At 45.5% G+C, this 142,450-nt stretch overlaps 3 protein-coding genes, 1 long non-coding RNA gene and 2 pseudogenes across 11 annotated transcripts in view; 4 read left to right on the top strand and 2 right to left on the bottom strand.

Moving 5' to 3' along the window:
• The first annotated feature begins 2,411 nt into the window (after window positions 1-2,411).
• DDX47 (DEAD-box helicase 47) lies at window positions 2,412-18,986 on the top strand. Of its 3 annotated transcripts, none has more exons than XR_012420039.1 (12): window positions 2,412-2,505; window positions 3,171-3,264; window positions 10,449-10,637; window positions 10,894-10,965; window positions 11,203-11,321; window positions 11,897-11,968; window positions 12,460-13,054; window positions 13,141-13,287; window positions 13,808-13,945; window positions 14,958-15,028; window positions 16,270-16,399; window positions 18,430-18,986. XR_012420039.1 is itself a non-coding variant. In XM_005570187.4 (12 exons), exons 1-12 carry the CDS (start codon window positions 2,419-2,421, stop codon window positions 18,559-18,561), a joined length of 1,368 nt encoding a protein of 455 aa, XP_005570244.3. In that variant the 5' UTR covers window positions 2,412-2,418; the 3' UTR covers window positions 18,562-18,986. The 3 variants fall into 3 exon arrangements, 1 of the variants encoding a protein (XP_005570244.3); XR_010579298.2 differs by having other exon boundaries at window positions 12,460-12,576; window positions 16,256-16,399; XM_005570187.4 differs by having other exon boundaries at window positions 12,460-12,576.
• A 2,440-nt stretch (window positions 18,987-21,426) lies between these two features.
• LOC123567463 (small ribosomal subunit protein eS6-like) lies at window positions 21,427-41,200 on the top strand (annotated as a pseudogene).
• LOC123567464 (large ribosomal subunit protein eL43-like) lies at window positions 29,185-29,463 on the bottom strand (annotated as a pseudogene).
• A 3,080-nt stretch (window positions 41,201-44,280) lies between the features above and the next one.
• On the top strand, window positions 44,281-74,774 carry LOC123567465 (uncharacterized). 3 transcript variants are annotated; one of them, XR_012420040.1, is made up of 6 exons: window positions 44,281-45,089; window positions 48,942-49,076; window positions 53,767-54,003; window positions 69,416-69,644; window positions 72,978-73,304; window positions 74,731-74,774. It is a non-coding gene; the product is annotated as an uncharacterized lncRNA (long non-coding RNA). The 3 variants fall into 3 exon arrangements; XR_012420041.1 differs by lacking the exons at window positions 44,281-45,089; window positions 48,942-49,076 and adding an exon at window positions 50,049-50,630; XR_006690412.3 differs by lacking the exons at window positions 44,281-45,089; window positions 48,942-49,076 and adding an exon at window positions 51,286-51,652.
• Window positions 74,775-91,907: 17,133 nt separating this feature from the next.
• GPRC5A (G protein-coupled receptor class C group 5 member A) lies at window positions 91,908-117,322 on the top strand. 3 transcript variants are annotated; one of them, XM_045364775.2, is made up of 6 exons: window positions 91,908-92,010; window positions 92,253-92,352; window positions 102,108-102,286; window positions 107,613-108,541; window positions 111,571-111,629; window positions 111,942-117,322. In XM_045364775.2, exons 4-6 carry the CDS (start codon window positions 107,620-107,622, stop codon window positions 112,026-112,028), a joined length of 1,068 nt encoding a protein of 355 aa, XP_045220710.2. In that variant the 5' UTR covers window positions 91,908-92,010; window positions 92,253-92,352; window positions 102,108-102,286; window positions 107,613-107,619; the 3' UTR covers window positions 112,029-117,322. The 3 variants fall into 3 exon arrangements, with proteins under 3 accessions (XP_045220710.2, XP_045220709.2, XP_005570246.3); XM_045364774.2 differs by lacking the exon at window positions 92,253-92,352; XM_005570189.4 differs by lacking the exons at window positions 92,253-92,352; window positions 102,108-102,286.
• Window positions 117,323-139,797: 22,475 nt separating this feature from the next.
• Window positions 139,798-142,450, bottom strand: part of GPRC5D (G protein-coupled receptor class C group 5 member D) — a 12,419-nt gene continuing 9,766 nt past the window's right edge. The window contains exons 3-4 of one of the 2 annotated variants that reach the window (XM_005570192.5): window positions 141,761-141,828; window positions 139,798-140,070 (exon numbers count right to left, since the gene is read on the bottom strand). In XM_005570192.5, the coding sequence (XP_005570249.3) occupies window positions 139,999-140,070; window positions 141,761-141,828 (140 nt within the window). In that variant the 3' untranslated portion in view covers window positions 139,798-139,998. The remainder of the gene's footprint in view (window positions 140,071-141,760; window positions 141,829-142,450) is intronic. The other variant, XM_005570193.5, reaches the window with a different exon arrangement.

Raw genomic sequence — 142,450 nt, forward strand, 5'->3', positions numbered from 1 at the left:
CTCTGCCTCCTGTGAAATCAGCTGCGGCATTAGATTCTGTTAGGAGCACAAACCCTATTGCAAGAGATCTAGGTTGCAGGTTTCTTATGAGAATCTAATGCCTGGTGATCTGTCACTGTCTCCCACTACCCCCAGATGGAACCACCTAGCTGCAGCATGACAAGCTCAGGGCTCTCACTGATTCCACATGATGCTGAGTTGTATAATTATTTCATTATATATTACAATGTGATAATAATAGAAATAAAGTGCACAATAAATGTAATGTGCTTGAATCATCCTGAAAACATCCCCGCCCCAATTCTGTGCAAAAAATGTCTTCCACGAAACCAGTCGTTGGTGCCAAAAAGGTTGGAGACCACTGTCTTAGACGGTCTCCTTTTCCCACTCTTTCTACAACCTATCTCCATATAGAGTTAGAGTAATATTTTCAATGTGTAGGTCATACCTCTTCCCTGCTCTATACCCCCAGTGGCTTCCTTCTGCATTTAGGATAACATCCAAAACCCCAGGCCCTTTACAACAGGGCCCTGCAGAGTCTGACCTGAGCCCACTTCTCTGACCGCATCCTACCCTTTTTGTTGCAGACACCACCCTGATGCCTAAATCAGGGCTCTTTTTTAGTTGTGGTGGTGGGAAGGTTGGCAGGCACATTGAGACATCGAGTTGGGTTCATCACAATTCTCAGGTCAAGCACACTGGCATCACAAGTCCCCTCTCTAGCTTTGTGTATTTCTTATCTTTTTTTTTTTTTTTTTTGAGATGGAGTCTTGCTCTGTCACCCAGGCTGGAGTGCAATGGCAGGATCTTGGCTCACTGCAACCTCCACCTCCCGGGTTCAAGCAATTCTCCTGCCCCAGCCCCCGAAGTAGCTGGGATTACAGGTCCCCGCCACCACGCCTGGCTAATTTTTGTATTTTCAGTAGAGACAGGATTTCACCATATTGGCCAGGCTGGTCTTGAACTCCTGACCTCAAGTGATCCACCCGCCTTGGCCTCCCAAAGTGCTAGGATTACAGGTGTGAGCCACCGTGGCCGGCCTATTATCTTTTACACTTAATTCTTTTATTCCCAATTCCCAATTTTATTCTAATTCTTCTCCCTCTGCAGGCAACCATTCTAAAATATTTCAAGTGTATCTTCTGTTGGATGTATTTTAGCAGAATGTGATATCTGTGGGCCTATATTTTAATATACTTGATATATTTTATGCTTTTCTTACTCAGCGCTAGGTTTCTGAGATTCTCATCATATTGTTAAGGGCATGTTTGTAGACACCATGTTCACATTTTAACTATGCATTTCCCCAATGATGGACACCAGATTGCCTCCAACTTCCCATCCTCAGGAATAAGACTGCAATGAGCACCCTGTGCAGTGTGAGACCCAAGTGACAGGCCATGGGAGGGCATTGCTGGCCTTGGGGCATGCAACGTACAGCTCTGAATTTGCTGCTTTCCAGAATAGCCTCAGTAGCTTCACAGTCTTGGTATTGGAATTCTCTCACTCTGGAATAATTATCTCCCGGGATCTTAAAACGTTTTCTCCTGCTCAACAGTGAGGTCTTAACTCAAATATCACCGTCTCAGAGAGGCCTTCCCAATCCACAGTTATCCCCACAACCCACCCTCGGCAGGTTACTCTGTCATTTTTATGTACACAGGGTTTCACTCTGTCGCCCAGGCTGGAGTGCAGTGGCAGGATCTCTGTTCACTGCAGCCTCAACCTCCGGGGTCAAGTGATCCCACAACCTCAGGCCCCTGAGTTGCTGGGATTACAGGCGCATGCCACCATGCATGCCCGACTGATTTTTGTATTTTTTGTAGACACAGGGTTTTGCCATGTTACCCAGGCTGGTCTCGAACTCCTGGGCTCAAGTGATCCACTCCCCTCAGCCTCCCAAAGTGCTGGGGTTACAGGCATGAGCACACCCAGCTACTTTTCACAATTTGAAATGATCTGTGATAGCTTATCTCCTTTTTCTGTCTCCTTTTTCTCCACGAGGGTAGGGGTCGCTGTCCTGTTCACTAGCCATCTAGCACAGCCTTAGCATATGGTAGGCTCTCAACATTATTGAATAAGGTAATACTATAATTAAAAAATGGCATTGTGATATCAATCCGTTCCAAACTCTATGGTTAGAAAAGCGGGGAACATAACTGGCGACATACGTAGGGAAGGCGCTTTAAAAGGGATCTAAAGGTCAACTCGATTCCCCGGTGATGGGCCCCTTCTGCAATCGGACCTATTCCGCCTGCCTACGCGCGCATATTCACTGGGCCCCACCCGCCTAGCGGACGGGTGCAATCCCCGGCAAGCCCGCAGGGGGCGCCCAGAGCAAGCCGTCCGGGGAGAACTAAAACTACATTTCCCAGCATCCCGCGCGCCGCAGACCCACTTCCGGAGACTTCAGACAAGATGGCGGCGCCCGAGGAAAGCGATTCTCCGACCGAAGCGTCCCAGCCAGTGATGGAAGAGGAGGAAACTAAAACATTTAAAGACCTGGTGAGAATGGATGGCGCTGGCTTCTTTTATGTACTCTGGTGCTAGGCTCAGGCAGACCCAATTACCTTAGATCCCGCTCTGATAGTGCACAAAAGCATCTCGGGGCCTACCTTGGGTTTTCCCCAGAATTTCAGAGGGCTGGGTTTCGGGCGTGCTCTGAGTTTGGGTGGTGGGAGGGCTGCTGGGCCCTGAGAGCCCCATTTGCCCTATTCGCCACTTTAGTGTGGCAACGTTTATATGTGTCCAGGAGGTTGTACATATGGGGAATTGGTCTCTTTATAGCTGGAGCTTTGGAGTCAGATGAACCAACCAGATTTGAATTTTGACCCAGTCTCTTACTATAGACAAGTTGTTATCTCTCTGTGTTTCTCTTTTCATATCTGTAAATTGGGGATAGTAATAAGTACTTACCTCGCAGAATTGTTGTGACGATTAAATGAGATGCTACATGTAAAGCACTTGGCCTTGGCCTTGGTGAGCAGAAAATGTTCGTTAAGTCTTGAGCTACTGTCTCATGGTATAAAGAGTAAGCTCTGAGATGCACAGCAAATACCTTTTAAAGCAAGTATATTGGTTGTACATGATGGTTCTGACAAAGTCAGTTAAGTAGGAGGGAGGTAGGGGTGTGCTGTTCTTGGCTAAGGTATATTTTTCTGAATTCTAAGGGTGTGACAGATGTGTTGTGTGAAGCTTGTGACCAGTTGGGATGGACAAAACCCACCAAGATCCAGATTGAAGCTATTCCTTTGGCCTTACAAGGTAGGTTGTGTGACTTCGTACAGATTTAATATAAAGTTATCTCAATTAGATACCCCTTTTGAAAGCTGTTGCTTGCATACTTCAAGTGAAATAAGGATATGGTCACTAAAGGTACAAAGTTTGGGTAATGGCATTTGAAAATGTCATTCTCCAGTTTTACAGAGCTTACTTTCTGTCTTAATAACTAAAAGGGTTTGTTCTCTGCCACAGATGCTGACTTTAAGGAAGCCCTGGATTAAAGTATATTAATGACAATCTTGGTAGACTTTATACATCAATGGGTGCACACTTAGACAGGGAAGGATGCCTGGAACACATATGTGTGTCTTGAGGAGTTGAGCATTCTTGCTGTGAGCCATGTTTATCGGATTTGTAAAAGAGTGGTTAAAGTGCTGATTGATGGCTAGTGGAACTGAAACTAACAGGATGAACTTTTTGTTTTTGAGGTTTTTTTTAAGATGGAGCTTTTTTTTTTTGAGACAGAATTTTGCTCTGTCGCCCAGGCTGGAGTGCAGTAGTGCGATCTTGGCTCACTACAACCTCCACCTCCCAGGTTCAAGCAATTCTCCCGCCTCAGCCTCCCGAGTAACTGGGATTACAGGCCCACCACCATGCCCGGCTAATTTTGTATTTTTAGTAGAGACAGGGTTTCAGCATGTTGGCCAGGCTGGTCTCGAACTCCTAACCTCAAGTGATCCACCTGCCTTGGCCTCCCAAAGTGCTGGGATTACAAGCGTGAGCCACCACACCTGGCCGTAACAGGATGAACTTTAATAGGAATAGAAATAAAGACCTGCTCTTAGATTCCTAAAGTACCAACTTTACAGGATTCGGGTGGGTGATAAAAGAGACCCAGAGGTCTTGGTTAACTGAAATCTATTAAGATCCTCAGAAAAAGTGAATGTAATCTTAGCTATTATTATAAGAGGGGTAATGTGGCTAATTATTGTTAGTATTAATGTAGCTATTATTACTATATTAGTGATTAATGTAAGCTATAATTATCACTAATTATTAGTAATTAACCTAGCTATTGATAATAATTGAAAGATTTAATGATTTGAAGGGCTGTCATGTGGAAAAGAGGTTAGACTTACTCTACAAAATTCCATTTGCTCTTTCCATAAATAGTTACTATTTGTTGTAAATGTAAGGCACTGGAGGTTAATAGTCTGTCCTCTCCTAGAGTCCATAATCTATTAAAGAGATAATTATAAATTTATTACAAGTTGAACAGGGACCTAAGAAAGTTACATTCAGAGTGCACTGAGGGAGAAGAGATTACTTCTAATTAGGATGGATTAGAGAAGATTTATTTCATTTTATTTTTGGCTGGGGAGGTTGGGAAGACATGTGAGCTGAACCTTGAAGACTGAATTTAGAAGGATTTAGACATTCAGATATGATGGGAAGGGAGAACTTTCTAGGCATAGGGAACAGCGTGGAAAAAAAGCCAGTCTGGAAACCATAGGCACGTATGGAGATTTGCAAGTACTTAGCAGAGTAGTGAAAAAGTTTAGTAAGGTGACTGGGGCCAGATTATGAAGGATTTGAGTGCTGAGTCAAGGAATTTGGTCTTCGTTTCATAGGCAGTGGGGCATTTTTGGAGCTTAAGGATTTAGAGTTGTACTCTTGGAAGATTAATCTCATAGCTGTGAAAGATTAGAGACAAGAGACTGGAGTCTGGGAAACCAATTAGTAGGTTATTGTAATGACTTTAGCAATAAATAATGGGTAGGGTGGTGGTAGAATGAAAAAGAAAATGTTAGAAAAATAATCCTTGATTTTACAACCAGTTAAGCAAGTGGAAGGCAAGGAAGGGGTGGGGAAAATCTAAGATTATCGCTAAGTTTGTGGGCTGTTATGTTCAGGGCATATTATTGGTGTACCACTGATACAAAAAGGGAACGGGGGGAGAATTCAGGAAAGATGAGTTCAGTTGGAAGTAATTGATTTTGGATATCAATGAGATAGAGTTGACCTTGTGGGAGGGGAATGGGGAAATGTTGCTCAGGGTACAGTTTCAGTTAGCCGGGATGGATAAGTTCTTTTTTTTTTTTTTTTTTTGAGACGGAGTCCCGCTCTGTCGCCCAGGCTGGAGTGCAGTGGCCAGATCTCAGCTCACTGCAAGCTCCGCCTCCCGGGTTCACGCCCGTTCTCCTGCCTCAGCCTCCCGAGTAGCTGGGACTACAGGCGCCCGCCACCTCGCCCGGCTAGTTTTTTGTATTTTTTAGTAGAGACAGGGTTTCACCGTGTTAGCCAGGATGGTCTCGATCTCCTGACCTCGTGATCCGCCCGTCTCGGCCTCCCAAAGTGCTGGGATTACAGGCTTGAGCCACCACGCCCGGCTGGGATGGATAAGTTCTGAAGATCTATTGAATAGCATGATGACTACAGTTAATAATGTTTTGTGTATTTGAAAATTGCTAGGAGAGTAGATCTTAAATGTTCTCACCACAGAAATGACAAGTATGTGAGGTGACAGATAGGTTAATGAGCTTGATTTAATCACTTCACAAAGTATACATATATCTAAACTTTGCATTCTATACCGTAAGTATATTATAATTTTTTGTCAATTAATAAAACTGAGGGACAATAAAAAAGGAAACAAAATACCCAGTTGGAATCCTGGGATTGGAACTTGATTGAGAGGCCAGAGGTGGATATAGACATTGTATCCAAAGAGCAGTTATAGCTGAGATTAGAAATGGATTAGATTGGCAAAGACGACAGAGGAAAAATTGGAAGATTCAGTAGAGGGTTGAAAATCATGAGAGTATAGTTTCACACAAATTAGGGAAGGGAAAGTGTTTCAAGGAGGGGCTAATAAACACTTCCAACCTGTGCAGAGAAGTTTGAAGGATAAGGACCATATAAAGGCCAGTGGTGGGAAAGAAGTATCAGCGGCCCAGCATTACTTTCAAATAGCAAGAAGTTGCCGGGCGCGGTGGCTCACGCCTGTAATCCCAGCACTTTGGGAGGCTGAGGCAGGTGGATCACCTGAGGTCGGGAGTTCAAGACCAGCCTGACCAACATGGAGAAACCCTGTCTCTACTAAAAATACAAAATTAACCGGGGTGGTGGCAGATGCCTGTAATCCCAGCTACTCGGGAGGCTGAGGCAGGAGAATCACTTGAACCCGGGAGGCGGAGGTTGCGGTGAGCCGAGATTGTGCCATTGCACTCCAGCCTGGGCAACAAGAACAAAACTCTGTCTCAAAAGAAAAAAAAAAACAGCAAGAAGCGTTCGTGCATTTTAACTTTTCCAGCTTGCCCTACAGCATAGGTGAGAAAAAGGAGTCAAAACAGCTGGCAGTAATCCTAAAATTATTATTATTATTATTATTATTATTTTGAGAGGGATTCTTGCTGTCACCCAGGCTGGAGTGCAGTGGCTGGATCTCAGCTCACTGCAAGCTCCTCCTCCCGGGTTTACGCCATTCTCCTGCCTCAGCCTCCCGAGTAGCTGGGACTACAGGCGCCCACCACCTTGCCCTGCTAGTTTTTTGTATTTTTTAGTAGAGACAGGGTTTCACTGTATTCACCAGGATGGTCTCGATCTCCTGACCTTGTGATCCGCCCGTCTCGGCCTCCCAAAGTGCTGGGATTACAGGCTTGAGCCACCGTGCCCGGCCATCCTAAAATTATTTTAATGCTTTCAGCCATAAGTTTAAATTTGATGCAGAAAAGAATAGGGAGGGGTCAGTGGAAGATTGCTAGGAACTGACAGACACGATCACCATGGAAAATGTCTTTATCCTTATTGAGTTTGTCTCATTCTAATGAGTAGTTTATAAATATTTCATTTGAATCTATAGAAACGATTCAAATAATGTTTGATTTTGTTGCTGTTGTTATTTGATTAAAATAACTCTAAATTTGAATTTGGGATTAATGACGTTTTCAGTTTCTGCAAAGTTACTGAGCCCAGATTGTCCACTGTTCTTAAACCTTATAATATGCTGAATAGTAGGTAGGGATAATTATTTTATTAGTGAGGAAATTGAGGCTCAGGGAGTTAAGTCCTTTGGCTAGAGTCACCTAACTAATTATTGCTAGAGCTGGAATTTGAACATAGAATCTTATAGCTCAGAAAACCTCTGTTAATGGATCTGCATCAACATGTGTTACTATCAAGAGATTAAGAGTTGTTTGGTGAGCATGGTGGTTCATGCTTGTAATCCCAGCACTTTGGGAGGCTGAGGTGGGAGGATTGCTTGAGACCAGGAGGTTGAGACCTGCCTGGGTAACATAGTGAGACACCATCTATTTATTTCTGTTTCAGAGATCACTTAGAGTTGTCCTCAAGGAATTTCAAACAGCTTATTAATGGCTGCCATGTAGCAAGCACTTATGTTCAGTGCTAGCAACGTGGCAGGTCTATATGACAAAATTTATTCTGCTCTTATGGAGTTTATGCATGCTGGTATATTCTCTACAGGTATAAACACTGAAAAGGCTCAGAGGTTTCTTCAGAGATGAAGAAAGGAGATGACATAGAAAAATATATCAGTTTCACAAACTGAGGGTTGCTCTGAGGGACTCAAAAAACTGAAAGCAGTGCAGGCCTCAGCTGTGGGCAGCGAGCAGTGCTTATTGCTTCATGAACCAAGCAACTTCGGCTCCTTTACTTCCCTAAATCTTTCTTATGTACTCCTTTCTTCTGAAATGTTAAGATTTCCCTTGACAAAAAAAGAACAAATCATAGCTGCCCCGCCCCCTGTTCCCGAAGGTGTATTGTGTTACACAGGCAGGACAGCAGTATCCCCAAGGAGTTGAAGACTAAAAAGCTTCGGGAATCATTTGCTTACACTGACCTTTGTTTCTCAGATAGGTAGATGCTGTTGCAATTCATTATTACCTACCCTGCCACTGGGGAACATTACAATAAGTAGATGAGTGAGACATTTTATCCCTGGATTGTCATTTGTCTGTAATCTCTAAAAAATCAGTCTGTTGTCTGGTTTGACTTGTATTTCACATCTGTGCATTTGCTTTTGAGTGGAAAACACTGATGTTAATGAAAAGAAGGCTAAAATATATAATTCACTAGGATACACTGTGTATTAATCCGTTTTCACACTGATGATAAAGACACACGCAAGACTGGGAAGAAAAAGAGGGTTAATTGGACTTACAGTTCCATGTGTGTCTGGGGAGCCGCCAGAATCATGGCAGGAGGCAAAAGGCGCTTCTTACCTGGTGGCGGCAAGAGAAAATTAGAGACATGCAAAGGCAGAAACCCCTTGACAAAACCATCAGATCTCACTAGACGTATGCACTACTGTGAGAACAGTGTGGGGGAAACCGCCTCCATGATTCAAATTATCTCCCACCGGCTCCGTCCCACAACATGTGGAAATTATGGGAGTACAATTCAAGATGAGATTTGGGTGAGAAATACTGAATCAGAATTTCCAGGCATGGGACCGGTCATATATATATATATATGTCTCATGGATTATTCTGAAGCATCTGCCCCTGAGGGAGTACCAGTGGTAGGATATTTATGTCCCATGTCTGTTCTAACCCCACTTTTTTCCTGAGCTCCAAACAAGTATGTTCAACTGGTTTTTAGATGTATTTCTAAACAAGTATGTCCAACTGCTTTTTAGACATACCTCTTTGAGTTTACTGCAGGAATCTTAAGTTCTAAGTTCCCTGTGTGGAAACCAAAGTCCTTATTTTCCTAACCAGGACTAATTTTTCTGTTGCCTATATCTCAGTTTTTGGCTTTTGAGTGTCCTGTACTAAAAATGTGTGCGTCACCCACATTCCCCTTTGTTAGTTTCTGAATCTCACTCATTCCTGTGCTCATTCCTGGCCTCGGTTCGGGCCACCATCATATCTCCCCTGAATTATATCTGATGTCCCGGTTGAGCCTTTGTTTTCCCTGTTCTGGTCATTTAAGTCATTTCAGATTGTAAGTCATGTTCAGGTTATGTCAGGGGAAAGGGATTTGTTTATTGTAGGATTATCTTCTAGGTAAAGAAGACTTCTCAGCTGTTACGCGGTCATAGAACAGGGGCAGCAACTGTAGGGGTCGTGATTTAAGAGGGAGTGTTCTCAGTGGACACTGTTGTAGTGCATAGCTGCCTATGCACTACAGCCAGCCTGGAGATAGTGATCTCCACCCAGGAGTTAATTTCCAGATCTTATAAGTTGTGGCTTGAGTGGTGATAACAAACAGTGGTGACCTGTTCTTAAAGAATTACTTAGAGCATTCTTCCCTCAGAAGGAGCAGTAAATGGCATGCACTGTAAGGTTCCTTGGCTCCTCCTTATGCCATCAGGCCTAGAGTTTATCTTCCTAAACAGTAATACTGATCATGATATTCCCTGTTTAAAATCCTTCAATTCTCTCTTATAGGAAAACATCAAAACTCTAGCCTCATTCTTCTCTCTTTCTCCCTTAACACTTCTATGTTCCAGCCACATTACACTCCTCAGCCTAACTATGCATGCTATGTTCTTTTTTTTTTTTTTTTGATATGGAGTTTCGCTCTTGTTGCCCAGGCTGCAGTGCAATGGCATGATCTCCGCTCACCACCGCGGCAACCTCCGCCTCCTGGGTTCAAGCAACTCTGCCTCAGCCTCCCGAGTAGCTGGGATTACAGGCATGCCACCATGCCTGGCTAATTTTATATTTTTAGTAGAGACAGGGTTTTTTCCATGTTGGTCAGGCTGGTCTCGAACTCCCAACCTCAGGTGATTTGCCCACCTCAGCCTCCCAAAATGTTGGGATTACAGGTGTGAGCCATCACGCCTGGCCAGCATGCTATGTTCTCTAAAGCCTTAATTATAATTATCTTTCCTCTTACAGGAATATCATTTCTTCCCTTCTTTGCTTACTTCTAGGTTTAACTCACTTAATCATCTCTGTTAGCCTTTTTTTACTCTTCTGGGCAGTAGTTACTTTTCCTTGTGTTCTCACGTATTTTGCAGGGGCTTGTATTAAAACTCTTATCACATTATAATGAATTTGTATATCAGACTGTCTCACCACTGGGTTTTGAGCTTATCTAAGAGATAGACCATGTCTTTTCTATTCAACTTTCCTCTCTCCCCAGTTCATCAGATATTTATTAAGCGTCTACTTTGTGCCCAGCATTGTGTCATTGTAGAAGACACAGAAATACTGCAGAGAGAATTAACTTGGCTGTTGAATTTCTTTTTCTTCTAGGTCGTGATATCATCGGGCTGGCAGAAACTGGCTCTGGAAAAACAGGCGCCTTTGCTTTGCCCATTCTGAATGCACTGCTGGAGACCCCACAGCGTTTGTTTGCCCTAGTTCTTACCCCGACTCGGGAGCTGGCCTTTCAGATCTCAGAGCAGTTTGAAGCCCTGGGGTCCTCTATTGGAGTGCAGAGTGGTAAGTGTCTGAGAGGGAAGGGATCCTAGGTTGCCATCACAAGTGAAGAATGAGTGTGAAAGGAGAATGGAGGAAGGTATTGCTAGCATAATTCATTGACCCAAAGAGCTAATGCTGTATTTTAGCTTTGGGAAGAGTATTAATTGTAAGGGAAGAACAAGTTTAAGTAGAAATCTGGCATTGGCTCTAAAAGATGTTCAGTGGACCGTGGAAAAAAATTAAGGATCTCATCTCTATGTTCTTTTTCTCTCTGTAGCTGTGATTGTGGGTGGAATTGATTCAATGTCTCAATCTTTGGCCCTTGCAAAAAAACCACATATAATAATAGGTGAGTAACTGACGAAGGTAAAAGACACTGGCAGTGATGAATTGGAGAAAATCTACCAATATCGGATAGGAAGACTTTGAGAAACAGATTTTGTAACCCTGTTAAATTTTTTAATTTCTTAAGTTAAGTTTGGTGGAGAGCTGTGGGGTGGGGCAGGTAACTTTATTTGTTTGTTGTTGTTGTTGTTTTTCGTCCTGTTCTGAAACATCACTGTTTCTCCTCAACCTCTCTTGGTAGCAACTCCTGGTCGACTGATTGACCACTTGGAAAATACGAAAGGTTTCAACTTGAGAGCTCTCAAATACTTGGTTATGGACGAAGCCGACCGAATACTGAATATGGATTTTGAGACAGAGGTGAGCTCTCAATTTCTTTCCTCCTCTTAGAGCATCTCAGGTTCCTGTTTCAAAATTTGGTTCATTGCCCACTTGTTTTATGTAGAACATTGCATCAGTATCAGTTTCATTCTTGATATTCTTCAAATTGCAGTTTCTCAGCACCCTTTTATCTTTAGAATATAGTCTGACTCTGACTCCAGAAATGGGAAATATCAAAACTGGATTTTCTTTTCCATTTCATTTAATTTAGACCTTGACATATACCCTGAAATATCTTTATTTTCTTTGATGACCCACTAATCCCAGCTTACTTAGTTGATTAATACTTATTCTTGACTTTTCTCTTAGATCAACTCTGGTCTACTAATTTAAACTGTTCTTTTCTTAGAAAGGTATTTTTTTAATAGTGTCTGGTGGGGTATCAGGCAGTAAATATTCAGTAAACTTTAGCTGAATCGAATTGAATTTTCGAGTACCAAATCTTCACAGTGATATATTTAATTTGTTAACGTCTACCTCCTTCATTACCTAGAGGATTTGCAGCTCTTCCAGTCTGAATATCATATTGGCATCTTTTCCTCTTTGTGCCTTAGGTTGACAAGATCCTCAAAGTGATCCCTCGAGATCGGAAAACATTCCTCTTCTCTGCCACCATGACCAAGAAGGTGAAATTTGCTAGGACTTTTGTTTCTTCTTTATGAGAATTGATACATAAAGTAAATGGTAACAACAATAATAACAATAAGTAAAAATAAATTGCTTTAGTCCATTTTCACACTGCTATAAAGAACTATCTGAGACTAGGTAATTTATACAGAAAAGAGAGGTGTAATTGACTCACAGTTCCACATGGCTGGGGAGACCTCAGAAAACTTACAATTATGGCAGAAGGCGAAGGGGAAGCAAGGCACGTCTTACATGGTGGCAGGAGGTAGGGGCAGTGCCACACTTTAAAACCATCAGAAATTGTGAGAACTCACTATCATGAGAACAGCATGGGGGAAAACCACCTCCATGATCCAGTCACCTCCCACCAGGTCCCTCCCGTGACATGTGGGGATTACAATTCAACATGAGATTTGAGTGGGGACACAGAGTCAAACCATATAAATAGTGTTTAGGCATCAGTGTGCTGTTCTGGATCTTCTTCCTCCAGGTGCAAAAGCTTCAGCGAGCAGCTCTGAAAAATCCTGTGAAATGTGCCGTTTCCTCTAAATACCAGACAGTTGAAAAATTACAGCAATATTATATTTTTATTCCCTCTAAATTCAAGGTAAAGTGTTTACTTTGATCATTCCTGCCTCTCCCTCTTCTTTTCACCAAAGCATCTGAAAATGTGTCAACCCTTGATTAGCCAAGAGCTGTAATGCAGATTGGCATCCTGTCTGTTTGCTTTAGAGGGCGTGTTGTGCTTATATTATCACCGATAAACTAGACATGCCAGGAATTCACAACATAGTAAACCACAATAATGAGGTCATGATGTAATCATATAATTCCTTCCCATCCCCATCCTTGAGGTAATTTTTCCTTTGTTCGCTTATAATGTGGCTTTTATTTAGGATGAAGCCTCTGGTTTTGTGCTTTGATATAAGGACTTCTCCTGTTTTCTGAGGACAGATCTCCTGCCTGCCTTTAGGCTCTGTGGGGAATAGTGGTTCACGGAGATGATAATGCTGGTTAAGGAATCCTAAGCTGGCAGCTGGAGGTCTGGATAATGGAGGTCTGGATAATTGAGAAGCAACTATAGGGTTAGTTTTTACCTTATGTATATGCCAGGTCTCCAATCCTTTCTCCCAGGTTCGATGACATATATTGTTTTGGGTTTGTAACTTAGGATACCTACCTGGTTTATATTCTAAATGAATTGGCGGGAAACTCCTTTATGATATTCTGCAGCACCTGTAATAATACCCAGAGAACAGCTTTGCTACTGCGAAATCTTGGATTCACTGCCATCCCCCTCCATGGACAAATGAGTCAGGTAAGGATTCATCGTCATCATCAGCCATGCACTGATGGCATGAGCGAGATAAACCTCCTAACAATAGATTTGTACAATAAGGACATAGGGCACTGATGCCTGTTTCCATAATTGTTCTCATTTTATGGGCTTTGAAGTGTTGCTCTAGATGCTTACTTTCTCCCAGGGTAGCAAGAGGCTCCCATTAGAATATTTCATATGTAGCTGTCTGGTTTGCAAGCTGTTGAGTTGATGTATTCAGCCCTAATGGTAATAATGACTCTGGTCTCTAAAAACATTAATAAATTATTTCACAGTTACTTTTCTATTGTGTCAGGCTACCCTTATTTTGTATCATTTTTTTTTTTTTTATTTCTTGTTGCTTCATATTTCTGTTTTGACCTGTGAAGCCCCATTCAAAAGTTGGGGGGAAAAAAACTTTAAAAAATTTATGTCTCTTTGTTCTTGTGTTTGTCTGTTTTGTGTTTTGTATTCCAAAATGTATGTTAAGTTTTCCATCATTTCTTTCTCATTACCTCAGAGTAAGCGCCTAGGATCTCTTAATAAGTTTAAGGCCAAGGCCCGTTCCATTCTTCTAGCAACTGACGTTGCCAGCCGGGGTTTGGACATACCTCATGTAGATGTAGTTGTCAACTTTGACATTCCTACCCATTCCAAGGTGAGTCCTGTTGCTAACTTGCCTTTCTAGTCCTAAAGTGTGTTTCTTAATGGAGTGTCTTCTGTCTTTCCTTAGTTACAGCAGTTTTTTTGTTCCTGGTTAATTAAGTATCAAAAAACAAGAAAGCCCTTGATTAGTTCATTCTCATCATCTTGCACAGGCCTGTGTATGTAACGTTAGTACATATGAAAGAGGTAGCCAAGGAGAGTTATTAGATGCTCATAGTAGTGGCAGGTGCACCACATACTGATCATGTCACTGTCATTTCTTGAGAATGACAACTTGTAGTTCTCAGTGTATCTCAAGGTTTCTCAGCCTTGGCACTATTAACATTTTAAGCTGTCGAATTCTTTGTTGAAGGGTTGTTCTTTGAGTTGAAGGATTCCTAGTAGCATTCCTGGCCTCTACCCACTAGATGACAGCATCACACACTCTTCCACTTGTGATAATCAGAAGTATTTCCAGACATTACCAGTGTCCCTTGAGGATGACAGAAGCACCCCTGGATGAGACTGTTGTGTCTCTTGTCTTTGTATTTAACTGCTGTAGATGAGGTGCTATCTCATTTGATTTTCATAACAACTCTATAATTTGGGCATGTATTTCTATGCCTGTTCAATAAATAGAAACCAAGGTTCAGGGAGGTTATATAATTTGCAGGTAATTGTGTAACTGGCTGGTGGGAAGGACCACAGCTATAACCCAGCTCTGCCTCGAGATCCAGTGCTGTTTTTTAAAACACCATGCAGCTTGCGACCATGTATATATGCTTTGTAGATTTATCTTTCTATGAAAGAGGGGAAAGCATTGGATCCATTTTGTGCTGCAAGGAGAATAAAAAAGATGAAGTAGATTTGTCTCAACAGATTGCCCAGGCCATTTATTTTCTCCATGTTATGACATGAATCTATTTTCTTTCAAAGTTTTATGGCAAGACTTTGCATACGTAGGTTTTTTTTTTTTTTTACTTATAATCCATATAACTTGAATTTATGTACCCTTTTGGTTTTAGGATTACATCCATCGAGTAGGTCGAACAGCTAGAGCTGGGCGCTCCGGAAAGGCTATTACTTTTGTCACGCAGTAAGTAAATCAGCTTTAGGGGCAGAGCAACGTAGAGAAAAGAGCAGAACTTTCGAGCCACTGACTGGGAACCTGGCGCTATCATTTACTACACTACTCACTTTCATACTGAAAACCAGGATGAAGGCGTTGAAAGATGGGAATAGTAATACCTATCTAGCAGGGTTTTGGTGAAAATTGGAGATGATATATGTAAAAGATCTAGTATAGTATTTGGCATGTAGAATGGTGAAGTGGTACCTAGAGCTGGAGAGCAATTGTCTTTGTGTCAACTCAGAAAGTATTAGAATAACTATTTCCAATTTTTTTTTTTTTGAGGAACAAATTTTTATGTGCCCAAGGCTGTCCTGTGAATAAATACCTTGAGGGATTTTCTCCCTCCTTCCCTCTTTTTTTTTTTTTTTTTTTTTTTAATTTGTCTCGCTCTGTTGCCTAGGCTAGAGTGCAGTGGTGCGACCTTGGCTGAGTGCACCTTCCACCCCCTGGGCTCAAGCAATCCTCCTACCTCACCTTAGCCTCCCAAGTAGCTGGGACCACAGGTGCATGCCAGCACACCTGGCTTTTTAAAAAATATTTTTAGCAGAGACAGGCTTTTGTCATGTTGGCCAGGCTGGTCTTGAACTCCTGAGCTCAAGTGATCCATCTGCCTCAGCCTCCCATAGTGCTGGGATTACAGGCGCAAGCCACCTGCCTCAGCTTCCCATAGTGCTGGGATTATAGGCACGAGCCACCTGCCCGGCCGATTTTTCTTTCTTTCTTTTTTTTTTTTTAAGCAGCAAGGTTTCCCTCTGTTGCCCAGGCTGGAGTGCAGTGGCTCGATAATAGCTCACTGCAGCTTCAAACTCCTGGGCTCAAGTAGTCCTCATGCCTCAACGTCGAATGGCTGGGACTATAGGCACAGGCCGTCACGGTTGGCTAATTTTTAATTTTTTTATAGAGATGGCATCTCACTATGTTGTCCAGGCTGGTCTGGAAGTCCTGGTCTCAAGTGATTCTCCTGCTTTGACCTCCCAAAGCATTGGGATTATAGTTGCAAGCCACCACGCCTGGCCTCCCTGGAGTGATTTTCTAATGGGCTATGCACAGAGATTGCACTTAACCCATACTTAGAAAAGAAATAATATGTTCAATATTGTTTAAACCTATGGCTCCTATTGCGTTGCATCATATAATAATAGTTTGGGAATGGACAGGCATTTGCATTACCAGGCAACCAAAGCTGTGCAGTTTTCCTTCCTCAGGTATGACGTGGAACTCTTCCAGCGCATAGAACACTTAATTGGGAAGAAACTACCAGTCTTTCCAACACAGGATGATGAGGTTATGATGCTGGCAGAACGCGTGGCTGAAGCCCAAAGATTTGCCCGAATGGTATGCATCTTTCTTTTCTCACCAGTGTCTGTGCAAACCATGTTAACTGTGTGCCACTTTATCATATTAACCCTCACACTAGACTGCAGAAGCTGGGTATTATTTTATTCCAAATTTCAGATGAACAAACTAAGGTGCAGAGATGGTAGGTAATTTGCATTAGACCATCCAACCAAATGGTGGATTCAGGGTTTGGCCTCATTCTGACATTTACACATTCATAGCAACTGTTCACGTGTCACCTGTGGTGAGATAATTCATCAGACCTGAGGTCAGAAGATGCAGCTGTGAACTGTGTGAGCTTGGGAAATGTGCCTGACTTCTCAGAATCAGAATCAGTTTCTCACCTGTAAATTGGGAGTAACACTTGCCTGAATACCTTATGGGGTTTTACAAGCACCAGAGAAGCCAATATAAACTACATAGTTACTAGTAGGGGTTGATCATACCTGATCCAAACATTTGAAATCCAAAACCAAGATCCAAACTTTTTTTTTTTTTGAGACGGAGTTTCACTCTTGTTGCCCAGGCTGAAATGCAATGGTATAAGCTCGGCTCACCGCAACCTCCGCCTCCCAGGTTCAAGCAATTCTCCTGCCTCAGCCTCCCAAGTAGCTGGGATTACAGGCATGTGCCACCATGCCCAGCTAATTTTGTATTTTTAGTAGAGATGAGGTTTCTCCATTTTGGTCAGGCTGGTCTCAAACTTCTGACCTCAGGTGATCCATCCGCCTCAGCCTCCCAGAGTGCTGGGATTACAGGCTTGAGCCACCACGCCTGGCGATCCAAAACTTTGAGTGCCAAAAGGATTGCCACAAGTGGAAAATTCCATGCCTGACTTCATGTGACAGGTTGCTACCAAGACACAGTCAAAATGTTTTTAATGCACAAAAATATTAAAAATACTGTGTAAAATTACCTTCAGACAATGTGTATAAGGTATATATGAAACAAGTGAATTTTGTGTTTAGAATTGAGTCCCATCCCCAAGATAGCTCATTATGTATCTGCAAATATTCTAGAATTAGAAAAAATCTGAAATCCAAAACACTGCTGGTCCCAAGCATTTCAGATGAGGGATACTCACCCTGTAGTAGTAGTAACAGTAATAGTGGTGATGAGAAGATTCTAGAGGAAAACGCTCGGAAGTGCTGCCTGCTTTCTGGAGTTCTGGTCTGAGGGATGGAGAAACTTTGCCCATAGGTGGTTGTTGGAGTAGCTGAGGTACAGATTTGGTTTTTATTCTGCCCACATGGGATTTTTTTGTTTGGTATTTTTGTTTGTTAAAGTATTACATGTGCATTGGGAAAAAAATTCAAAAAATACAGAAAAGATTAAAGTAGTAAGTGAAAAGGTAAACATTTCCCCACAGAAAACCATTGATAACATGTGGTTATTTTTCTTTCTTTAGCCATAATTAGACTTTAATTATATAGGATTAACATTTTTCTGTTTCAACAAATATAGATTCATGTGATCGTTTCTTAACAGCTACAAAGAATTCCATCATGTGTATGAAATACTTACATTCATGGATGCTTATGCTTTTTTCCAGTTTTTTCCTACTTTGGTACAGTGTTGAACTCCCTACTTCGTATAGCTTTGCATACTTACTCCCTTAGAATAAATTCCTAGAAGTAGAATTGTTGGGCCAAGGGATGTACACAGTTAAAATTTGAACTCATACAGAATGCCAAATTGCCCCTTCCCCCAAGAAAAGCTATAGCAGATTGCACTGTAAGTGACAGTATATGTGAATTTTTCTACACCTTGGCCAATACTGGGGATTACCCTTCTCTTAAGTCTTTGCCAATCTGCCATGTGAAAATAAAACCTTATTATTTTAATGTTCACGTTTTGATTACCAATAAGGTTAACATCTTTGTATATTTGGAGTTAGATCTCATTCCTTTGCTAATGTCAGGCATCAGGAAGTTACTTGATACTTGATCTTAAGGAGAGGGGAGTAGAATGTGTTACCTTCAGTGCCAGTAATTCGTTTTCAATCCCATCTTCTTTTTTTCTTGCAGGAGTTAAGGGAGCATGGAGAAAAGAAGAAACGCTCGCGAGAGGATGCTGGAGATAATGATGATACAGAGGGCGCTATTGGTGTCAGGAACAAGGTGGCTGGAGGAAAAATGAAGAAGCGGAAAGGCCGTTAGTCACTTTTATGAAGGCTCACGTTCTGCTGTTCTGTGAAAGAGAACTGGAGAATGAAACCTGCTCCGACAGAGATCGTGAGACTGAAATCTGTCAGAATTGTGTCCAGAATGTGCTCAGTGAATTCAGTACTCTTCCCCATTCTGGGTTGGAGTTTACTGCAGAATAATTCTTACAGTGCTGATGTCAAGACCGTTCCTGTTTTTTCAGCTTTGACTCTTTGCTCATGACATGAGTAGGATGTGCTCTTCTGTCACTCACACAGACCTGTTGCCTTTTTTAGCTGCAAGTCGAGGACTAGGTTGATGATGTCCATGACCTGTAATTGTAAAGAAGCTTGGACATCTGCAAATGATATTTAAGCCATCTTGGCTTGTACTTTTTTCAAACTAATGTGAAACAATAAATTTAAACATTATTTTTAAAAGATTCAAACTCCTTAAAGACCTTGGTGTTAAAGGGCCTTGTAGATTTAAGTAAGATCTTGTTAATAGGTAAGAACCTGACAGTGTTGATTACATGGCACATTCATTGGTTGTCTTAATTAAGATAAATATTTATTACTTAAAAAATCAACAAGGAAACAAGATGATAGATGGCTTTGAAAGGGAAGTCCTACTTGAAAGGAGGTTGTGTTTTTCTTGCAGATGGAGCAAAGTCCATCAGTAAGACAGCAGAGGTCTTTAAAATCCCTAAATAGATTTATTTCCTTCATTCCCTCAATTAAGCAGGTGGTTAGGAAGACTAGTTTCTTACGTAGACTCTTTTTTTTTTTTTTTTTTTGAGACTATCTTACTCTGTCACCCCGGGTGGAGTGCAGTGTTATGACCTCAGCTCGCTGCAGCTTTGACCTTCTGGGCTCAGGTGATCTCCCACCTCAGCCTCCTGAGTAGCTGGGACTACAGGCACACGCCATCACGCCTGGCTAATTTTTATATTTTTTGTGGAGATGGGATCTTGGCATGTTACCCAGACTGGCCTTGAACTCCTGAGCTCAAGAGATCCACCTGCCTCGGCCTCCCAAAGTGTTGGGATTGCAGGTGTGAGCCACTGCACCCGGCCTCTTTCTTTTTTCCTTTTTTTGAGATGGAATCTTGCTGTGTTGCCAGGCTGGAGTGCAGTGGCATGATCTCGGCTCACTGCAACCTCCGATTCCCTGGTTCAAGCAATTCTCCTGCCTCAGCCTCCCAAGTAGCTGGGATTACAGGCACTCACCACCACACCCAGCTAATTTTTGTGTTTTTGTAGAGATGGGGTTTTCGCATGTTACCCAGACTGGCCTTGAACTCCTGAGCTCAAGAGATCCATCTACCTCGGCCTCCCAAAGTGTCAGGATTACAGGCATAAGCCACTGCACCTGGCCTCTTTTTTTGAGACAGAGTCTCGCTCTGTTGCCAGGCTAGAGTGCAGTGGTGTGATCTCAGCTCACTGCAACCTCCAACTCCCTGGTTCAAACAATTCTGCCTCAGCCTCCCGAGTAGCTGGGATTACAGGCACGCACCACCACACCCAGCTAATTTTTGTGTTTTTAGTAGAGACAGGGTTTCACCATGTTGGCCAGGAGGGTCTTGAACTCCCAACCTCAGGTGATCGACCCGCCTCGGCCTCCCAAAGTGCTGGGATTATAGGCGTGCACCGCCACACCTGGCCACTCTGCCTCTTATGTAGACTCTTATCCCCAGGTGACAAGAATAAAATCAGTATGCGTCAGAAATGTATAATTATAAGACCTAATTTCATCCACTTGTCATTGGTGCCCACTGGCCACTCGTCTTTTTTGTCCCCATCTATTAGGCGATGCAGGAGATGTGGAGCTGGGGCCTCAGCTCCAGGGGAGGAGGTAGGGCATTGGCACTCTAGGGGCTGGATGCTGGGGGAGGGTTGCTGGAATTCAGAAGCAACTTTGAAATTCCCAATCACGAACAGTCTCATGTTCTGAGGATGTTTACACATAGAAGATGCCTAATACTTTTTGTTGTCTATAACAGTTTTATTAGAAGAGTGTGTCTGAAGTGGCAGAACCAAGGTAAAGAGGGTCTAAAGAAACACTTTGATGGATTAAGATTGGAATGAAGTTTGGCAGAAAAGAAACTTCCCGTATCCATCTAAGTCAAAGTATCTGGTGAGGAGTAAAGAGTACAAAGCAGTAAAATTCTCTGTGGTAGTCCAGGGTGGACTGTTCAGTGGACTTCCTTCACTGCAGGAAGAGCTTTGCAAATATCGGTGGGGGGGAGTTTCTACCACGGATGCATTCTAAAATGGGCGCCTGTGGGCAAGGCATTCGCAATGAATTGAAATACCGTGCATGACTTACTTGTTGTTTTGTTTGCTCTGAAATTTGTTGCTGCTTATTATGGTACCTTTGTGTGAAGGATAATTTAGAGGAGGTAGAGACATAAGGGAAAGGAAAGGAGAAAGGGGTACCAGAATAGGGAGGCAAATGGTTGAGCGGGGCGTACCCGTTCCTATTTGTTTTGAGTTGTGCCTCCCACTTGGGACTAATTCTCCATTAACATCGTGTTTTCCCTATGGCACACTCTAGGGTGGCTTAGGAGAGCAGCTCTCTCCGAGTCAGCTCATGGATGCTGTTTCAGCTCAGTGGAGGACTTCAGAAGCAAGCTGAAATGGAACTGGTGTACCAGTAGGGGGTAAGAAGGAGAGATTGCAATCATCCTCAAGGATGTCTCAACTTTCCAAGTAGGCAGTGGTCTCTGGCCTGGGGTTTGTGGACCCCTGAGGAATATGCATATTTCTGGGGAGACTAAAAAGGTTAAAAACCACTGCACTAAAGCTTAACTGCCATCTCTAATGTATGTGCATAATTATGCTTTGCTAGGATGGGAAGAAAGGACACTAGTGAAAGAAATGTGGACGGGTGTGTCTTCAGGTATATTAACAGGTCCAGAGCATGGAGTCCAAAGAAGAAAATGCACAGATGCTATTGCAAAAGGCAGGAGGCACAGAAACCAATGTGATCCACCAGTAAATAAAAACAAGGTGTGTAGGTTTGCTCTATTAGTCATTCCTGTGCTCTCCTGTCCTCTAAGCTGAGATAGTGAGGTCGTGCCGCTGAAACCGTTACGGAAGTATGTTTTAATGTCTTAGGACTACTGAAACAAAGTACCAGGAACTGAGTGACTTAAAATAACAAATTTAGGCCGGGTGCGGTGGCTCAAGCCTGTAATCCTAGCACTTTGGGAGGCCGAGATGGGCGGATCACGAGGTCAGGAGATCGAGACCATCCTGGCTAACACGGTGAAACCCCGTCTCTACTAAAAAAATACAAAAAACTAGCCGGGCGAGGTGGCGGGCGCCTGTAGTCCCAGCTACTCCGGAGGCTGAGGCAGGAGAATGGCGTAAACCTGGGAGGCGGAGCTTGCAGTGAGCAGAGATCCGGCCACTGCACTCCAGCCCGGGCTACAGAGCGAGACTCCATCTCAAAAAAAAAAAAAAAAATAAATAAATAAATAACAAATTTATTCTCTCATGGTCCTGGATTTTAAGATGTCCAAAATTAAGGTGTGGGCGGGGCCATGTTGCATCTGACACCTTTAGAGAAGAGTCCTTCCTGGCTTCTTAGCCAGCATTGCCCCTTGGTTGCCTGCAGTCCTTGGTGTTTCTTGGCTGTAGCAACATGACTCCGATCCCTGTCTCCATCTACACATGGCCTTCTACCCCATGTATCTTTGTGTCTTCACAAGGCCTTCTTATAAGGATACTAGTTACTGGATTTAGGGTGCACCCTAATCCACCATGGCCTCATCTTAACTAATTACATCTGCAAGAATCCTATCTCCAAATAAGGTCACCTGAGGTTCTGGGTTGATATGGTTCAGCTGTGTCCCCACCCGAATCTCATCTTGAATTGTCGCTCCCAGAATTCCCACGTGCTGTGGGAGGGACTTGGTGGAAGATAATTGAATCACGGGAGCGGTTTCCCCCATACTGTTCTCATGGTAGTGAATTAGTCTCATGAGATCTGATGGTTTTACAAGGGGTTTCCCCTTTTGCTTGGCCCTCACTCTCTCTTCGCTGCCACCATGTAAGACGTGCCTTTCACCTTATGCCATGACTGTAAGGCCTCTCCAGCCATGTGGAACTGTGAGTCCATTAAACCTCTTTTTCTTTACCCAGTCTCAGGTATGTCTTTATCAGCAGCATGAAAACAGATTAATACATGGGTAGACATGACTTTTTGTGGGATACTGCTCAGCCCAGTACAAGGCATCTTTGCGGACTCTGCTATATTCTGCGGGGTTTAAGGTTGCAATTATGGAATAGAAATGGTGGGGAGAACTAGTTACAAAGTGTGGAGAAGACGGGAGATGGGTCTTCAGAAGTGTTTGGATAGGTATTAATAGAAGGATAGAAGAATGTTGAAATGTCATTCTCTTAAATGACATGTAAATTGCCTTTGCAGTCAAGATACCAAAGGCTCCAGATTTAGGAGTGGGGAAAGAGGTCCCTGGCCCCTCTGCTATTCCCTTCTTGGTACAACTCCTTAGTTCTGCCTTCCTGATTTAAGAAACTGTGAGCTTCAAAACAATCTTCTCCCACCCCAATTGTGAACAGATACATCTAACTTTTATGACTTAATAAAGGGAGTATCTTGGAATAGTCATGTGGTATCAGCCCAGAGAAAATGTCTTCCTTATTTCTCATCTGAATTGTAAAACTGATTTACATGGTATTCATTGTCTGCAGTTGCAGTAACAATGGCTTCATGGTAGTAGCTAGCCTAGTTTTGCTTCCTCCGTTCAGAGCTGAGTGAGAGTGAGAATGAGGAAAACAGCTCTCTGTCTTATGAAGGGGTCCTAGGATCCTAGTGAGAGGGTTTCAACTGGATAGGCTGTTTCAGGCTTAGAGCAGGCCCAGAATTCCAGGGAACTATGAAGAAGTCCTCTAAGGGCACTCTGAGGGGATTCTAGTAGCTAAGAGGGGCCTAGACCCAACTAGATCATGATTATTCTTTCTCAGTCTCTCGAAACGTGCAATGAATATCCCAGAACTTGGCTGGCTCTTTAAGGACGTCTTGCTTGCAGACAGAGTGTTTTCCAAGTAGCTTCCTGCCTGCAGAGGCATCCACAAACCTAAATCGGAGACTTTATCTACCCCGGAGCCCTCAAAACCCTGGGAAATAGGACCAGAAAGAACCACCGGCTATGGTGTTGGTTACAGAAAATGAAGGGATCCAAGTTATTAAAAGCAGGTAACAAAGCAACATCAAGAAACTATGTCCTTAAAACTGAGAGAATAAAGACATTCTGATCCACATGGTTTGTAGGGTGAAATCTAGCCTCTGGGCAGATAAGAAATCAGGGTGTGAGTCACCCCTCTTTAGCTGGAATGACAAGAGACTCAGACCATAACTCTAGAGATTCAAGGGTTACCCACACCCACATTCCTTTTCATGCCTCACCTGTCCCAGGTATGCATGAAAACTACCGCTAAAAATAACTGCAGAAACTTGAAGTCTGGGAAATAGCACTGAACAGTCTCACCTGAAGTGAAGAGCTGGTTGGTGCCAAGTGCGAACGAGACAGGAAGAAAATGGGCTCCTCTGGAGCCATGGTCTCTAGGAGGTGGGCCCCAAGGTCCACTCAGAGTCTTGGAGCTTTTGTCTGCTCATAGCCATCCATCCCCTGATGCCATCTAAACCCAAAGGATGTCTCCTGTCACTATCACCCTTCAATCATCTGCCAGTGCCGTCAAAGAGGCTGGAAGGGGCAGGAGGGATTGGGAAAGGAACATGTGGGGAAAGTGTAAGTTCACTGTTGCTGTGTGACCTTGTGCAAGTTACTAAACCTCTCTGAACCTTGAGTTTTCTCATTTGTTAATATGGAAAGAAGACCATGGAACCTATCCCTGTCACAGAATCTTTTTTTTTTTTTTTTTTTTTTTTGAGATGGAGTCTCTGTCACCCAGGCTGGAGTGCAGTGGTGTGATCTCAGCTCACTGCAGCCTCCACCTCCCAGGTTCAAGCGATTCTCCTGCCTCAGCCTCCCAAGTAGATGGAATTACTGGCACGTGCCACCATGCTGGGCTAATTTTTGTATTTTTAATAGAGGCAGGATGCCATGTTGGTCAGGCTGGTCTCGAACTCCTGACCTCAGGTGATCCATCTGCCTCGGCCTCCCAAGTTCTGGGATTACAGGCATGAGCCACCACACCTGGCCTGCCTCACAGAATCTCGAACCTAGTTTTTAAAATTCTGTGTCTTTCCTCCTTCCCTTCCAGTGTCCACCATATCCTAGCCACAGTGCCAGGTACTAGGAAAGCAGTACTGAAGAAAGAGTCAGATGCTATTTTTGCTGAACTTAGCCATAGTATTGTATTGTGATTGTGTTTCCTACTGGGCAGGGACCATGCCTAGTTCGTGGATATAACTAATATCTTACAGGGCCCATATGCAGTAAATGTTCAATATCTGTCACTTTCTGAAACCTAAGATGTGTCAGGCGGCTTGACCTGTATTGTTTCTAGTTCTTTGAACAATCCCGAACAGTGGATATTATTGTTCCCAGTATGAGCCATGGTGCCAGTTTGCCAAATGGGCCCCTGACTGTGAGACTTTGGACAAGTTGTTCAACCTTCCTGTGTTTCAGTCTTCTTATCTGAAGACACACAGTTATGGTACAGCATTGTGAAGTTTAAATGAACTATATACTGTGGCTCATGATAACAATCAGTAGGTGGTAGTCATTATAATGATCATTAATTGTGGCTATTAGCATAGATGAAGACTGGCAGCATGCCCAGATCATACAGCTGGTAAAGGGCTAAGTAAAAATTTGAAGCCAAAATTGGATTCCAGGCCTGTGCCGTTTACGGTAAATACACTGTTATGTGTGCGTGTATGTATATATGTGTAATTCCGTATTATATTACTCATTCAATATGTTCCACGCAACAAGTAAGTATTATGCAAATGAGCTTTCAGGTTCCAAGCTATTTTCAAATCGGCAACAGGCAGGTAAGAAAATATGACTTTCTTGTTTTCACCAGTAGATGGCAGAAGGAAGAAAAGGCCACTCCGGAGAGGGAAGGAATTTTAATTCAGAGGGAGTGATTCACAGTGGGCTGTGGCTGAGGCACAGGGGCGGATGAGTCAGACTCCTTGTATGACTACAGTGGAGGACAGCCCCACCAGGACTAGGGGTCAGGGGTCTGGGTGGGCAGGAGAACTACCTACAGGTATGTGAAGGGTGTCAGCCTTCAAGAAGATCTAGGTTGACCCAGAGGATGGGGACTGGGAGCCCCGAAGTAAAGGCAAGTTCAGACGCAGTTAGAAAAAAAGGTCACGTTCCCCTATCATCTCTACTGCATGGTCCCTGGCTGTGGGCCCTCCTCGTCAGCTTCCAGACACTTGGTTCTTTTCCAAAGCCTGCCCTTCCCTCTGGGATGTTGATGAAGCCACTTGCCCTGTTTGCTCCTTTCCCCGCCCCCTACCCCAGTCTGTAAGCTAGGAATACTATTTCCCTGCTTCTCCCAATACATGTTGTTTGTGAGCCATTGGCCCCCCTCACTGCTTCCCTCTCTCCTAACTGCGTATCCATCCAGTAGGCTTGGTCCACAGCCCGCGCTCCTGTATCAAATAAGCTTGGTGCTGGGTAACCTGTGAGCTGCTTGTTCATTTTATCCTAGAGACGTGTCCTTCAGCCCAAAGTAATGGGAATTGTCCTTCTGGGTCCAAAAGACTAGTAGCAGCAGTCAAGCTTGGTGGTCATTTATACTGGGCTGACTCTCACTGATGTGATGCTGGCTTTTGTCCTCAGACATCTTTTGGGGGAGGAGTCCACTGGTTACTCCTGACATCTTAGAAACCCTCTTACCCAAGCTATTAAATCCAGTGCCAACTTAAAACCAACATCCCTGTGGCGATTTCTGGGTGGGTCAAGAGTGGGGACTATCCAAAGGTTTCTTATTTGGCATGTGTCTATTTGTACATTCGTAATGGTTGTTGGTTTGGTTTTAAATAAGTGATTCTTGGATGGGACGTGGTGGCTCATGCCTATAATCCCAGCACTTTGGGAGGCCAAGGTGGGAGGATTGCTTGAGGCCAGGAGTTTGAGACCAGCCTGGGTAACACAGCAGAACCCCACTGCTACAAAAAATAATAAAAAAAATTATCTGGGCATGGCGGAGCCTGCCTGTGGTCCTAGCTACTTGGGAGGCTGAGACAAGACAATCACTTGAGCCTTGGAGGATGAGATTGCAGTGAGCTATGATTGTGCTGCTGCATTCCAGCCTGGGTGCAGGGCGAGACCCTGTCTCTAAGAGATAAATAGTAAACCAGTGATTCTTTACAATAGGGCTGAGGAGAGCCTCCTGTGTGTTAGGTATTTGCCAGGTGACTGGCATGTATTATTTCTTTTACTGGAGGTCATGAGTTATTTCTCAAGGAAACTGCGAATCAGAAAAGCTTGTTTGTCATATTTTAAAACTACAGCCTAGTCATTCTTTTTTTTTTCTTTCTCGTTTTTGAGACTGAGTTTTGCTCTTGTTGCCCAGGCTGGAGTACGATGGTGCGACCTCGGCTCACTGCAACCTCTGCCTCCCAAGTTCAAGCGATTCTCCTGCCTCAGCCTCCTGAGTAGCTGGGATTACAGGCATGCACCACCACGCCTGGCTAATTTTGTATTTTTAGTAGAGACTGGGTTTCTCCATGTTGGTCAGGCTGGTCTCTAACTCCCGACCTCAGGCGATCCGCCTGCCTCGGCCTCCCAAAGGGCTGGGATTACAGGCGTGAGCCACCGTGCCGGGCACAGCCCAGTTATTCCTTATTCTGTCTTCTGTGATTTCTTAAATTCATCCAAGGGTGTTCAGGAATTTTGGAGGGTGAGCCTATGCTGACAAAATGAAGTTGAGCACCATAGTTTTGTGTTTTTACTAAATCTCCAGAAAATAAATGTGACCTTTGGACTGCCAGAAGATGCGCGTTGAAACCTCACACAAAATCAGCATGTGAGGACAGAGAGGATGTTGGTGATCACCGGAATCTGTTCATTTTTCCTTTGAAGATGCTTAAGGGAAGTATGTGTGTGTTTATAGGTTTGTATGTGTTTTAGAGTGTGCCAACAAGCTTTAGCCATTTAAAGACAGACACTGAAGACTCCCTCTATTAAAAAAAAAGTTCTAGTGGAATTTTGTTCATCATATCTGCCTGAGAAAAAAACAGGCCCTGCTTTTCAGTCTTGAAGACCTAAGTCTCCTTTTTGAATAGAGTAGTGGGGACTGGGTGCAGTGACTCATGCCTATAACCCCAGCACTTTGGGAGGCCAAGGTGGGCAGATCTTTTGAGGTCAGGAGTTCGAGACCTGCATGGCCAACATGGTGAAACCCCGTCTCTACTAAAAATACAAAAATTAGCTGGGTGTGGTGGCTTGTGCCTGCTAATCTCACTACTCGGGAGGCTGAGGCATAAGAATCACTTGAACCCAAGTGAGGTGGAGGTTGCAGTGAGCCAAGATCACGCTGCTGCACTCCAGGCTGGACAACAGAGTGAGACTCCATCTCAAAAAAAGAGAAGAGTAGTGGGAGTAGTTGGGCGACAGAAATATGCTGTAGAGAAGGCTGGCCAGCCTAACTCATTTTCCTAGTAAATGCCAGTGATGCCCCTAACCAGGCACTAGTGTCTATTGCCAGTGTGGCATGTGGGTAAGTCACACTTTGTACCTCACCTCTTTAGCATCTTTGTCTGGGTGAACTCAGAATTATGTGTGATCACCAAGGGCAGCCTTGAAGGGGACGAAAGGGCCTTACAAGGACAAGCCTCTGGCTGACAGGGATGACAGAAGGGCAGCCCACCTGGGCGGGGTGCTGGGAGAGAGGGTAAAGGGAAGAAGGGTGTCATGTTCAATTTTACAGCCTGTCCGCAAACTTCGTGGTTTTATGGTACTCAGCTGGGTAGTCATTTCCTGCCCTTTCTCCTACTGTGTTCTCCAGAGTCCCTGAGTCACTCTTTGGCCAGTGGCCTGCAGCCAGGGCTCATTTCTCTTCCCTATGGTCTAGAGAAGTTGTTTCCAAAGCGGGGTACGGGTATCCAGGGACAACATACTGCGAGGCAGTCTGTTGGGGTGTGGAAGACACTAGAACATTTATCTGTATTTAACCCATCCATTTCTAATGTCTGTTTTTTATGTTTTGTAGTGTAAAGTTTTGCTGTAAACAATTCACAATAAATACATATGGATATGGCATATTTATATATATATATATATAATGTATGTAAATTGTTTAACATACGTGCAAGTATGTTAAAGATATTATGTTGAATAGGGATGCATATCAAGAAGGTTTGGCCAGCCTGGCCAACATGGTGAAACCTCATCTCTACTAAAAATACAAAAATTAGCCTGGCATGGTGGTGGGCACCTGTAATCCCAGCTACTCAGGAGGCTGAGGTGCGAGAATTGCTTTAACCCAGGAGGTGGAGGTTGCAGTGAGCTGAGATGGTGCCACTGGATTCCAGGCTGGGCGGTAGAGCGAGACTGAGTCTCAAAGAAAAAAAAGAAAGTTTAGGACTATAGCCCTAGGGAATTATGCTGACAATAGTCCTTTTTTATTATTACATAAGTTAACCCATTTATTAAAGGCTAGTGATGTTTCCAGTGGTGGAGGAACATCTACTGGTCTTTCAGTTCTTTCAGTCTTCTGATGGTAGACTTTGCTGTGGCAGCAGAAGTGGTATTGTAGATTCAACCACCGCCAGCTACTGTCTTCATGTAGGAACCACAGTGCCAGATGCCTGTATCTCGTCTTTTCGTCTTGGTTTTGCCACAGAAAGAGCAAATGTACCTGACGTGCTAGCTGGTTTCAGTTTTCTTCACCATTTTCCGGAGGGAGGCACCATAGCGGATCCTGTATTTACCGACAATTCCAACTTTATTGGTGCATTTAGCCATGTCAGCGCAAACTAGGTTTGAGCCCGCAATAGTCTTTAAAAGCATTATTTTATGTTTCATTATGAAATTAACTTTTTTTTTTTTTTGGAGATGTAGTCTTGCTCTGTCCCTAGGCTGGAGTACAGTGGTGCAATCTTAGCTCACTGCAATCTCCGCCTCCCGGGTTCAAGTGATTCCCCTGCCTCAGCCTCCTGAGTAGCTGGAATTACATACAGGAGTGCACCACCATGCCCGGCTAATTTTTTGTATTTTAGTAGAGACGGGGTTTTATCATGTTGGCCAGGATGGTCTCGATCTCCTGACCTCGTGAACCGCCCGCCTCGGCCTCCCAAAGTGCTAGGATTACAGGCGTAAGTGACCGTGACCGTGCCTGGCCCAACTTTCTTTTTTTTTTTTTTTTTTTTTTTTTTTTTTTTTTTTTTTGAGACGGAGTCTCACGCTGTTGCCCAGGCTGGAGTGCAGTGGCGCGATCTCGGCTCACTGCAAGCTCCGCCTCCCGGGTTCCCGCCATTCTCCTGCCTCAGCCTCCTGAGTAGCTGGGACTACAGGCGCCCGCCACCGCGCCCGGCTAATTTTTTGTATTTTTTAGTAGAGACGGGGTTTCACTGTGGTCTCGATCTCCTGACCTTGTGATCCGCCCGCCTCGGCCTCCCAAAGTGCTGGAATTACAGGCTTGAGCCACCGCGCCCGGCCAACTTTCTTTTTTTTTGAGACAGAGTCTCACTCTGTCGCCAGGTTGGAGTGCAATGGCGTGATCTCGGCTCACTGCAAACTCTACCTCCTGGGTTCAAGCGATTCTCCTCCCTCAGCCTCCTGAGTAGCTGGGATTACAGGCATGCGCCACCATTCCCAGCTAATTTTTGTAGTTTTAGTAGAGATGGGGTTTTACCATGTTGGCCAGGATGGTCTTGATCTCTTGACCTCATGATCCATTCACCACAGACTCCCAAAGCGCTGGGATTACAGGCGTGAACCACCGTGCCTGGCCTTTTTTTTTTTTTGAGATGAAGTCTCACTGTGTTGCCCAGGCTGGAGTGCAGTGATTCAGTCTTGGCTCCCTGCAACCTCCGTCTCCCACGTTCGAACTGAGTGGGAGCTTCAAATTCTGGTTTCAAACCCGGATGATTCTCCAGTTCCTTGAGAGTTTGTGAGCTAATAGGTGTGTGAGCTATTTTCACTGTTTCCAGAGCCTAATAGAAACCTTCTATGTACCCCAAATAAGCCTGCACAGGCCAACTTTAAGGTCAGGTGTTTTGCATTCATTAGAAATGTTAGGAACTTGGAGTGGTCCTCTCATGCTGTTCAGAATGTGTGGTTATGGCCTGAGTGTGGAGTGGGCAGGTGCTGCTTTGGGGCCTGACCTGCATCCCAACCCCCTTCTATTGTGAGGGAGTTCTGCGGAAGGAAACGTGGGGAACACCACCTCCCATAGCCCCTGGACAGCACTGACTTTAGACCTGGGCAAGTGAGAGCCTTCCCCAGGCCTGCTCCTCAGGAGTCTCCACACTTTGGAGTATGTTTCTCAAAATGTTCCAGCTTTCCCTTCTGTGCTTGGGACATGCCAGGGCCAGCAGGCAAGAGAGTTCCAGTTGCTCCCAGCCTTTCCAACATTTGATATTGTCAGGCTTTTGTGATTTTAGCTATTCTTCACTGTGGATATGTTTTCCCATGGGAAATCTCTCTCTGTGTATGTCTCTCTCTTACCCTTCTCTGTCTCTCTCTTTCCTTCTCTCTTGCTGACCTTCTCTCTCTCTCTCTCTCTCTCTCCGCCCCCCCCGCTCCTGTCTCCTCCCCACAACACATTTACTGAGGTATCAAAAACATGGCCGGGTGTGGTGGCTCATACCTGTAATCCCAGCACTTTGGGAAGCTGAGGCAGGCGGATCACTTGAGGCCAGGAGTTCCAGACTAGCCTGGCCAACATAGCAAGATGCTGTCTCAAAAAAAAACCCTTGTACATATTTGATTTGATAGGTTTTGATTTGATAGCTTTTGACATACGTATACATCCATGAAGCTGTGACCACGATGAAGATAATGAACACATCCATCATCCCCAAAATTTCCTCGTGCTCCTCGTCATCCCACCCTCCTGCCTTTCCTTCCTCCTCCCTGCCCGACACCAGGAAACCACTGATATGCTTGCTGTCAATATACAAAGTAGTTTGCATTTTTAGAGTTTTGTATAAATGGAATCATACAGTGTTTTCTGTTTTTTAAGACAGGGTTTTACTCCTGACACCCAGGCTGAGGTGCAATGGCATGATCTCGGCTCACTGCAACCTCTGCCTCCCAGGCTTAAGCAATTTTCCTGCCTCAGCCTCCAAAGCAGCTGGGACTACAGATACATGCCACAGCGCCCGGCTAAATACAGTGTATTCTTTTTAAAATCTGACCTCTTTCACTTGGGATAATTATTTTGAGTTTCATCCATGTTGTGTGTTTCAATAGTTCATTCGTTTTTATTGCTCAGTAGTATTCCATTATATGGATTTATCATAATTTGTCTATACTTTTCTTTTTTGGTAATGTCTTTGGCAAGATTTGGTATCAGGGTTATGCTGGCCTCATAAAATCAATTAAGAAGCATTTCCTCGGCCCGGCACAGTAGCTCACGCCTGTAATCCCAGCACTTGGGGAGGCTGAGGTGGATGGATCACCTGAGGTCGGGAGTTTGAGACCAGCCTGACCAACATGGAGAAACCCAGTCTCTACTAAAAATACAAAATTAGCCAGGGGCGGTGGCTGATGCCTGTAATCCCAGCTACTCAGGAGGCTGACGCAGGAGAATCTGCTTGAACCCGGGAGGCAGAGGTTGTGGTGAGTCAGGATTGCACCATTGCACTCCAGCCTGGGCAACAAGAGTGAAACTGCGTCTCAGAAAAAAAAAAAAAGAAAAAAGTTTCTTCATTCTCTACTTTCTTTTTTTTTTTTTTTAGACAGAGTTTCACTCTTTTGCCCAGGCTGGAGTAAGGTGATGTGATCTTGGCTTACTGCAACTTCTACCCCTCAGGTTCAAGTGATTCTCCTGCCTCAGCCTCCTGAGTAGCTGGGATTACAGGCGCTCACCACCATGCCCAGCTAATTTTTATATTTTTAGTAGAGACAGGGTTTTGCCATTTTGGCCAGGCTAGTCTCGAGCTCCTTACCTCAGGTAATCCACCCGCCTCAGCCTCCCAAAGTGCTAAGATTAAGGGCATGAGCCAATGCGCCTGGCATTTCCATTTTTTGAAACAGTCTTGCTCTATCGCCCAGGCTGGAATGCAGTGGCAAGATCACAGTTCACTGCAGCTTCCACTTCCCTAGGCTCAAGTTATCCTCCCACCTCAGACTCCCAAGTTGCTGGCACCACAGGTGTGCACCACCATAATTGGCTAATTTTTGCATTTTTTTTAAGAGATGGGGTTTCACCATGTTGTGCAGGCTGGTCTTGAACTCCTGGGCTCCAGTGATCCTCCTGCCTTGGCTTCCCAAAGTGTAGGGATTACAGGCATTCTCTATTTTCTGAAAGGTTTGTGTAAAAATTTTTTTATAAACAAAATATTTTTCATTCTGAATTATACAAAATTAAAACTTCAGACAAACAAGTACTGTTTATAAGATCCACTAATGGGCCGGGCGCGGTGGCTCACGCCTGTAATCCCAGCACTTTGGGAGGCCGAGGCGGGCGGATCACAAGGTCAGGAGATCGAGACCATGGTGAAACCCCGTCTCTACTAAAAATACAAAAAATTAGCCGGGCGCGGTTGTGGGCGCCTGTAGTCCCAGCTACTCGGGAGGCTGAGGCAGGAGAATGGTGTGAACCCGGGAGGCGGAGCTTGCAGTGAGCCGAGATCGCGCCACTGCACTCCAGCCTGGGCGACAGAGCGAGACTCCGTCTCAAAAAAAAAAAAAAAAAAAAAGATCCACTAATGTTATATTTTTAAATAATATGATTACATAATAGCTTTCTTTAAATCTGAGTTCACTCACATTTGATGTTTTTTTTTGAGATGGAGTTTCACTTTTGTTGCCCAGGCTGGAGTGCAATGGTGTATTCTCGGCTTCCTGCAACCTCTGCCTCCCAGGTACAAGCGATTCTCCTGTCTCAGCCTCCCAAGTAGCTCGGATTACAGGCATGCACCACCATGCCCAGCTAATTTTTTTGTATTTAGTAGAGACGGGGTTTCATCATGTTAGTCAGGGTGGTCGTGAACTCCTAACCTCAGGTGATCCACCTGCCTCAGCCTCCCAAAGTGCTGGGATAACAGGCGTGTGCCAACCCTCCCAGCCTTGTTTTATCTTTACTAACTATAATTACCAAGTTGTAAAAACGAACAATTACAACCACATTCTTGGCAGAATTTTGATGTCTGATAATACCTGAATATTGGACAGCATCCAATTGAAACATCAGTGTAGCTTTCATGCATTAAATAAAGTATTTTACTCAAGTTCCCAAAACAAACTTGAGTATGTTGGGTTTGAATGGAAGCAAAAGGCCAAGTGAAAATATGAAAGCAGATTGTTTTTATTTGGTGGGAGCTGAAATGAATATTTGCGTTCTAATCAGACATCTGTGCCATGTGGCATTTTCCAAATTTTTAAGAGTCTGCTAGCTGAACACTTCACTGCTTTCCACCTTTGCTTTGCTCTTCTCTTTTCTTTCCTTTCATTTTACCTTCAGACTTTTTCTTTTCTTTCTTTTTTTTTTGAGACAGAGTCTCGCTGTGTCACCCGGGCTGTAGTGCAGTGGCCCTATCTTGGCTCACTGCAACCTCCACCTCTTGGGGTTCAAGTGAGTCTCATATCTCAGCCACTTGAGTAGCTGGGACTATAGGCGTGCACCACCACACCCTGCTAATTTTTGTATTTTCAGTAGAGACAGGGTTTCACCATGTTAGCCAGGCTGGTCTCAAATTCCTGGCCTTAAGTGATCTGCCTGCCTTTGGCCTCCTAAAATGCTGAGATTCCAGGCACGAGCCACCGCCCCCACCCTCAGCCTTTTTCTTTACCTCTACTTCTTCCATACTGGCTACTGCCCATACTGGTCTAGAAAACCCTTTTTTCCTCTTAATATCAGCCTCCATTTTTGTGTCATCTTTTTCATCTTTCACCACACATGCATTTCCTCTTGGCAGTGTCTGGCATCACCACAGGTGCTGTCTCTTGAACGTCTTTCCTTAAAACATCGCTGTCTACTTTGAGAATACTTTCAAGTCAGCTGAGCACCTTTGGGGCATTCTTTTTTCTTTTTTCAGCAAGCACTTTTCTTTTCTACCCCCTCTGACACACCACATGATCATACTGACCAGAGTCTGGTTTGTGTAAAATTGCTGTTATTTCTTCCTTAAATGTTGGATAGAATTGAACAGTGAAGCCATTTGGATTTGGGATTTTAATTGTTAAATCATTTTTCTTCTTTTTATCTTTTCTTTCTGGACAGGATCTTGCTTCATCACCCAGGCTGGAGTGCTGTGGCACAATCACAGCTCACTGTAGCTTCAACCTCTTGGGTTCCCTCCTGAGAGCGATCCTCCCACTTTAATCTCCAGAGTAGCTGGGACTACAGGTACGTCCCACCACACCTGGATACTTTTTGAATTTTTTGTAGAGTCAGGGTCTTGCTAGGTTGCTTAGGCTGGTCTCGAACTCCTGGCTTCAAGTGATTCTCCTGCCTTGGCCTCCTAAAGTGCCAAGATTACAGGTATGAGCCAGCATACCCGGCCTGCGTCCTGCACATATTGATACACTGTGTTTTCATTATCATTTAGATTGAAATGTTTTCTAATATCTTTTGTGATTTCTTTTTCGATTCAAGGTTATTTTGAAGAGTGATGCTTAATTTCAGAATATTTGAAGATCTTGGCCGGGCGCGGTGGCTCAAGCCTGTAATCCCAGCACTTTGGGAGGCCGAGACGGGCGGATCACTAGGTCAGGAGATTGAGACCATCCTGGCTAACACGGTGAAACCCCGTCTCTACTAAAAAATACAAAAAACTAGCCGGGCGAGGTGGCGGGTGCCTGTAGTCCCAGCTACTCAGGAGGCTGAGACAGGAGAATGGCCCGAACCCGGGAGGCGGAGCTTGCAGTGAGCTGAGATCCGGCCACTGCACTCCAGCCTGGGCGACAGAGCGAGACTCCGTTTCAAAAAAAAAAAAAAAAAAAAAAAAAAGAATATTTGAAGATCTTAAAAACATTTTACTTAATGACATAACCTGGGCTGGGCATGGTGGCTCACACCTGTAATCCCAGCATGTTGGGAGGCAAAGGTGGGCATATCACTTGAGGCCAGGAGTTCAAGACCAGCCTGGCCAACATGATGAAACCCTGTCTCTACTAGAAATACAAAAATTAGCAGGGCATGGTGGCACACACCTGTAATCCCAGGTACTCAGAAGGCTGAGGCATGAGAATCTTTTGAACCCAGGAGGTGGAGGTTGCAGTGAGCTGAGATAGCGCCACTGTACTCCAGCCTGGGTGACAAAGCAAGGCTCTGTCTCAAAAAAAAAAAAACAAAGAAAAACCATAACCTGAATGAATTTGATCCTTTGCCATTTTTTGAGGCTTGTTTTATGGACTAGCATATAGCCCATCTCATTGTATATTCCATGAGCCTTCAAAAGAATGTGTACTCTGCAATTTTTGAGTATAATATTCTGTAGTCAATTAAGTCAAACTAATTGGTAATGCTATCAAATTTTCTATGACCTCACTTTTTTCCCCAACTTATTCTAACAATTACTAATAGGGGCTATTAAAATCTCCATATGTTTGTGGATTCATTTATTTCTTTTTAGTCTGTTAATTTTTGCTTTACATATTTTAAAGCTCTCTTATTAAGTATATACAGATTTAGGATTTTTATGTCTTAACTAATTAAATGTTTTAGTATTAAGAAATATTCTTTATCTCTAGAATACTCTTTGCTCGAAAGGTATCTTCTCTGGGCCAGGCGTGGTGGCTCACACCTGTAATCCCACCACTTTGGGAGGCCAAGGTAGGCAGAGCAGGAGGTCAGGAGATTGAGACCAGCCTGGCCAACATGGTGAAACCCCATCTCTACTAAAAATACAAAAATTAGCTGAGTGCGGTGGCAGGGGCCTGTAATCCCAGCTACTCTGGAGGCTGAGGCAGTAGAATTGCTTGAACCCGGGAGGCAGAGGTTGTAGTGAGCCGAGATCACACCACTGCACTTCAGCCTGGGTGACAGAGCAAGACTTGTGTCAAAAAAAGAAAGAAAGAGAGACAGAGAGAGAAAGGAAGAAAGAAAGAAAAGAGAAAGAAAGAAAGAGAAAGAAAGAAAGATAGATGCTTTATCTGATATTAATATAGCCACAAACAAGTCAAACATTGCTTTTTTTTTTTTTTTTTTTTTGAGAGGGAGTCTTGCTGTGTCATCCAGGCTGGAGTGCAATGGTGCAATCTTGTCTTGCTACAACCACCGCCTCCTAGGTTCAAGTGATCCTCCTGCCTCAGCCTCCCAGGTAGCTGAGATTATAATGTGTACCACCACACCTGTCTAATTTTTGTATTTTTAATAGAGACAGAGTTTCACCAAGTTGGCCAGGCTGGTCTCAGACTCCTAGCCTCAAGTGACCTGTGCGCCTTGGCCTCCCAAAGTGCTTGGATTACAGGCATGAGCCACTGCGCACAACCCAAATACTGTTTTCTTAAGTTTAGTGTTTGTACAATATATAATTTTTTACTATTTTATTTTCAACTTGGTTGTGTCTTTATATTTCTAATGTGTTTCTTGTAAACAAAGTAACCTGAGACTTTCGTTCTCTATTTTCTAATTGGAGGGGCTAGTCTATTAGCAAATTTTTTTTTTTTTTTTTTTTTTTGAGACAGGCTCTCACTCTTGTCACCCTGGCTGGAGTGCAGTGCCACCATCATGCCTCACTGAAACCTTGACCTCCTGGGCTCAAGCAGTCCTTCCACCTCAGCCTCCTGAGTAGCTGGGACTGTAAGTGTGCACCATCATGCCTGGTTAATCTTCAAACTTTTTCTGTAGAGGTGGGATCCCACTTCATTGCCCAGGCTTGTCTCATTTGTATTTAATATGATTTTTTTTGTATTTTTAGGTTTACTTTTAACATCTTAAAAAACCCATAATATTTTTTTCTACTTGTTCCATCTGTTGTTTGTTTCTCTGTGATATAGCTTAGGTCTGTGTCCCTGCCCAAATCTCATGTCAAATTGTAATCTCCAGTGTTGGAGGTGGGGCCTGGTGGGAGGTGACTGGATTGTGGGAGTGGATTCCCCTTTGGTGCTGTCCTCATGATAATGAGTTAGTTCTCGTGAGATCTGGTTATTTAAAAGTGTGTGGCACCGGCCAGGCGCGGTGGCTCACCCCTGTAATCCCAGCACTTTGGGAGGCTGAGGTGGGTGGATCTCCTGAGGTCAGGAGTTCAAGACCAGCCTGGCCAACCTAGTAAAACCCCATCTCTACTAAAAATACAAACATTAGCTGGGTGTGGTGGTGGATGCCTGTAATCCCAGCTACTTGGGAGGCTGAGGCAAGAGAATCGCTTGAGCCCAGGAGGTGGAGGTTGCAGTGGGCCAAGACTGCACCACTGCACTCCAGCCTGGGTGACAAAGCAAGACTCTGTCTCAAAAAAAAAAAAGTGTGTGGCACCCGCCCCTCTGTCCTGCCCCTCTGTCCATGGTCCTGCTCCTGCCATGTAAGATGCCTGCTCGCTTTGCCTTCCGCCATGAGTAAAAGTGTCCTGAGGCCTCCCCAGAATCAGATGCCGCCATGCCTCCTGTACAGTCTGCAGAACTATGAGCCAATTAAACCTCTTTTCTTTATAAATGACCCAGTCTCAGGTATTTCTTTATAGTAATGCAAGAATGGACTAATATACTCTATTTCTCTTTTCCTGCCCTCTTTTCAATAAATTGAGTATTTATTTATTTTTTTTTGAGACGGATTCTTGCTCTGTCGCCCAGGCTGGAGTGCAGTGGCGCAATCTCGGCTCACTGCAAACTCCGCCTCCCAGGTTCACGCCATTCTCCTGCCTCAGCCTCCTGAGTTGCTGGGACCACAGGCACCCGCCGCCGCACCTGGCTAATTTTTTTTTTTTTTTTTTGTATTTTTAGTAGAGACGGGGTTTCACTGTGGTCTCGATCTCCTGACCTTCTGATCTGCCTGCCTTGAACTCCCAAAGTGCTGGGATTACAGGCGTGAGCCACTGCACCGAGCCAAATTGAGTATTTTTAAATATACCATTGACTTTTTAGCTAAACATCTTTTATTTTTAGTAGTTTTTGTTAATATTACAAATATCTTTTTTTGTTGTGTTTTTTTTTGAGATGGAATCTCACTGTGTCGCCCAGGCTGGAGTGCAGTGGCATGGTCTTGGCTCACTGCAACCTCCACCTCCTGGGTTTAAGCGATTCTCCTGCCTCAGCCTCCCAAGTAGCTGGGATTACAGGTACCTGCCACTATGCCCTGCTAATTTTTTGTATTTTTAGTAGAGATGGGGTTTCACCATGTTGGCCAGGCTGGTCTCAAACTCCTGACCTCGTGATCCACCTGCCTCACCCTCCCGAAGTGCTGGGATTACAGGCCTGAGCCACCATGCCTGGCTGAGATTACAAATATCTTTAACAGTCTACCTTCAAATTATTCTCTTTTGTGGTTCTAACACTAATTCTATTTACCCACTTCCAATTCTTTTTACCCATTTCCAATTCTTTGAGCTCTTGTTGTCCTGTATTTTACTTCTAAATGTTACATACTTTGAAATATATTGTTATTGTATTGGCAGCCAATTGTTTTTTTTAAATGTGTAGATAAGCCAGGAGCATTGATCATACCTGTAATCCCAGCTACTTAGGAGGTTGAGGAGGGAAGATTGCTTGAGGTCAGGAGTTTGAGACCAGCCTGGGAAACACAGCGAGACCCTCTCTCTAAAAAATAGAAAAATAAAAAAAATTAACCAAGGATGGTGGCATGTGCTTGTGGTTTTAGCTACTTGGGAGACTGAGGCAGGAGAATTGCTTGAGCTCAGGAGTCAAGCCTGTGGTGAGCTATGATCATGCCACTGCACTCCAACCTGGGAAACAGAGTGAGATCATGTAACTAAAAAGAAAAAAAAAAAAAAAAAAGTATAGCTCTCTTTTCTATTTAGATTCATATTTATGCTCTCTGGGTCTCTTATTTTTTCCTACAGATCTGTGCTTCCATTGACATTATTTCTGTTAATCATTTCTGGTGGAGTGGGTTTCCTGGAAATGAATTCTCCTTTTTCCTGAAAATATCCTTATTTACCTTTAGGTTGAAATATAAATAGATGTGGCCAGGCGCAGCGGTGGCTCACACTCGTAATCTCAGCACTTTGGGAGGCTGAGGTGGGCAGATCATAAGGTCAGGAGATAGAGACCATCCTGGCTAACACGGTGAAACCCCGTCTCTACTAAAAATACAAAAAATTAGCCAGGCATGATGGCATGCGCCTGTAGTTCCAGCTACTCGCGAGGCTGAGGATTGCTTGAACCCGGGAGTTGGAGGTTGCAGTGAGCTGAGATCATGCCATTGTACTCCAGCCTGGGCGACAGAGTAAGACTCCACCTCAAAAAAAAAAAAAAAGAAAAAGAAATATAAATAGACATCTAGGCTGACAGGTTTTGCTTGTTTTTTTCCATTTGCTTAAGAAAGCTTTTCTATTTTTGGGGGGTGGTGTGGGGTGTACTAGTCTGTTCTCATGCTGCTAATAAGACATACCTGAGACTGGGTAATTTATAAAGAAAAAGAGGTTTAATGGACTCACAGTTCCGTATAGCTGGAGAGGCCTTGCAATCATGGTGGAAGGCAAAGGAGGAGCAAGGCACCTCCTACATGGTGGCAAGCAAGAGAGGAGTGCAGGGGAACTCCCTTTAGAAAGCCATCAGGTCTTAGAGGTGTTCAGCTGCTTCACGATGAAACTGAACATCTCCTTCCCAGTCACTGGCTGCCAGAAACTCATTAAGGTAGATGATGAATGCAAATTTCGTACTTTTTATGAGAAGCTTATGGCCACAGAAGTTGCTGCTGATGCTCTGGGTGAAGAATGGAAAGGTTATGTGGTCCGAATCAGTGGTGGGAACAACAAACAAGGTTTCCCCATGATGCAGCGTGTCTTGACCCATGGCTGTGTCCGCCTGTTACTGAGTAAGGGGCATTCCTGTTACAGACCAAGGAGAACTGCAGAAAGAAAGAGAAAATCAGTTCGTGGTTGCATAGTGGATGCCAATCTGAGCATTCTCAACTTGGTTATTGTTAAAAAAAAAAAAAAAAAAAAAAAAAAAAGGAAAAAAGGAAAGAAGGATATTCCTGGACTGACTGGATACTACGGTGCCTTGTCGCCTGGGGCCCAAAAGAGCTAGCAGAATCCGCAAACTTTCCAGTCTCTCTGAAAAAGATGATGTCCACCAGTATGTTGTAATGAAGGTAAGAAACCTAGGACCAAAGCACCCAAGATTCATCGTCTTGTTACTCCACATTTCCTGTGGCACAAAGGGCAGCATATTGCTCTGAAGATGCCGCGTACTAAGAAAAATAAGGAAGAGGCTGCAGAATATGCTAAACTTTTGGGCAAGAGAATGAAAGAGGCTAAAGAGAAGTTCCAGGAACAAATTGTGAAGAGACACAGACTTTCCTCTCTGCGAGCTTCTACTTCTAAGTCTGAATCCAGTCAGAAATAAGATTTTTTGAGTAACAAATAAATAAGATCAGACTCAAAAAAAAAAAAAAAAAAAAGAAAAAAAGAAAGCCATCAGATCTCGTGAGACTTTATCACAAGAACAGCATGGGAAAGACCCACCCCCATGATTCAATTACCTCCCACCAGGGCCCTCCCACAACATGTAGGAATTATGGGAGCTACAATTCAAGATGAGATTGGGGTGGGGACACAGCCAAACCATATGAGGCGGTGGGGAACCTTTTCTATTGTCTTCTGGCCTCTACTGTTTCTGATGAGAAATCAGCCATCATTCGTAATTTTTTCTTTGGCTACTTTTAATAATTTATTTTTATCTTTTATTTTTAACACTTTGACTATGATGTATCTGAGGTTGGTTTTCTTTGTATTTATTCTGCTTGGAGTTCACTGAGCTGAGGCAATCTGTGACTTGATTTCTTTTATTAGTTTTAGCAAATTCTTGTCTACAATCTCTCCAAAGATTTCTTCTGTCTCACTCTATCTTTCTTTTCCTTACGGAACTTCAATTACAAATACGTTAAACCATTTGCTATCATCCTAAGGTTCTTAGATGCTCTGTTTTATCCCCCCAACATTTTTCTATTTGTGTTTTAGTTGGATTACACTCACGTGCTGTATAATAACAGTTTAGCCAAGACCACTGTCATATATTTAGCCAACAGACCACATATATGATGTTGGCCCCGTAAGATTGTAATAAAGCTGAAAAATTCCTATCAGCTAGTGATGTTGTAGCCATCATAAAGTTGTAGTGCAACACATTTCTCATGTGTTTGTAGTGATGCTGGTGTAAACAAACCTGTGCTGCCAGTCGTATAAAAGTATACCACACACAATAATGTATAGTATATAATACTTGATAATGATAAAAAATGACTATGTTACTGGTTTATGTATTTACTATAACATACTTTTATCATTATTTTAGAGTGTACTTCACATGTATATATAACATTACATTATATATATGTATAAAGTTAACTGTAAAACAACCTCAAGCAGAAACATAAATAACAAATTTTAAAAAAAGAAAAAAGCAGCTGGGCATGGTGGCTCATACCTGTAATCCCAGCACTTTAGGAGGATGAGGCGGGTGGATCACCTGAGGTCAGGAGTTTGAGACCAGCTTGGCCAACATGGCGAAACCCCATCTCTACTAAAAATACAAAAAATTAGCAGGCATGGTGGTGCACACCTGTAGACCCAGCTACTCAGGAGGTTGAGGCAGAATCGCTTGACTCTGGGAGGCAAAGGTTGCAATGAGCTGAGATCGTGCCATTGCACTCCAGCCTGAGCGACAGAGCGAGACTCAGTCTCAAAAAAAAAAAAAAAAAAAAAAAAAAAGGAAAAACTCTAAAGAATAAACAGAAAGAAAATATTTTGTATAGCTGTACAATGTATGCTTGAAGTTAAGTCTTATTAAAAGAGTCAAAAAGCTAAAAGATGAAAAAGTTTGTAAAGTTAAAAAGTTACAGTAGGCTGAGGTTAATTTATTATTGAAGAAAGAAAAATTTTAAAAATAAATTTAGTGGCTGGGTGCAGTGGGTCACACCTGTAATCCCAGCACTTTGGGAGGCCGAGGTGCGTGGATCACCTGGGGTTGGGAGTTCCAGATCAGCCTGACCAACATGGAGAAGCCCCATCTCTACTAAAAATACAAAATTAGCTGGGCATGGTGGCATATGCCTATAATCCCAGCTACTTGGGAGTCTGAGGTAGGAGAATCGCTTGAACCCAGGAAGTGGAGGTTGCAGTGAGCCGAGATCGTACCATTGCACTCCAGTCTGGGCAACAAGAGCGAAACTCCATCTCAAGAATAAATAGATAAATAAATAAATAAATAAAATAAATTAAAAAAAAATAATAAAATAAATTTAGAGTAGCGTAAGTGTCCACTGTTTATAAAGTCCACAGTAGTGTGCAGTAATGTCCTAGGCCTCCACATTCACTCACCACTCACTTGCTCGCTCACTTAGAGCGACTTCCAGTCCTGTAAGCTCCATTTATGGTAAGTGCCCTATATGGGTGTACCATATTTTATCTTTTATGGTGTATTTTTATTGTAACTTTCCTATGTTTAGATTTGTTTAGATACATAACTATTTACCATTTACAATTGCCTGCTGTATTCGGTACAGTCACATGCTGTGCAGCTTTGTAGTCTAGGAGCAGTAGGCTATTCCAAGCAACCTAGGTGTGTAGTAGGCTGTGTGGTATGTGTGAATATACTCTGTGATGTTCACACAATGACAAAATTGCCTAATGATGCATTTCTCAGAATGTATTCCCATTGTTAAGCAATGCATGACCTATTCTTACTGATCTGCTTTTAAGTTTACTGTTCATTTCCTCTGCTGTGTCCAGTCTATTGTACATCAAATTACTTCTTCATTTCTGATTTTTTTTTTTTGAGATGGAGTATCGCTCTGTCGCCCAGGCTGGAGTGCAGTGGCGTGATCTCGGCTCACTGCAAGCTCCACCTCCTGGGTTCACGCCATTCTCCTGCCTCAGCCTCCCAAGTAGCTGGGACTACAGGCGCCCGCCACCACGCCCGGCTAATTTTTTGTATTTTTAGTAGAGACGGGGTTTCACCGTGTTAGCCAGGATAGTCTCAATCTCCTGACCTCGTGATCTGCCCACATTGGCCTCCCAAAGTGCTGGGATTACAGGTGTGAGCCACCACACCCGGCCTCTGAATTTTTTTTTTTTTTTTTTTGAGACGGAATTTCGCTCTTGTCGCCCAGGCTGGAGTGCGGTGGCATGATCTTGGCTCACCGCAACCTCCGCCTCCTGGGTTCAAGTGATTTTCCTGCCTCAGCCTCCCAAGTAGCTGGGATTACAGGCACCTGCCACCAGGCCCGGCTAATTTTTTTTATTTTTAGTAGAGATGGGGTTTCACTATGTTGGGCAGGCTGGTCTCGAGCTCCTGACCTCAGGTGATCTGCCTGCCTCAGCCTCCCAAAGTGTTGGGATTACAGGTGTGAGCCACCGCTCCTGGCCTGATATGTTTTTTATTTCTAGTATTTTCATTCTTTTTTTTTTGAGATGGAGTCTCACTCTGTTGCCCAGGATGGAGTGCAGTTGTGCAGTCTCTCAGCTCACCACAAGCTCCACCTCCTGGGTTCCCGCCATTCTCCTGCCTCAGCCTGCCGAGTAGCTGGGACTACAGGCACCTGCCACTATGCCTGGCTAATTTTTTGTATTTTTAGTAGAGACAGGGTTTCACCGTGTTAGCCAGGATGGTCCTGATCTCCTGACCTTGTGATCCACCCGCCTCGGCCTCCCAAAGTGCTGGGATTACAGGCATGAGCCACCGCGCCCGGCCTAGTGTTTTCATTCTTTAAGTGTCTGCTCTTTGTTAAAATTTCTCGTTTGTTCATAGAAGATGTTTCCCTTTTTCACCAGGTCCTTTGTCATATTTGTTAATGTTATTTTAAAGCCCATTTATAATTGCAAAATCTGGGCCTACTTGGGGCCAGCTTTTATTGATGATTTCCTCTCTTGATAATAGATCATATTTTCTTGTTTCTTTAGGTGCTTTGTAGTTTTAAATTTATGTTGCACATTGCATAAAATGGAAAGTAGAGGTTAAAGTAATATTTACTCCCAATAAAGGACACATCCTACAGGAAGCGGAATAAGTATAATAGTATAATCTGAAGTTAAAGTGAGCCTGGGGTGTTTTTTTTGTGTTGCTTTTTTTTTTTTTTTTTTTTGCAGTTTTAGTTACATTCTGATCACCATGGGCTTCAGATGTTTTGACAGCAGGATCAAGATGTTCTCCTCAGCAAAGCTTAGGATGTGACACCTGCAAGGGCACAGAGATCCCTTTATGCTTGTTATCTAGCCACCGGTTTTACAAATCATGGCAACCCGTCTCGTTGGTGTTGGGGTGTTACTGCTTCTAGGCCCTCTCAGTGGACAGAGCTAGGGAATGTATGTATGTGTTTGTGTCCATATGAATATACACTCGTACATGTATCCATACATTTACATTTACCTATTTTTATATCTATCTCTCTATATTGGAAAACATAGGCCGGGCGCAGTGGCTCACGCCTGTAATCTCAGCACTTTGGGAGGCCGAGACGGGCGGATCACAAGGTCAGGAGATCGAGACCATCCTGGCTAACACGGTGAAACCCTGTCTCTACTAAAATACAAAAAAAAAAAAAAATTAGCCGGGCGTGGTGGCGGGTGCCTGTAGTCCCAGCTACTCGGGAGGCTGAGACAGGAGAATGGCGGGAACCCAGGAGGCGGAGCTTGCAGTGAGCTGAGATCCGGCCACTGCATTTCAGCCTGGGCGACAGAGCGAGACTCCGTCTCAAAAAATAAATAAATAAATAAATTGGAAAACATAACTTTAATATTTCTAATTCCAATTAAACAGTCCAGGGTTTATTCTAATTTTCTTCCTCTCCCCTTTCCTAACTCTCTTCTCCAAGAACGATGGTTTTTATTATCCTTCGTGTTAATTTTTTATTTGATCATTCCCTGTCTACATAACCAACAGTTGTTGCTACCCACTTCTGCATAGACGGTCTCGCCACTCTACTTGGGCTCTGACACACCATCCTGGGCTGCCTCCTTGCTGGGATGCCTTGCTCATCCCATTTCCTCTCTTAACTTGTCACCCCGGGTTGCTTAGGTGTGGCCCTGCTCTCCCCGCTCAGGCTCCAGTACCTGACTCCAGGCTACCCTTCTATGGGAACATCTTTATCACTCTGCTTAGACTCCAACGTCTTGTGCCAGACCATCCCATAGCATGGGCATCCTCCTCTCCTGCATGGGCCCCGACATCCCATGCCAGTCCACCCTCACACACATGCCCCATCACCCTGCGTTCACTCAGACCCTTCACACCATGCTGCCCTTGTGTGGGACACCTTCCTCATATTCTAGATCCTCCAACAGCCTGTGCCGGTCCAATCCCCGCTGTGCATGCCCTCCTTGCCATGCTTGGGCTCCAGCTCCTGTGGCTGGCCCATCCCTCCCTTCTTCTCCCATCCCTCTATGGATGCTTTCCCAACCTTTCAGGCTTAGACTTGCCATTTGGGGTCACCATGATTCAGGGACATCCTTCTAATTCTGCATGGGCTTCAGTACTCAAGATTCTTCTCCTGTGGGGATACTCTCTTCACCCAACATGAATTTCAAAACCGGTCCCATGCCTGGTTATATATATGAGACAATATTATAGTGTTAGAGATGAAAGGCAATAATTATATCATTAGATTAGATCCAGTTGAGATGGGTTGAGAACAGTTATTCACAAAATAATTAACTCCTCTGGAGTGCCTACTATGTGCCAGGACCTGTGCTGACCATTGAGGTTACCATAACCTCTTAGCTGCTACATACTAATTTGTTAGGGTTAGTTGCAAGTCTGGCTTAATCATCCTATCTGTCCCCTAGCCATGACACTAAGATGTAAGGGAAGTCACCTAGTTCCATATTTCTAGTATAATTATCACCCCCGGCCGGGCACAGTGGCTAACGCCTATAATCCCAGCACTTTGGAAGGCCGAGGCAGGCAGATCACAAGGTTGGGAGTTTCAGACTAGCTTGGCCAACATAGTGAGACCCCATCTCTACTAAAAATAAAAAAGTTAGCTGGGTGTGGTGGTGCACACCTGTAATCCCAGCTACTCGGGAGGCTGAGGCAGGAGAATTGCTTGAACCCAGGAGGCAGAGGTTGCAGTGAGCCAAGATTGTGCCACTGCACTCCAGCCTGGGCAACAGAGTGAGACTTTGTCTCAAAATAATAATAATAATTATCACTCCCAACCTCAAGCCATAATTCTGCCTGCCTCACCATCTTGAACCTCCCCAGAGAACTATTAGCTGTTTAACCATTTTCTCATAGAAACTATTAGGATTAATCCCATCCTGCCTTATATCCTTTTTTACTTCAGTTACTACCTGAAGTCCAAGCAACCTAGAGAACAGTGTATAATATACTATCATGGTGCTAAAATGAGTATATTTGGCCAGGCACAGTAGCTCAAGCCTATAATCCTGGCTCTTTGGGAGGCCAAGATGGGTGGATTGCTTGATTCCAGGAGTTTGGAACCAGCCTGGGCAACATGGCAAAACCATGGCTCTACAGAAAATACAAAAATTTGCCAGGTGCATGGCTCACACCTGTAATCCCAGCACTTTGGGAGGCTGAGGCAGGTGGATCACCTGAGGTCCAGAGTTCGAGATCAGCCTGGCCAACATAGTGAAACCCTGTCTCTACTAAATATACAAAAAATTAGCCGGGCATAGTGGCAGATGCCTGTAATCAAAGCTACTTGGGAGGCTGAGACAGGGGAAACGCTTGAACCTAGGAAGCGGAGGTTGCAGTGAGCTGAGATCATGCCATTGCACTCCAGCCTGGGCAACAAGAGGGAAACTCCATCTCAAAAACAAACAAACAAACAAAAATTAGCCAGGCAATGTGGCATGAGCCTGTGGTTGCAGCTACTCCAGAGGCTGAAGGGGAGGATCACTGGAGCCTGGGAAGCCAAGGCTGCGGTGATCCATGATGGTGCCACTGCATTCCACCCTGTTTCAAAAAAGAAAAAAAAAAAAGAGTATATTTAAAATATTTGTTTGAATATTCATGAACTATCTCTCAAAAAGTATACAAGAACTATGTAACAGGTAACACTGATACCTCCAGGGAGGGAAACCAGGTGTTCAGTGGGCTAAGGAAGGGAAATTGTTGACCTTATATATCCTTATGTAACTTTGAGTTTTGAACAGTGTGAATACATTTACCTATCAAATATATATATATATTTGATATATATATATTTCCTGCCTCAGCCTCCCAAGTAGCTGGGACTACAGGTGCCCACCACCATGCCCAGCTAATTTTTGTATTTTTAGTAGAGATGAGGTTTCACCATATTGGCCAGGCTGGTCTCGAACTCCTGACCTTGTGATCCACCCGCCTCGGCCTCCCAAAGTGCTGGGATTATAGGCATGAGCCACTGCGCCTGGCCTACAAATGGCTTATTATTTAGGTATTTTATATATATATATATATATATAAAATATAATATAATATGACTCATTTCTCTAATGGTTTGGGGCATTTCAATTTTTACTGATTTTTTTTCAGGACATAAGGCTGACATTGGTTTTCTTGCAGGCTCCTCCTCCCCATCCCTTTGCCTCCCATCCTACCCTTTGCCATTTCTTTCTTTTCTTTTCTTTTTTTGAGATGGAGTCTCACTCTGTTGCCCAGGCTGGAGTGCAGTGGCATAATCTTGGCTCACTGCAACCTCTGCCTCCTGGGTTCAAGCGATTGTCCTTGCCTCAGTGTCCTGAGTAGCTGGCATTACAGGTGTGCACCACCACACCCGACTACTTTTTTAATATTTTGGGTAGAGACAGGGTTTCACCATGTTGGCCAGGCTGGTCTCACACTCCTGACCTCAAGTGATCCACCTGCCTCAGCCTCCCAAAGTGCTGAGATTTCAGGTGTGAGCCATTGCGCCCGGACCCCTTTGCCATTTCTGATCTGGGAATTATTTAGTTGCTGTGTTTTTGTTTTTGTTTTAATTCAAACAAACAAAAAGATTAACAGCTTACTGACATATTGTTTACGTAGCATAGAATTCACCCATTTTAACTGTACAATTTGAAGAGTTTTAACACATTTAGGCAACCATCACCATAATCCAGTTTCAGAACATTTTTGTCACACCAAAAAGTTTCTTCATGCCCATTTGCTTTCTGTCCTTATTGTTTTCCCTTTTCTTGATTTTTTTCTTTTTCTGTTTCTTTTTTTTTTAGTGATGGAGTCTTGCTATGCTGACCATGCCGAAGTGCAGTGGCTGTTCACAGGCACAATCATAGTGTACATCAGCCTCCAATTCCTGGGCTCAAGTGATCTTCCTGCCTCAGCCTACTGAGTAGCTGGGACTACAGGTACAGGCTCTGCACCCAGGTCTTGTATTTTAGTTTTTATTTATTCAATTAATTAATTTATTTTAAGACAGGGTCTCACTCTGTCACCCAGGCTGGAGTGCAGTAGTGCAATCACGGCTCACTGCAGCCTCGACCTCCTGGATTCGAGCCACCCTCTTACCTCAGTCCCCTGAGTAGCTGGGACTATAGGTGTGCCCCACCATGTCTGGCTAATTTGTGTATTTTTTTGTAGAGATAGGATCTTGGCATGTTGCCCAAGCTTGTCTGAAACTCCTGGGCTCAAGCCATCTGCTCATCTTAGCCTCCCAAAGTGCTGGGATGACAGGCGTGAACCACCACTCCTGGCCGTATTATTTTTTAAAGAGGAAAAAGAATCATGAATTCATACTGATATTTTCGACTGAGGTCTTCAGATATGGCATCTTCTTTTGCCACACCTTGTAAATCTGAGACAAATTGGTTGGCATTGAAGCTGAGCCTGGAATTTGCCAACATGTTAAATGGTGTGTGACCCCCTCACTTCCCTTTGGAAGAGTTACCGAAGTTGATGCTAACAATACTCATTTATCTTCTTCTCCAACTGTCTGCCAATTCACCTTGGAGTGGCTTGGCTCGATTTCCTTTTAATACCCTGATTAAGAAAAACGCGGCCGGGCGCGGTGGCTCACGGGCCGGGCGCGGTGGCTCACGCCTGTAATCCCAGCACTTTGGGAGGCCGAGGCGGGCGGATCACAAGGTCAGGAGATCGAGACCACGGTGAAACCCTGTCTCTACTAAAAATACAAAAAATTAGCCGGGCGCGGTTGTGGGCGCCTGTAGTCCCAGCTACTCGGGAGGCTGAGGCAGGAGAATGGCGTGAACCCGGGAGGCAGAGCTTGCAGTGAGCCGAGATCGCGCCACTGCACTCCAGCCTGGGTGACAGAGCGAGACTCCGTCTCAAAAAAAAAAAAAAAAAAAAAAAAAAAAAAGAAAAACGCTAATGCATATGAGACCGATCATAAAATGAGGATCGATCCTGCAAGATAGATGCCAAAACAAATGCAGTGATGCCACATTAGGGTTTTCTAATGTAACTTTTATCAGATGCCAACATGCACAAAGTACTGTGCAGAGCCCAGCGTGAAGCAGAGTCCCTAGCTACAGGGGTTGCAGTGGGAATGTGGAGGCCAGAAAAACCCAGGGAATTGTATGATACAATCCCAATGGTTGGGAGGAGGTTATTATGCAGAACAGCGACACTGAGCCATTCTGCATCACAGAAGTGTAGATTTCTGATGAGGGCCCCTTCTTTTTATCTCTTGTTTTTCAAATTAGCTAGGAGACAGCAAATGGGGAATTCAGGAAATTTGCTTTAAGCCATTAGCTAGGTGGAGTAGAATGCACCCTTGCTTGACCTGGGCAGCACACGGCTGCTTGTGGTGCAGGGTGATGTAGAGGAGACTTCAGAGGAATTGAGACAAGGCTGGGGAGATCCTGCTCAGTCCCAAGGGTGATGGCAGAACCCAAAAGTCCTTGACGATGTGACTGTGCTACATGTGGACTATGTCACAGTAGGTGGGTAAACTCTCTGTATTTTTTTTTTTTTGGCTGGGGACAGAGTCTCATTCTGTCGCCCAGGCTGAAGTGCAGTGGTGTGATCTCGGCTCACTGCAGCCTCCATCTCCTGGGTTCCAGTGATTCTCCTGCCTCAACCTCCTGAGTAGCTGGGATTACCGGCACCCATCACGCCCAGCTAATTTTTGTATTTTTAGTAGAGACGGGTTCTCACCATGTTGGCCAGGCTGGTCTCACCATGTACCTTCCCTTAGGGTAAAGTATAGTTATTCTGATGATTAAATTGAGGAAAGAGAGAGACCCTCTCATATTGTTTTTATTGTTTTATACTCAGTACCTGTTTTAAGAAAAAAACAAGGTAGCAAAACCAAAGACAGGCAGCCCAGTGCCAGGCCCAAAACCAGGCCTGGGCCTGCCTGGCCTAAACCCAGTAGTTAAAAATCAACTCACAACGTAGAAACCAATATTATTCATAGATTGCAGGCATTGTATAGAGGAACACTGTGAAACTCCCTGCCCTGTTCTGTTTCCCTCTGACCACCGGTGCATGCAGCCCCTGTCACGTACCCCCTGCTTGCTCAAATCAGTCACGACATTTTCACGTGAAATCTTTAGTGTTGTGAGCCCTTAAAAGGGACAGAAATTGTGCACTCGGGGAGCTCGGATTTTAAGGCAGTAGCTTCCCGATGCTCCCAGCTGAATAAAGCCCTTCCTTCTACAACTCGGTGTCTGAGAGGTTTTGTCTGCGGCTCGTCCTGCTACATTTCTTGGTTCCCTGACTGGGAAGCGAGGTAACTGACGGACGGCTGAGGCAGCCTCTTAGGCGGCTTAGGCCTGCCCTATGGAGCATCCCTGCGGGGGACTCCCGCCAGCCTGAGTGACACGATCCAAAGAGCGGGTAGGCAATTGTCCCGGTGGAACGCCTCATCAGAGCAGCGTGTAGCAGGCCCCCGCAGAGGATTAACATAGTGGCTGAACACCGGGAAGGAACTGGCACTTGGAGTCCGGACATCTGAAACTTGGTAAGACTAGTCTTTGGAACTTGCCCCACTCCATTTGAGTGGAAGCGTGGCCTGATCACCCACGGTGTGCCTGGACTGGCACTTTTGTTCTGGTTTTGACTTGACTTGAATTGCTGGATACTTCGGTTTTGGTTTTGACTTGGCTTAAATCTCTTGGTACTCGGATTCTGAATTTCGTGGTATTCTGATTTTGGCTTGGTATAAACGATAAACGTGTGTGTGTGCCCTCTTTACTCGTTCTTTGTTTGTGGTGAGTGTGTGTGTTGTGAGCGTGGTATTTGCTCTTGGGAAAACATGGGTCAGGCGTAAAGTAAGCCCACCCCATTGGGAACTATGCTAAAAAATTTCAAGAAAAAAAAGAAGTGGAGGGAGACTGAATTTATATAAAAAGAATGTTTATAATAAGTCAAAAAGTTGAGACATGTCAAAAAAATGTCTGCAAAAGTCGTAAAAGAAAAAAGTTATAAAAAATCTTTTTCCGCAAAAAATGTTGTATAATTTAAAAGCAATAAGGCCTCCTGAGTACTATTGAAGAAACAGTTATGTGCAAGGTGTATAAGAAAAGTAAAATATACCTTTGGTAAAAAGATTATAAGGAGGCATAAAAATGTGGATTTTTAATCTACATTAAAAGGTTAAAAAATTATACTGTTTTAAAAGTTTAAGCAAGTTTAAAAATGTTAATTGTAAAGAAAATTCTGTGTGCAAACATATTAGCTAAAGTTAAAAAGGTATCCAGTTTTTCTGTGAACTGGACGTTAAAGTAAAATGCAACAGGTTTTTCTTAAAGCATCAACCTGCTCTTTAAAAAAATTATAAAAGGTTAAAAAGAGTCTATAAAATCTTACCTTACAGTCAAACATAAAAAATTGGATAAATATGTGTACAAGGTTTTATTAAAATTAAGTTTAATATTAATAACACACTAATATAGTAAAGATAAAATTTAGCTTATCTGGTATAAAAATCATATAAAAAGCATTATTAAATATAAAATGGTGTTTAGCTTTTTTTTTGGTCAAAAAACTAGTAAAAATAGGTACTAAAGGAAATGTTCATTTTACTAGAGGATCATAGAAGTTAAAGACTTAAAACAAACTTTGACAATTAAGACAGCATACCAAGATGCAAATGCCTGGTTGAAATGGATCAAATATTCCATCTGCATGTTAAACAAAAGCAATTGTTACGCTTGTGCACATGGCAGGCCAGAGGCCCTGACTGTCCCCTTCCACTAAGGTGGTCCTCCAGTTGACCAGGCGTGGGCTGCATGGTAGCTCTTTTCCAGGATTCTACAGCCTGGAGTAGTAAGTCATGCCAAGCTCTCTCTGCTATATCCCGAAGTCCCCCGAGGGCCATCCAGCTTCCGTCTCCCAACACTAAGTTCACTTCATGTCTCTCACGGCAAGGAGGAGACTTAGCATTCCTTGGAGACCTAAAGGGATGCAGTGAGCTTAAGAATTTTCAAGAGCTTATTAATCAGTCAGCCCTTGTTCATCCCCGAGTGGATGTGTGGTAGTATTGTGGTGGACCTTTACTAGGCACTCGCCAAATAACTAGAGTGGCACTTGTGCTTTAGTCCATTTGGCTGTCCCTTTCACCCTGGCATTTCATCAATCAGAAAAATATATAATAATAATAATAGGCCGGGCGCGGTGGCTCAAGCCTGTAATCCCAGCACTTTGGGAGGCCGAGACGGGCGGATCACGAGGTCAGGAGATCGAGACCATCCTGGCTAACATGGTGAAACCCCGTCTCTACTAAAAAATACAAAAAACTAGCCGGGTGAGGTGGCGGGCGCCTGTAGTCCCAGCTACTCGGGAGGCTGAGGCAGGAGAGTGGCGTAAACCTGGGAGGCGGAGCTTGCAGTGAGCTGAGATCCGGCCACTGCACCCCAGCCTGGGCGGCAGAGCAAGACTCCGTCTCAAAAAAAAAAAAAAATAAAATAATAATAATAATAAGACATCGTAAAGTGAGAGAAGCCCCTTGTAGGTCTTTCAACTCTCACATCTATTTAGATGCAATTGGAGCCCCACAAGAAATACCAGATCAATTTAAAGCTTGAAATCAGATAGTTACAGGAGTTAAATCAATATTTTGGTGTTTATCTGTAGACTGGGAGCAGTATGTGGATGGGAGCAGCTTCGCTAACCCCTGCAAAGTGACTCTGAAAAAGACAGTAAGCCCTGCTCCAGTCACACCCGGAAGCTGACTGGTCCATGCACGGCCGAAGCATGAGGAAACTCATCGTGGGACTCATTTTCCTTAAAATTTGGACTTGTACAGTAAGGACTTCAACTGACCTTCCTCAGACTGAGTGCTGTTCCCAGTGTATACATCAGGTCACTGAGGTAGGATACAAAAGATTGCTACAGTTCTCTTATTTTATGGTTATTATAAGTGTACCGGGACTCTGAAAGAAACTTGTTTGTATAATGCTGTTCTATCCAAAGTATGTAGCCCAGGAAATAACCAACCTGATGCGTGTTATGACTCATTTTAAGCCTCCCATGATCACATTTTTAAAATAAGACTAAGGACTGGTCCTTTTCTAAGTGACACAAGTAAAGTCATAGCTAGAACAGAAGAGGGGTCCCCAAAAATGTAACCTTAAAATTTGACGCCTGTGTCACTATTAATAGTAAGCAGCATGGGATGGGATGCCGTTCTCTAGATTGAAAAAAAAAGCAGAAAATAAGTATATCTGTGAAGAATCATATTTATGTGAAATGTGTCAATACTGGTCTTGTGTCATTTAGGCTACTTGAAAAAAAAATTTTTTTTTTTTTTTTTTTTTTTTTTTTTTTTTTTTTTTGAGACGGAGTCTTGCTCTGTCGCCCGAGCTGGAGTGCAGTGGCCGGATCTCAGCTCACTGCAAGCTCCGCCTCCCGGGTTTACGCCATTCTCCTGCCTCAGCCTCCCGAGTAGCTGGGACTACAGGCGCCTGCCGCCACGCCCGGCTAGCTTTTTGTATTTTTTAGTAGAGATGGGGTTTCACCGTGTTAGCCAGGATGGTCTCGAACTGCTGACCTCGTGATCCACCCGTCTCGGCCTCCCAAAGTGCTGGGATTACAGGCTTGAGCCACCGCGCCCGGCAAAAAAAAATTAAAAATTTAAAAAATCCTGTTTGGCTCCAAAAAGGAAAAGTCAGCCCCTCCTGCATGAGTGGGAGCTGCAACCCTTTAGAATTGGTAATCACAAACCCCTCAGACCCAAAATAGAATAAAGGAAAATACATAACATTAGGCACTGATGAAAAAGGACTAGATCCTAGCGTAAGCATCCTAATAAAAGGAGAGGTGCAGAGACGCTCTCCAGAACCAGTATTTCAGACTTTCTATGATGAACTAAATGTGCCAGTACCTGAGATTCCAGGAAAAACTAAAAATTTGTTTTTGCAATTAGCTGAACATGTAGCCCAGTCTCTAAAAGTCACTTCATGTTATGTTTGTGGAGGAACCGTAACAGGAGATCAACGGCCATGGGAAGCCCAAGAATTAGTTCCTACAGACCCAGTTCCTGATGAATTCCTGGCCCAAAAGAACCACCCTGACCATTTTTGGGTTCTAAAAGTCTGAATTATTAGACAGTATTGCATAGCTAGAGAAGAAAACAAATTCACTCATCCTGTAGGGCAGCTTAGTTGTCTTGAGCAAAAGCTGTATAATAATACCGCAAAAACAGTAACTTGGTGGACTTCCAATTATACAGAAAGAAATCCATTCAGTAAATTTCCAAGGTTGCAGACTGTCTGGGCCCACCCAGAATTCCACCAGGACTAGACTGCCCCCACCGGATTATACTGGATATGTAGACATAGAGCCTACGCTAAGCTGCCTGACCAGTGGACAGGTGGTTGTGTTATTGGCACTATTAAACCATCTTTCTTCTTACTGCCCATAAAAACAGGTGAACTTCTGGGCTTCCCAGTCTGTGCTTCCCTCGAAAAATGAAGCATAGCCATAAGTAATTAAAAATATGATAAATGGCCCCCTGAAAGAATCATACAATACTACGGACCCGCCACTTGGGCACAAGATGGCTCATGGGGATATTGGACCCCCATCTACATGCTCAACTGAATCATATGGTTACAAGCTGTTTTAGAACTTATTACTAATAAAACTGGTCAAGGTGTGACTATTCTGGCCCAGCAAGAAACTCAGATAAGAAATGCTATCTATCAAAATAGATTTGCTCTCGACTACTTGCTAGCAGCTGAAAGAGAGGTCTATAAGAAATTTAACCTTACTGATTACTGTCTACACATAGATAATCAAAGGCAAGTAGTTAAGACATAGTCACATGTGCCCATACAAGTGTAGCACAAATTCGACCCTGAAGCCATGTTTAAAAATTAATTCCCAGCAGTAGGAGGATTTAAAACTCTTATAATAAAAGTTATAAGAGTAATAAGAACCTACTTACTGCTCATTGTCTGATACCTGTACTTCTCCAAATGATAAAAAGCTTTGTTGCTACCTTAGTTCACCAAAATGCTTCAGCACAAGTGTACTATATGAATCACTATCAATTTATTGCACAAAAAGACATTAGCCAAAATAAGAGTGAGAACTCCCACTAATAAAAAGTGAGAGTCTCAAAAGGGGGGAATGAGGAAAGAGAGAGACCCTCTCATATTGTTTTATATTGTTTTATACTCAGTACCTGTTTTAAGAAAAAAGGAAGCAAAACCAAAGACAGGCAGCCCGGCACCAGGCCCAAAACCAGGCCTGGGCCTGCCTGGCCTAAACCCAGTAGTTAAAAATCAACTCACAACTTAGAAACTGATGTTGTTCATAGATTCCAGACATTGTATAGAGGAACACTGTGAAACTCCCTACCCTGTTCTGTTTCTCTCTGACCACCAGTGCATGCAGCCCCTGTCACGTACCCCCTGCTTGCTCAAATCAATCATGACGCTTTCATGTGAAATCTTTAGTGTTGTGAACCCTTAAAAGGGACAGAAATTGTGCACTCAGGGAGCTCGGATTTTAAGGCAGTAGCTTGCCGATGCTCCTAGCTGAATAAAGCCCTTCCTTCTACAACTCGGTGTCTGAGAGGTTTTGTCTGCTGCTCGTCCTGCTACAAAATAATTCATGTGTAGTAGCTCCATGACTTATGATGGGGTTGCATCCAGAGAAACTCATGGTAAAGGAGAAGAATCCCAAATCAAGCCATGTTAAGTTGGGGACCAGCTGTGCTAATTGTAGACACTCAGTAAATGCTAACTCTGATGATGGTGGCGATCTCTGTTTCTTCGTCCTGAGAAATTTCTTTCTTCTTTTTTTTTTAAAGGCATGGTCTGGCTCTGTTGCCTAGGCTGGAGTGCAGTGGCATGATCTCAGCTCACTGCAACCTCCACCTCCCCGGCTCAAGCCATCTTCCCTCCCAAGTAGCTAGGACTACAAGCACACGCCACCACACCCGGCTAATTTTTGTATTTTTTTTTTTTGCAGAGATGGGGTTTCACCATGTTGCCCAGGCTGGTCTTGAACTCAAGAGCTCAAGTGATCTCCTCACCTCGGCCTCTCAAAGTGCTGGGATTACTGGTGTGAGCCACCATGCTGTCAGTCCTGAGAAATTTATAAGAGTACCCTGGTACCTGCTCTTTGGATCACTCAATGCTGAGAGTCAAAGTTTGTAATCAAAACCAAATTCCCTTCTTCTACATCTTTTCACTTGCATAGATCATCCTCCCACCTTCCTAGACTGCCTTCATCATTCAGAATAAAGTGAGTGTAGACGCAGACCGAACTCTGAAGAACTAATCAATCAACCAATATTTGCATCAGCAGCACGTTAGATGGCTAGTGATCTAACAGCTCTTGCCTTTAAGGAACTTTCAGTCTTACTTGGAGAGTTACAATTAAGAAGTGCACAATTAAAGAATAACTCAAAAAATTAAAGTGGAGTGATGATTATATGCCATAAGTAATTAAATAATAAACCAATAATGATTTGGTACTTAAGATGTAATAATAACAGCTAATATTTCTGCGCCTATGCTATGTATCAAATGCTTTGTTCAGTGCTTTATATGCATGATTTGTTTAATTCAATCTGCACAAGACTCCTCTAAGGTAGCTACTATTAGCATCTCCCTTTTCAGAAGAGGAAGCTAAAATTCAGACAAGTAGCTTGCTTGAGATCACACAGCTGATAAATCGAGGAAGGTGGAACACAGACAACACGTAGTATATTAGTCCATTCTCACATTGGTATAAGAAAACTACCTGAGACTGGGTAATTTATAAAGAAAAGAGGCTTAATTGACTCACAATTCCACAGGCTGTATAAGAAGCATGGCTGGGGAGGCCTCAGGAAACTTGCAGTCAAGGCGGAAGGTGAAGGGGAAGCAGGCACGTTCTTCATGGCTGGAGCAGGAGGAAGAGAGAGCAAAGGGGGAAGTGCTACACACTTTCAAACACCCAGATAAGGCCAGGTGTGGTGGCTCATGCCTGTAATCCCACCACTTTGGGAGGCCGAGACAGGCGAATCACTTGAGGTCAGGAGTTTGAGACCAGCCTGGGCAACATGGTGAAACCCTGTCTCTACTAAAAACACAAAAATTAGCAAGGTGTGTTGCAGGCATCTGTAATCCCAGCTACTCAGGAGGCTGAGGCAGAATTGCTTGAACCCTGGAGGCGGAGATTGCAGTGAGCTGAGATCATGCCACTGTACTCCAACCTGGGCAACAGAGCAAGACTCTGTCTCAAAAAACAAACACACAAAAAACCAACCAGATCTCATGAGAGTTTATTCGCTATCACGAGATCATGGGGGTGAGGGGAATCCGCCCCCATGATCCAATCCCCTCCAACCAGGCCCCTCCTCTAACACGGGGGATTACAATTTTAACATGAGATTTCAATGGGGACACAAATCCACACCGTATTACACAATAAATGAGTACAGAGGTAGCAGATGTTAATGTCAGCTTAAGTTGAGGTTAGCCACAAATTCTCATCTTTTTTCCAGAGTTCCCCATCAGGTGGAACAAAGCTTGTCCTGTTACCTCCCCTCAAAGACAAACCAGCAACCAATTCACCACCCATCCACCCTTCAGTGTCTTCTCATTGCTCTTTAGAGAAAGGCATGGTGCCACCAGCCTATCCAGCTCCTGTCTCTCCTGCATTTCCTTCCCTACTGGCTGCTTTCACTCTTTAAGCTCCTGCCTACCCCAGGGCCTTTGCACATGCCATTTTTTCTACCTCCTCTGCTCTTCTGCCCTCTTCATCTAGGCAAATTCTACTCATCCTTCAGATCCCAGGTCAAGCATCTCCTTCTTCAGGGAAGCTTTGCCTGACATCCCTGATGGAGTCAAATCCTCCTTTTAGAGGATATCACCACACGCTGCATCTCTATTTTATAACACTTGTCTCAGTATTACATTAGTCTGGTTCTTTGATTGGTATCTGTTACTCTCACTAGATTATAAGCCCCAGAAGGAATGAGACTGAAGCTATTTTTACTCATCATTGTGTTTTCAGCACCAAGCAAAGTGCCTAACACATAATAGGCACTCAGTGAATATTTGTGGAATAAACTGAGGAGTAAGTAAAGAAGACAGAAGATCTAAAACATGAAGGGGCCTACAGATGGGAAAGGGCTGGGGAGGGAAGAGGAGGCGTTCAAGAGAGGGAACCGAAACCAATGAGGCTGCTTGTAAGTGATCTTGGAGTGTACATGAGAGGAACACAAACTAACCCCCAAAGCGGCAGTCCGTAGACCCATAGAGATGGTGTCAATGCCTGCTGAGTTGGTTAGCCTATCCCATACTTCTATTCATTGCTAAAGGCATCTCCACATATAGATAACCGCTCACTAAATTATGCTTTTGCTCAGGAAGTGCCTTTGCAGAAATTCTCCCTTTGCCACTTCTGAAATGTGTAGACAGCTCCTCAACCAAGACCCGGAGGCTGGTACCAACATCCAGAATGTTCTGGGCCTCAAAAAAAAAAAAAAAAAAAAAAAGTTAAATAAATAAGAGAAAAACCCCTGAAAGTTCTGGGTCTCTAGCTTTCCCGCTTCCCAGCCAGTCCTTGGTGAGGAAGCAGGTGCTGCACAGGGTTTATTCTTGCTTAAGGGCAACGAAGCACAGTCTTGTGCTCTGTCATGGGTAGAACTGTGCCCCCCTCCACAATAAATGTTCAAGCCCTAGCCCCCAGTACTTGTGAACGAGACCTCATTTGGAATAGGTCTTTGCACATGTAAACAAGTTACAATGGAGTCATACCGGATTAGGGTGGGCCTTAATCCAATAACTGCTGTCCTTCTAAGAGATTTGGTTGGGAGGCCGAGGCGGGTGGATCATGAGGTCAAGAGATTGAGACCATCCTGGCCAACATGGTGAAACCCCAACTCTACAAAAAATACAAAAATTAGCTGGGAGTGGTGGCGGGCGCCTGTAATCCCAGCCACTCTGGAGGCTGAGGCAGGCGAATCACTTGAACCCAGGAGGTGGAGGTTGCAGTGAGCCGAGATCCCGCCATTGCATTCCAGCCTGGCGACAGAGCAAGACTCCATTAAAAAAAAAAAAGAGAGAGAGAGATTTAGACACAGAGACAGAAGACAAAGCCATGTGATGGCAAAGGCAGAGACTGGAGGGATGCATCTATAAGCCATGAATGCCAATTCTTGCTGGCAGCCACCAGAAGCCAGGAAGATGCAAGGGAAGGGCCTCCCCTGGTGCCTTCAGAGATATCATAGGCCACTGACACCTTGATTTTTGACTTCTGGCCTCCAGAGTGTGAGAGACTAATTTATGTTGTTTTAAGCCATCCAGGTTTGTGGTAAATTTGTTACTGCAGCCCTAGGAAATGAATCCACACTCTCCGCTTTGTTTTTGTTTTTTTGTTTTGACACAGAGTCTTGTTCTGTTGCCTAGGCTGGAGTGCAGTGGTGCGGTCACAGCTCATTGCAGCCTCGACCACCTGGGCTCCAGTGTTCCTCCTGCCTCAGCCTCCTGAGTAGCTGAGACCACAGGTGTACACCACTACGCCCAGCTAAATCCATCCTCTCAGAAGGCAAAGTTACTGTTGAAGCTCAGATAGGAAAACTCATCTAGGATACAAAGAGACCCAGTTTTGTTTTTTTTTTTTTTTAACCAAGTTTCTGTAGAATAGAGCAAAGAAAACTAGGTGCAGTGGCAAAATAGACTCTAGAAATAGCAGACACTCTTGACATTGGAGTGTACAATTATTATTATTATTATTATTTTTTTTTTTTTTTGAGATGGAGTCTCGCTCTGTCGCCCAGGCTGGAGTGCAGTGGCCGGATCTCAGCTCACTGCAAGCTCCGCCTCCCGGTTTGCGCCATTCTCCTGCCTCAGCCTCCCGAGTAGCTGGGACTACAGGCGCCCGCCACCTCGCCTGGCTAGTTTTTTGTATTTTTCAGTAGAGACGGGGTTTCACTGTGTTAGCCAGGATGGTCTTGATCTCCTGACCTCGTGATCCGCCCGTCTCGGCCTCCCAAAGTGCTGGGATTACAGGCTTGAGCCACCGCGCCTGGCCTGGAGTGTACAATTATTGTAAGGTGCATTGCTACATATAGACACTTTTGTCTGGATTAACTAAGAAATACTCAAGGAGAAGTAGGAGGTAGTTTAGGTTGAAATTGTATTTAGCTGGATAAAGCAGGTAGGTAGAACAGTGATGACAAAACCATATGAAATCTCTGAGGAGAGCTAGGACATTCAGGGATCTGTCTTCCAACTTTAGGTTGCTGCCAGGCAGGGTAAACCTGAGTACCTAAAATCCATGCCCACTTCTTTGTACTGTGTCAGATACAGAGTACAGAGCCCTGGTGCAAAAGTCTTACCAACAATAATTTTAATTTTTTTGTTTTGTTTTGTTTTTTGGAATAAGAGGGAAAGAGTACATGTTTATTCTTTTATCCACATAGAATATTCTTTCCTTTTTTTTTTTTTTTGGCAGAGTCCCCCTCTTGTCACCCAGGCTGGAGTGCAGCAGTGCAATCTGGGCTCACTGCAACCTCCGCCCCCCGGGTTCAAGTGATTCTCCTGTCTCAGCCTCCCGAGTAGCTGGGATTACAGGCACATGGCACCACGCCCGGCTAATTTTTGTATGTTTAGTAGAGATAGGGTTTCACCATGTTGGCCAGGCTGGTCTCAAACTCCCAACCTCAGGTGATCTGGCCGCCTCGGCCTCCCAAAATGCTGTGATTACCAGGCTCACCAGGGGTGAGCCACCGCACCTGGCCAGAATATTCTTAAAATTAGGTGGGTGTGGTGATGGGCACCTGTATCCCAGCTACTCAGGAGGCTGAGACAGGAGAATCACTTGAACCCAGGAGGTGGAGGTTGCAGTGAGCCAAGATCACACCACTGCACTCCAGCCTGGACAACAAGAGCGAGACTCTATCTCCAAAAAAAAAAAAAAAAAGAATATTCTTAATATGTTTTCCTTTCGGGCTGGGCGCGGTGGCTCAAGCCTGTAATCCCAGCAGTTTGGGAGGCCGAGACGGGCGGATCACGAGGTCAGGAGATCGAGACCATCCTGGCTAACACGGTGAAACCCCGTCTCTACTAAAAAGTACAAAAAAAAAACTAGCCGGGCGAGGTGGCGGGCGCCTGTAGTCCCAGCTACTCGGGAGGCTGAGGCAGGAGAATGGCGTGAACCCGGGAGGCGGAGCTTGCAGTGAGCCGAGATCCAGCCACTGCACTCCAGCCTGGGCGACAGAGCAAGACTCCATCTCAAAAAAAAAAAAAAAAAAAAAAATGTTTTCCTTTCATATGTAGGTACTGTGTGCTAGTTATCAATGTATGGCCCCTCAGCCCCAAATTCACCATTCAGTACTTGTTCTGCAATAATGGATTGGACACTAAGCATTTCTATTCTGTGGTGAAACTGATGCTAAGTTGTCCCAGTAGAAGACAATGGAGGGAAATTGCAGGCTTCCCTTCTTAGTTCTGGTGTGTTGCATTTTTCTTTTTGTTACTCTTCCTGCATGAGTGATCAGTGGTTCAGGTCTGTGAGGATATCTAATGGCGCACTGACCCCACTTCATGTCCAAAATGTGCAGTCTCTCGGTGACCATGCACCTCCAATCCAGGCCCACAGACCACCTTCCTCTGGCACTCTGATGCGGATGCTGCAAGCTGCAGGCCTTGCCCCTGCATTGGTGCCCTGACTCCTCCTGCACTGCTGCCCCGTAGCCTCAGCTCACCTGCCCCCCAGGCTCAGCTCACCTGCCTCTGGAGGATTGTTTCCTGATTGCCCCATGACTGTGGACCACCTCTGGCCTGGGCACCTTACTTCTCTGCCATCCAGTGGGCTGCAACCATACCTTCTCCAAAGAGATTTGGACCTCAGTCTTAGGAGGGAGCTTTCCCCCTGAGTATGTCTTTCCTTGGACACTCTCCCTCAGCCCTGAAGTTCCCTTTAGCATTCTCTCATAGTTATGCTCCTATTCTAGCTTCATAATTACTTGAATTAGATGTCCTCCATTTAAATTACTCTGTGGTTTCTGCCTCTTGATTGTACCCAGACTGACATAGGTATATTCTCTCCTTGACAGAAAGCAAAAATGTAGGGACTTCTCAAAGAAGAAATGCAAGGACTTTCTTCAGAGAACTAGAAAGTTTCTTTGAATAAGTCTCTTGACATCTAGTTTGATCTCCCCAGTTGAAATTCCTGTCATCCATGAATTGCAAATATTCAGTAATGGCCTTGAAGGGATCTAGATGTGTGGCTCCCATTCTGCCCCACGTACTGGATAGTTGTCTCTGCTCTATGTCCTCCACCAGCTGATATAAACTTTCAAAGGTTATTCACATATGTATGTAACAATTGGAAGACAGACTGTGTGTGGCCATGAGAGTCTTCTCTCTGGCCAGTGAGACAAGCCACACTTCTTCTATCTGAAAAAAATCATCCCTGTGTTTGTGTTATAGGAAATGTTGAGCAAAGTGTTGAATACAGGGGAATGATTTCCATCAGAAACAACTGTGTTGCCAGTATCATAGGATGGTTGGGAAAAGCAAATGAGATTCTCTAGATAAAATGCTCAGCCTAGTCCTGACACTTTATATGTGCTCAGGTCTTATGAGTTCTTCTATTCATTCATTCATTCATTCACTCACCCACCCATTCATTCATTCATTCATTCATTTCATACTTAGCAGCTACCATTTACAGGTGCTTTTGTCAGCATGGGGATATGAGGATGAACAAGACTCATTCTCTGCCCTCACAGAGAGGCCAGTTCAGTCTCCTATTTAGTATAAGCCGGAGTGTAAGAGTCAGTCCCTCTCTTCATTTTTTTAATATATAGAAGGATATAGGCTTTCAAGTAAGCGAAATATAATTAATAACTTAGTTATACAATGTAAAGCATTGAGATAAGTTCACATGTCTAGAGGGACATGTCTTCTGTTATAGTTTGGCATGAGCTTTGACAAGCCCTGATTATTATTAGACCAGATTCTCTTTCTATAATTAGCTATAAATTTATTTAGTCACATGTGATATATAGACATATATATATAATATAGATATATAAGTTAGGTAGAGAATGTTACCATACAGTAGGCTACTGATAGACATTACAAACAGTACTTAATTTAATCTTTATAACTATTTGTATTTATTTATTAATTAACAGTACTTAATCTTTATAACTATTTGTATTTATTTATTAATTTAATCTTTATAACTATTTGTATTTATTTATTTATTTATTCACTTTTGTCGCCAAGGCTGGAGTGCAGTGGCGCGATCTTCGCTCACTGCAATCCCTGCCTCCCGGGTTCAAAGGATTCTCCTGCCTCAGCCTCCCAAGCAGCTGGGATGACAGGCGCACGCCACCATGCCCGGCTAATTTTTGTATTTTTAGTAGAGACGGGGTTTCGCCATCTTGGCCAGGTTAGTGTCAAACTCCTGACCTCAGGTGATCCACCCATCTCGGCCTCCAAAAGTGCTGAGATTACAGGTGTGAGCCACCGTGCCCGGCGAGACCCTCATCTCTTAAAAACAAATAGTTATGCAGGGTTCCTTATCAGGTATTATACTCACTACCTAGGTGATGGAATAATTCATACACCAAACCTTGGTGACATACAATTGACCCATGTAACAGACCTGTACATGTACCCCCTGAACCTAACATAAAAGTCAGGAAAAATGAAGAGTCGCTCTGGAGCAAATCAGACACTGTAAGAAGTACTTCATGCGGTGAAGAAGCCAAGCGAGCCACATGGAAAAGCTACCTGGAGCTGGAGATATGCTCAGTCAAGTCTTCAGCTGTGCTAGTCATCCTTAGCTAGGTGGCTCATGCCTGTAATCCTAGCACTTTGGGAGGCCAAAGTGGGCGGATCACCTGAGGTTAGGAGTTCAAGACCAGCCTGACCAACATGGTGAAACCCTGTCTCTACTAAAAATACAAAATGAGCCGGGTGTGGTGGCCCATACCTGTAATCCCAGCTACTAGGCAGGCTGAGGCAGGAGAATCACTTGAACCTGGGAGGCGGAGGTTGTGGAGAGCCAAGATCACGCCATTGCACTCCAGCCTGGGCAACAAGTATGAAACTCCATCTCAAATAATAATAATAATAATAATAATAATAATAATAACAATAATACCAGATAGGTAATTTTTCAACTCACGTCCCTGCTACAAGTCCTCCCCACTAGTAGTCTCCATAAAGATTGTTGCCTTTTTTTTTTTTCGAGACAGAGTTTTGCTCTTGTCGCCCAGGCTGGAGTGCAATGGAGTGATGTTGACTCACTGCAACTTCTGCTTCCTGGGTTCTATTCTCCTGCCTCAGCCTCCCGAGTAGCTGGGATTACAGGCAGCTGCCACCATGCCTGGCTAAGTTTTTTTTGTATTTTTAGTAGAAACGGGGTTTCACCATGTTGGCCAGGCTGATTTTGAACTCCTGACCTCAAGTAATCTGCCCACTTCGGCCTCCCAAATTGTTAAGATTACAGGCGTGAGCCACTGCGCCTGGCCATGTTGACATCTTTATATTCATGTTTACTCACTGTTTAGCTCCCACTCACAAGTGAAAACATTGTATTTGGTTTCCTGTTCCTGTGTTAATTTGGATTATGGCCTCCAGTTCCACCTACGTTGCTGCAAAGGACATGATTTCATTCTTTTTTATGACTGCATAGTATTCCATGGTGTAGATGCACCATATGTTTTTTATCTAGTCCACTGCTGAAGGGCATCTAGGTTGATCCCATGTCATTACTATTGCAAATAGTGCTGTGATAAACATGTGCATACATGGATCTTTTTGGTAGAATGATTTATTTTCCTTTGGGTATACAGCCAGTAGTGTGACTACTGGGTAGAATAGTAGTTCTCAAGTTCTTTTATTTTTTGAGACAGAGTTTCACTCTTGTTGCCCAGGCTGGAGTGCAATGGCACAATCTTGGCACTGCAACCTCTGCCTCCTGGGGTCAAGTGATTCTCCTGCCTCAGCCTCCTGAGTAGCTGGGATTGCAGGCTCCTGCCTCCACGCCCAGTTAATTTTTTTTATTTTTAGTAGAGACGGGGTTTCACTATGTTGGCCAGGCTGGTCTTGAACTCCTGACCACAGGTGATCTGCCCGCCTCCGCCTCCCAAAGTGCTGGGATTACAGGTGTGAGCACTGCACCTGGCAGTTCTGAAGTTCTTTTAGAAATCTTCACACTGCTTTCCATAGTGGCTGAACTAATTTACATTCCCACCAGCAGTGTGTAAGCATTCCCTTTTCTCTGCAACCTCGCCAGCATTTGTTGTTTTCTGACTTTTTAATAATAGCCATTCTGCCGGGTGTGGTGGCTCATGGCTATAATCCCAGCACTTTGGGAGGTGGAAGCAGGTGGATCACCTGAGGTCAGGAGTTCGAGACCAGCCTGACGAACATGGTTAAACCCCATCTCTACTAAAAATACAAAAAAATTAACCAGGCATGGTGATGTGTGCCTGTAATCCCAGCTATTCGGGAGACTGAGGCAGGAGCATCGCTTGAACCCAGGAGGCGGACGTTGCACTGAGCCAAGAATCAGCCTGGGCGACAAAAGCGAGACTCTGTCTCAAAAAATATATATATCCATATATATATATATAATAATAGCCATTCTGACTGGTATAAACTGGTATCTCCTTGTGGTTTTGATGTGCATTTCTCTAATGATTAGTGATGTTGAGCATTTTTTCATATATTTGTTGGCCACATGTATGTCTTCTTTTGAGAAGTATCTGCTGATATCCTTTGCCCATTTTTAAGGGGGTTGTTTATTTTTTGCTTGTTAGATTGTTTAAGTTCCTTATAGATCCCCAGAGTGACTTTTTCAAGAGACTTGGGCAGAAATCGCAAGGCTTTTTATGACTTAGCCCTGGAATTTATTCAGCATCCCTTCTGCTGTATTCCACGGTGAGTCACAGGGTCAAATGAGATTCAGTATCCGAGAGAACTACGTAAGAGCATGGTTGTTGGAAGACATCATTCAGTGGGTGCTGTCTTTGGAGACTAGCTGCCATTGAGGGGAAATAGCAGCCTAGCAAGGGAAACCTCAGAGGAGGAGATGTTTACAAGGGAACTCTCAGACGAGGAGGAGGAGTTAGCCAAGTGAAGAATGGGGGAGAAAAGGAAGGGTCTTCCAGGCGGAGGGAGCCTCTCGTACAAAGACCCAGAGAGAAGGAGTGAGGGCAGGGTAAGCAGGTTGTATTCAGGTTCTACACCTTTTACTTGTTGAGTGACTTTGGATAGTTATTTCTTTTTTTTTTTTTTGAGACAGAGTCTCGCTCTGCCGCCCAGGCTGGAGTGCAGTGGCGTGATCTTGGCTCACTGCAAGCTCCGCCTCCCGGGTTCATGCCATTCTCCTGCCTCAGCCTCCCGAGTAGCTGGGACTACAGGCGCCCACCACCTCGCCCGGCTAGTTTTTTTGTATTTTTTAGTAGAGACGGGGTTTCACCGTGTCAGCCAGGATGGTCTCGATCTCCTGACCTCGTGATCGCCCATCTCGGCCTCCCAAAGTGCTGGGATTACAGGCTTGAGCCACCGCGCCCGGCCTGGATAGTTATTTCACCTTTCTTTGTCTGTTTTCTCATCTGTGAAATGGAGATAATTATAGTTAATAGCTAGTAGAGTTGTAAAGATTAAATAAGTTAATGCACAAAGAGTCTTTTATTAATCTATTTTTATTAGTCTTTCTTTTTCAAACACCAACTTGAATCAGAAGGAAGAGTTTTTTAGAACAAACCTGATACATAGCAAACAATAGATATTGGTCATTGTTGCTGTTATTAGTATTATACAGGGAGCCATGAGTATGTAAATATATAACTGGAACATAGAATTTAAGACAGTGAATGGAGAGGCCAGGCGCAGTGGCTCACGCCTATAATTCCAGCACTTTGGGAGGCCGAGGTGGGCAGATCACTTGAGGTCACGAGTTCAAGACCAGCCTGGCCAACATGGTGAAATCCGTCTTTACTAAAAATACAAAAATTAGCTGGGCATGGTGGGATGTGCCTGTAATCCCAGCTACTCGGGAGGCTGAGGCTGGAGAATTGGTTGAACCTGGGAGGCGGAGGTTGCAGTGAGCCGAGATCGCACCACCGCACCCCAGCTTGGGAAATAGAGTAAGACTCAGTCTCAAAAAAAAAAAAGGGGGTGGGTGAATGGAGAGACAGATATCATTCTGGAATGGTAAACAGGGGCCAGATCACAAATGACTGTAAGCTGTACATGGATGTCTGAACTTGTCCTAGAGTAAATGAAGAGAGGTTGTAGATTTTTGTTTGTTTTTGAGACAGGATCTTGTTTTGTCACCCAGGCTGCAGTGCAGTGGCGTAAGCACAGCTCACTACAGCCTCGACCTCCTGGGCTCAAGCCATCCTCCCCACTCAGCCTCCTGAGTAGCTGGGACTATAGGTGAGCACCACTATGCCCAATTAACTTTTTACTTATTGTAGAGACAGTATCTACCTATGTTGCCCAGGCTGGTCTCAAACTTCTGGGCTCAAGTGATCCTCTTGCCTTGGTCTCCCAAAGTGCTGGGATTACAGATGTGAAGCCACTGGGCTGGGCTGAGAGGTTATGGATTTTAAGCAGGAGAGAGTTGAGCAGATTTGGGGTTTTAGGAGGATCTCTACACAAAAGGCTTCTAGAGTGGGGAATGCTTGGGAGAGAAGAAAAACTAGAGACACAGAAATCAGCTGGAAGCCACTGGGGTGGTCCAGGAGAGGCTTGTGGGGGTTGGGCCTGAGGTTGTGCTGAGGGTGATGAAGAGAGGTGGACCTGCTAAAGGTCACAGTGCTGGTTAGAGACGGACCAGGGGCTGGAGCTGCTGACTAATTATGTAAAAATTTCCTGCCAGGAAATTAGCCTTTTTTTCTTGTTTATTTAGGCATGAATGTAATATATGTGCTACTTGATAGAGACAGATAAGTAACTACAAGTAACTGGGCAGAGATTGTTAGCTGGGAGGTATGGATTTCATTTCCATTACTAATACCTGCAACTGCTGATACTAGATGTGCCCCAGGAATCGCTGCAAGGGAAATGGAGCAAGGTGAGCCATTCTCTTTGAAGGAGTTTTTTCCAGCTCTACCGGTTTATGTTTATAGGGTCACACCCTACCTTCTTATAACTGCCTCATTTGTTCTCCTTTGGGTCAGGCTGAAAGTGTTTATTTGCTTTATCTGGTTTTATTGGCATGGAAAACTCTAGCAAGATGTGATTGGCCACTCTGTGGGGGCATCACTGGCCTTTCAAGCTGTGTTTCTCATTCTCTGTGGATGCAGGTTGGTCGTGGCATCTGCATTCTTGGAAGGTGCAGGCCTGGATCCAGGCTGATGGGTGGAGAGGGGAGTTTCGTGGAACCTGATGAGATGAGGCACCTGGGGACAGGTGACCCCAGCGGCTGCCACTGGCAGGAGAGAGCTTCTGAGGAAAGACATCTGACATGGCAGGGTGACTGCTGGGACTGTGGGCAAAGCATGAGCTCAGCGGTGTTCTCATCCACCCAATTAGGTGACTCTGAAGGTCTATGATTATAATCTAAACGATCCCTGAAAGGATCTACGCCAATCTCTTCGCTGGTCCATGAACCTGCCAGGCTTGTTCCTGGTTCCATGTGGGAATTTGATTGATAAAGCCCTGTGCATTCTTGAGTCACCCCCATCACCCACCCTCCACTCCCTTCGAAGAACCACAGAGGGAAGAGTAGACACCAATACAGCTCACACTGACTCACTTCTGTGTTCAACACATTGCTCCTCTTAGTCTCCCAGCTTTTCTAGAAGCCCTCTGAGGGATTTTTTTTTTTTTTTCCTTTTCTTTTTGAGACAGGGTCTCTGTTGCCCAGGCTGGAGTACAGTGGTGTGCTCTCAGCTCACTGCAACCTCTGCCTCCTGGGCTCAAGTGATCCTCTTACCACAGCCTCCTGAGTAGCAAGACTTCAGGTGTGCACTACCACGCCTGGCTAATTTTTGTGTTTTTACTAGAGACGGGGTTTCACCGTGTTGCCTAGGCTGTTCTCAAACTCCTGACCTCAAGTGATCCGCCTGCCTCAGCCTCCCAAAGTGCCAGGGTTACAGGCGTGAGCCACTGCACCTGGCCCTTCTGAGGGCTTTTTATTCCTTCTATGTTCTCATAATTCCTCTCACAGAGTTTTTAGGTGACCTCTATTGATTGACAGATCCAGAAGTTTGGAAGATGTGTCAGCCTGAATTGACAGATTGGGAAGCTGAAGAGGAAGGGTTTAGTCACCTGCCCAAGATTGTGAGAATTGGCAGTTATTCAGCAGACAACCAGGAACAGTCCTAGAGTCAAACATTTTCCATACCTTTGTTGTTTAAATCCTTTCAACAAAGCCTAAGAGGTAGAAGGTCTCTGTCGTGCGCGTCGGTGTGAAGAGACCACCAAACAGGCTTTGGGTGAGCAATGAAGCTTTTTAATCACCTGGGTGCAGGCGGGCTGAGTCCGAAAAGAGAGTCAGGGAAGGGAGATAAGGGTGGGGCCGTTTTATAGGATTTGGGTAGGTAAAGGAAAATTCCAGTCAAAGGGGGGTTGTTCTCTGGTGGGCAGGAGTGGGGGTCACAAGGTACTCAGTGGGGGAGCTTTTTGAGCCAGGATGAGCCAGGAAAAGGACTTTCACAAGGTAATATCATCACTTAAGGCAAGGACCGGCCATTTTCACTTCTTTTCTGGTGGAATGTCATCAGTCCAGGCGGGGCAGGGCATTTTCTTTTTTTTTTTTTTTTTTTTTATTTTTTTTTTTTTGAGACGGAGTCTCACGCTGTTTCCCAGGCTGGAGTGCAGTGGCGCGATCTCGGCTCACTGCAAGCTCCGCCTCCCGGGTTCACGCCATTCTCCTGCCTCAGCCTCCTGAGTAGCTGGGACTACAGGCGCCCGCCACCGCGCCCGGCTAATTTTTTGTATTTTTAGTAGAGACGGGGTTTCACTGTGGTCTCGATCTCCTGACCTTGTGATCCGCCCGCCTCGGCCTCCCAAAGTGCTGGGATTACAGGCTTGAGCCACCGCGCCCGGCCTGGGCATTTTCATCTCTTGTGATTCTTCAGTTACTTCAGGCCATCTGGGCGTATACGTGCAAGTCACAGGGGATGCGATGGCTTGGCTTGGGCTCGGGCTCAGAGGCCTGACAGTCTCATTATCCCCATTTTATAGCAGAGGAAATTGAAGCTTACAGTTTTTAAATAACCCCACTGCACTCCGTGTCAAACTCAGAATTAAACCCAGTCTTATTCCTAACTGCTTCTCATTTTCAGCACTTCCTACATTGTACTACAGCTTCACCTACCTGCCTTCTCTGCTTACTTTTCTAAAGGCAGGAATAATACTTTTTATTTGAATCAGGACCTAGCACAGAACCTGATCCATAGTTGATGTTTGATGAATGGTTATTAACCAAATGTGAAAAGAATAAAGAGCTGGTGATAAAGCTAACTTCTAGTCCAGGTATGCACTGCCTCCCTGCAGAGACCAGGCTGGCCTGCTCCCTTTCAGAATGGGATCTCATAGGAGCCTTTTCTCTGTTCAAAGTGACACCATCAGACCCCATGTATGGGAACAGTGTTACTTCCTGGTTTCCTTTAAAAGCCCTTTGGGAGGAGACTGGTGGTCCAGTGAGCGGGCATCAGTCTTGGGGAGACTCTTCAGCCCTGCAGGGTTGGGGCCTCCTTTTTGGCTCTCCTCCGTGGCACAGAGCTCCACTTAGAATCCACAGAAACCCTTGGAGGGCGTGAGCATCAGCCGCCATCGAAAGTGGTGATGACCAGCCTAGTCTCTGGCTGGAGAAACTTGGAGTTGATTCTGGTTCTCTTGGGCCAGATATTAACCTTATGAAGCCTCAGTTTCCTCCCTATAATGTGGGGATATATAACAATGTTCATTTCATCCAGTTGCTGTGAGGATTGAATGAGAAAATGCATGCCCAGCCCTCATCACAGCGTGAGGTGAATGACAGCTCTGGTAACTGGCGATTTGAAGGCCTGAGATAGGAATGTGAAAGACGAACTAATAATAACATCAGGCACTGCAGGGCACTTTGCCAATCACTCTTTTTTTTTTTTTTTTTTTTTTTTTGAGTCAGAGTCTCGTTCTGTCGCCCGGGCTGGAGTGCAGTGGTGCAGTCTCGACTCACTGCAACCTCCACCTCCTGGATTCAAGCAATTCTCCTGCCTCAGCCTCCCAAGTAGCTGGGATTACAGGTGTGCACGACCATACCCAGCTAATTTTTGCATTTTTAGTAGAGAATAGGGTTTCTCCATATTGGCCAGGCTGGTCTCGAACTCGTGACCTCAAGTGATCTGCCCGCCTCAGCCTCCCAAAATGCTGGGATTATAGGCGTGAACCACCACACCCGGCCATGCCAATCACTCTTCACTTCCTGCATCTTAAAGCAACACCGTCAAACAGTTGGAGTTGATTTTCTAGGCCTTTCTGTTTTCCCCCTCCTGGTTGCCATTGCAGGGCCTCCTCTGGTCACTCGTACCTGTGAGAGGTCAGGCTCCTTAAGGAAGTATCACAGCAGAACATCAGATTGAAACTGCCTTTGCAAAAGTATGACTGAGACAGTGAAGGAGATCAAACTTAACTGAGTCCATCTTGCTCCTAACCTCCACGCTGTCTTTATTCATTCCTGGGTGTAGGCTGAACTAACTTTGGGAGAAACTTAGTTTATAGTTTAAACAAAGATGGTAACAACCCTTTCCCAAAGCAGCCCTCCTTCTAGCCTGGGGACTAGATTGCCTTTCAGGGTTTAGAAGTCACGCAGCTGGAGGCTACAAGATTCTAACCCTCCCCTAAACTGCTCCTAAGATCAGCGTTTGACTTGTTTTGCAGACCCTGCACTTGATGGATCAGCTGGTCCCACCCAGATAAATAAACCGGCTCACCGGATCTTGCGGTCCCCACCCAGAACTGACTCTGCAAGAAGACAGCTTCGACTCCCTATGATTTCATCTCTGACCAATCAGCACTCCTGGCTCACCCGCTTCCCCGGATCTGCCAAATTATCCTTAAGAATTCTGCTCCCCAAACGCTCAGGGAGGCTGATTTGAGTAAGAATAAAACTCCAGTCTTCTTCACAGCCGGCTCGGCATGAATTACTCTTTCTCTATTGCAGTTCCCCTGTCTTGGTGAATCGGCTCTGTCTGGGCAGCGTGCAAGGTGAACCCCTTGGGGGGTTACAGTAACAGAGAGAGGGGACTTAACTTTTTGTGTATGTTTATACATTAGTTCTATTTGTATGTTCATTCTTTTTTCTAGGGTCTTATCTTTGGGCTTATTTTATAACTTAAATCTGTAAAGCAGTCACTCTGAACCTGCAGTGAATTGAAGAAGCCCTTAAAACATCCCCTCTGGGCTGGGCGTGGTGGCTCACTCCTGTAGTCCCAGCACTTTGGGAGGCCAAGGCGGGTGGATCATGAGGTCAGGAGATCGAGACCATCCTGGCTAACAGAGTGAAACCCCGTCTCTACTAAAAATACAAAAAAATTAGCTGGGCGAGGTGGCGGGCGCCTGTAGTCCCAGCTACTCGGGAGGCTGAGGCAGGAGAATGGTGTGAACCCAGGAGGCGGAACTTGCAGTGAGCCGAGATCGCGCCACTGCACTCCAGCCCAGAAGACAGAGTGAGACTCTGTCTCAAAAAACAAACAAAAAAAAAAAAAAAAAAAGGAAAAAAAAAAATCTCCTCTGAAAAATGTCATTATTACCTTTCCTTAGTTGCAGGAGTCCGGGGGCCTCCTTTGTGCAGAGATCTTTGTATTGCCAGATTAGTACAATGCCCTGCACATAATAGATGCTTAATATCTAGCGCTGCACTGAACTGAAATGAGTAATGACACTTGTCAGACAGTCTTGCAAAAGAGGAACAGGTGAATCCTTAGCACAATTCAAGATCTTATAGGAAGAAACTTCCAGTCAACCAAAACTAAACCAAGCATACATTTCTTTCCTCACCTGTATTTACAATGCTGGAAGGTCTCTGGTTTCCACTAAATGCCCTGGGGTTAGCCCGTTAAACCTTAGCTGTTTTATAAACCTTGCCATGGGCCGGGCGCGGTGGCTCAAGCCTGTAATCCCGGCACTTTGGGAGGCCGAGACGGGCGGATCACAAGGTCAGGAGATCGAGACCATCCTGGCTAACACGGCAAAACCCCGTCTCTACTAAAAACACAAAAAATTAGCCGGGCGAGGTGGCGGCGCCTGTGGTCCCAGCTACTCGGGAGGCTGAGGCAGGAGAATGGCGGGAACCCGGGAGGCGGAGCTTGCAGTGAGCTGAGATCTGGCCACTGCACTCCAGCCTGGGCGACAGAGCGAGACTCCGTCTCAAAAAAAAAAAAAAAAAACAAACAACCTTGCCATGGATATGCTTATCAGCTTCTTCCTGGGAGCATAAAATGGATTTGGATAATGAATATAAAGCGCTGGAATAAGGAAGGCGCTCAACAGATGTTGTTAGTGTAAACAAGAACAGGTTAGAAGTGAGAAGGTGCTTAGAGGACAGAGGAGATACGGGGAAGGACTTGGAATTAGTGGGTTGGAACTGGGGAGGAGAGCAGGAGGCCTGGCACTGACAGCATCTCCTTTCCAGCTTCTTCTAGACAAGAGTGGCCTTGCCTGCCGGAAGCCCTAAAATTACAGGTGAGCTGGATCCCGAGAAATGAAGTCCCTGACTAATCGCAAGTAAAGACACAGCCATTTGATAGTTCTGTTCTGCATCTTGGAATGGGTAGAAATACAATAATAGCACCAAACATGAATTACGGAAAACAAGATGTGATTGGAGACATTTGCTAAGAGATGCCAGCCCGGCCTCAGCGAAGTCAATTCATCAGCTATTTTCACTTGGGAAAGAGAACTTAAGGGCGGAGCCGCAGTCCCGGCCAAACCTAACAGTCTAAAAAGCAGACTGTGTGACCTACCAAGGCCTCAGGGCAATATTAACTGCAAATGAGCTCAGCAGGGCGGGGGCCTCCGCACTGTTGTCTGGGGGAAAAGATGGCAGGGCCACAGCCTCTAATGTGAAAGCCACCTGCAGGGCCAGAAGGCCTCTCTGGAGGCAGAGGGATGCAGCAAAGACCACTCGGCTCTGCAGTGAGGGCTGGGCTGGGTGGTGCCACATGGCTTTCTAATGGTTACTTACGTCTCCAAGCTTGTTTCCTCATCTATAAAATGAGGCTCATAGCATGTGCTATACAGAGTTTCTGTAAAGATTAAAAACAAGACAAAGCAAGTCCAAGGGCTTTGGAAACTGTAAAAACTCAATGTCAGATGTCATTATCATGAAAGAGAAACAATACTGGTTAAAAACAAAAGTTTCCTTCTGATGACTATTCCATGGTGTATTTTAGTGAGAGGAAAAAAAATCCTGCCATCTAGAGATAAAATATATACATATATTTTTCCTGCAGTAAGCAAATAGGCTTCCAATAAAAAGCTGACATAGGAGCCAGGAACAGTGGCTCACGCCTGTAACCGCAGCACTTTGGGAGGCCGAGGGAGGAGGATCACTTGAGGTCAGGAGTTCCAGACTAGCCCGGGCAACATGGTGAAACCCCATCTCTACTAAAAATACAAAAATTAGCCAGGTGTGGTAGCGCACACCTGTAGTCCCAGCTACTCAGGAGGCTGAGGCAGGAGAATTGCTTGAACCCGGAAGGTGGAGGTTGCAGTGAGCCGAGATCGTGCCATTGCACTCCAACCTGGGGGACAGAGTGAAACTCTGTCTCAACAAACAAACAAACAAACAAACAAACAAAAAAATCAAAAACTGACATAGGGAAATGTTTTTCCCCCTGGATGGACCTGTCTTCCTCTGCCCTGTGCAGGTCGATCCCTACCAGCCCCTTTGTGTCACCTGGAGAGGCAGCCTTTAACATCGAGAGCCAGGTGCACCTTCTAAGGCAAACCTGACCTATGCTGGCAGGTACTCAGGTGAAGGGATACAGGTTCGTAGCACTTCTAACCTTGCCATGGATTCCTTTGAGAATGTGATGAAAGCCATGGACATACTCAAGGAAAATGCTCTCTTTTCTTCCCTTTTCTTTTCTTTCTCGGGGTTTTGCCTAGGCTGGACTGCAGTGGCATGACCATAGCTCACTGCAGACTTCAGCTCCCAGGCTCCAGTGGTCCTCCCACCTCAGCCTTGTGAGTAACTGGAACCACAGGTGTGCACCACCACACTTAGCTAATTTTTTTGATTGTTAGTTGTTGTTGTTGTTGTTGTTGTTATTTTGACAGAGTTTCACTCTTGTTGCTCAGGCTGGAGTGCAGTGGCATGATCTCGGCTCATTGCAACCTCCGCCTCCCGAGTTCAACCAATTCTCCTGCCTCAGCCTCCCGAGTAGCTGGGACTACAGGAGCGTGCCTCCATGGCCAGCTAATTTTTGTTTTAGTAGAGGTGGGAGTTCACCACGTTGGCCAGGCTGGTCTTGAACGCCTGACCTCGTGATCCACCTGCCTCAGCCTCCCAAAGTGCTGGGATTACAGGCATGAGCCACCAAGCCCGGCCTAGATTTTTTGATTTTTAGTAGAGATGAAATCTTGCTATGTTGTCCAGACTTGTCTGGATCTCCGGAACTCAAACAATATATTTCTGACAACAAGGGAGAAGGTTCTTAACTTGAGGCCCATCCCTGAGTCCCAGTGTGTGTGTGTGGTCCATGGACACTAGGTGTCTTAGTCTGCTGGGGCTGCCATAACAAAATGCCATAGCACAGGTGGTCAAATAATAGAGAGTTATTTTCTCACAATTCTTGAGGCTAGAAGTCCATGATAGGGGTGCAGGATGGCTGGGTTCTGGTGAGGGCTTTCTTTCCAGCTCATGGACAACGGCCATTTTTTGGTGTGCTCACGTGACCTCTTCTTTGCATGAGAAGGACAAGATACACATATATATATACATGGAAAGAGAGAGAGAGAGAATGAGGAAGCTCTCTGGTGTCTTCTAAGGGCACCAATCCCCATCATAAGGATTCTACCCTTACCGCCTCATCTAAACCTAATTACCTCCCAGAAGCCCTACCTCCTGATACCATTACACTGGGGGTTGAAGCTTCAAATGTGAATTTTACAGGCGCACAATTCAGTCATTGGCACCAGGTTATGAACCCTGCACAACAGAAAATAGGGAGCTTTGCTGGTCTTTGAGCTCATGTGTGACATTTATTTCCTTTTTTTTTTCCCTTTGGGTGAAAGCAGAAAATGCAGGACTAAAAAAAAATGCAGAATCTGGTGAAACCCCGTCTCTACTAAAATAGAAAAAAAAAAAAAAATTAGCCGGGTGTGGCGGCATGTACCTGTAGTTCCAGCTACTCGGGAGGCTGAGGCAGGAGAATTGCTTGAACCCGGGAGACGGAGGTTGCAGTGAGCTGAGATCGCGCCACTGCACTCCAGCATGGCCAACACAGAGAGACTCTGTCTCCAAAAAAAAGAAAAGAAAAGAAAAGAAATGCAGAATTAGACTGTGCGTGGTGGCTCACACCCGTAATCCCAGCACTTTGGGTGGCCTAGGGGGATGGATCACTGGAGCTCAGGAGTTTGAGACCAGCTGGGCAACATGATGAAACTCCGTCTCGGCGGATCACGAGGTCAGGAGATCGAGACCATCCTGGCTAACACGGTGAAACTCCGTCTCTGCTAAAAAGTACAAAAAACTAGCCGGGCGAGGTGGTGGGCGCCTGTAGTCCCAGCTACTCCGGAGGCTGAGGCAGGAGAATGGCTTAAACCCGGGAGGCGGAGCTTGCAGTGAGCTGAGATCCGGCCACTGCACTCCAGCCTGGGTGACAGAGCCAGACTCCGTCTCAAAAAAAAAAAAAGAAACTCTGTCTCTACAAAAAATACAAAATTAGCTGGGTGTGGTGGCGCAAGCCTGTAGTCCCAGCTACTAGGGAGACTGAGACGGGAGGATGGCTTGAACCCAGGAGATGGAGGTTGCGGTGAGTTCAGGTTGCGCCACTGCACTCGAGCCTGGGTGACAGAGTGAGATCCTATCTCAAAAAAGAAAAAGAAAAAGGAAAAGAAATGCAGGATGGCAGAGTTTGCTATCTAAAATGTTATCCTTGGGCAGGTACTAAAGTGGGAATTAGGGTGCTGTAGCAGCTGGATGCTGGGAACAAGAGTCTAGAGACCTGGGTTCTAGTCCTGCCTCCCCAGTCAACCAGAATTGGGACCTAAGACACATCACTCCGTCTCTCTGAACTTCAGTTTTTTCACTCAAGCTTATTCCCACCTAATGCTACTACTTATTGATGCCATATCATGGCCAGACACTAAGCTATTTCCTCCCTATCCCCCCACCCCAAATATAATTGCCAATGTGTTTAATATTACTGCAAAGCAAGTCTTATTATACCCATTTTACAGCTAGGGAGAAGGTTAAATAGTTGGCCCAAGGTCATATAACTATTTAAAGAACGAGCTGCGGCCAGGCGCGGTGGCTCAAGCCTGTAATCCCAGCACTTTGGGAGGCCGAGACGGGCGGATCACGAGGTCAGGAGATCGAGACCATCCTGGCGAACACAGTGAAACCCCGTCTCTACTAAAAAAAAATACAAAAAACTAGCCGGGCGATGTGGCGGGCGCCTGTAGTCCCAGCTACTCGGGAGGCTGAGGCAGGAGAATGGCGTGAACCCGGGAGGCGGAGCTTGCAGTGAGCTGAGATCCGGCCACTGCACTCCAGCCTGGGCGACAGAGTGAGACTCCGTCTCAAAAAAAAAAAAAAAAAAAAAGAACGAGCTGCAATTGGCATTCAGGCTTAGCCAACTCCGGCTCTTGCTATATATGGTTGTATTGACATTATGGTGATGCTGTGAGAATTACACAGGACAATATGTAGAAAATCTTTTGAAAACCATGAAACACACACACACACACACGCACATGCACACGTACTGTTATAATTTTGTGGGAAGGCAGCCATGCTTCTTCACAATGGGAAAATAAAATTCCCATAGGTCTCAATTCAAAAATTCTTTCTCAGGGGATCTAGACGTGCTTTGGTTATGCGAAACCAAGTAGTCATACTTCTGGGGCCCTCATCTTTAGAAAGATGAAGGTGGCTTGGTCTTCTCCCGCTTCCCCATAAGATCTCTTCTTTCCTCAATACCCACCTTTGTCAGGCCCTATTTACACTGTTCCCTCCCAAGGCCACACCCGTCAGTTTCTTTAAAGGCATTTCAAGCAGTTGTGGTTTGGGGTAGTGCAAGAGAAATAAGGAAATGACTCGTGGGTGAGTGGAGATCCCAATGGCATCCTTGTTCTGCCGCCCCCCAGCCGCGGGCCAGGGTGGCTCGGAGCTGCTGCTGCAGTGTGTCCCTGATGGTGGGGCCCTGGGGTGTTCCCTTAGCAGCATCCCAGAGTCTCTCCACAGGAGTTTCACTCTGGGTTTGGGTCTGTGTTGTCTTTGGAATGAGCCCGTTAGAATATATCAGGCCAGGCACGGTGGCTCACGCCTGTAATCCCAGCTCTTTGGGAGGTAGAGGAAGACGGATTCTTTGAGCCCAGGAGTTTGAGACCACCTGGGTAACATTGGGAGACTCTGTCTCTATTAAAAATTTAAAAAATCGGCCAGGCGCGGTGGCTCATGCCCGTAATCCCAGTACTTTGGGAGGCTGAGGTGGGTGGGTCACCTGAGGTCAGGAGTTCAAGACCAGCCTGGTCAACATGGTGAAACCCTGTCTCTGCTAAAAATACAAAACTAGCTGGGCCTGGTGGTGCATGCCTGTAATCCCAGCTACTTGGGAGGCTGAGGCAGGAGAATTACTTGAACCTGGGAGGCAGAGATTGCAGTGACCGAGATTGCACCGCTGCACTCTGGCCTGGGCAACAAGAGCGAAACTCCATCTCAAAAAAAAAAAAAAAATTTAAAAATTAACTGGGTGTGGTGGTGGGTGCCTGTGGTCCCAAGTACTTGGGAGCTTGAGGCGGGAGGATTGCTTGAGTCCAGGAGGTCAAGGCTGCAGTGAGCCATGATCGTACCCTGCACTCCAGCCTGGGCAACAGAGTGAGACACCACCTCGGGGTAGAGGAGAAAAACATAAAGAACCCAGGCAATATCTTGTATCTGCTGGTGCCACTGGCCCATCTCTGGGACAAGGCTAGAATAGACTCAGCCATGGCCTGGGGACTGGAGAGCAGACTGAGCCTGTTTCTTCACACCCCTGTGGGACCCTACCCCTATCCTTTTTGACTGTTTTCCTTGGGATTCCCTACCAACACACCAAATGAACTTAGCAACCAAGAGAACAGGCAGCATAAGGTGGTAATCAGATTTTCTAACCCAAGGGAGGAGACTAAGGACACTTTGATGCAAAGGTGTTTTTTTTGGTTTTTGTTTGTTTTTTACATTTGAATGTGGCCTGTTTCTTTATTCATTGATTCAGTTTCATCTAAAATACCAACGATACCTGGCACATAGTAGGTGGTTTATACAAGTTTGTGGAGAGAATACATGAACAGTTCTCCATAGTCCTTTTGTACTAAAAAGGAGAGCCAGCACACAGTACGACTCCAATCAGTACTTGGTTCTTACCTCTCTGTCTTCTCTGAGGTGTTTCATTCTTACTTCAGATGCCTCAGGAAACCATGAGTGAGGCTGTATTAAAGAACATAATTAAAAACTTCAGGCCACTCTACACTGAAAAGCCAAATATTTCCTCTAGGCTGGCGGGGGGGAGAATTAACTTTGTTTACTGACCTTCTTATCTTGGTAGAAATGCTTTTCTGGGCTCCACGGACTCATCAGGTAAATTTCAGACAAGTTACTTTTCTTTTTATAGGTCTTAGCCCAGCCCACCTCCTTAGGGATATAGGCGTTCTGAGAGCATTTGGGAAGCAAGTTCATTTGAGAACAATTTCAAAAGTGAAGGTGTTCCTTGCCACCCTAAATTGAAATTCTGGATTGTTCCAGTCAATGAGGGTAGAAGTGTTTTCATTTCTCTCACCTTATTTTATTTTCTAGGGGATAAATGTTGTGGCTTGAAGGCAGAGGAAGGAATTTGTGTTCTACACTGGGACTCTAAGTGAATCACCTCACCTGTGAACTATTGCGAAAAAAGCCTATATCTTCAAACTTGTGCAAGATGGTGCCATAGAGGGTAAAAACAAGATGGAGGCAGAACGGTGGCTCACGCCTGTAATCCCAGTACTTTGGGAAGCTGAGGCGGGTGGATCACCTGAGGTCAGGAGTTTGAGACCAGTCTGGCCAACATGAAACCCATCTCTACTAACAATACAAAATTAGCCAGGTGTAGTGGTGCACACCTGTAGTCCCAGCTACTTGGGAAGCTGAGGCAGGAGAATCTCTTGAACTTGGGAGGCAGAGGTTGCAGTGAGCCAAGATTGCGCCACTGCACTCCAGCCTGGGCGACAGAATGAGACTCTGTAAAAAAACAAAACAAAACAAAACACCAAAACCAAAACAAACAAAAAAAACCGAGATAGAAAATATTGTCATTTGTGCTTCTGTGATATTTTCCCTTTTTGGATAAATGATGATTGATTTATTCTCTACTCTGGGAATTGGCAAACTTCATGTTAACTTCTATATCCTAACACCTGATATGTCACCAAACTCTTGTCTCACCATCAAAGTATTCCATTCCATCCCACTCAGTCACACCAGCACAAGTGCTTAGACCATGAAGTAGGAACGAGAATTATTGAGAAATCATTTCCAGAATTCTGTTGGTGAAAGTAAGAGGTGTTTTTTTTTTTCTTTTTTTTTCCTTTCTTTCTTTCTTTTGAGACAGAGTCTCGCTCTGTCGCCCAGGCTGGAGTGCAGTGGCATGATCTCAGCTCACGGCAACCTCCGCCTCCCGGGTTCACGTCATTCTCCTGCCTCAGCCTCCTGAGTAGCTGGGACTACAGACGCCTGCCACCACGCCTGGCTAATTTTTTGTATTTTTAGTAGAGGCAGGGTTTCACCATGTTAGCCCGGATGGTCTCGAGCTCCTGATCTCGTAATCCACCTGCCTCGGCCTTCCAAAGTGCTACGATTACAGGCGTGAGCCACCGTGCCCCGCCAAAAGTAAGAGGTTTTAAAATTTTAAGGGATCATCCCAGTTTCAAATATTCACTCCAGAACTGGTCCCATAAGCCTTTACAATGTTTTTTTTTTTTTTTTTTTAATAGAGGTAGGGTTTCGCTCTGTTGCGCAGGCTGGTCTCAAACTCCTGGCTCAAGCCATCTGCCCGCCTCAGTTTCCCGAAGTGTTTGGATTACAGGGTGAGCCACAACACTGGGCCCAGTCTCCCAGAAGTTTTGATTTTTAGGTCTCTTTATCTTTGAACTGCCTCTTGCCCTTTGAGCGTGGCATCAAAATGATTTGGTAGTTCACACCATCTAATCTTATATTTTGAAATATGGTCATTTAATTTAGAGGAGAATTTGGTAATAAGGGCCGTAGTTTTTTCCGATAATAAATACATAACAAAAAGAATTTTCAATGATATTCAAAGTCCCCGAAATTTTGGGATTGTCCTGGACTCTTCTTTCTTTCATATCCCACGTGCTAAGCCATTAATAAATTCTGTGGGCTTTATCTTCGCAATGTAACCGGAATCTTGGCACCTTTTATTAGCTCCAGGTACCGCTTTCTCCAAACAACCTTCGTCCCCAGCAAGGCCGCCTAGGCCACCCTGTGGGAGCACACCGCCCCTCCCCATCCGCTCTTAACATTGGAGGACGGAGAGGGAGCTTCCTAAAGCCTTAGATCACATCATTCCTCATCCCCCAGTGGCTTCCCGCCTCACAAAGAGGAAAAGCCAAGCACCTCTCAATGATTTGCAAGGCCTTCCTTGATGTGAACCCGTACCTTCCCACTGCCTCTCTCCACCCGCTCTCCTCCCACTCTCTCCCTCTACCCTCCCCTCCCTTTTCTAGGGCCTTCTGGCTGTTCATAAATACAACAAGCACAGGGCCCTGCACTGTGGGTCCTCTGCCCGGGGTGCCTCACCCTAGATATTTGCAAGGCTCTCTCCTCTCCTGCCTCCGAGTGTCTGCCTAAGTGTCGCCTTCCCACCAAGGCTTCACAGGCCACCCTGTGTAAAACAGCACCTGTCCCTTCAGCCCTGCACTCCCTTTTCCCCCTGACTCTGCTTAACATATTTACTTGATTATTGTTTTCTTCCTTCCACTGAAATGTTAGCTGCATGAGGACGGAGACATTGTCTTGTTCACTGCGGAATCTCTACCTCCTGGAAGAAGGCTCGGCACATAAAGATTTTCAAAATACAGTTATTGAATGAATACATATCCTAGTCTCAAGCCAGGGAGTGTAGAACAAACAGGGAGGAGATAAGTAACCACAGAATCCTAAATATTCAGGTGTCTAAACCACATTTCCAAGACAGCTTCTTGCCCGGGTGCGGTGGTTCACACCTGTAATCCCGGCACTTTAGGAGGAGGAGGTGGGTGGATCACTTGAGGTCAGGAGTTTGAGACCAGCCTGGGAAACATGGTGAAACCCCATCTCTACAAAAAAACAACACATAGCCAGGCGTGGTGGTGTGTGCCTATAGTCCCAACTGCTCAAGGGGCTGAGGTGAGAGGATCGCTTGAGCCTGGGAGGTCGAGTTTGCAGTGAGCAGAGATCATGCCACTGCATTCCAGTCTGGGTGACAGAGTGAGACCCTGTATCAAAAAAAAACAAAACCGGCAGGGCACGGTGGCTCACGCCTGTAATCCCAGCACTTTGGGAGGCCGAGGCGGGAGGATCACGAAGTCAGGAGATCGAGACCATCTTGGCTAACACGGTGAAACCCCGTCTCTACTAAAAATACAAAAAATTAGCCGGGCGTGTGGTGGGCGCCTGTAATCCCAGCTGCTCGGGAGGCTGAGGCAGGAGAATGGCGTGAACCCAGGAGGCGGAGCTTGCAGTGAGCCGAGATCGCGCCACTGCACTCCAGCCTGGGCGACAGAGCAAGACTCTGTCTCAAAACAAAACAAAACCGCTTCTTATGCCTGGAAAGAACACCAACTAATTTTCAGACTGGAACCTTCTCCTGAAATGCTTCCCGTAGCCTGTTTTGTCATCCTTCAGCTTCCTTAGAATTAATTCTACTCTGAGTGCTCTTAGTGATTATTTTATTTTATTGAGATGGAGTCTTGCTCTGTTGCCCAGGCTGGAGTGCTGTGCTATGATCTTGGCTCACTGCAACCTCTGCCTCCCGGGTTCAAGTGATTCTCCTGCCTCAGCCTCCCGAGTAGCTGGGACTACAGGTGCACCACACCATGCCCGGCTAATTTTTGTATTTTTGTAGACATGGGGTTTTGGCATGTTGCCCAGGCTGGTCTCAAATTCCCGACCTCAGGTGATCCACCTGCCTCGGCCTCCCAAAGTGCTGGGATTACAGGCATGAGCCACCACACCCAGCCTTAGTGATTAATTTTTTTGTATTATATATCAACCTCTTTAATAGACCTTTTCTGAAAAAAACAACTTTATTGATGTATAATTTATATGTAATAAAATTCACCCACTTTGTTGGGTTTTGACAAATGCATACAGCTGTGTAACAACCACCACGATAATGATACAGAATATTTCCATCACCCTGACAAGGTTCCTTTGTGTCCCTTTTGCAGGAAATTCTTAGCCCCCGCCCCAGATGCAGACAACCACTGGTTGAATTTCTGTGATCGCAGACTAATTTTTCCTATTCTTGAATTTTATATAAGCAGAAGCGTACAGTGTGCAATCTTTTATTCTCCACGCAGCATGGGAGATCCATGCTTTTATTCTCCTGCTCCAGCATGATAGTTTTTGAGATCCATGTTGTGTGTATCAGTAGTTCATTCCTGTCTATTGCTAAGTGGAATTAATTGGCCCTTCTTTAAATGGAAAATCCTCCCAGAATGAGTCATAGGGAATCCTTTCAGCCCTTGAACCCTCTGGTATGAATGAGTTTTTTTGGTTGAGCAACCTATGAAAGCACAGGAGGCCGGGCGCGGTGGCCCATGCCTGTAATCCTAGCACTTTGGGAGGCAGAGGTGGGCGGATTGCCTGAGTTCAGGAGTTCGAGACCAGCCTGGGCAACACAGTGAAACCCTGTCTCTACTAAAATACAAAAAGTAAGCTGGGCGTGGTGGCGTATGCCTGTAGTCCCAGCTACTCGGGAGGTTGAGACAGGAGGATTGCTTGAACCCGGCAGGTGGAGGTTGCAGTGAGCCAAGGTCTGGCCACTGCACTCCAGCCTGGTTGACAGAGCGTGAAAAAAACAAAAAACAAAAAACAAAGCACAGGAGTGTTTGTGGAGGTGGCGAGGCCTGACCAAGGGGAGAGGCTGGAAGGCAGTTTTGCCAGCTCCACCGCCTGTCTTTATGCGCCGATTCACAAAGCTACCTTCCTTCTTGCCTTTGGTGCCAGAAATCCAAGAGTGGGTGAGTAAACGTTATTGAAAATCTCCTGGCCGGGCGCGGTGGCTCACGCCTGTAATCCCAGCACTTTGGGAGGCCGAGGCGGGCGGATCACAAGGTCAGGAGATCGAGACCACGGTGAAACCCCGTCTCTACTAAAAATACAAAAAATTAGCCGGGCGCGGTTGTGGGCGCCTGTAGTCCCAGCTACTCGGGAGGCTGAGGCAGGAGAATGGCGTGAACCAGGGAGGCGGAGCTTGCAGTGAGCCGAGATCGCGCCACTGCACTCCAGCCTGGGCGACAGAGCGAGACTCCGTCTCAAAAAAAATAAAAATAAAAAATAAAAATAAAAATAAAAAAAAAAGAAAATCTCCTAGGCCGGGTGTGGTGGCTCACACCTGTAATCCCAGCACTTTGGGAGGCTGAGGCTGGCGGATCACGAGGTCAGTAGATCAAGACCATCCTGGCTAACACGGTGAAACCCCATCTCTACTACAAGTGCAAAAAATTAGCTGGGCGTGGTGGTGGGCGCCTGTAGTCCCAGCTACTCAGGAGGCTGAGGCAGGAGAATGGCGTGAACCAGGGAGGCGGAGCTTGCAGTGAGCTGAGATCGTGCCACTGCCCTCCAACCTGGGCGACAGAGCGAGACTCTGTCTGTCCATCTCAAACAAACAAACAAACAAACAAACAAACAAACAAAGAAAAAAGAAAGTCTCCTGAGTGCTAGATGTAAATTACATTTGATGCTCACCACAACCCTGTGAATTCATTGTGGTGAGTGCCCTTTCCTTAGATGAGGAAATAAACCATGATGCTGTTGAGTAGGGTTCAGGCCACTTCTTCCTAACTCTAAGGTTCAAGTTCACTCCCAATTACTTCCTCTAGGTCAGGCAAAGGCTTTTAAGCAGCAAGAACCAGAAGAACAGACTGATTTATGAGGCCTGATCAAAAATGAGGCTGAGGTATGAGCCTTCCTAGCCGCTGGCTCCCCTCCCTGCCCTGAGGCAGCCTCAGACAGAGGGCGAGAGAAGTCGGGAGATTCACGGAGCGGGAAGGAGAATCCCACAACTGCATTGGGTTTCATGTCACTGAACCAGTCTGGGTACTTCATGGGATTCTCTAACCCAGGCTTGGGGTTACTGGTAGCCCCTCTCTGGTTTCAGCGTGGGGGCTTCGGTTTATGAATTTCCTTGGAATTAAGACCCTGGGAATGAGTGCAATCTTAAAGTCCATCCCAGAAAAGGTAAGGAAGGCTGAGCTGTAACCACGGCGTTTTTAAAATAGGCTGATAACAATGAGAGGCCCCCTGAGAGGCAGCGCTGGGGCTGGCCAGCCTGCTGACTGCAAGCGTTCCCTACAGACTGCATTCCGGGGCTTCAGGTGTCATCCCTCACTCTGCAGGCACGTGTTTGCCCTTTGCACATGCCACTCCTGTCCCCATTCCACCTGGGGGCGGGGGGAATGAAACCAAGGCATTGGAGATGAAGCCCTAGAGACTCCTGCTGTGCTAGGTGGACTCTTTTTAGCATGTCACATGCTGGCATATGCAAAAATTTCAAAGGTGTACATTTCAAAGGTGTGTTGTTGCCGTAACAAAGTACAAAAAACAGGGCAGCTTAAAACAGCAAAAACACGTATTGCCTCATAGTTGTAGAGGCTGCAAGTCCAAGATCAGGGTGTAGGCAGGGTGGGTTCCTTCTGGAGGTGCTGAGGGAGAAGCATCCCATGCCTTCCGTCTTGGGTTCCTCGGCTTGTGGCAGCATCACTCCAGACTCTGCCCCTGTCTTCCCAAGGCCTTCTCTGTGTGTCTATCTCCTCTGTGTCTCTGATCTCTCTTCCTATAAAGACACCAGTTATTGGATTTAGGGCTACAGGAATGGCTCTTTCTCTCACACATGGCATTATGACCGTCCCTACTTCATGCCTTCAGTGCCCTTCTGCTTCTAAGATGAGTCTGGGGTTCTAGACTCAAGCTGGACACTGGACACTGGCCAGCTGCCTCTCTTCTTGTCCACACGTTGTGCTGAAACTTTCTTTTTTTTCTTAGAGTCTCACTCTGTTGTCCAATCTGGAGTGCAGTGGCACCATTATAGCTCACTGCAGCCTCGATCTCCTGGGCTCAAGTGATCCTCTTACCTTGGTCTCCTGAGTAGTTGAGACTACAGGTGTATGCTACCAGGCCTGGCTGATTTTTTTTATTTTTATTTTTGTAGAGATGAGGGTCTCACTGTGTTGCCTAGGCTGGTCTTGAACTCCTGGACTCAAGAAGTCTTCCTGCTTCAAAGTCTAGGATTACAGGTATGAGCCACTTTGCCTGGTCTGTGCTCACACTTTCTTAACAGGCAGGGCTGACACATGCCTCCAGGCATCCTGCCCCCTCTGCCTGAAATGCCCTTCCTGATCCTTACCCCTCTTCACTTCTCCATCTGAAAAGCCTTAACTCATCCTTTAAGCTCCCCCTCCTCAGTAGGGGCTACTCTGAATTCTGGGGTGAGTATTGACTGCAGCTTTTTGTGCCTGACCGTGGTCCCTGTGCATTTTCCTCGTGTGACACCTAACACAATGCATTGCTTTTGTTTGATTACTGCCCATCTCTCCACCAGACTGAGCTTCTTTTTTTTTTTTTTTTTTTGAGACGGAGTCTCGCTCTGTCGCCCAGACTGGAGTGCAGTGGCCGGATCTTGGCTCACTGCAAGCTCCGCCTCCCGGGTTTACGCCATTCTCCTGCCTCAGCCTCCCGAGTAGCTGGGACTACAGGCGCCCGCCACCACGCCCAGCTACAGACTGAGCTTCTTAAAGGCAGTTTTCTTTTGATTCTCCAGCATAGTTACATAGAAGACCATCTATAGTTGCTAAATGACTCACTCAATAAATGGACATTCCCTTCAGAGGATAAAGATCGAGTATGATCTTTCTTCTACTTCTGTCGTATTCCCTATAATGTATGGTGCATAGGTGGCTCTCAGATGAGTCCAGTATTGTTTAGTGATTGAATGGAAGAACCATTATTAGCAGGAACCTGGTGGGAGCTGTGGCTCACTGACACTAGCAGCTCCAATAAAGTAATAACCTAAGGAAACAGAATTCCCTTCCGCCTTCCTCCTGCCAGCTCAGCTACTTCTTATATGAGATTTAATTGAGGCCAGGGAGGGGAACAAGTAGCACCTTCCTCCTGCCAGTAAAAAAGCAAAGGGAGAGAAAGGGGAAGCCCTAGGCCTGAGATTCTGCAGCCAGGAATTCCAAGGCAGCATTAGGAAGGGGGTCAGGATCAGGACATTGGCAGAACTGTCTGTGTTCTTGCTTCATTCCTGCAATCAAGAGTGGGGTTCATGGTAGTGATGGTTGGTGGGTATCAGAAGGGAAGGGGTCAGCAGGGATTGAGTTCTGGGACTTCCTGAATGAGGCAGACCCAGGCCCATGATCTTGGGCCATAGGCCCCCTAACCCCTGCCCACACTTTGCTGGCCTTGGAGCTGAATGAAGGTCCTCTACATCATCAGACCAGCCTCTCTTTTTGGGGGAACAAGGCACCCTTATTGCAGGGCTTTCTCTTCTCCTTTCCTCATTTCCAGTCTGGTGAGCTTTCCTCTGTGTTGCTCAACAAAGCTACCTGTCACTTTCAACCGGGTGACACTCTAAGGATGATAACTAGAGTTGAGAGTGAAACACGGGTCTCCAGACCCCTGTCCTACTGTTTCTTTCATTGATTCCCAAGAACCCTCAACCTTGGTCTCCAGACCATTTTAACAGGATGAGAGACCTAGGAAGTGAATGATTCCATCTACTGGTCCAGTCTTTCTTCTCCTCTGGGGCATCTCAAAATCACTCAGATACCCCAGAAGCACTCAGCTGTTCCACCTGCCCTAGTCCTCCCTGTCTTCTTCCAGAGAGCCAGCCCCCAGGGACACAGGTGCAGGGCCGGGACTAGGAGAGGCACGCAAGGGGCCTAGAGCTCAGAATTTAAAGGGGCACCCATTCTTAAAGTTGTGGAGCGCCTCCTTGAACTCTGTGCTCTGGGTGTGTCATGGCCTCATCTAGTCCTGGCTTTGTGCAGGCAGGTGTCTCCGTAAAGGGATGGGAGGAGAACAAGAGATTACGAGGAGAGTAAAAAGAGAGTACTAAGAGGACAAGGTGGGACATCCAAAGTCAATGGCACTACTCAGGATGGCTTGAGCCCAGGAGTTGGAGGCTGTAGTGAGGTATGGTGGCCTGTGAATAGCCACTGCGCTCCAGCCTGGGAAACATAGTGAGACACTGTCTCTAAGAATAACAACAACAACAAACAAACAAACAAAGCCAATAGCAAAGTGAAGAACAATGACTGAAGACAGGTTTGGAACAAGCATCCCCACACATGCTCTCTCTGTCACACACCCTGGACCTGCCAGACAGACACCATCCAGAGAACAGTGAACAAAGGAAAGATCAAATACACTCACCACATTCTCATTAGGAGGACCTATGAGAATTAGATCCTCCTAATTAGGAGGACTCCTGGGGAGGGGGTGTAGAGATCCTAGCACTTTGGAAGACCAAGGCAGGAGGATGGCATGAACCCAGGAGTTTGAGACCAGCATGTGCAACACAGCAAGACCTTGTCTCTATAAATAATAAAAAGAATTACTTGGGAGGCTGAGGCTGGAAGATTGCTTGAGCCTGGGAGGTAAAGGCTTATAGTGAACCATGATGGTACCACTGCACTCCAGCGTGGGTGACAAAGTGAGAGTGTCTCAAACAAGATAAAAACAAACAAAAAAATTAGCCAGGTGTGGTAATGCACACATGTGGTCCTAGGTACTTGGGAGGCTGAGGTGGAAGGATAGCTTGAATCTGGGTGATTGAGGCTGCATTGAGCCGATGGTGCCATTGTACTCCAGCCTGGGTGACAGTGAGACCTAGTCTAAAAAAAAAAAAAAAAAAGAAAAAACCCCACAAAAAAATAAAAAATGTGGCTTATGTTTGTGGCTTGAATTATAGTTCTATTGTACAACGGTAGTCTAGTTCAACTTCCTCCTTGAACAGATGAGAATGCTGGGGTCCAGACAGAAGCCCTGACTTAGTGGAGGGCACACGCTATAAAACACTGTCATCTGCAGTCCCACCAATCTCTCAGTGCCCACCCCAACTCTGCCAGACACACCCCTGGGAGCCCTGGGTGTGAAAGGGGTGGACTCGCAGACCCCTGGGCTGCGCACCTCAAAGGAGGTGTTCCAACACTCAAGGCACTGCCTGTGTTTTTTTGGGAGTGAAATAAAAACCTAACAACGGTGGGGTCACAGTCTCCAGTAGGTCACATTTTAAAAGCACTTTAGGCTCTGGAGACTTGGGGTGTGGGGAGAAATGGGGAGAAAGCTGGGGGGTCCTGGGTCTTCTCCCGTTTATTCATATGCAGAATAATCCAGATTAGTTTGCCAAACCCGCTGATAACCACCTTAAAAGCAGAGTCCCTCCTACCTCCCGCGAGGCATGGGGTAGAACCTGGCCTGAGCCCTGACACAGGCGGGCAGCCACTCCAGGGTTGTTTGACACGTAAACAAAGCCAAGTTTCGGTCCGATTGGCTTGATCCTGAAAGAGGAGTGGGCAGTGGAGGGAGGGGAAACCGGGCGCCAAAGCAAATTTCTTCATTTCATAATTTCATCTGGCGCCGCGTTCCATCAGCCTGCAGTGTGGAGGCTTTAGGAGAGGCAGTTAGAAAAGGAGAGATACTTATCTCTCAGCCCCAGAGCAGCACTCGTGGTGCCTGTCTAGACTGTGACAGGTGGAGCTGCTGGGCTAACTACGGATCTGATGGGAAAGTTTTCCTTGACTTTCACGTGGCTTTGGCTGGGGAGCCCTGAGAAAGTGGCTGCCTCCTTTTTCTTAAGCCTGGCTTCCCATACGGCAGTGGCTGGGGGAGAGTGATGGAGAGAAAGGCTAAGCTAAGGGCCAAAGAAAGTGGAGGAAGGCTGGCTTGTCCCGCTGGACTTCACGGCGGAGCTGCTGCAATCTCGCAGGCTGGGCTCCTGCCCGAGGTGGACCCGAGTGCCTGCGGGGAGGCGGGTGTGGCTCCTCTGGGAGGTGACAGCTGGCGGGGCCCGTTCGGATCTGGTCTGCTCCGGCTCCCCTGTCGTAGCCGGCGCCCTGGAACCAGCGCATGAGCACGTCTCGGAGGAGTCCGATGCGCTGGGTAGGGCCGGGTGGTCACCCCCGCCCCGCTTCCAGGGGTGACTGTGCCTCTGACGTCAGATGGCTTTTGGGTCATTCCTTGGCACCAGGGCTTTATTTTCATAACAGCATGAAGTGCCGTGAAACTGGAATAGGCGTGTCCTCTGCCTCGACCCTCCCCCGCCCCTTGTCCCTCTGCTCACCCCTCGCTCCTTCCCTCCCTCCGGCGAGGGCCGCCTTTATAACAACTGCTCGGAGCGGGAGAGCGGGATAGCTGTCCGAGGGCGCCCCCAGCACTGAGGAGCTCGCCTGCTGCCCTCTTGCGCGCGGGAAGCGGCACCAAGTTCACGGCCAACGCCTGGGCGCTAGGGTAAGTGAGGCGCCGGGAGCGCAGAGTGCTCGGGCCTCTGGATTTAAATCGTCTGGGGAGAGCAGGGCCTTGGGAGGGGTGGGATAGAAGAGGAGAGAAATCTTGGTAATGGAATACAGTTGGCTATGAGAAGAAAATTCCCTAGGAAACAGTTCCTCTAGTTTAACAACTTAAATTTTTTTTTTTTTTTTTTTTTTTTTTTTTTTTTTTTTTTTTTTTTTTTTCCTTTGCGGGTTTCCCAGACTAAGATAGACGCGGAGAGCAAAGAGATGATCAGGGTAATAGTTTCTGCTCGGACACATTCTACAAACTTTGAGTAGGTGGAATCCGGCCAGGCAGGAGGTGAGCGGCTCTGGGATCACTCTGAAGGAAAAGAATAGAGGGAGAGAGATCTCAGAGGACCCAAAGGAACTGGGAGTGGAGGGGGAGTGGGAAACAAGGGGCAGGGGCAGGAGGGAGGACACGGTGACAGCTGCTACTTTACCCAGATACTGCAAAAAGCCTTTCTGAGTTTTGCGAATTAGATCTGGAAGCCCATCCCTTTTCTCTTGATGTGTGTGGCGGTCAGTTCCACTCTGGTGTCCCTTGAGTTGCTCAGGAACCTGGGACAGAAGGAAGTTGAATGCGCACTAAGAGCTCACCTTCCACCCACAACTTTATAGAAAGGACTTGGGAATAGCGTAGATGCTGTTCAATCTGGTCCCTTAAACGTCCTTGGGGAAGGCTGGCAAATAGCTTTATTTTATTTTATTTTATTTTTTGAGACCATCTTTCCCTCTTGTTGCCCAGGCTGGAGTGCAATGGCCTGATCTCAGCTCACCACCACCTCTGCCTCCTGGGTTCAAGCGATTCTCCTGCCTCAGCCTCCTGAGTAGCTGGGATTACAGGCATGTGCCACCACACCTGGTTAATTTTGTATTTTTAGTAGAGACGGGGTTTCCCCATGTTGGTCAGGTTGGTCTCGAACTCCCGACCTCAGGTGATCCGCCTGCGTCAGCCTCCCAAAGTGCTAGGATTACAGGTGTGAGCCACCACGCCCGGCCACAAATAGCTTTAAACATCCATGGGAAAGGCTCGCACACAGCTCTAAACATCGATGGGAAAGGCTAGCCAACAGCTGAAACCTGTTCAGAATCAAGAAATTTGAAGGGCTTTCGATTCCTGACTTCTTTCCAGGCTGATTTTCTCCTCAGAGGCTTGTGTAAACAACACACCTGTTGAGGGGTTCGGCCGAATCAGCCACTGCTATGGGTTCATTCCTGAAGGGGAACACCAGTCACTTCAGATACAATGGGCTAGGGACCACCGGAGGGGTGAGGGCAAAGGGGGCATACAACCTCCAGGTTTGAATGCCGGTGTCTGCTAGGTGAGGGAAGGAATGAGGAGAAGGAATGGCCGGGAGGGGCGCTACCTGGGAGACAAGGGGCCCCTCCAAGGGTGCGGAGAGGTGAGTGCTTCAAGGGCAGAATAGAATGAGCAGAACCCTTTTGTTTCCTGGGAAGAGCTCTCAGCCTTGAGTCAGGAAGACTGATTTCTCCTCCCAGGTCCGCAGGAACAGGAAACTGTGATCAGCCAAGGGGCTGGGCCTGAGTTCCTCATAGGGATCTTGGGGAGGCCCCCAATTTCCTCTCCTGTGTTTAGATTCTAGCCCCTCTCTATCTGCACACGTCACCTTGGAAGTCCTCCTCAGAACTGGCTTTTTTTGTATTCTAGTCTTTAATGGTAATCAAAGACTACAAGGTATGAAGAACAATTTTGACGGCGTGATTTTATTCTTCTCATTCTGAGTCCGCTACTATTTAAAGTCCACAGATTAAGCTGAGGAATTCATATGGTGGTATAGTAAATAATAAATTGAATAGTATTTTTGCTTGAGGAGTCTTTGATTTCCTGAGTAGTTCAGGGTGTTAGTTTCTTTTGTTCTTATTTTTATTGCACTGTGGTCAGACTATATGGTCTGTACATTTCTTATTTTAGAATTCCAGATTTGCCTTTGTATTCTAAATCTGCTCATTTTTTGGCAAATGTTCCATTTGGCCCATGGACCATAGTTCCTATTAAGCAATCATAATAGAGTAGGGATGGCAAAATATGGTCCATGGACCAAATATGACCTATAGCCTCTTTTTGTAAATAAAGTGGTTTTTTTTTTTTTTTTAATTGTTTTTGTTTTTTTTGAGATGGAGTCTCACTCTTATCTCCAGCCCTGGCTGGAGTGCAGTGATGAGATCTCAACTCACTGCAACCTCCGCCTCCCTGGTTCAAGCCATTCTCCTGCCTCAGGCTCCCAAGTAGCTGGGATTACAGGCGCTCGCAACCATGCCTGGGTAATTTTTGTATTTTTAGTAGAGACGGGGTTTCACCATGTTGGCTAGACTGGACTCAAACTTCTGACCTCAGGTGATCTGCCTGCCTTGGCCTCCCAAAGTGCTGGGAGCATAGGCATAAGCCACCACCTGTAATCCACCATTTTACTGAAACACAGCAATGCTCATTTGTTTATGTATCATCTTTGCTGCTTTCATGCTACAAATGTGTGGCTTGCAGAGTCTAAATTGCTTCTAATCTGGCCCTTTACAGAAAATCTACGCTGATCACTGATATAGAGGATCTGAATTATATATGATTAGTAATGGAGATCTAATAAGATATGAAGACAGAATATTTCTATTAAAGTATCCATAGAACATTTACACAATTTTACCATGTTCTTATTCATATTGTATATTTTATCTTCAGTGTAGAGCATCCCTAATTATTGTAAAACAAGCTTTTTGGTCAATATAATGCCTTTTTACTTTGATTACAACTTTGTATGATATGAAAACCTCAACTTCTGCTTAATTATTTTACCTTGAATAACCTATTTAACTTTGTGTCTGACACATAATACTTATTAAATAAATATTACCTGTTAGTATTTCTTCTTTTTGAATTTATTTTCATTTCTTTCTGTTCTTTTGCTTTTAACTCTTGCGTATCTTTTTGTTTTAGGTTAGGTTCTTCTAGGTATGATATAGTTTAGTCTTTTTTTTTTTTTTTTTTTTGAGACAGAGTCTCGCTCTTGCCCAGGCTGGAGTGCAGTGGCGAGATCTGCAAGCTCCGCCTCCCGGGTTCACGCCATTCTCCTGCCTCAGCCTCCCGAGTAGCTGGGACTACAGGCGCCCACCACCATGCCCAGCTAATTTTTTTTGTATTTTTAGTAGAGACGGGGTTTCCCTGTGTTAGCCAGGATGGTCTTGATCTCCTGACCTTGGGATCCGCCCACCTTGGCCTCCCAAAGTGCTGGGATTGCAGGCAGGAGCCACCGTGCCTGGCCTTTTTTTTTTTTTTTTTTTTAAATAAAACAGTTACCATTTACATTTCTTGTAATAATAGTTTCTTGTTATTGTCATCTAATTTTAGGCCATATGGTTTGGTCATCTCCATCTCCTTCTGCATTACATAGTATATTTCATATTTTTAGATATACTAGGCAACTGAGTAGATGGTAGTGCCGTTCTCCAGGCTTGGAAAGATAAGCTTGTAAGGAGAGGTGATCAGTTTAGCTTTGAACTTGTTGGATCCAGTGAATATTACCCTTATGTATCAGAATAAGATATTTAAATGAAGGGATCTTTGAGAGCCTTAAGATAGTATACTAGTAGAGGGCTGGCGTGGTGGTTCACACCTGTAATCCCAGCACTTTGGGAGGCCAAAGCGGGCTGATCACGAGGTCAGCAGTTCAAGACCATCCTGGCTAACACAGTGAAACTCTGTCTCTACTAAAAATACAAAAAAAAAAAAAAAAAAAAAAAAAAAAAAAAAAAAAATTAGCCAGACATAGTGGCAGATGCCTGTAGTTCCAGCTACTCGGGAGGCTGAGTCAGGAGAATGGTATGAACCTGGGAGGCGGAGCTTGCAGTGAGCCAAGATCCCATTGGGCAACGAGTGAGCCAAAAAAAAAAAAAAAAAAAAAAGTAGTATACTAGTAGAGGACTTCACTTTATTTTCCTATTTTCTGGAAATTTCATTTCTTTGAATTCTGGGCATAAGAGATTTAGAAGCTATACTCAAAATATTAAGCTTTATTTTTAAAAAATGATTTCCAGTATTTCACTTTACATTCACATTACTCGAGTCTACATGCTTTGTTTAGAGTGACAGGAAGATGGTAATACGCCTAGGGAACTACCTGGAAGTGTAGAAATTAGAATGAACACCGTGGTTATACTTGTTTTGATCTGTCTGTGGTGCTATCATGACTTATTTTCTCTCATTATTACATAGAAACTCAATTCATGTTATTCAGATGTTATTCATAAGTTATTGCCATGATTAATCCCTTTGATGTCATCAGAATTGGGATGGCTACCCAGAATAGGGGATCCTGGAGATTTCCCTGTAGTCACTTTGCATTTATAATTAACCCTTTATCAAGGACAGAGGGATTTCTGTGGGACTTCTCCCTTAAAAGAACTCAGCCTGAGTGGAAATATGAGGATTAACATCAGCACATATTCGTCTTCAAAAAATTTTCCTCGCCATTACTCACACTTACTAATAAATAACTTGCTTTGGGTAAATATTCAGCACTCAGTCTTAGTCCAAAGCATTTGCTCAGCACTCACTGCATAGAGTACAGAGTAAGGGGGATACCAACAAATACAAGTTTGCTCTATTTTCTTAAGAAGCTTGTTTTCTGATAGGCAGCTCAGCACTGATATTAATTTGTAATATATAACACAGATATGGAAAAACTTGAGTGCCAAGAAATATTTAATTGTAAAAACTATGAAGAGATCAACACATTTAGAGTGCAATAGGATTTCAAGCCTAGGTGTGATGGCTCATGCCTGTAATCCTAGCACTTGGGAAGGCTGAGGCGGGTGGATCACTTGAGCCCAGGAGTTCGAGACCAGCTTGGCCAACATAGCAAAACACTGCCTCTACTAAAAATATAATAATTAGCCAGGTGTGGGGGCGCATGCTTGTAATCCAAGCTACTTAGGAGGTTGAGGCACAAGAATCACTTTAACCCGGGAGGCAGAGACTGCAGTGAGCTGAGATTGTGCCACTGCACTCCAGCCTGGGCGACAGAGCAAGACTTTGCCTTAAAAAAAAAAAAAAAAAAAAAAAAAAGCTATAGAATTAATAGTAATAATAATAATAATTCAAAAAACTCATGATAGAGGTTAAATCTTGGGCAAAGTTTTGCAGAAATATGGTAAGTGGATCATAAACAGGAGGGAGAGGATCTTTCTGGTTAGGAGAATAATTCATGTGTTGAGGCAAAGAGCACGAGAAGACCTTAAATGAACCCAAATTCCCTTCCAGACGGAAAATACAGAACTCTAGGAAGATTTGCTTGCCTGGCATAGAGGTGGAGGGTTGCTTGTTTTAGAGACTTCTCAGCAAGCCAATGCTTGAATATATGGTGGTTTACATGGAGAGAGGTTGGGGTCAGGGAGAAAAGCTCTAGAGGTGATGACAGTGATTTAGAGGTGAAAAGGAGGATTGAATTACAATGATGACTACTCACGAAGAGCTATTCTTCCTGACCATGTGACACTGGACATGTACCTTACTCTCTCTCAGTTAGGTTTCTCACCTATAAAATGGGCTATAGGAATGTTAAATGAGATAATGGTTGTAAAAGCATATAAATGATGGAACATGTGTAAAAAACACATAACTGCTCAGCATAGTGCCTGACTCATAATAGGACTTAGGAGGTGACCGTGGTTGTCATTATTCTTACTCATAATTACATCATGACTGTTATTACTACTGCCTGAATGTAGCAATTCGAGAATACAGAGAAAATGAACATGCTAGCAAGTCACACATTTTCAGGGCTGGGCTGGTGCAAAGACACATTTTGACAGAATGGGAGAAATCCCATAGGGAGGGAGAAATCTCATAGGAAGGAAGACAAAGTCAGTTTGTCTTTGCAAGGTTCCAGGCCCTAGGTAGCTGGGATTACACCTACTTGGGAGGCTGAGGCAGATGCTCTGGGAAGGACTGCATAGAATCAGCATGGGCAACCTTCCAGGCCTAGTCATAAGCAACTCTAGACACTTCCCATCTCTCTGGTCATGAAGAGGAGTCTCAGGTTAGAAACCCAAAGCGGGAGACTCATCACATGTTCACGTTTGTCCCTGCACAGTGGTCAGTGCTGTGTGTCAGTCAAGGTCATGTCTAGAGTCAACGCTGCTCCAGGAGCCTCTGGCTTTGTCCTTCAGGCGGGCAGTCCCCTGGTGTGCCTCTTCTTCCGACCCTTCAACCTTACCTCCAGCCCTGGCTTTTAGTTTGGATAGGAGTTTGTGGCACATATTCTTTTAATGACAGGAGATGGGGCAAGAGTGAGGATGAGGGGGAGAAAGAAAGATCTGGAAGTTTTGTACATGAACGGTGGAGCTGAGCATGAGCTCAGACCACGTAGTTCAGCAGCGCATCCTGCATTTTATAGATGAGAGGAGGCTTTGAGAGGTCAAGCGACTTACTTGTTCACACAGCCTGGCAGCTGAAGCCCCTTCTCCCTAAAGGGGAGGAGGAACAGAGGGCTTGGAGTTGAGCCCAAGAAGTGACTTATCCCTCATTTTCCTTTCCTCCCTCTTCCTCTTGTTCTTATTCTTCCCTTCCCTCTCCCCCACTGGTTTTTTAAAGCCTTTCTTTTGAGGCTGGGCATGGTGGCTCATGCCTGTATAATCCCAGCAATTTGGGAGGCCGAGGTGGGTAGATCATCTGATGTCGGGAGGTCGAGACCAGCCTGACCAACATGGAGAAACCCCATCTCTACTAAAAATACAAAATTAGCTGGGTATCTTGGCGCATGCCTGTAATCCCACCTAGTCGGGAGGCTGGGGCAGGAGAATCACTTGAACCTGGGAGGTGGAGGTTGCGGTGAGCTGAGATCATACCACTGTACTCCAGTCGGGGCAACAGCAGTAAAACTCTGTCTCAAAAAACAACAACAACAACAACAACAACAACACCCCCCCCCAAAAAAAAACCCCAAAAAACACCTTTCTTTTATGCCTAATTCATTCCAAAAGGGCTTAAGACAGCAACAAGTGATTCCAGGGTCTCAGCTGTGGGCATCTTTGTGTTACTGGATGGCTGTGTGTTAACTGTTAGCAGCTGGAATAAGTGAAGAGGGTCTCGTTCTAATATTCAAAGTCCTTTGCTCATGCCCATGGCCAGAGGCTACTCATGCTGAAACATTACCATCTCCTTCCAAAGTGCAGGGTTTAGTCACTGAGTACTGGGTGGAGCACATGACTGGATCCCAGTTAATCCCTTCCTGCTTACCAGTAAAACCTCAGGATTCATGCTTTCATGGGAGCCACCTGTGGCCACTAAGATAGGAGCGGGATGCCAACATGGCCAGGCGCTCCTAATCTCAGACCCAAAGTGCAATTTTTGGCAGCCCATGTGAGAAGGAGGGTGGGAGGAAGGGTGTTTAGACCTAAGGATAGCAGCCTGAGGGTTTGAGAGGAAACCAGGCGCAGCCCATCCTATCCTATCTCACGAGCAGCCCGTCCTCCTCCTGACTCCCCTTACGCCACACACTGAGCGCCATTCTCTTGCTGCCTCATCCATTCTGGTTAGGTACTTACTGAGCATCAGGTGCTAGGCAAGTGGCTGGGGAGAGAGAACTTTTAATGACTCAGTCTCCAGTCTCCGCCTGCACAGAACCTTTGAGTCTAGAGGGAAACACAGACTTACTGACAGACTGGGTTGTGTAACAAGCGCTATGGGAGGAAAAGCTGAGAGTGTCTGAGAGTTTATGAGATGTGTGTCTCATCAGACTTGGGCATCAAAAAAACCAAAAAACAAAAAAACTATCCTGGAGGAAAGGACATCTAGTCAAGTGGAGGGGTGGGGTCCATTTGGTCTTTATAGGAGCAAGTTCTTTGTTGACTGGACTCTAGATCTCCCTTCCTTTGACTTTGGTTACAAATAATATCCAAACCACACCGCTAGTCTCATTCTCTTTTCTCCTTCCTGCTCCAACCCTTTGCTGCTCTCCCAGGCTGTTTCTCTAGCTCCAGACAGTTCATATTCCTAAATGCTGATTGCTTCTCTTTTCCCTCTCATATGCTGCTTTCTAGAAATCCTTTTCAGTTGTTCAGAAGCCTGTCCTTCTCTTCCAATCCCCTGGTGTCGTTCCCTTACGTGGGTCATTCTCTGGGCAACACGGTAACCTTTCAGTGCGGACTCGCTTATTAATAACTCCAGTGAGTTTTATTTTCCTCTGACTAAATTCAAAGTACTCAGAACATTTTAGACTTGTTAAGCAATCCCTGTCAGCTTAGGGATGGGGTGGGGGAGGCTAACAGAGGTATATTAAGAATGATAATTCCGGGTACAGTGGCTCACGCCTGTAATCCCAGCACTTTGGGAGGCTGAGACGGGCGGATCACGAGGTCAGGAGATCGAGACCATCCGGGCTAACACGGTGAAACCCTGTCTCTACTAAAAATACAAAAACTAGCCGGGCGAGGTGGCGGGCGCCTGTAGTCCCAGCTACCCGGGAGGCTGAGGCAGGAGAATGGCGTAAACCCGGGAGGCGGAGCTTGCAGTGAGCTGAGATCGCGCCACTGCTCTCCAGTCTGAGAGACACGGCAAGACTCTGTCTCAAAAAAAAAAAAAAAAAAAGAATGATTTCAAACTAATTAGTTATCCAGATTAAAAATTTACTAAGAAGGTTTTTTTTTTTTTAAAGACATTTGTGAGATAATTGGGAAATATGAATCCTAACTACATAGTTGATAATAAAGGATTCTTGTTAGTTATTAAAATATGGTTAAGAAGGAGTTTTTATATCTTTTAGAGAGACATTCTAGGCTGGACATAGGGGCTCACACCTGTAATCTCAGCACTTTGGGAGGCCGAGGGGGGAGGATCCTTTGAAGCCAGGAGTTCAAGACCAGCCTGGGGAACATAGCAAGACTCCATCTCTACAAAAAATAAAGATTAAAAACATTAGCCAGGTGTGGTGGCATGCACTTGTAGTTTCAGCTTCTTGGTGGGGTGCTGAGGTGGGAAGATACCTTGAGCCCAGGAAGTCAAGGCTCCAGTGAGCCACAGTCACACCACTGCACTCCACCCTGGGCGACAGAATGAGAACCTATCTCAAAAAGAAAAAAAAAAGGGCCGGGCATTGTGGCTCACGCCTGCACGCCTGTAATCCCAGCACTTTGGGAGGCCGAGTGGGGCGATCACCTGTGGTCAGGAGTTTGAGACCAGCCTGATCAATATGGAGAAACCCTGTCTCTACTGAAAATACAAAATTAGCTGGGTGTGGTGGTGCATGCCTGTAATCCCAGCTACTCAGGAGGCTGAGGAAGGAGAATCGCTTGAACCTGGGAGGTGGAGGTTGCGGTGAACTGAGATCACGCCACTGCACTCCAGTCTGGCAACAAGAGTGAAACTCTGCCTCAAAAAGAAGAAAAAAATACACATACTATTTATAGATAAAATTATATGGTGTCTGGGACTTGCTTAAAAATAGTCTAGGGAGTGGGGTAGGGGATGCAGATGAAACAAAATTGGCCATATAGGAATAATTTTTGAAATGAAGTGCTGGATACATGGGACTCTATTATAAAACTTTCTATAATGAAAGCAAGTTTTTTAAAAAAATGTTTAATATTTTAAAAATAGAGACATGGTCTTATTCTATCTCCCAGGCTGAAGTGCAGTGATGTGATCATAGCTCACTGCAGCCTCAAAATCCTGGGCTCAAGCAATCCTCCTACCTCAGCCTCTTGAGTAGCTGGGACTACAAGTGTGCCCCACTGCACCTGGCTAATTTTTACATTTTTATTTTTCTAGAGACAGTGGTCTCACCATCTTGCCCAGGCTGGTCTTGAACTCCTGGGCTCAAGAGATCGGCCCGCTTTGGTCTTCCAAAGTGCTAGGATTAAAGGCATGAGCCACTGCGCCTGGCCGAAATAATGTTTTAAAGCACTTCAAGAACTGTTTCTCCATTCCCGCTTGCATGATTGGGAGGTGGGAGGTGGAGGTGAAATTTGGGGAAATTGTTTACTTCTTCTCTTTACACCCACTGCCATTGCTCTTGTTGGATCCTGGTCTGTGGGTGCTGTAAGACCCTGAGACACAGCACCCTCTTCCGCAACTGCACAGGAAGAGGAGCCTGTAGCTTCTAGATGGGGGCTCTGCCTTACCGTCTGTCTGTCCAGTACCAGAACTGTTCTTGAGGCAAACACCACATCAATCTCTGTCAAGATTTAGAGTCATCAGGTTCAAAGTCCCTCATAACGACCAGGTAATTATGATTAACAGCTACTTGTCCACCAACAGTAATACCTGATGGGTGGGGAAGGAGCAGTTGGTAGGGAGGGGCAGGGAGAGGGAGAGATCAAAGGGAAGAGGGAAATACCTTTCCTGCTAGACATCGCCCTGGTGATTAATCTGCCGGGGTGTGGAGAGACTACAGTGAAGTGCACAGGGCCTGAGTTCCTTCCCCACGCAGCCCTTGAGTGAGGCAGTGTCTTCCTCTTCCACATTCACGGTGTAGCCTGGGAGAGCCCTCATACCTCCCCTTTCCCATGTCAAAGAGGGGATCAAAGAGGGGACATTTGTAGGCAAGGCGGATCAGAGTTGGGCGCTTGGATTGCAGGGGCTGCCGATATCTGAACCTCATTTGCCTTTTTCTCCTGTTTCTCGTTCTGCACTGCCCTGTAGAGGTATAGCCCATTCTTTGTGCTCTGCTGGTGGTAGTGATGGCTGTGGTGTAGATTCCAGGAGGCCAGACTGTGCAGGTGACAGACCCACTGTGAGGGAAGGTGGGGGGAGGCCCACGGCCATAGTGACAGGTGCCATCCGTCTCTCTCTTCTACTGTGGTAGGGAACGTGTCTGTTTCCCCCTTTACCACTGAGTGCTTAGAGCAGTGATCAGCACAGAGTGGTGCTCGGTAAATATCTGTTGAATGAATGACTACATACAATAAAGTTAAGCTTGGAGAGCCAAATTTATTAAAATTCAGGAAGATTGATTTAAGCTATATCTGGTGTCACTTTAACACACTATACATAATATTGTGATAATATATATTCATATGATATTCTTATGTGTATCATACATATTTATGCATATGCATATATTTTATATATGCATATATTATATATACATATGTGTATATTTTATATATACATATACATATGTGTATATTTTATATATACATATACATATGTATATTTTGCATGTATACATATACATATGTACAATCTTTTCCTACTTGCTATGTGAATTAAATAATTTTGGTAAGATGACTATCTCTTCTAACGGAAAAGATAATTTCGTGGGTTTTTTTTGTTTTTTTTTTTTTGAGACGGAGTTTCATTCTGTCGCCCAGGCTGGAGTGCAGTGGCATGATCCCTGCTTACTGTACCTCCGTCTCCTGGGTTCAAGCGATTCTTCTACCTCAGCCTTCCGAGTAGCTGGGATTACAGGTGCGTGCCACTATGCCTGGCTGATTTTTTTTTTTTTTTTGAGACGGAGTCTCGCTCTGTCGCCCAGGCTGGAGTGCAGTGGCGCGATCTCGGCTCACTGCAAGCTCCGCCTCCCGGGTTCACGCCATTCTCCTGCCTCAGCCTCCCGAGTAGCTGGGACTACAGGCGCCCACAACCGCGCCCGGCTAATTTTTTGTATTTTTAGTAGAGACGGGGTTTCACCGTGGTCTCGATCTCCTGACCTTGTGATCCGCCCGCCTCGGCCTCCCAAAGTGCTGGGATTACAGGCGTGAGCCACCGCGCCCGGCCCGGCTGATTTTTGTATTTTTAGTAGAGACAGGATTTCACCATGTTGGCCAGGCTGGTCTCAAACTCCCGACCTCAGGTGATCTGCCTGCCTCAGCCTCCCAAAGTGCTGGAATAATAGGCATGAGCCACTGTGCCCGGCCAAGAAGGTTGTTTTTTCTGCTCTAAGGAAAGAGGCAGGATTCAGTGGATGCTTCGTATCTTTTCCTGCTTCCCAACCCAGTTCTTCCTCTTGTTTTGGATTTCTTGCTGCATCATCTCTATCCCTCTTTAGGGCTGGAGGTGACCTCTGCGAGCCTTCTCTTCCTCTAACTCTGGCCTCTTTCCTGCCACACCATAGTTCTCTTCTAGTCCATTCAAAACTTTTTAATGCCACGTGAACAATCTCATTGGGAAACAAAAAAACTCAAGAAAAAATATTCCATGCCCAAAAAGCATGGAACACAACAGAAAGAATAGTGTAGAAGACACTTAAAGAAGCAATAAAATAATTTGAATGACATTGTTGAGAAACTGGACCTAGAGCTATGTCTAGCCTTGTTGAAGCTCAACATCTTATTCGACATTGACTTTGGAATTTGCGAGCCACCTGTTTTGAGGAAATGGGGTCACTCCTTTCTCTTTTCCAATTTCCCAATTTATCTTCCCACTTGTGCCCTGAATCCTGAGGATTTAGATTTCCTAGGGGTATGCTCAAGGAGCTGGGTCTACAATTCACACGAAGGTTGTAGGGGCAGAGAAAGAAGCCTTTCACCTGACAGATTAAGGACAGATATATGGGAAGTAAACTGTTACACGGCCAGTGGATTCCTGATGATCCGAGTAAGTAGATTTCTCGCTTTGTAGATGGTCTATTACTGGGATTTCCTATCCTCCTGGGCTGAACTAGGAGGATGGAACCAGGGTCATAATGAGGCATCTGATGAGGGCAGGGATAGGGAGAGAGAGAAAGAGAGGTAGAGAGGAGAGAGAGAAGGATATCTCAGATCTCATTTTAAGGCTAATTTGAGAGGAGATACCTAGAGTACTTGAGAGCTTGGGTCCTGGCACTAGACGACCTGGATTCAGATCCTGGCTCTGCCATTTCCTGGTTGTATGATGTAGGGCATGTAACTTGACTTCTCTGCCTCAGTTTCCTCATCTGTAAAATAGGGATAATAGTTTTGCCTCATAGGGTTGCTATGAAATGAAGTAAGTAATGTATACATAGAGTGATTAGAAGTCAAAATTCGAGGCCGGGTGGGGTGACTCAACACCTGTAATCCCAGCACTTTGGGAGGCCGAGGCAGGAGGATGGCTTGAGCCCAGGAATTTGAGACCAGCCTGGGTAACATGGTGAAACCCCATCTCTACAAAAAAAATACAAAAATTAGCTGGGTGTGGTGGCGCATGCCTGTAGTCTCAGCTACTCAGGAGGCTGAGGTCAGGGGAGGATGGCTTGAGCCCAGGAGGTGGAGGTTGCAGTGAGTTGAGATCGCGCCACTGCACTCCAGCCTGGGTGACAGAGCGCGAGGCTCTGTTCCCCCCACCTCCCAAAAAAAGGAGTAAACATTGGAGCCATACTAAAAATTAGCATGTTAGCTATGAAGATTATTTTTTGTTTGATTACCTGCTGTTTATGTGCCATCCAGGACTTTCATCTTTACAGGTAGCCAATTTAGAGCTGGTTATGACAGACGAGACCCCTTTCATAATTTTTTGGAATTAATGGAGCCATCTTTATACATCTTAAGGAGGAGGCCGGGCACGGTGGCTCACACCTGTAATCCCAGCACTTTGGGAGGCTGAGGCGGGCGGATCACCTGAGGTCGGGAGTTTAAGACCAGCCTGGCCTACATGCAGAAACCCCGTCTCTACTAAAAATACAAAATCAGCCGGACGTCGTGGCGCATGCCTGTAATCCCAGCTGCTCAGGAGGCTGAGGCAGGAGAATTGCTTGAACCTAGGAGACGGAGGTTGCGGTGAGCCAAGATTGTGCCATTGCACTCCAGCCTGGGCAAAAAGAGCGAAACTCCGTCTCCAAAAAAAAAAAAAAAAAAAAACCAAATCTTAAGGAGGAGGGGCAGAATCATTCTGAGACCACAGAGCCTAAGAAGAGGACGCAGCCACTGGCTCGGAAGGGAATGCTTGGCCTTCTTTTTTTTTTTTTTTTTTTTTTGAGACGGAGTCTCGCTCTGTCGCCCAGGCTGGAGTGCAGTGGCCGGATCTCGGCTCACTGCAAGCTCCGCCTCCCGGGTTCATGCCATTCTCCTGCCTCAGCCTCCCGAGTAGCTGGGACTACAGGCGCCCGCCACCTCGCCCGGCTAGTTTTTTGTATTTTTTAGTAGAGATGGGGTTTCACCGTGTTAGCCAGGATGGTCTCGATCTCCTGACCTCGTGATCCACCCGTCTCGGCCTCCCAAAGTGCTGGGATTACAGGCTTGAGCCACCACGCCTGGCCATGCTTGGCCTTCTGTAGAAAAATCTACCATTCAGAGACCATCCTGGCGAACACGGTGAAACCCCATCTCTACTAAAAATACAAAAAAAAAAAAAGTTAGCCAGGCGTGGTGGTGGCGTGGTACCAGCTCCTCGGGAGGCTGAGGCAGGAGAATCACTTGAACCCGGGAGGTGGAGCTTGCAGTGAGCCGAGATTGTGCCACTGCACTCCAGCCTGGGTGACAGAGCAAGACTCCATCTCAAAAAAAAAAAAAAAAAAAAAAAAAAAAAGAAAAATCTGCCATCCAGATGACTCCTCTTAACCATGAGAGACTAGGATGCTTACAAATAACTGGATCAGGGCCAAAGGTAGAGGCTGCGAAATTATGATTAAAGTGTTAACTTCAAGCTTAGATAGTTCCATGTTCACTAATTCCTAAGAAAACACTAGCAAAAAAAAATCAGGATCCCTGGCAGGTTATTTGTAATATATATATATATATTTCAAGAGACAGGGTCTTGCTCTGTTGCCCAGGCTGGGGTGCGGTGATGTGATCATTGCTCACTGCATCCTTGAACTCCTGGGCTCAAGTGATCTTCCCACCTCAGCCTTTTGAGTAGCTGGGACTACAGGTGCGTGCCACCATGCCCAGCTAATTTTTCTTTTCTTTTTTTTTTTTTTTTGAGACGGAGTCTTGCTCTGTTGCCCAGGCTGGAGTGCAGTGGCCAGATCTCGGCTCACTGCAAGCTCCGCCTCCTGGGTTCACGCCATTCTCCTGCCTCAGCCTCCCGAGTAGCTGGGACTACAGGCGCCTGCCACCTCGCCCGGCTAGTTTTTTGTATTTTTTAGTAGAGACAGGGTTTCACCGTGTTAGCCAGGATGGTCTCGATCTCCTGACCTCGTGATCCGCCCGTCTTGGCCTCCCAAAGTGCTGGGATTACAGGCTTGAGCCACCGCGCCCGGCCCTAATTTTTCATATAAAGATGGAGTCTTGTTACATTGCCCAGTCTGGTCTCAAACTTCTGAGAGCAAATGATCCCATTGCCTCAGCCTCCCGAGGTGCTGGGATTATAGTAGCATGAGCCAACACCTCCAGCCCTGTGAAGTTTTTTGAAATTAAGCTTCAAAATACCTCTTCAGAGTGTTCAGGTTCTCTGGCTTTAAGGTAACTATTAAGATAGTTTAACTGGGGGAAGGGACACACGAGATTTCTTCCTGTTCTTCAACAGGTTTTAGAATTTACTACAGGAGATAGGGGAAAGTTAGTAGCTTTACTTAATGTAGTAAGCTCAAAGTCAAAACCCTGGCTAAACAGGCAAAATTCGTTTCCTAATCCTTTTTTAGTCTTCTATGTCTGAGGACTGTGTTAGGAGACTCACCACCTTCTCCCCACACCAACATTCCTTTTCTGCAGGTCCAGAATGGCTACAACAGTCCCTGATGGTTGCCACAGTGGCCTGATATCCAGGTACCACAGACTTTGTGATAAGGCTGAAGCTTGGGGCATCGTCCTAGAAACGCTGGCCGCAGCGGGGGTTGTGACCTCGGTGGCCTTCATGCTTGCTCTCCCACTCCTCGTCTGCAAGGTGCAGGACTCCAACAGGCGAAAAATGCTCCCGACTCAGTTTCTCTTCCTCCTGGGTGTGCTGGGCATCTTTGGCCTCACCTTCGCCTTCATCATCAGACTGGACGGGAGCACGGGGCCCACACGCTTCTTCCTCTTTGGGATCCTCTTCTCCATCTGCTTCTCCTGCCTGCTGGCTCATGCTCTCAATCTGACCCAGCTCGTCCGGGGGAGGAAGCCCCTCTCCCTGTTGGTGATTCTGGGTCTCGCCGTGGGCTTCAGCCTCGTCCAGGATGTCATCGCTATTGAATATATTGTCCTGACCATGAATAGGACCAACGTCAATGTCTTTTCTGAGCTTTCCGCTCCTCGTCGCAACGAAGACTTTGTCCTCCTGCTCATCTATGTCCTCTTCTTGATGGCGCTGACCTTCCTCATGTCCTCCTTCACCTTCTGTGGTTCCTTCACGGGCTGGAAGAGACATGGGGCCCACATCTACCTCACGATGCTCCTCTCCATTGCCATCTGGGTGGCCTGGATCACCCTGCTCATGCTTCCTGACTTTGACCGCAGGTGGGATGACACCATCCTCAGCTCTGCCTTGGCTGCCAATGGCTGGGTCTTCCTGTTGGCTTATGTTAGTCCTGAGTTTTGGCTGCTCACAAAGCAACGAAACCCCATGGATTATCCTGTTGAGGATTCTTTCTGTAAACCTCAACTCATGAAGAAGAGCTATGGTGTGGAGAACAGAGCCTACTCTCAAGAGGAAATCACTCAAGGTACAGACACAGCCTGGCTAGGCAGAGAATCCCTTGTAGAAAGGTGGGGGAGAATCATAGGATGTTATAACTGTAAGGAACATGCAAGATTTTCCAGATTATACTCTTGATAGACTAGGTAAGTTCCTTAAGGCTCAGATCTTTCTTAAAATCATCCAGCCTGTTAGAGACAAGTAGAACAAGAAGCTGGCCTCTGGATCTTTACTGAGTACTTTGTACAATTGGTGTAGACAGGGGAGAGCCCTCCTCACTTCCCCTTTCTTGTGGTGTAATTTCCTGTGGGGCAGAACACCTCAGAGCTTTCTGTGCATCAAAATAAGATGCAGCAAAGAAATAGAAAAGGGATAACGAGACAAATTCCCAGCAATAAGTAGGTGAGATTGTGTTTTTTGTAAAAGATAGCGAGGCATTCCTTCCAGAAATGTAGAGCCTTTGTAGATTTCAGTGCATGAAACCAAGCCATGATTTCCTGCAGTGATCACAGAGCAGAGAAGGGAGAAAGCCCTTTTATCACAAACCAGCAGGATGTCTTCTTAAAATTGGTAAGGATTCTGGTTTAGTGCAAAGAACCACATTTTTTTGTGTGTGCTTCTGGGCCCATGGGAAGGAACAGATCATAGCTGACATACAAGAATCAAATGATTCAGGCCAGGCATGGTGGCTCACGCCTGTAATCCTAGCACCCTGGGAGGCTGAGGTGGGAGGATTGCTTGAGCCCAGAAGTTTGAGACCAACTTGGGCAAAATAGCAAGACCTCATCTCTATTTAAAAAAAAAAAAAAAAATCAAATGATTTTGCTCTTGTCTGGAGTTGTGAGAAGCCAGATATTCTCGTGTTGTTTTCATAAGCAAAAGAGGCTAAACTGATGGCCAGAAAGTGCCCCTGCTCATAGGGACCTAATCATTGGTCTCCAGGGTTACCCTGACCTTTATGTCTAATCACAGGGAGTGGGTGGTTTTGGGATAGGAATAAGGAACCTCCAAGGCCACGTTCTTAGCGCCAGCTAAAAATAGGTCTTTCCTTTGCTCTTAAGCCTGAGGTGTGGAACTTCCTGGTGCTACTCACTGCAACTGTGGTCCCTTTCTAGGGCACTTGGAAGTCTGAAGGGAGGTTATTGAACCACCCAGCCCCTCCTGTCCGTTCCGTGGCTTCACTCCATCACCTCACTCCTGGACTTCCTGTTCTCATTCACTGACGAGTCTTCCTTCCTTCATTCATTTTATGGACCACTGTCAGCTTTCTCCCTTAAAATGCTGCTCTGGCCTCCATGTTTTGCTGCTCACTTTCCTCCCTGGGTCCCATGATCCACCCCATCCCATCAAATCCTTCCTGAGCCCTTCCACAGTTGGAACCAACAACCTCTGAAGCTTTGCTCTCAGTCCAGATAAACCAAGTCACCGCGCTTTCCTGCCTGTGCCCGTGCTCCAGGTGTGTCTGTCCTCTGCCTGGCGTAGCTGTCTCCCTCTTCTGCCCTTCTCCAGGATCAGGCATTCCCTAGTTACCCCTGGTACTCATTCCACCCTGTGCATCTGTAGGACTTTGAAATGCTCTTATCAGTGTCTGTCTCATTGCATTGTTATTTATGGGCCTGTCATATGTTCCTCACTCTCCAGCGTCAGCTGCAAGGAGGGATCATTCTGGTTAATCCTTATGTGCTTCACGATCTCTTACATAAAGGTGTTTAAGTGTTTATTCAGCAAATTGGGCAGGTAAATTTGGTGGGAAATAAACGAATTGCTTTGAATTGCATTCATGATGATTGCATGTGTTTATCCTTCTTTCCCAAGCCTCTGATTTTCCCCAAATACACAGAAAACAGTTGCTCATCAATCCTGCTCTTCCCAAAGAAAATGATACAAATATGTACATATTTTCCTTGTCAGGCAGTTAAGGAAATAGGTAAATCCCCAGTGAGATTCACTGTAGGTACACCCCTGGCCAGATTTATATCTGAAATGACTGGTTTTTATGACTTTTCTTTTCTTTTTTTTTTTTTTGAGACGGAGTCTTGTTGTGTTGCCCAGGCTGGAGTGCAGTGGTGCGATCTCTACTCACTGCAAGCTCCGCCTCCTGGGTTCATGCAATTCTCCTACCTCAGCCTCCCAAGTAGCTGGGACTACAGTCTCCCACCACCACGCCCGGATAATTTTTTGTATTTTTAGTAGAGATGGGGTTTCACCATGTTGGCCAGGATGGTCTTGATCTCCTGACCTCGTGATCCGTCTGCCTCGGCCTCCGAAAGTGCTGGGATTACAGGCATGAGCCACCACGCCCGGCTTAATTTTTTGTATTTTTAGTAGAGACAGAGTTTCACCGCGTTAGCCAGGATGTTCTCGATCTCCTGACCTTGTGATCTGCCTGCTTCGGCCTCCCAAAGTGCTGGGATTACAGGCATGAGAGCCACCGTGCCCGGTTCATTTTCTTTTTTTTTTTTTTTTTTTTTTTTGAGACGGAGTCTCGCTGTGTCTCCCAGGCTGGAGTGCAGCAGTGGCGTGATCTCGGCTCACTGCAAGCTCCGCCTCCCGGGTTCATGCCATTCTCCCGCCTCAGCCTCCCGAGTAGCTGAGACTACAGGCGCCCGCCACCACGCCCGGCTAGTTTTTTGTATTTTTAGTAGAGACGGGGTTTCACTGTGTTAGCCAGGATAGTCTCGATCTCCTGACCTCGTGATCCACCCGCCTCAGCCTCCCAAAGTGCTGGGATTACAGGCTTGAGCCACCGCGCCCGGCCTCCAGTTCATTTTCAAATGTGCTTTTGAAATGGTCCTAGGATGAGGTGGGGCTCTGGTGAAGTTCTGAAAAAGGGTGTCCCTAGTCATTATAGTTATTCATTCATTCAACCACTATTGTGTTTGCTTTGTGCCTGGTCCTAGGCTTGGGGACCTAGTCTCTCTCCCTGCAAGAAACTTAAGGTCTGCTGGAGAGACAGGCAGTTAAATGGGCAAGATGTCACATTGTGATCAGTGATACAACGGGGTGAACACAGGTGGGGGCCCCAGTGCTTTCATTTCTCCTCTCCCTCTGTTTCAGGTTTTGAAGAGACAGGGGACACGCTCTATGCCCCCTATTCCACACATTTCCAGCTGCAGGTACGTGATTTTTTTTTCTCCCTCTTCGTCAAAGGCATTAGCCCCTCAGGAACACTGATCCTTTGGAAACAGGCGATATTGCCATTCTGATGGCCCCTAGATGGCCACTTGAAGGAATGATGGGTCTTCTTTCCTCTAATTGGCCTCATGGGGTTAGTGGGGAAGAAGGAGAGCTTGGCATAGAGAGGACTTGGGGGTGGGAGGCCTGGGAGAAGGGGAAGGAATTGAGACTCCTGCCCAGACTGGAGACCTGTTGAGATGGCAGGAACTGGAGTGGGTTTCACGATATGATTGTTTCTTTTTCATAACCAGCCTCCCCAAAAGGAATTCTCCATCCCACGAGCCCACGCTTGGCCGAGCCCTTACAATGACTACGGAGGAAAGAAAGAGGGCAGCTAACTCTGTCCTGAAGACTGGGACAAACACAGCTGGGCGGCAGATCCAGCGGGAGCTCAAAGGGATGTGGGCGAAATCTTGAGTCTTCTGAGAAAACTGTACAATACGCTACGGGAAGAGCTTGCCTCCCTCCCACGTCAACCACAATTCTTCCATGCTGGGGCTGATGTGGACTAACACGACTCCAGTTCTTAGCGGCCTGTGGTGTTTTTTTTTTTTTTCTCATCCTTAGGATACTTCTTTTAAGTGGGAGTCTCAGGCAACTCAAGTTTAGACCCTTACTCTTTTTGTTTGTTTTTTGAAACAGGATCTTGCTCTGTCACCCAGGCTTGAGTGCAGTGGTGTGATCACAGCCCACTGCAGCCTCGACCTCCCGTGCTCGAGCAGTCCTCCCATCTCCGCCTCCCAAAGTGCTGGGACTACAGGCATGAGCCACAGCTCCCGGCCTAGACCCTTACTCTTGCTGTTACTTTCCATGGACTAAAGGTCTGGTCATCTGAGCGCACGTTGGCTCACACAGCTCTAGGGGCCTGCTCCTCTAAGTCACAGTGGCTTTTGTGAGGATTGCTTGGCCCAGAGAAGACCTGCACATCTGAACAAAAACAGCACAGGCCTGTCTCTCAACCCACTGGCCTGAATCTACACTGGAACCAACTTGCTGGCACCCCCGCTCCCCAACCCTTCTTGCCTGGGTAGGCAAGGCTAAAAGATCACCCTACATTTACTCATCTCTCTGGTGCTGCCCCACATTGGGCCTCAGCAGCTCCCCAGCACCAATTCGCAGGTCACCTCTCTCTTCTTGCACCGTCCCCAGACTTGCTGTCAATTCCCAGATCTAATCTCCCCCTACGCTCTGCCAGGGATTGTTTCAGACCTCACTGGCCCAGGCCCAGTTGCTCCTTGTCAGGAGAATTTGCAGATCATTCTTACTCTAAATTCCTGGGGCTGATACTTCTCTGTCTTGCACCCCAGCCTCTGTAAATAGATTTACCGCATTCACGGCTGCATTCTGTAAGTGGGCGTGGTCTCCTAACAGAGGAGTGTTCATTGTGTAATAAGTTATTCACCTGAGTATGCAATAAAGATGTGGTGGCCACTCTTTCACGGTGGTGGCAGCAGTTACCAGTAGTGAGCATTAGACGCTGGGGGAGAGAACACGGGCTGCCCTGCGAGCTTCATGTTGGAGCTGAAGTTCAAGTTCACTTCCTTTGGCTTTGTACTTGACCCTTCTTCATGTGTCTGTCCTGTTGCCTCTAAAACAAGTGTGTTTCCCCTAATTTTCGAGGTTGTCATTGGTGAGAGAGCCAGGATCGTCACGGGGCCTGAGGTTTTACTCCAGCAAGGCAGAGGAGTGGCAACCTTGGCTTGGGGTTTGGCAGCCCAGGAAAGGCAGGGAGGGGAGCTCAAGCCGGTTTCATGTTTCACCCAAGGTCTAATTGTGGGAGAGGACAAATCCAGATCCCCTATTTGACAGAATTAGTTCACAAATGTCTCTCGGCAAAGACATGATACTTAACCATGATAATTGACTTAATCCGAGAAATAGCTCGGTAGGGCAGAGCAATAGGAAATCTCTCTTTGGTTATGGAAAAAACATAATCCCTCTACACAGAAACTGAGTGACGTGTAAAAATGTGTAGCTAAGTCAGGGAGTTACTTCCTAAGAGCCTGACGCTCTGCTTTTCATCAAAAGGAAAAACCAGAGTGAGGCAGAGGCGAGGGAGGTGGAGGTGAACGGATGATGTGCTGAGTTAGGGATGTTTATATGCCACAAAGGTTTGGTTGGTAGGCTTTGCACTAAGATTAGCCTAGCTTTGTACTGAAAAGGGGGAAGGCCACATAGTGACACAGATCCGTCTGGTCTTTCCCAGGAGGTGTGACCTAATGAGGTTTGTTGTGAGAAGAAAGCAATGTGGTTTCACATATATTATCTATCATAGGCTAGGGACTCAAGAAATGCATATTCCCTCCCCACTTTCTTTCTTTCTTTCTTTTTTTTTTTAAGATAGAGTCTCACTCTGTCGCCCAGGCTGGAGTGCAGTGGCATGATCTCGGCTCACTGCAGCCTCCGCCTCCCAGGTTCAAGCGATTTTCGTGCCTCAGCCTTCTGAGTAGCTGGGATTACAGGAGTGCGCCACCACGCCTGGCTAAATTGTGTAGTTTAGTAGAGATGAGGTTTCACCGTGTTGGCCAGGCTGGTCTTGAACTCCTGATCTTAAGTGATCCTCCCACCTCGGCCTCCCAAAGTGCTGGAATTACAGGCGGGAATCACCGTGCCCAGCTTCCCTTTCATCTTTTCTTTCCTTCTCTGGTCTTCATACTACCAACAAAGCAAGGGAGGAGTAGTAAAAGGTAAAATCACAAAATACTCTGGATTGGCATTTTTTTGAGACAGGGTCTAGCTCTATGGCCCAGGTTGGAGTGCGGTGGCACAGTCATAGCTCACTGCAGCCTCAACCTCCTGTGCTCCAGTGATTCTCCTGCCTCAGTCTCCTGAGCAGCTGGGACCACAGACATGCACCATCACACTCGGCTAATTTTATTTCTTCAGAGATCACATGTGGTTTGAGGGAGGATAGGGAGGACAGGGTGTCAAGAACAGCATTTTTACCAAGTTGGTATAAAAATGAAACAGGATCCAGGCATGGGTCTTTACACTGATAGTTACAGTAAGTTTTAAAATCTGAGCAGCAATTTGAATCACTTCTTGAAAACCAAACACAAAAAATATATTTTTTGTAGAGTTGGGGGTCTTGCTGTGTCGCCCAGGTTGGTCTTGAACTCAAGAGATTCTCCTGCTTTGGCCTCCCACAAGTGCTGGGATTACAGGTGTGAGCTACTGCACCCGGCCTGCTTTCTTTTTAGGGAAAAGGATCTGTGGGAGCTTTTATCCCCATGACTGCCTTCCTCAAGTCAACCTCTTTCCCCAGAAATGGTATCATCTCTGGACTGTTGTTTCTCCTTGTTCCTTCTTCCTTTCTCCTCCCCCTCTCCTCCTCCTCCTTATTCTCCTTCTCCCCGCCCCGCCCCGCCCCGCCCCGCCCTCCTCCTCCTCCACCATGCTCGGCTAATTTTTGTATTTTTAGAGACAGGGTTTCACTATATGGGCCAGGCTGGTCTCGAACTCCAAACCTCGTAATCCACCTCCCTTGGCTTCTGAAAGTGCTGGGATTACGGGCATGAGCCACCGTGCCCTGCCCCATTGTTTCCCTTCTAAGAAACACAGTGGTCTCTGGAGCCCGCACAAGCAGGCCAGCCCTGCACTGAATGCCTGTTCTTGCCAGGTGGCCAAAGGTTGCTGCTCATTTGAGCAGTACCTGTCACCCCTCCTCCCCCTGCTGTGGCTGTTAACTCATCTTCAGGTCTCACACCTTCTGCACATAAATAAGCTCTTTATAAAAATTATTTTTTTTTACTCTTTCTTTTCTTTGGAGAGGGTACCAAAGGATTGCTATTCTGTTTAAGTAGGGACCGCTCATGGCCTGGAGGCTTTGGCATCTGAGAATCAAACTGGAGAAGAAGATTCCGAAGCCGTTATTGTCTCCATCCCTACCTGGGCTGAAATGGAATGTGCAAATGGAGTCCAGCCTGGTCCTTGGTTATTACCAGTTGATTGATGGCTGGGAGCCAAAGTGGCATCTCTTTGACCTAAACGGGCGATGATGAAATAAAACTCAACAGCCTTTCTCTCATCTTTCATAGTGAGATGCGAAATAGACCGTTTGTCTCTGCCTCTCATTTTAGACTGAGGCTGTCCAAAGCGACCATACCCCATGTTTCCACTAGATGGCGCTGACACTCCAGGCATCAACCTTCGGGGCCTCGGAGCCTTGCAAAGGCAGCCTCTTAAAGCCGCTTTCCTGTGTGGGGCACCAAGCTGAGCTGCAGACACCCAGTAGGCGCGAGGTAAATGCGTCCCATTTTAAGAGGCTTGTATTTATGAGCTCTTTGCTTCCTCCCTCCTACTATCTTTAAAGAATTGCTCTCCATCTCCTTTGGCAGAGTTCCTTTGCCCTTTGTCTTATTTTTGTGAAACCCTCCAAGGTATTTCCAGTCCATTTGCATGCAATCTGGCATCTTTATGGAGAACGGTCTCATATGCTGTTGTTGTTAACGTCGACTAGTATTTATGTGTAGAGAACACTGGCTGTTTGTCAGGAACAGTGTGCCAAAACAAAGAGTACGGCCCGGCCCTGGAAATGCATCAGCAAAACCCATTTCCCCCGTGCATTCATTCTGAGCTTCCTTCCTTCATTTCTAGACCTGTCATTACTGCTGAGAACTGGCCTGTGCCCAGCTGACCTTTCCCTTCCTTGCCCTGCTGTTGCCGCCAGGGTCTGCAGGTTTGCCACCGTTCCGGCCCCATTCTGAAACATGGGATTATTTCAGAATTGGAGGTGGCAGCTCCAGAAAAAAAAAAAAAAAAAAACCTTCTGGAGTGTTGACTGCTAAGATCCAGGAACCGGGAAATCAACCCCCAGTTTGTAGATTGCCCTCTTTGGAAATTCTGTGACCCAACCTCGTGGCTGTTTTCTGGAATTCCTTCTATCCCGGGCAGACAGTGCTGTGCCTTTCTTAACTTCAGGATGTTCCAAGGATGCTGCTGGATTGCGTGTGTGTGTGCCTGACCCTGATTTCTGCAACCTCCAGATTTCTTTCTTGACCCTTCAAAGTGGAACAGTCCAGTGACAAAAATTTTAGAGTTTGAGAAGGTCACAGAAATCCTCCAGTTGGTGCCTCCACAGTCTTCATTTTACAGAGGAACTCAGGCCTAATGGAGTTAATGCAACTAGATCAGGGTTTTGGTTCTGTGTTGTTTCTACCATCAGCACCTGTGTGCTCAGTTCGGACACTTTTCCCAGAGAAGTCTTGGAGTAGAGAATCCTACTCAAATGTCACTGTATATTTTAAGTGTTCCTCTCTTTTCCCTTTGCCTCCCCCATTGCCTTTTCTTCCCCTGATTTCTCCTCTGGTCATCTCCTCTCCCTTCGGCGTGTAAGCCATGGGAAGGGGATCGAGGGGAGGACAGCTTCTGGTTAAACACAGGTCCCTCTTCCACATCAAATGAACATTGGCTTCCTGGGACAGAAGGCCTTCAAAGGAGGGATTGCAAAGCAAGGCAAAGAGTTCTGTCTTCATTTTCCCCACCACCATGAGATAGGACTGACGGAGAGGGTGGTGGGGCAACACTGCTTAATGGATGCATTTTCACATCATTTCAAGTTTTAGCCCTCATGACTGTATTTTCTAATCAGAGACAATAACATTTTAAATAAAACAACGATAAAGAAGTCTGAGTCAGGTGGTAACATTTGTTGTTTTCAAGCACTATCTTTTGATATACTTGGTTTCACATCATAATGTATTCAAGGTTTCATCCAGTTCTTTTTTTTTTTTTTTTTTTTTTTTGAGACGGAGTCTCGCTGTGTCTCCCAGGCTGGAGTGCAGTGGCGTGATCTCGGCTCACTGCAAGCTCCGCCTCCCGGGTTCACGCCATTCTCCCGCCTCAGCCTCCCAAGTAGCTGAGACTACAGGCGCCCGCCACCACGCCCGGCTAGTTTTTTGTATTTTTAGTAGAGACGGGGTTTCACCATGTTAGCCAGGATAGTCTCCATCTCCTGACCTCGTGATCCACCCGCCTCAGCCTCCCAAAGTGCTGGGATTACAGGCTTGAGCCACCGCGCCCGGCCAGTTTCATCCAGTTCTTACATGCTCCCCTTTACTGAGATTTTCTTTAAAAACATTAAAAAATTTTTAAATGTAATTCTTTTTTCTTTTGAGATAGGATCTGGCTCTGTCACCCAGCCTGGAGTGCAGTGGTACGATCACGGCTCTCTGCAGCCTCGACCTCCTGGGCTCAGGTGGTCTTCCTCCTTCGGCCTTTCGAGTACTGACTGGGACCAGAGGTGCACGCCACCACACAATGCTAGTTAAAAAAAATTGTAGAGACAGGTTCTCCTTATGTTGCGCAGGCTGGTCTTGAACTGCTGGGCTCAAGCTATCCTCCTGCCTCTGCCTCCCAAAGTGCTGGGACTGCAAGCATGAGCCACCATGCCCAGCCTGATAGTTTATTTTCCATTCATCTTTTAACTTTTCTCACAGTTGACCAGATTCAGCCAGTCTTTTCAGGATCCAGTAAACAGTTAATTCTTCATTTTAATTATTTTTAAGACAGGATCTCGCTCTGTCGCCTAGGCTGGAGTGTAGTGGTGTGATCTCAGCTCACTGCAGCCTCCATTTTCTGAGCTCAAGCGATCCTCCCACTCAGCCTCCTGAGTTGCTGGGACTAGAGGCATGTGCCACCATGCTTGACTAATTTTTGAATTTTTTTTTTTTTTGTAGAGACGGGGTCTCACTATATTGCACAGGCTGGTCTTGAACTCCTGGGCCCAAGCAATCCTCCCACTGTGGCCTCTTAAAGTGTTGGGATTGCAGGTGTGAGCCACCATGGCCCCCAACCAACAGTGAATTCCTATTCACTTGTTTGTGTTATTGATTCCTTCAACTTCCCTGAGGCCCATAATGAGCCCCAAACCCACACCCATACCCCTTCTTTCTCTTTGCATGGAATTCTGGCTCCCTTCAGGGAGCAAATGCCACACCTGGGAGAGCCCTGTCTCCCCGTGCAGCTTCTGGGAGCAGATGCCGAGGTAGTCCTTGGAGAGCCCTGCAGATAACTTGTGTTTGTAATGACTCAGCCAAGATGTTTGCCCTGAGCCCAGTGATTCAATCCAAGTCCAATCCAATTGTGGTCTTCAGCAGACAAGAAGATGACATGTTAGTGAAATTTCGTTGCCGCATGTGCCACACCAAATTGCCTGGTTCCAGTTGCTTCTAGTGCAAGCCCCTTCCATATGATGATCTGTCAATCCTGCTGGGTTTATATCAACTCAATTCAGAAAACTCCTCTGGCAAGCCCATGTAGCCATGCTGTGAGCTCTGGGACATGATTGTAGGGGCTTAGCACCGTGTTTCCTGATTATGTAAAGCTACTACCTTTCTCTAAGAAGAAATGCTTCCAGGCCAGCTCTTTTTTTTTTTTTTTTTTTCCGCCAGGAATTGAAAGAGAAAAAGCACGTGTCAATTTTTAGCATATCTTTATGAACAATGGAAAAAAGCAGAGATCATGATAATAGAGTTAGGTGGAGTCATAACTCAAACATTCAAGAAGAGATCCTTTACTAGATGGAAGTCTCTAGTGATGCACCGCAGGGCTCTGTCTTTGCATCTGTTGGGATAACGTTTACATCAATCACTTGCATAAAGATAGAGCACATTTATCAAGTTTCGCACATGACACAAAATTAGGAAAGACTGAATAATAAAACCAGAATACAAATATGTTGCAATAAGCTGGAATAAAGATCCCAAACCAAGAATTTACCTTAATAGATGTAAATGTATTCATGCCATAAAGTACATTACATAAATACAAATTGGAAAGACTTGGTTTGACAGTAGTTTTTATGCAAAAGACCTGGTAGTTTGAGGTGTCTAGAAAACTGAGAAGGACCAGTGATGAGACAACAGCCAGAAAGTCAAAGCAATCGTAGGCAGCACTGACACAATTGTGAAGTCCAAGTCAAGGCATGTGCTGTTCCCATGAGGTACTACATCAGAGCATAAAATCCACATCTGTGCAGCTCACTCTGATGGAGGAGCTTCTAACGGAGGAGATATTTTTAGTATTTCATGACATGTAGAATGGCTGATGGGACTGGAGCTAGTTAACCCGGAGTGGAGGAGATGTTGCAGGGACATGATCATCACCATCACTAACATTTACTGGGCGCTCACTCCGTGCCAGGCTCTGTTTGAAGTGCTTCATTTATTTTTGAGACGGAGTTTTGCTCTTGTCACCCAGGCTGGAGCACAATGGCACAATCTTGGCTCACTGCAACCTCTGCCTCCCGGGTTCAAGCGATTCTCCTGCCTCAGCCTCTTGAGTAGCTGGGATTACAGGTGCCTGCCACCACGCCTGGCTAATTCTTGTATTTTAGTAGAGATGGGGTTTCACCATGTTGGCCAGGCTGGTCTCAAACTCCTGACCTCAGGTGATCCACCCACCTCGGCCTCCTAAAGTGCTGGGATTACAGGCGTGAACCACTGTGCCCGGCCTAAGCGCTTTAGATACATAATATAATTTAATATGTATAAAAACCTCATGGGTTATTACTATTGTCACCCTTTTGTATTTAACACCTGCAGACACCAAAGCACCCAGGGGCTAAGTAACACCCAAGGCTACACAGCTGTCAAATGATGGGCTGGGAGCCAGGGCGGGGTGGACTGCCTCCAGATTTCTTATCCGTAACTCCCTGCTGCCTCCCCATCATTTTCAATAACGACCGCCCAACGGGTGGCTCTGTGGTTAGAAACTTTAGGGAAGCAGATTCCAGAAGAGTTTCCTGCAAAATAGCGGGTCCTTTCTTGGCTGGTGATGTTCAAGCTCAATGTTATTCAAATAACATGCGCTCCATTCCTAAGGCAACTTGAATTCTAAAGCAAAGTTACGAAGGAGAGAATTTGTCTTGTAACACACAACTACCAGTGACATCCAATAATAATACTTATTAAAAGGGGAGGGCACATCCTCCAGCTCTGCTGGGGACAACGTAGGGAATTTTGTCTGGAGCAAGGCGTTAGATAAGCTTGGAGCAGCTTGTAACTCTTAGGGTTTGGACTTTTATTGGCTGAGTTGTTATTCCTCATATTTGAATCTAAGAGCCATAGAGGGTTCCTAGGTTGTTAGTTTTACTGGATAGTTTTCTTTCCGTAAGCCTCCAATCCAAACGCTTCCTTTGCCCTTTAGGTGAAAATGGAAATGCTCTTCACTCTTGGGATGGGCCTTCACCTTTTAGTGTTATGATTGGATGTCGATTAAAATTAAGGGAGCTGTGTGTTGCACGACAACTCCCTCGTTCAGAGCCTTGCTTTAGTATGGGAGCTGCCATGGGAATAGAGCTCATGCTGTGTGTTTTTTTTTTTTTGAAACAAGAGTCTCACTCAGTCGCCCACGCTGGAGTGCAGTGGCGTGCTCTTGGCTCACTGCAAGCTCCGCCTCCTGGGTTCACGCCATTCTCCTGCCTCAGCCTCCCAAGTAGCTGGACTACAGGCGCCCACCACCATGCCTGGCTAATTTTTGTATTTTTAGAAGAGATGGGGTTTCATCGTGTTAGCCAGGCTGGTCTTGATCTCCTGACCTCATGATCCCCCGCCTCGGCCTCCCAAAGTGCTGGGATTATAGACGTGAGCCACTGCGCCCAGCCAGCTCATGCTATGTTAACATGACTTTATTGTGGACACGGTGATGATCTAAAATGCTTTGCAAAGGCACTTGAATTTTGTAAACACCACTGTGTTCTCCCACCTCAGATACATGTAGTCAATGTCTGAACTATTGCTTGATTTTGTTCTTTAGACAAAAACTACTGTCTTTTTAAGAAAAAAAAAAAACAAAACTAGTCCATGATGTCTTTGAGGGTGATTAATTGCATAAGAAAGAACCCCATGATTCGTGTTACTCAGCAAAATAAAAAAGGCGTGTGCGTTGTACTTGGGTAGCACGAGTTTAGTCATCTGAGTCACAAGCCCATGACCCCTGGATACTTGGGAGCCAGAATGAGGGTCCAAGGGAGCATCTGACTGTACTGAACTAGAGGGAGGGAGAGGAAGGGGTGGGGTGCCAGGGCTTCCTTGGGAAGAAAGCATCAGAGTGAGGGTGAGGGGATGGGGAGTGAGAGCTTATAAGTAGGAGGAAGAGTTGTAAAATCAGACGCCTGGCAAAGTAATGAAGATAAAAGAATGTTAATTTACCTAAAGTTAAAATTAAGGACTTAAGAATCAGGAATTTGGCCAGGTGCAGTGGCTCATACCTGTAATCCTAGCACTTTGGGAGGCCGAGGCGGGCAGATCACGAGGTCAGGAGTTCAAGACCAACCTGACCAACATGATGAAACCTCGTCTCTACTAAAAATACAAAAAATTAGTCAGGCGTGGTAGTGTGCACCTGTAATCCCAACTACTCAGGAGGCTGAGGCAGGAGAATCACTCGAACCCGGGAAGCGAAGGTTGCAGTCAGATGAGATCACGCCATTGCACTCCAGCCTGGGCGACAGAGCAAGACTCCGTCTCAAAAAAAAAAAAAAAAAAAAAAAAAAAAAAAAAAAAACAGAATCAAGAATTCAGGAAAATATTAAGTTACGATTCCCAAAAGGTCACGACCTGTGTGTGAAATTGGGCATATGGGTTTGCCCTCATCATAGAGCGTCCTTCCAGTTTTTCCTCTACGTTTCCAGAATGCCCGGCTTCATGAAAGATGGGTGACAAGGTGAGAAGGAGTGGCCTCCTAAAAGCACAGAACCTGGCATGCTCAGAGGTGGTTCTTTTGATTATGTTGGCTGTCCCCTCCCCGCCCCCAAGGCCCTGGCTAGGTCCTCTGTACTTTCCTTTCTTTGGCAAACCTGGTGGCAGTGCCAGAAACAATGAATTGGTACCTGTATATTTTTCCCTGGTCATCAGGGCTAGAGTCTACATGCTTGTGTATTGCATTTAACTTTAAAAGAAAACTAGAGTTTAGAAAGAAAAATGGCTGTTTATATATTATGTATAATGGAGAGGTTTCTTTCTTTCTTCCTTTCTTTCTTTCTTTCTTTCTTTCTTTCTTTCTTTCTTTCTTTCTTTCTTTCTTTCTTTCTCTTTCTTTCTTTCTTTTCTTTCTTTCTTTTTCTTTCCCCTTCCTTCCTTCCTTCCTTCCTTCCTTCCTTCCTTCCTTCCTTCCTCTCCTTCTCTTCTCTCTCTCTCTCTTTCCTTCCTTCCTTCCTTCCTTCCTTCCTTCCTTCCTTCCTTCCTTCCTTCCTTCCTTCCTGCCTTCCTTCCTTCCTTCCTTCCTTCCTTCCTTCCTTCCTCTCCTTCTCTTCTTTCTCTCTCTTTCTTTTCTGTCTTTCTTTCCTTCCTTCCTTCCTTCTTTCCTTCCTTCCTTCCTTCCTCTCCTTCTCTTCTTTCTCTTTCTTTCTTTTCTTTCTTTCTTTCTCTCTTTCTCTCTTTCTTTCTTTTGTCTTGCCCTGTCACCTAGGCTGGGCAATAGCCTTCTGAGTAACTTGGACTACAGGTGTTTACCATCACACCTAGCTTTTTTTGATTTTTTGTAGAGATGGGGGTGGTCTCTCTATGTTGCCCAGGCTGGTCTTGAACTCCCAAGCTCAAGCAATCCTCCCGCCTTGGCCTCCCAAAGTGCTGAGATTACAGGTGTGAGCCATCATGCCTGGCTGTAGAGAAGCTTTCATGCTCCCCAGACATCTTCTTCAGTGGTCTGTGAGAATCTCAGAAATTCCTGGTATGTGTGGGGTATCTGCTGGTGGCTGTGTGCACAGACACACCCACACATCCACCCACACCCACGTCCACTGCTGTATACACAAATTGGCTGTAAGCGTAAGGTATGGAGAGTCATTTCTACAGGTGAGATGAAACCAGTGCCCTTGTATCCTATCACTGTATGTGTATGTGCACATTGTCATACCAAATAAAACTTTGCTACTGATTTCCATTCAAATCAGTAGCAAAACAAGGTTGTCGATTGTGTGGCTGAAAAGCAGTGCATGTCACCAACTGTCCCAGCTCACAGTGAGTGATCCATCCCTGTGACCTTGATTTTCATGATCTTTCATTTTTATTTACCTTTTATCTTTTGTACAGACGGGTTCTCACTATGTTGTCCAGGCTGATCTTGAACTCCTGGGCTCAAACAGTCATCCTGCCTCGCCTCCCGAGTAGCTGGGACTACAAGCTGGCTCGGATATAAGCAAGTAGTTTTTAATTTATTATTATTATTATTTATTGAGACCAAGTCTCTTTCTATTGCTCAGGCTGAAGTGCAGTGGTGTGATCTCAGCTCACTGCAACCTCCACCTCCCAGGTTCAAGAGATTCTCTTGCCTCAGCCTCCTGAGTAGCTGGGATTACAGGCGCGAGCCACCATGCCCGGCTAATTTTGTATTTTTAGTAGAGACGGGGTTTCACTATGTTGGCCAGGCTGGTCTCCAACTCTTGACCTCAAATGATCTGATCACCTCAGTGTCCCAAAGTGCTGGGATTACAGGTGCGAGCCACCGCGCCCGGCCGGAGCAGGCAGTTTAATGCTGGGCTGCTCTGGCCGGGTAAGTCTTCAAGGTACCGAAATTTTAAATTTAGATTTGTTGGTTTGTGTGTTTTTCTCTCACTATTATATAGTCTTAGAAGGACAGAAACTTGTTCTGTTTTTCCCAGTATTCCCTGAGCTTAGGACAGTGCCTGTATACATGGCTAAAATGAATAAACTTTTTGGGAGAAGGGCGTTTTTTTTTGTTTTGTTTTTTTTTTTTTTGTCACAGGCTAATTAGAATGATGGTCTTTCCCTCACAGAACACAGCTCTCAGGTTCCTCTCTTGTCTATTCTGGTGTCTTGAATGACAATTTGTCTTCAAATAATTTTGATGAATTCCAGCTGATCAACCATCAGATTTTTGTGTGTGTTTGTTTCCATATAAGAACACTTAAATCCAGTGTGATAAAAGCAACTTACAAGCCTCAGGCTTGGAAGAAAGGAAAGGAATTTTTTACTTCTTGGGCTGAATACATTTCATCATATCCCCGTTTATTTCCCTGAGGCTTTTCTTTGTCAAGCCTGGGAAAGTGCTGTTTCCTAGGAGAACCACACAAGAACAAACTGTAAATATGAGAAAAGAGAAAAGCATACCCCAAAGCTAAACAAAACAAAAAAAAAAAACCCCAAAAACAATAAGAGAAGCATTTTAGATGGATTTTCCCCAAAGATCGATTGCATTGTTTTCCAAATGCATTTCTCTTCTTTCTTTAGAAAAAAATTTTTTTGAGACGAAGTTTCACTCTGTTACCCAAGCTGAGTGCAGTGGTGTGATCTTGGCTCACGGCAACCTCCACCTTCTGGGTTCAAGTGATTCTCCTGCCTCAGCCTTTCAGGTAGCTTCAGGTGCCCCCCACCATGCCTGGCTAATTTCGTATTTTTAGTAGAGATGGGGTTTCACCATGTTGGCCAGGCTGGTCTCAAACTCCTGACCTCAAGTGATCCACCTGCCTCGGCCTCCCAAAGTGCTGGGATTACAGGCATGAGTCACTGTGCCCAGCGTAAAGTGCATTTTTTTTCCTAAACTGACTTGAACCAAAATGGATGAACAAGGACCCTTCAGATGATATACACCAAACTGGAAACAGATGAGAATGCCAGGAAATAGGCTCAGGGAGAATTTGTCTTCTTGAATTTTCAGGCATAAGCTGCTTTTGGCAATGTTTTCTCTTACACAAACAGGGCGAGTGTGTCCTGGATGAAGGCTGGGTGGGAACCCCAGGTCAGAGCAGATGTGGAACCGCGGCATGGGGGACATTATACCCCAAAGAGGTGGGGGTGGGGAAGAAGATGAAAAGTGAAAGACGAAAGTTCCCAGGGGCAGAAATAATTCACAAACTCTTTCCATTGATTCTGCCTTCTCAAGCCAAACACTTTCTCCCTTTTTGCACCAAATTGGGAAAGCCTGGACAGTCTGCTACAAATCAGACCAGAGCCTTTCGAGGTCAACAGAGCAGCGCTTCCTAAACTTATACTGTGTTAAAAATCACATGAGAATTTGTTAAAAATGCAGTGTTTTGAGGCCTCCTGGAGGTTCTGATTTAGTCGATCTGAGTCAGGGCCCAAGAATTTGTATCTGGAGCAAGTATCCTGGCGATTCTTCTGCTTGGACGGGGTCGGGACGAGGCGTCGGCCAGTCACCCACATTGTGTTTTTGCAGATCCACTAATCTTCCACGCAGGCTCCAACAGCTCCTTCCCGGCCTGGGAATCCAAATCCGCAGGAAGAATCAGGGTGTTCTCTTGGCTTATTCATTCAGAGCTGTCGTGTGTGGTTCTGCAAACAGTACTCAGATTAGTTCCCCCTCCCCGTAGGGATCTTGCTGGAGATGCCCAGGGTTAACAGCGGAACTCCATATGGAGACAGAGGCGTAGGGGGAGCCTGGTTGGAGATGGGACAGCCTGCTCCACCACGAAGCCTGCTGAGGCTCTCTTCTTACGTACCCAGTGCAATCTCATCTCCCTGCACAACTTCCACCTCCACCTTTCAGCTCATCCCCTAATGTCTGCCTCTGTTGGAACTCCACACACACTCTCATCTTCATCTGCCTAGGGATGTTACAGTAGGTCGCTGTCAGGTATTAGCGGGGCGGAAGAGGGTCTGGTCCAATACCAGGAACCTCAGGTGACCATCAGGTGATGGTCAGGCGGCTGTTAGTCTGTTGCTCTAAAATAATAATTGGTCACAGCCGGCGCCAGGGAAAGACAAGCTCCCAGTAGATAGAAAACACCTGAAACGGGTGATAAGCAGCTTCCCGGTAAGATCTTAGGAGTTGGGGGAGTGGGCTCAAGCATGACCACTAAGAGGCAAAATGGCAGAGTTTAACTGGTATATGACCTTCTAGGGACATTCGACTGATAAGGGAAGAACGCCTCACGTGAGCATGTGTACAACTCCTGCATGCGTACAAACACACTGCGCATGCTCCCCTCCCAGGTGCTGGCAGGCCACACACTGCGCATGTTCCCTCCCAGGTGTTGGCAGGCCACACACTGCGCATGCTCCCTTCCCAGGTGCTGGCAGGCCACTGCGCATGTGGACAGGCCACACCAAGGGAAGGAAGAGTCAGAGGAGAAGGAACACAAGACTCCAGAAGCATGTCTTGTGCTTCATGACTTATAAAACCCTAAGTCAATGGTCAGACTGTCCGCTTGATCTCTCAAGTCGCCCGCGTGGCCTCTTCCAAGTGTACTTCACTTCCTTTCATTCCTGCTCTAAAGCCTTTTAATAAACTTTCATTCCTGCTCTGATACTTGCCTCAGTCTCTCCTGCCTTACCGCAATATTTTTAAAAACAAAATCAATACCAAAAAGCCCATGATAAACAGCATATCAAAATCTTATAACACCAGGCGGTTTGGTTTGTTTTACGACCCTGCGTTATTGCAAGAGAGGAGCCGTTTCCAATCAGGCTTCGGATCCTGGGCTTTCGTGGGTGCCCTGTCCCTGCCATGGATCTGCGAGGGTTGACAATGGGGTACAAACAGATTTGGCAATGAAAGGCTATACACACACACACACACACACACACACACACACACACACACACACACACACATATCTATCTATCTATCTATCTATCTATCTATCTATAGATATAGTTTGTATTTTGAGAGGGAAGAAAGGGAGATGAAAGAAAGGGAGGGCTTAAAAATTTTTTTTTGATACAGCGTCTTGCTCTGCTGCCCAGCCTAAAGTGCAGTGGCACCATCATGGCTCACTATTGCCTCAACCTCTCAAGCCACATCAATTCTCCCACCTCAGCCTCCTAAGTAGTTGGAACTACGGGTGTGTACCACCATTCTTTGGTACTTTCTAAAAAATTTATTAAAAAAATATTTGAGACAGGGTCTTGCTTTTTTGCCAGGCTGGAGTGCAGCGGTGCGATCACAGCTCACTGCAGTCTTGACCACCTGGGCTCAAGCAATCCTCCTGCCTTAGCTGTCTGAGTAGCTGAGTTCACAGGTACGTGCTACCACGCCCAGCTAATTTTTTTGATGTTTAGTAGAGATGGGGGTCTTGCTATGTTGCCTAGGCTGATCTTGAACTTTGGATTCAAGCAATCCTTCTGTCTTAACCTCCTAAAGTGCTGGGATTACAGGCATGAGCCACCACGCCCAGCCTCTTGGATATTTTTATTAGATAATTTTTTTTTTTTGGTAGAGATGGGTCTTGCTGTGTTGCCCAGGCTGGTCTTGAACTCCTGGGCTCAAGTCATCCTGCCTTGGCCTCCAAAAGTGTTGGGATTACAAGTGTGAACCACTGTACCTGGCCTTTTTATTTTTGTTTTTGTTTTAAAAGAGAGAAGAAAGGGAGATGGGGGAAGGAGGCTTTATATATATATATATATATATATAAATTTTTAATTTTTATTGTTTTCAGGTGGAGTCTTACTCTGTTGCCCAGGCTTGAATGCAATGGTGAGATCTTGGCTCACTGCAACCTCTGCCTCCCAGGTTTAAGCGGTTCTCCTGCCTCAGCCTCCCAAGTGTCTGGGATTACAGGCGCATGCCACAACGCCCGGCTAGTTTTTTTGTATTTTTAGTAGAGATGGGGTTTACCCACATTGACCCGAGGTCTCAAACTTCTGACCTCAAGTTATCCACCTGCCTCTGCCTCCCAAATTGCTGGGATTATAGGCGTGAGACATTGCACCCGGCTGAGGCTTAATATTTTTTGATTGGAGACTTTTAAATGAGCTTTTTCCACTTGGTTCAAAGCATGGGAGGATCTTTTGGTAAGCGCACATAGGGACACACATGTTTGCTTCTGCTTTGCGCTCCAATAGGGCCTGGTACAGCAGTGCTCACTGATGATCAGGCCTCTCCTTCCAGTGCTCTTCACACACAGACCACGTCTAGATTCCTCCTTTTGGGATGGAAGCCCTGTGGGTCAGAGCCAGCCTCTCCCATTGCTTCTCTCTTTGTCTATCTCTGCTCCAGCATAAGGAGGTCTTGCAGCTCACTGAATGAGCCTTGGTTTTCCTTGCAACCTCACCTTCAGACAGACTTTTCTGACCTGCCTACCTGGTCCAATGCAGTCAGTTGACTAGTTTGGGTTTTTTACACTGCACAAAGGTACCCAGCTGAGATGGTTGGGGTGGGGTTGGAATCCAGCCTCACTGCTGGCCAAGCCCTGGACCGTGGCCTGAGGTTGCATCCTTTGGGGTGGGGGCACATTTTGAAATTCATCCACTCAGAGGGGGCACATGTTTCTAACTCACACAGAGACTCCCTGTGTGTGGCTGTTCTGAGTACCATTCCGGACATCATCTGCTCAGTGAATTTCTACCCCCCACCAACCCCGTGTAAGACAGAGTTTGAGCTTTTGACCTCCTTTGTGAAGTCTATTTTGCTCTCAGTCTCTTAGACAGAATTGCTTTTTGTCTGGGAGACAGAAGATTCTAAGTGCTTACTCTTGAGTTCTGTACTTACTTTGTGGCAGACTAGTGACAAACCATCAGCCGACCAGGCCAGGTCCGGAGGCCACACTTCGAGGGCTCCACCTTAGACCAGCCCTCTGCTGCATGTGGGGTGACCTTCTACATGCTTTTATGATGGAAGCAAACTATCTCTGTGAATTGTAATTATGTGGACAAGCGTGGAGCCACATGGCTGGCAGAGCAGTCTGGCATGCATCAGTCAAGAGCAGGGCAGTTCTTCTTTGATCTAAGAATGTCTTTGAAGAACACTAGAATAACAGATGGTAAAGTAAAGTGTTCAGACAAGTAACTCCTTGCTTTACCTCAGGATACCAAAGGACTGGTTTAGTGGCTATGTCAGTCAGGATGGGCTGGGTTAGCTGATGTAACAAACAGTCCCAAGTGTCAGTGGCATAAAACAACAAAGCTTTATTTCTTGCGCATCCATCAGGGAACCCAGATGAATGCGGCAGTTGCCATGTGGAATATTGCTTACCACCATGGGAGGAAGGAAAAAGCCCACAAGGGTCTTGCATCAACAATTAACTGCTTGGGACTTGGAAGTGACATCATTTCTACTCACAACTTTTAGGGCAGAATTAGCGTTATCATCCCCCACAACCTCAAAAGGGGCAAAAGTGCAAACTGGCAGTGTACCCGGAAGACAAGAGAGTTTGGAAATATTTGGAAAACAGCACTTATGACTACCACAGTGACACGTTCCATAAAGTTGACAGATTTTCCTAATTTTCTAAATAACCACCCCTACTAGTTGTTTTGGTGTCTAGAAAAATGAGTTGTCAACAGCAGGACACGGCAGCAACAACTGCAGCTAAAAACCAAAAGCACAGTCTTTTTTGAAAATCATGCAGTGACATCTCTGCCAGTAAATAAAGATTCTCATGGGGTATGTGTCTATTTTATGTTATAGAGGTGGCTCAGATTACGCTGTAAAAAACAGCAGAGCAATAGTGGCCCAAATGCAGTTTATTAGGTGAGAGTCTTAGCATCTTAGTAAAATATATATTATAATATATATGTATGTCTCTACGTGTGTGTGTGTGTGTGTATTTCATAATTGAAAAGCATTGGGTAATCCATCCAATGGATCAAATGGGATAGTGGATGTGAAAATTATTTGTAAATTGTAAAGTGCTATAAAGTAGAAAGCACTATTTAAAAAAATTGTTGTTACCGTAAAAGATCAGGCATCTCATCACAGGGTCATCATCGGACCCTTATGATCTAAGATCTTATTCTGCTTTAGGTGTATACTCATTTCTTTTCATTTGCTTTTAAAACAAAACTCTAATTATAGCAGTGCCACAGTGAAGATTTTTTTTTTTTTTTTGAATCGACCTTGCTTTTTTGCCCAGGCTGGAGTATAGTGGCATGATCTCAGCTCACTGCAACCTCTGTCCCTGGGTTCAAGCTATTCTTCTGCCTCAGCCTCCCAAGTAGCTGGGATTACAGGCTCCTGCCACCATGCCTAACTGATGTTTGTATTTTTAGTAGAGATGGGGTTTTGCCATGTTGGCCAGGCTGGTCTTGAACTCCTGACCTCTGGCGATCCACCCTCCTCGACCTCCCAAAGTGCTAGGATTACAGGCTGAGCCACCACGCCTGGTCAGCAAACATTCTTTTAATCTGACCAGCTATATATACTCAAACCAAAATTGAAAAACTCAGTTTTTCTAGAGATAAATTGCCCTGTGATTAATGCCACTGAATTAAACGTTGATAATTTTTTTTTTTTTTTTTGAGATGGAGTCTCACTCTGCTGCCCAGGCTGGAGTGCAGTGGTGTGATCTCGGCTCACTGCAACCTCCGCCACACTGAGTTCAAGCAATTCTCCTGCCTCAGCCTCCCAAGTAGTTGGGATTACAGTCACCTGCCACTGCGCCTGGCTAACTTTGTATTTTTAGTAGAGACGGGGTTTCACCATCTTGGACAGGCTGGTTTTGAACTCCTGATCTCGTGATCCACCCACCTCGGCCTCCCAAAGTGCTGGGATTATAGGTGTGAGCCACCACGTCTGGCCAAACATTGAGAAATTTAAAAATTAGTTGCAGATAAAGTCTATACAAGTTTCTTCTACATACAAATAAAGCCTAGGTGGAAACTACAAAAAAAAATGTTCCATTTGTAGCATATACTTTAAAAAGTTCAGCCCCCTCAATACATGTAGGTGGGTCTTGTTTTAGGAAGATGTGCACATTTTCAAACTCTTAAAACAGAATAGTTAAGGGGTGACTTGCACATTAAAAAGTTATTTTAGGCTAGGCGTGGCACCTCATGCCTCTAATCCCAGCACTTTTGGAGGCTGAGGTGGGAGGATTGCTTGAGGCCAAGAATTCAAGACCAGCCCGGGCAACATAGCAAGACCCTGTCTCTTAAAAAAATTGCCAGGTGTGGTTGTGTGCACCTGTATGTAGTCCCAGCTATTTAAGAGGCTGAGGTGGGAGGATGCTTGAGCCCAGGAGTCTGAGGCTGCAGTGAGCTATGACTGCATCACTGTACTCTATCCTGTGTGACATAGTGAGACCCTGTCTCTGAGAAATGCATAAATAAAATAGAAAGTAGTTAAAAAAGCATAATGTGCTCCCTCAGTGCATTTATATCATATAAAGAACATGTGAGTGAGTGAAAAATTATGTCAGTTCTGCAAGTTGGAATATCTGTACAATTCTATGGATAGCTTCCTCTGTATGTATGTTGTAGCATATTTGCCATCATCTCACAATTAGTGGGCAATAATAGATGCAACTGAAATTCCTGCAGTTTAGTTGATCTTGAATCCTATGATGACACAGTTACCTCAAGAACCGTATCATTTGCCAAACCTAGACTTGATTTAAGTAGATACTAAATGCGATTCAAGTTCTCATAGCACTTGCGCCTATAATCCCACCACTTCGGGAGGCCAAGGCGAGCAGATCACTTGAAGTCAGGAGATCGAGACCATCCTGGCTAACAAGGTGAAACCCCGTCTCTACTAAAAATACAAAAAAATTAGCTGGGTGTGGTGGTGGGCACCTGTAGTCCCAGCTACTCAGGAGGCTGAGGCAGAAGAATGGCGTGAACCCGGGAGGCGCAGCTTGCAATAAGTCTCAAAAAACAAACAAATAAACAAACAAAAACAAAAACAAAAACAAAACAAAGCAACAACAACAAAAAAGAAAAACCCAGAAAAGATATTCAATGGCACTTCCAAAGTGCACTTGGAAGCTCTTTTAGTGACGATTCAGGTGAATATTAGAAATTGTCATTGTGCTTGCCTCTCTGATCCAACAGTTTGGTTATTGCTGACCACCACGATGGCTAAAAGGTAGAAAGAAGACCTTTACTGGCGATATTGCTTTGCAAGCTGGAAAGAGAAAGTGTCCAGTGTGTATCAAAGGTGCTTTCTGTTCAAAGAGGGAAAGGATGGTTGGGTTTTACGCCTCACAGGGTCTGTGTTACACACTAGAGTCATACATATTCAGCAGGTTTGGGGGAAAAGCTGTACATATATATATATATTTTAGATGGAGTCTTGCTCTGTCGCCCAGGCTGGAGTGCAGTGGCACAATCTCTGCTCACTGCAAGCTCTGGTTCCCGGGTTCACACCATTCTCCTGCCTCAGCCTCCCAAGAAGCTGGGACTATAGGCGCCCGCCACCACACTTACCTAATTTTTTGTATTTTTAGTAGAGACGGGATTTCACCGTGTTAGCCAGGATGGTCTCAATCTCCTGACCTCGTGATCCACCCGCCTCGGCCTCCCAAAGAGCTGGCGTTACAGGCGTGAGCCTTTAAGTTTATATGTATAGCCTAGCTATACATATTTATGGAGGATGCCTAGTGCTTGAGCAATGGGTAAATATATATGTAACATATATCCCCTGTGCACTTTGGGGTGGGGTTTTAACATTAAAATGAGGTAGAATTTGGCTCTTTATGTCAAAAGGTGAACTTTATGACACAAAGACAGTTTATGCGCGGCCTCTACAAGCCGGCTGAAATTGGCTTAAGGTTTGCAGTTGTTTGTCAGAAAACAGACTGTTTGTAAGTTTGATCCTCTGTCCAACAGAGTTGGAGTGGTCTGGGTTGTAAACCAGAGTTCAGATAATCTGCCTGATAGCTTCCATTGTTAGGGAGTTTGGTGAAAGTGCGGTTTTGCTTGTAGAAATTTAGAAATTTGCCATGCCACCTGGGCCCCGAATCCTCGACCTCTAGGTAACACTTCGGTTTCTTTACCCTCAGGGTCTGTCTGAGTTGATAAAGGGGTGTCTGTTTTGGTCTCTCAGGTCACATCATCACAGTAATCCAGTCGCACGGATTTTCTTGAGACATTCCTGAAGGCAGCCCCAAGAAAGGCATTTTAATCATACTTTAACAATGGTTGCAATTTTGTGCCTCCTGATGTAAACACTTTGAAATCCTTTAAATAAATAAGTTCTGATATATGTTACTCGACAAACTTAATGTCACAGGTAGTGACTATCTGGGGCCAATGGCGTGGGTAGTAAACAAATTTATCAAGACAGCTGTAAATAAACGAAGGCAGATTTATTGAGAAGGAATGAAAATACTTTGCAAGGCTGCAACGGGCAGCACAGCAGAAAAGGATCTGTCTGCAGAGAGGGAGGGACTGGAGGGAAGTTTTATAGGGTCTTGCTGGAGGGGACTATGGGCAGAAGGAGGTCCCCCAGCAGGTCCTTGTGCCCGCGGGTTGTTTGTGATTAGCTATCTCTCACAACAATCATTCATTCATTGATATTCCCCACCTGCCCCCCACCCCAACCCAGGGCCCCTTTCTTGTCATTGTTTACCTATCAGGACTCCACACTTAATTCTAAATAAGCTATCTTTGATGAAGAGTGGCAGATATGATCTCTTAAAGGCCTGAGCCATTAAGACATTTTTAACAGCTCCAGGAAAAGTCTGCCTTTATTCAGACGTCAGGTGCATTTTCTCAGAGGTCCAGGTCTCCATACGGCCACTGTTTAGCGTTCATTGAGAAGCACCTCCCCCAAGTGCAAAATATTAGGCTTTGGGCCAAGGAAACTGGAAAGCTCTTTTCTAGTTTAATTCTTACTAATTGTGTTCTTTTAAAATAGGTGATTATGCTTAATCTGAGGAGGATGCCACAGTCACAGAAGTATCTGGTTTATATCATTCTGCCATAACTTAGGTTGGGCTTAGTTTATGACAGCCGTGTCTCCTAGATCATCAGAGAAAGTTTCCAGCAAAAGATAGATCTTGAATTGATTGTGGAGGAAGAAAACAAAGAAGAAGAAGGCACGAAGTTGGCGGATATAAAATAGATATTACTCTAAGCCCTTTAAGTTTATGGGATGATCGTGAAATTTAATATGGAGGGAAATAAATCTCTGATGTTCTTTGGATCAGGAAAATATTGATATCATCAAGACGAAGGATATATTAACTCTACCCAGGCAAGTATTTTGTTAGCAGTATGCTCTAACCAGCTGAGCTAACTGGCTACATTATACCAGGCAGGCGTTTTAAAAAAAAAATTTTAATTGATACCTTTTCTTTTGGATAAAGTAAATAAACTCAGAGAGATACTATCTAAAATATTTAAGATGCAAGATGAAATGAGCCACCCAGAAGAAAAATTAAAAACAAAATATTTTGGCCGGGCGCGGTGGCTCAAGCCTGTAATCCCAGCACTTTGGGAGGCCGAGACGGGCGGATCACAAGGTCAGGAGATCGAGACCATCCTGGCTAACACGGTGAAACCCCGTCTCTACTAAAAAAATACAAAAAACTAGCCGGGCGAGGTGGCGGGCGCCTGTAGTCCCAGCTACTCGGGAGGCTGAGGCAGGAGAATGGCGTAAACCCGGGAGGTGGAGCTTGCAGTGAGCTGAGATCCGGCCACTGCACTCCAGCCTGGGTGATAGAGCGAGACTCCGTCTCAAAAAAAAAAAAAAAAAAAAAAAAATATTTTAGAGAATATGTACCTATCAAATTATGTAACCTATTACATATAAGTAAATGAGCTTAGATGGTTGGGCATGGTGGCTCACGTCTATAATCCCAGCACTTTGGGAAGCTGAGGCAGGAGGATTGTTTGAGCCCAGACCAGCCTGGGCAACATGGTGAAATCTCATCTCTATCTTTTTTTTTTTTTTTTGAGACAGAGTCTTGCTTTATTGTTCAGGCTGGAGTGCAGTGGTGTTATCGTGGCTCACTGCAACCTCCACCTTCTGGGTTCAGGCAATTCTCCTGTCTCAGCCTCCTGAGTAGCTGGGATTATGGCACCCACCAACACACCCGGCTATTTTTTTTGTATTTTTAGCAGAGACACGGTTTCACCATCTTGGCCAGGCTGCTCCTGAACTCCTGACTTCAAGTGATCCACCTGCCTTGGCCTCCCAAAGTGCGGGATTTCAGGTGTGAGCCACCATGCCCGGCCATCTCATCTCCATTAATAGCAACAACAAAAAAATTAATGAGTTTAGATCTTCAAATAATACTTGTCAAATTGAGTAATTGAGTACAATATGTTAACCATACATAGTTTTATGTTTTATTTTATTATTTATTTATTTATTTAGATAGGGTCTCACTGTCATCCAGGCTAGAGTGCAGTGGCATGATCCTAGCTCACTGCAGCCTTGAACTCCTGGGCTCAGGGGATCCTCCTGCCTCCTGAGTACCTGGGAAAATCTATTTTTAAAAGCAGGTTCCTCATGGATCTCTACTTAGAGAGTTCACAGTTTTTAGCTTTATGTGAATTGCTGCATAAACATGAAATAAATTCAATTGTATTTTCACAAAAGTATTCCATAGCCTGGGTGCGGTGGCTCATTCCTATCATCCCAGCACCTTGGGAGGCGAGGCCAAAGCGGGTGGATTGCTTGAGCCCAGAAGTTTAAGACCAGCCTGGGCAACATAGCAAAACCCTGTCTCTACAAAAATACAAAATTAGCTGGGCATAGTGGGGTGCACCTGTGGTCCCAGCTACTTGGGAGGCTGAGGTGGGAGGATAGCGTAAGCCACTGCACTCTAGCCTGGGTGATGGAGTGAGACCTTGTCTCAAAAAAAAGTATTCTCTAATTTTATAAAATTATGTTTTTATATTTTTCAGGATTAATTTTTCCTGTATTGGTTTCTTATGGTGCATGTTATGGCTTCCCCTGCTCCCCAGAGAACATCTCTTTGTCCACAGCTTCCCACAGAGGAAGCAGGCAGATGTGACCAAGTCTGTCCCACATAACCAAGCCAGGCACAGCTGAGAGGACCAGTGGTGTGTGCTGGACCCAAGGGTAACCAATCCACAGGCTGATTCAACCTAAGAGAAGGGCTGAATTATGGCATGGGAGAGAATCAGTCAGCTGGCGGTGGGTGTATAAGTGAAAATATCCACAAAAAGAAGCAGAGAAAGTGTAGAAGTGACCGCGGGAGACAGCAAGCCTCTCCCAGTTCCTGACTGTTTACTCTCCATCAGGCCAGCCGAGAGGCTGTACTGTGTATCCTGAGGAAGTTTTGTTTCCCTGTCATATGTAACTTTAAAGTAAAACTCCAGGCTGGGCGTGGTGGCTCATGCCTGTAATCCCAGCACTTTGGGATGCTGAGGTGGGCGGATCATGAAGTCAAGAGATCAAGACCATCCTGGCCAACATGGTAAAACTCTGTCTTTACTAAAAATACAAAAATTAGCTGGGTGTGGTGGCATGCACCTGTAGTCCCAGCTACTCAGGAGGCTGAGGCAGGAGAATCGCTTGAACCCGGGAGATGGAGGTTGCAGTGAGATGAGATCATGCCACTGCACTCCAGCCTGGCTGACAGAGTGAGACTCCGTCTCAAAAAAACAAAACAAAACAAACTTCATTCCTGAAACAGCTTGAATGAGACACTTGCAACCTATAACCCCCCAAATCTAACTAATATGGAGTCTAAAGTTAGATAAAATTGTGGTGTAAATTTCAGAGGCAGTTTGCTAAAAAGAGGTTCAATGTTAACCTTCATCAATTTTAGAAAAAAACATTTTGGGAGACAACATTAGGCCCTTGTATGTGGCTTCAGTGGGTTTTTAAAAATTTGTTGACCTACTCTACAGAAACATCTCCTGCTTGCAAAACAAAACAAAATTATGTTGAAGGTATCATTTTTACGATTATTAGGATAAACACCAGGAGGATCTGTTATAATAGTGTTCTTTCAGAACAGGTGGAAGTTTGCTGACTTGTTTCTACCCCTCAAATTAGGGTCTTCATGTGGATGCCACCTAATCTATAGACCAAAGCATTCCTTAATGCTTAAACATTTTTTCTCCGTTTTTCATTATCAATAAGAGCAGTAGGTCAAACGTTTTGGTCATTTACCTAGGTCCTGGGTTGTCCTGATGATATTGCTTATGGCACAGATTTTGAAAAAGAGCAGCTAATTTTAGTGCAGCAGAAAAATATATGAAAGTGTTGGAACCGGTTGGGCATGGTGGCTCATGCCTGTAATCCTAGGACTTTGGGATGCTGAGGTGGGTGGATCACTTGAGGTCAGGGGTTCAAGACCAGCCTGGCCAACATGGTGAAACCCCATCTCTACTGGAAAAAAAAAAAAAGTTAGCTGGGTGTGGTGGTGGGCGCATGTAGTCCCAGCTACTCAGGAGGCTGAGGCAGGAAAATCACTTGAACCCAGGAGGCAGGAGGCGGAGGTTGCAGTGAGCCGAGATCACACCACTGAACTCCATCCTGGGTGACAGAGCAAGACTCCTCTCAGGAAAAAAAAAAAAAAAAAAGAAAACGTTGGAACATTGTGTAGAGATGAGCACTAGGTAGGGGTTTGGAAACCTGGATTCTGGTCTTGATTCTAGTGCTTAACAAGCCATGTTATATGGGGCAAGTCCCTTCTCTCTATACCTAAAAACAAAGGAACTGTGTTCCTGAAATTCTCTGCATTGTGTGATCTTCCACAACAAAAATACAAGCTCTGCTAAAGCAGTGTTGTATGCCTTGTCTGGGACTGAGTCCTAGAATGGTTCCTGGTACCTTGCAGATCTCAGGAAATATTTATTGCTATTGAACAACTCATGCTGTCCATTGGCCATAAAAAAGGCTCTCTTGCATGTATAAAGCCATAGTTATTTTTCAAAAGGCTTTCAGTTAGCAGGCACTCAACACTTATGGGTCTGAAATATTTCATTGGTTCTCAAGGGGAACACACCTTACTTGCTCATACAGAAATATGGGCATGGAGGAGCCTAGTGGATGGGGAAGAAGACAGGCCTAGGAGTCAGAAAATCTGGCTCACCACTAATGACTGTGTGGCTTTGGGTAAGTCATTCTGTTCTCCGAAGTTCTGTTCTCTCATCTGCAAGGTGGGAGGGCTGACTCAGACCCCAGGACCCTTCTGGAGGCACACCTCTGACTCTGGTCCTCTTATTCTTGTAATAGATAACAAACGAGTATTAAAGGCAGATGAAAGGATTGAGAAGAATGTGGGGCTGATGAGGAACAAAGGCAAGACAATTAGTGCAGAGGCACCAGCTCATTAGAGACATCAAGACAGGCAGACTATGCTTTTTATGTTCACCACGTAAAATCCTTTATGAGCATCTGCTAGGGTGGCTCTTCCTTTGCTGTTACTGGCTCAGCAAACAGTTCGTGCCCTCAGCCATGTCTGCTGCCCAAGTAGCTGTCACAGGGAGGTAGCACCAGGACAGGAAGCCTGCCAGCTTGCAAGTCCATGGCAATGTCTGTGTTCATTAAACAGCCCAATAGTGGTGACCCTGAGGATTCGGCTTTAACTTTTGTAGACAATTCTGGGCCTGTCGTATTTTGAGTTCCTTTACAAAAAAAATTACTGGATACCTCACACTTGTTAGGATGACCACTGTAAACCAGAAACAGAAACACTCCAGGAAATAACAAATGTTGGTGAGGATGTGGAGAACGTGGAACTCTGTGCATTGTTGATGAGAGTGTAAAATGCTGTAGCCACTGTGGAAACAGTGTGGAAGTTCCTCAAAAAATTAAAAATAGAATTATCATATGATCCAGCAATCCCTCTTCTGGATATACACCAAAATAACTGAAAGCAGGATTTCAAAGAGATTTTTGCACATCTATGTTCATTGCAGCACTATTCACAATAGCCAAGAGGTGAAAGCAATCCCAAATGTCCACTGACAGATAAATAGATAAAGAAAAGGTGGTATAGACATACAATGGAATATTGTTCAACCCTAGAAAAGGAGATCCTGTGAAATGTTACAACATGTGACATGGACCTTGAGGACATTATGCTAGGAAAGACAAGCCAGTCACAAAAAGACAAATACTGTATGATTCTATGACATAAGGTATCTAAGTAGTCAAACTCACAGAAACCAGAAGTAGAATGGTGGCTGCCAGGGGCTGGAGGGAGCTGTTCGATGGATTGAGAATCTCAGTTTTGCAAGATGAAAAAGCTCTAGAGAATTCACAACAGTGTGAATATGATTAACACTACTGAACTGTACACTTAAACATGGCTGAGATGGTGAAGTTTATGTTCTGTGTTTTTTAGCACAATTTAAAAATTGACCAGACACGTAACCCAGTAGTAAGCTGCTACTAACCTCCTTGTCACATTAGAATACCCTTAATTTCTCTAGACAGGGTCTTTTAGTTCTGTGAATAAGAGGCACCAATTCTTTCTAGTGTTGCTAAGAAAGGGAATTTTGCGGTTGCACGAATGAAGAAAGAGACACAGTCAAGGTAGGGTGGCCAGCAAGATTGTAATTATGCTCAAAAGGGTGGTCTTCTGGTGGAGGGTCCATGTGGATGGAGGGGTTAGGAAACAGAAGAGGGGATGTTCTGACTCTTCATTGGCAGCGTGACTCTGTGGGCCCTGGTGGCCTATCAGGGCTATACTACCCAGGATGGTCGGCTGGGTTTTCTCTACTCGTGTTTCCTGTAGATTTATACTCCTGCATCTTGCTGGGGGCTTAGTTTGGCCCGTGGGATGAAACACTCTTGTGTGGGATCAACAGTCTGGAAAGGAAGAAATGCCATCATCAACTTCCTGACCAACAAAAGAAAAGATACTCTCCAAAGTTATATTTTTGTTTTTGGAGACAGAGTCTCGCTCTGTCACCCAGGCTGGAGTGCAGTAGTGCGATCTGGGCTCACTTCAATCTCTGCCTCACAGGTTCAAGCAGTTCTCCTGCTTCAGCCTTCTGAGTAACTGGAATTACAGGCATGCACCACCATGCCCAGATAATTTTGTATTTTTAGTAGAGATGGGGTTTCACCATGTTGGCCAGGCTGGTCTTGAACACCTGACCTCAAGTGATCCACCCACTTCAGCCTCCCGAAGTGCTGGGATTACAGGCATGAACCACTGTGCCCAGCCCTTAAGTCATGTTTAAAGTATTATTATCTCACCTTCATTTAATTGTTTGTCAACAACAAAAGAAGAAACATACTGAGCCTACCTGCACCAGGCTATCCCTCAGCCACGAACAAGAATCTTTTTGCAAGCAAGGTTCTTTTTTTTTTTTTTGAGACGGAGTCTCGCTCTGTCACCCAGGCTGGAGTGCAGTGGCCGGATCTCAGCTCACTGCAAGCTCCGCCTCCCGGGTTCACGCCATTCTCCTGCCTCAGCCTCCCGAGTAGCTGGGACTACAGGCGCCTGCCACCTCGCCCGGCTAAGTTTTTGTATTTTTAGTAGAGACGGGGTTTCACTGTGTTACCCAGGATGGTCTCCATCTCCTGACCTCGTGATCCGCCCGTCTCGGCCTCCCAAAGTGCTGGGATTACAGGCTTGAGCCACCGCGCCCGGCCAGCAAGGTTCTTGAATAGCTGATCACTGGACATTGAAATGAATCAAGAAACTCTTGGAGGGATAATAAAGATGTTTTCATTATGTAAATACCCTCCTGAGGGTTGATTAAAGCGCATGATACAGCTATGGCCTGGTCCATGTGCCATTCTAGGAAAAGACAAATTCTCAGATAACATACCAGAGGGATTAGCTTAGTTAGTGGCCTCGTAAATTAATTGAAAAAAATGATTTTATTTACTTTTGATCCCTGTAATGTAAGAATTGTGTCCCAGTGTGATATTTCTGGCTGTTTAGGTTTGTATGTCTTCAAGTCTTCACAGCCCCAATGTGAATTACCCCCGAACTACTCAGCAGTGCTCCCTCTGTTTTTGCCTGAAAGGATTAAAATTTGTTCATCCATCTGGGCATCCAGATGATGGTGACAGACCCTGCCCAGTTCTTAGGGCAGCCTGGGCTGCTGGAGCTAGACAGGGACTCAGAGAGGCAGTCAGTGGGGATCAGGTGATAGGTTCAGACAACTGCTACTAAAAGCAGACCCCGCACTCAGACATATTTACAATCCTGTATTGTCCCCGAGGCAAAATTCGGTGAGCCTGCTGCTCTTCACCTTCACACAAAAACTTCAAGCTGCCCTTTCTTTCCAGACACACGCACTTGCATCAGAATGCTATACTGTTGCTGGCGATGAAGACTGGGAAGGTTCGGGTGAAGGCTGTCTTGCGCCACCTGCTCTGGCTTAAATCTGGGTGGCTCAAGCTCCACATGCCTGTAGGGATGTTCCTGCCCTGCCTCTCCTCTCTCAGGTCAGTAAAGCCATTAGAAATGAAGCCTGAGGCTGTCCTAAGGAAGGAGTGCTTGCTAGGTCCCTCCTGGGTGAATGTAGGCGAGTCCATTTACCTGCGGCTGAATGGGAGTACCAAATGAAGTTAATGCTACATCCTCCTCAGCTCCATCACTGTCTCGGGCTGAAAGCCAAAGGAGGGAAGGGCTGCGTTAGTGTCCAAGAGTCAATCGGAAACAGCACATGAGGACTACAGGAAAACCCCACGGCTTGCAAACAGGCTCTTCACTCTTTAAAAAGGAATTCTGAGGCCGGGGTACGGCGGCTCACACCTGTAATCCCAGCACTTTGGGAGGCCAAGACGGGCAGATCACTTGAGGTCAGGAGTTCGAGACTAACCTGGCCAACGTGGTGAAACCCTATCTCTACTAAAAATACAAAAATTAGCCCAGCGTGGTGGTGGGCGCCTGTAATCCCAGCAACTTGGGAGGCTGAGGCCAGAGAATTGCTTGAACCCGGGAGGTGGAGGTTGTAGTGAGCTGAGATCGCACTGCTGCACTCCAGCCTGGGCAACACAGCGAGACTAAATAAATAAATAAGAGGAATTCTCAGTGGTGGCCGTTATTGAAAAAGTTTATGATTTAAAGGAGTGTATTTAAAGTTGATGTGGAAGGCATGGGTAGCGTGTGGGTGTTTAGGAGAAGCACACCGGTGTCAGAAGCTCACTAGCTCCGAGTCAGTTTCTGCTCTTTCAGTATTACCTGTGTGACCTTGGGCAGCTCACTCTTTTCAACAGTCCCTTTAGG

This window comes from Macaca fascicularis, chromosome 11 (genome assembly GCF_037993035.2).
Source record: "Macaca fascicularis isolate 582-1 chromosome 11, T2T-MFA8v1.1".
NCBI lineage: Eukaryota > Metazoa > Chordata > Mammalia > Primates > Cercopithecidae > Macaca > Macaca fascicularis.

Bases quoted from the DNA above. Each gene is read 5' to 3' on its own strand.
- DDX47 (XM_005570187.4), top strand. From the start codon at position 2,419: ATGGCGGCGCCCGAGGAAAGCGATTCTCCGACCGAAGCGTCCCAGCCA. The intron at 10,638-10,893 runs GTAAGTGTCTGA...TTCTCTCTGTAG, and splicing joins CTCTATTGGAGTGCAGAGTG to CTGTGATTGTGGGTGGAATT. The intron at 15,029-16,269 runs GTAAGTAAATCA...TTCCTTCCTCAG, and splicing joins GCTATTACTTTTGTCACGCA to GTATGACGTGGAACTCTTCC.
- GPRC5A (XM_045364775.2), top strand. From the start codon at position 107,620: ATGGCTACAACAGTCCCTGATGGTTGCCACAGTGGCCTGATATCCAGG. The intron at 108,542-111,570 runs GTACAGACACAG...CCTCTGTTTCAG, and splicing joins TCAAGAGGAAATCACTCAAG to GTTTTGAAGAGACAGGGGAC. The intron at 111,630-111,941 runs GTACGTGATTTT...TTTCATAACCAG, and splicing joins CCACACATTTCCAGCTGCAG to CCTCCCCAAAAGGAATTCTC.